Source organism: Papio anubis, unplaced genomic scaffold (assembly GCF_008728515.1).
Source record: "Papio anubis isolate 15944 unplaced genomic scaffold, Panubis1.0 scaffold316, whole genome shotgun sequence".
In the NCBI taxonomy this organism is placed as follows: domain Eukaryota; kingdom Metazoa; phylum Chordata; class Mammalia; order Primates; family Cercopithecidae; genus Papio; species Papio anubis.
Genome location: NW_022163281.1, coordinates 1 through 107,390, shown reverse-complemented (window position 1 = coordinate 107,390; position 107,390 = coordinate 1). Strand labels below are relative to the sequence as shown.

Sequence of the window (107,390 nt, the reverse complement as noted above, 5' to 3'; positions counted from 1 at the left end):
AGATTCTCCCGCCTCAGCCTCCCAAGTAGCTGGGAGTACAGGCATGTACCACCACACCTGGATAATTTTTGTATTTTTAGTAGAGATGGGGTTTCACTATGTTGTCCATGCTGGTCTCGAACTCCTGACTTCAGTTGATCCATCTGCCTTAGCCTCCCAAAGTGCTGAGATTACAGGCATAAGCCACTACACCTGACCTAGATTTGACATTTTATAGTATTGACTCTTTTTGTCCAGAAACATGTTATGCCTTTACATTAATTCAGATCTCATATGGTCTTCAAATTCTATGGTCATCAGCCTGAAGGTCTTCTCTATTTTAGGTTTATTCCTGAATATTTCATTGGATTTGTTGCTATTTTGATTGGAAGTAAATATATTTTCTAATTATTTATTGATTGTGTATCAAGCTTTTGATTTTTATTGTTGTTGGTATTGACCATATAGCCATAGTACTGCACCAAAATCTTCTATTAGTTCTAATAGTGTGTCAGTAATGGAGTATCAGGTGACTGTCTTTTATATTCTAGAACAAGTAACTCCGTCCAATAGAAATATAATAGAAGCCACATATGTAATTTTAAATTTTCTAGTGGTCATGTTCAAAAAGTAAAAAGAAACAGGTGAAAGTTATTTTAATACTTTAACTCAGTGTATCTAAAATATTTCAACATGTACTTAGCATAAAATATTAATGAGATAATTTACATTCTTTTTTTTGGTATTAAGTCTTTAAAATTTCATGTATATTTTATACTTATAGCACAATGTGATTTGAGCTGCAGTAGTCTCACTTTAAATGCTCAGTAACCACAAGTGGCTAGTGGCCACTGTACTAGACAGTGCATTTTTTTTTTTTTGAGACAAAGTTTTGCTCTTGTTGCCCAGGCTGGAGTGCAATGGCGCGATCTTGGCTCACCTCAAACTCCGCCTCCCGGATTCAAGCAATTCTCCTGCCTCAGCCTCCCGAGTAGCTGGGATTACAGGCACATGTCATCACGCCTGGCTAATTTTTTTGTACTTTTACTAGAGACGGGGTTTCTCCATGTTGGTCAGGCCTCCCAAAGTTTTGGGATTACCGGTGGCATGAGCCACCGCGCCCAGCCTGGACAGTACATTTCTAAGTGGACCAGAATATTGCTTGCAAATAATGAAATTTTTTCTCTAAAATTTTTTTGGTCTTTTTTTCTTTTGCCTTAATGTTTTTGCTTGGACATCAGTAGTACCATGCTGATGTTGATGATATTAATGCGAATACTTACAATGTTTGACCACTATGAATTTCTGGCTAGAGGTTTCCTTCCCGTTCTGGTTTGTAAGAATTTTTCTTTAAATCAGAAACCAATTTTAAGTTTAAAATATATATATATATTTAAATATATTTATGAAAATGTGGAAACTCTTGAGTGACCATATTTTTTATCTTAAAAAATAGAAATAATACTTTAAAAATGGTGAACAATTCTTGTATTTTAGAAACAAAGCCTCTCGATCATAATGCATTTATTATTATTATTATTTTTTTTTTTTGAAATGGAGTCTTGCTCTGTTGCCCAGGCTGGAGTGCAGTGGCATGATCTCAACTCACTGCAACCTCTGCCTCCCAGGTTCAAGCTATTCTTTTGCCTCAGCCTCCCGAGTAGCTGGGACTATAGGCACCTGCTATCACACCCAGCTAATTTTTGTATTTTTAGTAGAGATTGGGTTTCACCATATTGGCCAAGCTGGTCTTGAAGTCCTGACCTCTTGGTCCACCTGCCTCAGCCTCTCAAAGTGCTGGGATTGTAGGTGTGAGCCACCACACCCGGCTTGCATTAATTTTTTTTTTAACAAATTTTTCTACTAAATTTCATTTGCCTTTTAAAAAAATTTAGGTTACCTAATCATAAAAATCTCTATTTCTCTATTTTGTTTTAAATACAGTCAATCTTTGTCCAGTTTTTATAGCAACGAGGATTTTCTGGCCTTGTGAAATGTATCGACATGATTCTTGTTCTACACTTTGGAACTGCTCATTACCATGTTGTATTATATTGTATTGTATTACACAGAATACTGTACAGAAATACATTCATCTCATTGCTGGTGGCACATCCTAACAGGGTGTTTTCCTCCCCAGCAGGACTCTGGACTGTCTTCACGCTAGGTGGTGTGGGCAGCAAAGCGACTGCCTCTCCAGAGCTTTCTTCCCCTCTGGCCAACCAGAGTCTCCTGCTTCTGCTGGTGTTGGCCAATCTGACAGATGCCTCAGATGCGCCAAACCCCTACAGACAAGCCATTATGTCCTTCAAGAACACACAAGGTTTGTGGTATTTTTTTCTCTAATATTCTTTGTAATGGGGAGAGTATTGCTTATTCTATGTTGTCTATTGTCTTGTAGTTTTGGAGATGAGTGTCCATTTGTATGTTTTCATATTGGTCATACATGAGAAAAACCTTAGCTTTTCCTGTCAATATTATCAGGAAGGTCAAGCAAATCCGAGAACAAGGCTGTGATCCTTTATATCTGTTTGAATTCGTATTTCTTTCAGGGATAACCAAACCAGCATGTGTTTAATTTGGGTCAGTCTGTACTACCTGTTAGGGGTAGGAATTAACCTGGAAAACCCAAATGCTAGGTTGTTTTAAATTTTCAGTTAAAGTCTGTGTTCTAGTTAGAGTTTTATAGAACTAAAAATTAGGTCTCAAAAAAAAAATTAGAGCACAAATCAGAAAACCTTTTTCTGTAGGGATTAGTGACTTTGTGGAGCCACATGTTCTCTCCTGCAGTCTCTTAGCCTTGCCGTTGTTGCATCAAAGCAGCCATAGGTACTATGTAAACAGGTTAGATGGCTGTGCTCCAGTAAATCTTAACTTCCAAACAAGGGGGGGTAGGCTGCCCATGAGCTGTGTAACTTGGTATTAATAACTCCTAAAGTAGAAGATGAGCATATCACTTCATGTTGAACCAGCATCTCTTCTCAAAAGGTTACATTCTAAAAGCAGGATTCCTGTAGTACAGTCAAGTGCTGCTCAGTGGCAGGGCTGTGTTCCATTAGGCAATTTTTTCGCTGCGTGACTATCATAGTGTACTTAGACAAACCTAGATGGCATAGCTGCTACACAACTAAGCTCTGTGGTGTAGCCTATTGCTCCTAGCCAACAAACCTGTTCAACATGATGATGTACTGAATACTGTAGTCAGTTGTAACACAGTGGTATTTGTGTATCTAGGCAATCTAAACCTAGAAAAGGTACAGTAAAAATGTGGTATAATCACATGGGATCACTTCAAATATGTGGTTTATCATTGACTGAAATGTTATTATGCAGCGCATAGCCAGATTCTCAAGACATTTCTAACACCAGTGTGATGAAGATGGGTGGGAAGTACAGTGATTGGATGGGAGCATTTGTAAGCCTTCTGATGCCCCGTGCCATGTTTCTTCCAGGTTATTCTGATACACATTTCTTATAGACGTGGCTAGATGTGCCCATTAATTGTGCCTCTGCCAATTCTGGTATTATTTGCAGCGTGTCCATTTGTGCTGCTCTAACAAAATACCTGAGACTCAATAACCTATAAAGAACAGAAATTTATTTCTCACAGTTCTGAAGCCTGGGAAGTGAATCTAAGATCCAGGCACTGGCAGGTTTGGTGTCTGGTGAGGGCTCAGTCTCTGCTTCCAAGATGGGTCCTTCTATCTGTGTCTTCACATGGCAGAAGGGAGTCAAGGGCTAAAAGAGCTGAATGCTATGTGGGCCCTCTTTTATATAGGCCTTCATCCTGTTGATGAGAGAGGGGCCCGTAGGACCTAATCACACTGTAAAGGCCCCACCTCTCAACTTTATTTCATTGGAGATTAAATTTCAACATGAATTGTGGAGAGAACATAAACTGTAACACGTTACAATGGGGAAATAATAACAATTTTATGAATTAAAAAATGAAAACTCCTGTATCTATTAGTATTTTTCTGTTCCCATTACTTACTCTTCTTGGTGACAGTATGACTTAATGGTTAAGAAAGCAAGTTTCAGAGTCAAGCATACCTGGCTTCACACCATACCTCTATCACTTCAGAGTGTGAGACCTTTGACAGTTTGCTTAATCTCAATTAGCTTCAAAAGCTTTGCCTATAAAATAGAGAAAATATCACCTAATAGTATTTGTATAAAGACCAAGCAAGGTAAGTCTTTAAAATGATTAGCCCAGATTTTGCAACAAAGCGGGTATTCAGTATATGGTATCTACTATGTTACTCTTGCTGCTCAGGCCAAATGTTGGTATTTAGGGCTGAACTTTGCTTGGGATGGTCACGGTTTGGGAGACCATTTAGTACAATGATGCAAAGTGTTGGCTTTAGGATGCTCATATCCATCAGGGCTGATCTTGGCAAAGTTACTTGATCCCTTTAAACATCTATTACATTCCTTGTAAAGCTGATCAGAATAATGACACGTTTGTTGTATGGGTTAAATAAGGGATAACATAAACAAAGTGTTTAGTATAACAGCTGGTTCATAGTATTTATTAGCTAGTAATGTATGTATGTTGTGGATACACACACACAACACACATATTCCCTTTGCAGTCAGGTATAATACACGTTGGTGAATTTGTTACTTTGCTTCAATTTTATAGAAGTGTAGTGTGTCTAGAATCTTCCACCAGTGAGCATTCTGTAGATTCCATAATATCTGCATACTCACGGCACATGGCAACACTTTCTTTTGCCATCCCTTGCAAAAATATAAAGCCAACCACAAAAAAAAAGAATTATTTTTATAAGTGTCAAAAATACAGTGTTAGTATTGAAAAAATAGCCTCTATTTCAAATGTAGAAGGAAAAGTGAGGGCACTGGATGGTAAAACTGAAGGCGTTTTGATGCATTCTCCTCACAAATGTAAAGCTTAGAAAGGAGAATCTGAGAGACAAGGACTGTGTTGGAACATATCTCTTTTTCCATAAGAGCACAGCTTTTAGGAATGTTAAAGCAAGTTATTTTGATGACTTTCTCTGAGTCTGTTGAACTTATCTTTATCTTCTTTGTTACTTCCTAACCTTGATTGCTTCAGTTTCTCAGCAAATCCAGTTAACTGTTGGAAAGGGCCTGTGTCGGTTTGGAATATCAAGAACTTTCCTAGTACAGGCTGTGATTTTTGCTTTTGATTGTTCCAGTGACTGTACTTAAAAAAAAAAAAAAAAAAAAAAAAAAGTTTCTTAGCAGTTGTAGTCAATTAGGTTTGCATTGGAGATTATATTTTATTTTATTTTTAAAAAAGTTATAGAAGTTTTCTGGTAGTTGTCTCAAGCTTGGTATGCTCTTTTGATTATAGAACCTAATGTTGAACGTACACAGATGGCCCCCAACCTGCAATGGCTGGACTTAGGATTTTTTGACTTTATGATGGTGCAAAAGCAATATAAATTCAGTACTGTATTTAATAAATTACATGAGATATTCAACACTTTGTTGTAAAATAGGCCTACTGTTACAGTTGGATTAATACAATTTAGAACTGTACACAAAAATAATAGCTTAGGCTAGGCTAGGCTAGGCTAAGCTATGATATTTGGTAAGTTAGGTTGTATTAAATGCATTTTTAACTTAGAATATTTTCAACTTACGATTAATTTATGGGAATATGATCCCATTGTAAGTTGAGGAACGTCTATACTGATTTTGGTGTAAGTGGATACTTCAGCCAAAATTTATTCATTTGAAGAAAATTAACCCAGCTTTAAAGGCAGTTGTTTTCTTTTTAATTCTATATTAAAAGAGAATTTTCTATTTTGTATAGAAATTCTATCTTTCTCTCTAGATGTTTTTTATTTAGGACTCATGATTATTTAGTTTCGGTAACAAAGTATTTCATCTTGAAGTCCTGGTTAAATTGTATTGATTGGAGAGCCTTTTGACTCGCTCATAATTCTGTTTATTTAAGTTCATGTTCTTAGAGCTGATTTATTTCAGCTACGTTAATGGGAAGATAGTAACAGAGTCAAACTATATGACTTAGTTTAGTTCTTTTTAAGGTAAATTTTTTTTTTTTTTTTTTTTTTTTGGAGACAAAGTCTCACTCTATCGCCCAGGCTGGAGTGCAATGGTGCAATCTCGGCTCGTTGCAACCTCCACCTCCCGGGTTCAAGCGATTCTCCTGCCACAGCCTCCTGAGTAGCTGGGATTACAGGCCCACACCACCACGCCCGGCTAATTTTTGTATTTTTAGTAGAGATGGGGTTTCACCATGTTGGTCAGCCTGGTCTCAAACTTCTGACCTTGTGATCCACCCATCTCGGCCTCCTAAAGTGCTGGGATTACAGGCGTGAGCCACCATGCCTGGACCTCAAGTAAATTTTGTATAAATTAAAATTTTGAATCTGAAATGTAATGACTTTCCATAAAATTAATGGGAATTGAGTTGTACACATTACTTTAACAATATTTTCATTTATATAAAGCACAGCTAGAAATTACTGATGTGCTGTTTTCTGTATTCCAGATAGCAGTCCTTTCCCCTCATCAATTCCACATGCCTTCCAGATCAACTTTAATAGTTTGTACACAGCTCTTTGTGAACAGCAGACATCTGATCAAGCAACTCTCCTCTTGTATACCTTGCTTCATCAAAATAGTAATATTAGAACATACATGTTGGCTCGCACAGACATGGAAAATCTTGTAAGTATCATACTAAACATTCCATGTGTTTGTATTTTATAATATTTTGAAGAAAAACTTCTTTTCCCAAGAGGGCAAGTTTATTTGCCTGGTTGCCACAAAGGTGATGATCAAGAAATTGATAGGGAGGTGTCACCAGACACAGACAGAGGGTAGGATCTTCTCCAGCATAAGACACAGCTCGTGTGGAGGGGGCCTCCCACAGCAGGACACAGCAACGTCCCTGGCTGACTTGACGCGCCTCCTTGTCCTTACCAGGATTCAGCCTGTTCAAGTCTTCCAAAAACCCTCTGCAATTCTCAAGGAGATTTTTAAATCATCTCAGTGCCTTCCATCTGCTAAGTGCCCGCCCACCAACTTCATGTTACTCATCACAGTTGCAGAATATTCCTGATGAGAATGCTGAAAGGAAAGTGATGTTTCAACTCAGCTGCTCAAATGTCCCATTCCCTCTGGCAGGCTTAGGCTTTAGGACTGTCTGAACTCACTCCCTGGAGTCTTATAGTCATTTTAAGGTACTTTTGTCAGATATCCCTTAAATTACACTATCCATCACTACATGAGTGAAATTAGTTCTCAAATTTTTGTTCATAGACAAAAACTCCTGTAAGCAGTAATCGATTTCCTTTATGACTAATGTGCAAACATCAGTGTTTCTATGAGGGGCAGAGTAAGCTACCTCACCAAGGTGTTAATGTTGTTTGAAATACATAGTGTGTAGATAACTGTGGACCCTAATATACTCGTAAAAATGTGAACATTCCCGAAATAGCCGGTAGCTGCCTGACAGCAATGAAATGTTCCCTCTGCACCACTTTTTACAGATTGATAGCAGGATTCTCCCAGTATTTGGTTACCATTTTTTCAGTGTTCAATATAAAATACTGCATAAATAGTGAAGGAACACGGAATACTAGAATTCATTGAACATACTCTGCATCCAATTGACACTAAGAATGAAAAATGTGATGAAAGAGTGTCTCCACCTTAGGTCTAGGTGGGAAACATTGCTTAAATAGCAAATTGAGTATGAAAGTATACTGCTTATGTGAGTAAAATCCTGTAAAGAGAAGGTTTGTTTCCTGATGGGTGTGGATAGGCATAGAGACAATTCTGAGGATGATGTATTCTAAGGGAAATGTTGGCAATAAGCAGGAAACCTGTGACGTCACCTGTTTCAGAAAGTTGTATGGTAAGGATGCAGGTATATAAGATGGTGCAGAGAGCAGCTGTCTGTGTTTGATGACATACCCGGTGAAAGGTTAAAAGTTTTTGTGTTGTAGTTATTTTGGAGGGTGGTGTTTGTTTATTTGTTCTGGTTTTGTTGGATAATTTCTTAATTTATGCTCCATCTGTCCTTTTACCTTTCTTCTATAATAAATATGTTGAGGCTTTGATGAGAAAATATGTTATCAGTAGGAAATTTACTGTGCTGATCTGATTTTGTTATGGTTATCAATTTTTTTATTCTGCAGTCTTTGACATTAAGAAGGTAATGTTTGACGGATTACAGTGTTTCTAAGAAATACGTAATTGTGTGTAAATCCCATCAGGCTGGAGGCAGACCTCCCTCTGTTCAGCAACAGGTGTTGGCTGACTTGGATTCTTTCTGTTGATGGTCTGACTCACTACTGTTTGACTTGTTTTAACTCAAAACAAGTTAATTAATCTGGTATAACTTCTTATGGTACATTTTTAATTGGTATCTATTAGAATAACAATACAATGACTCGTGCATTTTCTTTTTGTGTCTCTGAATAGTGTCTAGGGCGAATCCAAGTGCCTGAATGTTAAAAATAGGGCTTAAGAGGGCATACTTTTTAGAAAAACTCATTATAGACATGAACACAATTTTTATATTTTATCACAAGCAAATGTTTAACAAGAAAAGTAGCTAGACTTTTAAGATAGTCATGATTCTTTTAGTTGTAACAGACCCATTTATGCCTAGCGTAAGCAAAAAGAAATGTATCTGTACAAATGAAAAATTTGTGCATTTTTTTTTGGCTTCAGTCATAGCTGGTTCTAGGGGCTAAATGTTGTTATCCAGGCTCGGCCTCTCCATCTTTTGCCTCTGCCTTTTATAGCTTTGGCCTTATTCTCAGGCACACACTTTCCAAGTGGGGAGACAGGTGGTCACCAGCAGCTCTCGACATATCATAAGCTAAAAAGAGGAAAGATTACACAACTACTTCAGAAATATTTCATGAAGGGCTCCAATAGTCTCTTCTTGGGTTGTGTATCCACTTATTTGACCAACGGAAGGAGGCGCAGTTAATGCTAAGCCACCATAGCCACAAAGGTAAAGGGAATTTCCTTAAGGAAGGGATCTTGGACAAATAATATATAGTCACTTCGACACTATATTGCTTGTAATTTCCTTAATCAGGGCATTATGAGTTAGTCACTCTTTTAATTTCTGTTTGTGTTAGTCCAGCAGAGATTCAGCTGGCATTTCCCTTAGGCCTCCAGCAGTCTTCTGCTTTTGGGTCAAGCCTTGAGCCTGCACAATATTGCAGACATGCAGCTCCTGTCATTTTGATACTTACTCATTTGAAACTTCACTGAAGAGACACTTAGAAAATGAGATTAAGATTTACAATGATATGCAGTCTAGGATTTATCATGAATTATAAAAGAAATGACATAGGATCTTTACATCTTGTTTTAGATGGACTAATAGTCCTTTATTTTCTGAGTGTGGTTTTTATATCAACATCAAAAAGGAAATTTTTTTTTTAGCCCTTTTCTTTTCCTTTTCATGCTAAGTTTCTTGAAAGCCACATTATTTGCCTTTACTTCTTGTGCACTTTTCTACCTGTTGTGATCTAACATTTGTTTCTACAACTTCCTCATCAGCAGCTCCTGATTGTTAGTAAATCTTTGGTCATGTTTCATCATTTTCTTATTTGACTGCATTGCTGCATGTGACACTGTTCATTTCTTTATTCTTTAAACCGCTGAATACCTATGTGTTAGTCAGTTCAGGCTTAGTCAGTTCAGAATTTACTCAGGCCTGACTGCTTTAACAAACATACCATAGACTGGTGCTTAAACAACAGAAAGTTATTTCTCACAGTTCTGTAGGCTGAGATTTCCAAGACAGAGATGTCAGCCCCCTGGGTGTCTGGTGCAGACCTGCTTATTGGTTTGTCAAGAGTCATCTACTTGCTGTGTCCTCACATGGCAGTGAGCAGAGGCAGGGAAGAAGCAAGCTCTCTCCTATCTCTTCTTATAAGGGTACTAATCCCATCATGAGTGCTCCACACCTGTTACCTAATCTCCTCGCAAGAGCCCCACCTCTTTATAGTGTCCCATTGGGGGTTAGGGTTTTAACATATGAATTTTGGGGGCCCAAACGTGTAGTTCATATATCTACAAACATATACCTTGGCTTTCTGATCATTTTACTCTGCTGGTTTTTCCACCTCTATGCCTACTGCTTTTCTCTCTCCTTTATGTGTTATTTTTTCTTGTCCTTAAATGTGTCCTGCTGCAGGGTTCTGTCCTTCTTTTTGTTTTTTCCCTGTACTTCTCCCTAAAACATCTAAGCAAATTCAGTTGTCATTTATATGTTGCCAGTGTATATGTTCCCATTTATATGTGCCATATATGTTCTGTTTTTGCAGCCCTGGTTGCCCATATCTCATATCCATGTATCCAGCTGCCCCAGACATTTCCCAGTGGCTGTCTCATAAACACCTTAAACCAAACATGTAAAAATTGGGTTCATTATTTTCCCTGCTCTTCCTTCTCTTACTCCTGTATTCTGTATCACAGTGAGCCATCCACAGAGTTAGCAAAAGCTTTGACTCTCCTGTTTCATTCCCCCATATCCAACCAAATCTTTTTTATTTTCTCTCCTTATTATCTTTGGAATATATTAGTGTTCTTTTTCCTCATTGCCATTCCTTTGGTTTAAGCGGCCTTCATCTCTTACTAAAACTATTGCAACATCTTTAACTGGTTTTCCTGCTTTCTGTCTTGCTATTCTTTAATATTATTTTCTATCCTGTTTCCAGAGTGAGTATATTAGAGTCAAATCTGATCATGTCACTTCTCTGCTTTTAAAGCCCTTTCATGGCTCCACAGTGTCCTCAGGTTTAAAGCGCTTCCTCTTAATGTGGCTAACAAGACATTTCATAATTTTGCCACAGCTTCCATTTTGGTTCTCATCTGTTTGCCATTATGTCCTTTTTATTCTTTATTTAATCATAATGAATTAATTTAATTTCTCTCAATCTGACCTATCTCCTAACTAAGTTTAGACTTGGTTTTCTCTCTAGAATACTTCTCCTTGAAATTTTCTCCCTTTTCCTCTTCTCAGACAACTCTTAGTAGTTTTTCAGATCTCAGTTTAAATAGTTCTTTCAGAATTAAAGTTGTTATAAAAGTAATTATATACCATACCCAAGTGGGATTTATCCGAGGAATGTAAACTTGATTGGACATCTGAAAGTCAGTTATTGTGATACATCATATCAAGAGTGAAAAACAAAAATCATATGATTATTTAAATAGATCCAGAAAAAGGCATTTGACAAAATCATCACTTTTTAATGAAATAAAAATATTTAACAAACTAGGAATAGAAGGGAACATCCTCAGATTAATAAAGGGCTTCTATGAAAACCCTACAGCTCACATCGTACTTAATGGTAAAAGACCATGTTGTCTTTCTCCCTAAGATCAGCCACAAAACAAGGATGTCTGCTTTTGCCATTTCATTCAACATTTTACTGGAGATTCTAGCCTGGGCATTTGATTAAGAGAAAGAAATGAAACACATCTAGATTGGAAAGCAAGGTGTAAAATTATCTGTATTTGCAGATGACATTATCTTATATATAGAAAATCCTAAGGAATCCACTGAAAAACTCTTAGAATTAATAGATGAGTTCAGCAAAGTTGCAGGATACTGGATCAGTATAAAACGTCAATATGCAAAAAATTGTATTTTTATATATGAGAAATCCCAAAATGAAGTTAAGAAAATAGTTCTGTTCATAATAGCATCAGAAATTTAACAAGAGAAGTACAAAACTTACACTCTGAAAACTACAAAATATTATTGAAAGAAATGGGAAAACATATATTCATTGATTGCAACATAAAAAAATAGAGATAGGGTCTTGCTATGTTGCCCACGCTGGTCTTAAACTTCCGACCTCAAGCGATCCTCCCACATTGGCCTCCTAAAGTGCTGGGATTACAGGCGTGAGCCACCATACCCAGCCCTGATCACAGTACTTAACATCGTTAAGATGGCAGTATTCCCCAGACTGACATACACATTGAGCACAATACCTATTAGAATCCTAGTTGACTTCTTTATAGAGATTGACAAGATTGTTTAAAAATCCATATAAAATTACAAAGGACCAAGAATAGCCAAAACAATCCTGAAAAAAAACAAATTTGGAGGACTCATACTTTCTAATTTCAAAACTTATTATAAAGCAACACTAATCAATACAGTGTGGTACTGGCACAAGGATAGACGTAATACATCAATGGAGTTGAACTGAGAATCTAGAAATAAACCCATATACCTATCATCAACTGATTTTCAGCCAGGGTGCCAAGACCAATGTGGAAAGAATAGGTTTTTTCAACAAATGGTACTGGTGCAATTGTGTAGTCACTTGCGAAAGGATAAAGTTGGGCTTTTGCTTCACCCCATATACAAAATTAATTCAAAATGGGTCAAAGGCCTAAAAGAGCTAAAACTGTAAACCTCTTAGAAGAAAATGGGGGTAAATCTTTATGACCTTGGATTTGGCAAATGACTGTTAGATATAACAACAAAAGCATGAGCAACAAAAGAAAAAATAGGTAAATTGAACTGCATCAAAATAAAAACGTTTGTGCTTCAAAGGACCATCAAGAAAGTGAAAAGACAGCCTACAGAATATGAGAAGATATTTGCAAATCACTTATCTGGTAAGGAACTGTATCTATAATATATAAAGAACTTTTTAAACCCAATAGTAAAAGGACAACCCAATTGCAAAATGGATGAAAGATCTGAGTAAGCATTTCTGCAAGGAAGATATACAAATAGCTAGTAATACACATATGAAAAAAACAAACTTGACATTATTAGTCATCAGGTAAGTGTAAATCAAAACCACAGCAAAATACCACTTTACTCCCACTATGATGCCTAGAATAAAATGTTAGTTAATAAGAAGTGAGGATGTGGGGAAATCTAATCTCTCATACACTGTTGGTGGAAATGTAAAATGGTGCAATGGCTTTGAAACAGTCTGGCAGTTCCTGAAACAATTAAATAGTTACCATATGATCCAGCAATTCCAAGGCTAGATATATACCCAAGAGAAATGAGTATACGTCTTCAGGAAAACTTGTAAAGGAATGTTTATAGAAGCATTGCTCATAATAGCAAGAATGTGGAAACAGTTCAAATGTTAGTAAACAGAAGAATGGATAAATGAAATGTGATATGTTTATGCAATGAGATATTATTTGACATAGAAAGGAATGAGACTCTGATACATACTGCAACATGGATGAACCTTGGTAACATGTTCAGTGAAATAAGGTAGTCACAAAAATCTACGTAGTCTATGATTCTATTCATACAGACGTCCAAATTAGGGAAATCTATAGAGACAGAAAGTGGTTCCTTTGGGCAGGCTACATAGGGGACTGGAGGAGGTGATAGTTAAAGGGTATGGGGTTTCTTTTTGAGGTAATGAAATTTTTTAAGTTGCCTGTGGTGATGGTTACACATATTTGTTAACATATGGCAAACCATTGAATTATGCACTTTGAATGGATTGTATGGTCTGTAAATTGTGTCTCAATACAGATATTTAAAAGAATGAAGTACTATTCTGACATAGTCTCATTGGACCCGTTACTTACTCTTACATTATTATTTCTTTGAATATACCATTTGCTTGTGTATCTTGTCTGGTAAAGCACAGAGTCGCAATATTTTCAGTGCTCTGGTGATATTAGGTACTGTAGGTAAGATGTGCTTTCTACAGGTGTAGCCAAAAAAAAAAAAAAAAAAAGAACATGGCATAAAATATGGTCATATGTTGCTTAATGTGGGGAGTCATTCTGAGAAATTTGTTTTATTAGGTGATTTTGTCATTGTGCAAATATCATAGAGTGTACTTATACAAATCTAGATCGTATAGCCTAACTACACACCTAAGCTTTATGGTGTAACCTATGGCTCCTAGACCATAAACCTGTACATCATGTAACCATACTAAATACTGCAGGCATTTGTAACACAATGGCATTTGTGTATCTAAACATAGAAAGGGTACAGTAAAAATATGGTGGTGTAATCTTATGAGACTATACAACCACAGACTCTTACATGTGATCTGCCATTAATGGAAATGTTATGTGGCGTATTGAAAACTCCAGAATCAGAATTAACAAATGTTGAGTTAAATGACCATAAAATGTAACTGTGCTTACTAGGTAATGTGGAATGTGAGTACAATGTATTATGTTTGACACAATGTCAGAAGAAACTCCAAAGACAAGAATGCCTGGGAAAAGAGAAAGAGCAATGACTACTTGGTAACTGGTACACTTCGTTCCTGGAATTTAATAGTGCTCATGCACTGAACTTCATAATTTAGAGGAAGTTTTAGCTACAACTTATAAAAGAACAAAACACACCAGTGCCACATTTTAAAACCTTCCTGCAATAGGTGTGCCTGTCAAAAACACGTATGCCCCAGTGTGCGGCATACCAGCCTGTGCTTTAGGGACTTGTATGTGTAAACAATTTACTCATTACATGTATTGTCTGATTTAGATGATAGATTTTTTTTTTTTTTGGCCTATTTTCTAGCATTCAGTGGATAGTGTTCATGGTTGTTTCCTATGAGACATGCTGTATAGTCTGCCCATCTTTAATAAATAATTTCAGTAACCTCCTTACTTTAGTAAAGAAGGAACAAATAGAAGGTGTCAATGATTTGAAATAAGCACAATTGTAAACGGCATTTTGAAATGAAATGTTTGATGGATACACTGAAGAGCAGATCTTAATACATATGTTGAGAAAATGCACCTTGGGTTCCAAGAGTATGTTTAATTATGTATTTATTTAAAATATATTTCTTGAAATATATTTTTTACTTATTAGCTTTAAAAAAGTGATGCTAAGCACATAAAACGTTAACTTGTGAGCAGCTGTGCTCTCCCCACTACTGCTACTTTTTGGTTAAGTTGGGAGAAGGCAATGTGACTTCTTAAAATCTTCCAAACAAACCTCGAGCCTAAATGGTCCTTGCAGATCCAACCTTTATGTTGATTGGACCTTAAGAGACCTTCACAGAGTTAGTGATGATTTTCTCCACTGGCATCTTAATAGCTAAGATACATTTGGAAAATACATTCAGTCAGAAGGGAGTTTATATGGTTTTTTCCTCTAATGAACAATACAGCTATGATATTAAAGCAGAGTACAAAAGTGTAAAGATTTAAAACATGTGGATTTATAATGAAGTACTGAAATAGTCAATTATAATTTTTATTCTCTAGGTTTTACCCATTCTTGAGATTCTGTATCATGTTGAAGAAAGGAATTCACACCATGTGTATATGGCCCTTATAATATTGTTGATCCTTACGGAAGATGATGGCTTCAACAGATCCATTCATGAAGTGGTAAGTTACCATGACTTGGATTAGAGTTAGAGTTACAGAACACACATGTCCCTGCATAAGATTTACTACAGTCTTTACATTTCTTTCTGGTAGATTTTCCTGTGAGAACCTGCATTAGAAATGTTATGTCTTTCTTCAGATTTTTGAAGTGGTGCTTTTTTTTTTTTTTTTCCAGAATGACTATTAACCACTATTAAAAACTCTCTCAAAATGGTTCTTTGGTAATTGATACAAATGATTTTGCTGCTACTGGGTTCATTTTTCTTCACTATTTCATTTCCACTTTTTCATTGTGGCAGAAATTGTCAAACAGGTTTGCTTCATGCATGCAGAATTAGAGAAGAAAAAGGGACCAAAATGGGAGAAGTTTGAGAAATCCATTGTTTTACATGTATTTTTTAAAGAACATAACATAATTTAACTCTTTAAATTTTGGTCCTGTTGGAGAGTTTTATTCCCAAACTGGTTTTATCTTCTTTCTTTGGCATTTTTTAATTTTATTTTTTGCATCAGAGTAATACACATAAATAGTTTTAAAACTTACATGGAAGTACGAGGTTTTAATGAAAAATAACAGACCCATGTTCACCCTGTTTCTGATTCCCGTTCCTCTAAGGGAAGTGCTTTCAGTTCTGTCCATGTTTCTAAATAACATGCTTATATTGTGATTTCTTGATTTCAGTTGTAGATATTAACTATTATCTCCCTAAGATGGAAGATAGTCATTGATTCTTCCTGCATACCACATGTGTTCCCTCTGGGTTCCCAGCACGCTTGCCAGCACACAGACTTTTTCCTTTTTCCATCTTATTACCATTTTTGGTTAACTCAGATTTTACATTATTATTTTAGATGTTATTTTTAGTTTGTGTACTGTAGGATAATTGCATTTCCTTTCTTGAACATGTCTTACCATTTCTGTAGCACATCATTGCCCTGTTTTTTATTTGTGTACTAATACACTGATTCTACCCCCGGTACTTCAACAGAACTGAAAATTTGCTCAAAATATATTCAAACTTACTGAGTTTTCTTTTTGGACTCCTGTCTTTGCTGGAGCGTCTGGTGGCTCTGGTTGATCTGTTCATCTGTAGGAGTAAGCACTAAGAAGTCGATTGGAAGTCCTGTGTGTGGGCAGGTCTGTCTTACTGTACCTTGTTGTACATAGTCTCTTTCTCTGGGACTCTGTCCCTGCAGGCCATTTTTTGGGTAGATTGTTTTTGATTCTTCCAGTCTCCTTGCTAGGGGGTCTATAGGAGAAGGGGGCAGGGCTTTTACTCTTTATAAGGGTACAGACACTTTGTTTTCTCCTCATTTTCAGTAGGGCTTTTATATTATCTTTACTGCTCTCTAATGTTCCCTTAAGTCATGTTTTTGCCTCTTACATAGTATGACCATAATTTCAACTAAGATTTAAGGAATCTTGACCATTGTGGAAGGAGTATAAAACATAGAAATTTATTTTTTGTGTGTATATTTAAGGTATACAGCTTGATGTTTTGATATATTAATACATGTACACAGAGAAATGGCTACTATAGTCAAGTAAATTAGCATATCCATCATCTCACATAATTACCCCCTTTATTGTTTGTGGCAAGAGCAGTGATACTCTCCTTTAGCAAAAATCCTGAATACAGTACAATATCATTAACTGTAGTCCTCATATTCTGCACTAGATCTCTAGACTTCATCCTATAGACCTGCAACTTTGACCTATATCTCCCCATTTTCTCACATCCACCCCCGGTACCCATTGTAATATCCTCTATCTCTGTGTATTTGACTTTTTAAAAAGGTATTCCACATATATGTGAGATCATGAAGTATTTTTCTTTCTCTGGTTTATTTCACTTAGAATAATCTCTTCCAGGTTTACCTATGTTGTGCCAAATGTCGGTGTCTTCTTTTTTAAGGCTGAATAATATTCCTTTGTTTATACAACCATGCACTACTTAACAATTGGGAGGCATTGTGAGAAATGTGCCCTTAGGTGATTTTATCATTATGTGAAAACTGTAGAGTGTGATTACACAGCCAAGATAGTGTAGCCTACTACACGCCTAGGCTGTGAGGTATAGCCTGTTGCTCCTGGCCACAAACCAGTACAGCATTGTTACTGTATACTGTAAGCAGTTGTAACACAATGGTAAGTATTTGTTTAAACATAGAAAAGCTACCATAAAAATACAGTATAAAAGATTTTAAAAGGCACACCTGTATAGGGCACTTACCATGAATGGAACTTGCAGGACTGGAAGTGGCACTGATTGAGTCAATGAGTGAGTGGTGAGTAAATGTGAAGGACCAGGACATTGCTGTATGCTATTGTAGACTTTATAAACACTGGACACTTAGGCTACACTACATTTATAAAAAATATTTTTCTTTAATAATCAATTACCCTTAGCTTACTGGAACTTTGTTACTTTATAAAGTCACCACAAACACATGAATAGTGTGTTGTGCTACAATGGCTACAACATCTAGGTGATAGGAATCTAGTTATAATCATCTGGGACCTTCTTTATATATGCGGTCTGGCATTGACCAAAACATGTTATGTGGCAAATGACTACATACTACAGTTTCTTTATCCATTTGTCTGTCGACGGACTCTCTGGCTATGTCTGTGTCTTGGCTGTTCTGAATAGTGCTGCAGTGAACGAGGGAGTGCAGTTATCTTTATAGGTGGTGATTTCATTTTCCTTATGCCCAGAAGAGGAACTGTGAGATGATACACTAGTTCTATTTTTAATTTCTTTAAGAATCTATATACTGTTTCTCACCTTGGTGGCTCCAATCTACATTTCCACCAACAGTGTGCAAGGGTTCTGTTTCCTGCATCCCCTCCCGTACTTGTTATCTCTTGTCTTTTTCATAATGACTATCCACACTGGTGTGATGGTTTTGATTTGCATTTCCCTGATAATTAGTGATTTTGAGCACATTTTCATATACTTGTTGACCATATTTATGTCTCGAGAAATGTCTATTCAGGTCCTTTGCCCATTTTTTAATGGGGTTATTTGTTTTTCTGCTATTGAGTTGTGTGAGTTCTTTATGTATTTTAGATACTAGCCTTTTATCAGATATATGCTTTGCAAACATTTTATATCAATTCAGAGGCTGCTTTTTCATTTTGTTGATTATTTCCTTTGTTGTATAGAAGCTTTTTAGTTTAATATAATCCCATTAATTTATTTTTACATTTGTAGCCTGACCTTTTGTTGTGAACATAGAAATTTCTTGGTTCTTGTTTTCAGTAAAATACTGTGAGAAGTAATATTTTCACTGATTTACTCAACTTTTTAAATAAATTAAAAATCAATACGATTTTTAAAAACATCTTACAATTGAAGTATAATATGCATATAAAACACACAAATTTTAAAGGAAAACTAATGAAAATTACCTTCTATATTTGTGTCATTACCACCCAGATAATTATTTGCTTCTGCAGCAGCAATAACAAAATAATCAGAACAAGAAGAAGTAAGCACACAAAAAACTTTGAAGCAAACATGACAAAGATGTTAATTTTTGGCATAATTCATATGTGGGTATACTGTTTATTGTGCTATTTTCTATACTTTTCTGTATCCTTATTCTATAAATAAAACACTTTCAAGTTAGCAGAGAATTTTGCCTTAAAATTAAACTTCACTGACTGCCAAAACAGGGTTGGTAAGACAGGGGAAAGTTCAGTTCACATTCAAGTTCAGTTCCATTGGATTTCAGGATATTTTAGATGACATTTCAAATTCAAATACTGAAACACTTGTTCTTTTTCTCTAGAATCTGACTTTCTTGTTGATCTCCATTTATTTTGGTCCCTTCCCTTTTCATATGTAATATAGAAAAGCGTAAGTTCAAATGTTTTACCAGGTTTCTCTACATGGAATCATTAGTGTGAACCTACTTGCCTATGAAATATATACTGTTATCTCATTTTGATTTGAATTTGCATTTCTTAATACCCAATGATACGGAGAATTTATTTTTAATGTGCTTTTTATGTGCATATATATTTTTTTGCTATTTTTTAAATTATCTTTTTTATTTTGAAATGATTGTAGATTCACATGCAGTTTTAAGAAAAATAAGAGAGACCTCATGTACCCTTAACAGTTTTCCCCAATGGCAACTATAGTTGTAAAACTGTAGTTCAGTATCACAGCCAAGATATTTGATATTTTTGTTTGTTTGTTTGTTTGTTTGAGACATAGTCTCGCTTTGTCTCCTGGGCTGGAGTGCAGTGGCAGGATCTCAGCTCACTGCAACCTCCACCTCCTGGGTTCAAGCGATTCTCATGCCTCAGCCTCCCGAGTAGCTGGGATTACAGGCACACGCCATCATGCCTGGCTAATTTTTGTATTTTTTATTAGAGACAGGGATGTTTCACCATGTTGGCCAGGCTGGTCTTGAACTCCTGACCTCGAGTGATCCAGCTGCCTCAGCCTCTGAAAGTGCCAGGATTACAGGTGTGAGCCACCACGCCCAGCCTGACATTGATACACTTTAAGGTATAGAACATTTCTGTCACCACAGCATTATATACCTCATCTTGCTCTTGAATAGCCATACCCCCTTTTAAAAACTTGGCTAATCTTATTATTGAGATGTAAGAATTATTTATTCTGGATCATTTGCTTTTTTATATTCTAGTTTGTTAATGTAGTAAATTATACTGATTATTGAGAATTATACTGATTGTTGAATATTAAATCAACTTTGCATCCTGGAGTAAACTGTGCTTGGACATGACATGTTTTGAAATGTATTTTCATATACAGTCTGGTTAAGTTTTGAGCTTTGTGTTTTCTGAGGAATTTGTACATTTCTTTTAAGGTAATGAATCTATTACAATAAAATTGTTCATAATATACTCTTATTACCTCTTCTTTTTTTTAAAAAAAGTTACCTTTTAATGTCTGTACTAGCCAGAGAGATTACCCCTCAGTCTTCATGCTGATGTGTCTATTCTCTTCTTTATCTTTCTAACTTTTTTAAAAAGTTAAAAAAACTTTAAAGAACTAACTTTGATTCTATTGATTTTTTTCCTCCATTTTTTGTTTTCTATTTTAATTACTTATGCTCTTTATTATTTATTTTCTACTGCTTACTTGAGCCTCAATTTGCTTTTTTTTTTTCTTCCAACGTTTCTTAAGGTAGAAGCTTAGACCTTTGATTTTATATTCTTCTGCTTTTCCACTGTAAGCAAAATGTATGAAAATGGTTTTCAGACTTTGGACAATAGGAAGCACAGGAGAGTAATGCTAGAAATAAAAAAATGTATTTAACAGTAATTATTTTTAAGAATTTGAAAATACATTAAAGTCAAACTTTATCACTGCCACCTAAGATGTGAATACCTTAGCTTAAGACAAATTATTATACTGTTTTAGTGTAAATGATCATACTCATTCATTTACTAGAAATTAGAACTATTAACATTGGGTGAACATCATTTTCAGAAAATTTTCTTCTTTTTATTTAAGTTGAGACAGGGTCTCACTCTTGCCCCCATGCTAGAGTGCAGTGCTGCAATCACTGTTCACTGTAGCCTCGACTTTCTGGGCTCAGGTGATCTTCCTACCTCAGCCTCCTGAGTAGCTGGGACTGCAGGTGCATGCCACCATGCCCAGCAAATTTTTGTTTCTGTGGAGATGGGTTTCGCCATGTTGCCCAGGCTGGTCTCTAACTCCTGGGCTCAAATGATTTGCCTATCTCAGCCTCCCAAAGTTTTGTGATTACAGGCGTGAGCCACCACACCAGACCTTCATTATACAATATATTTTTAAATATTCGTATATGGTGAAGAAAAGAGATTTTGGAAAGATAAGATGTTAGAATCATTGTTTAGTTATTTTAAATCCATGTTGCAGCTGTAGAGAGAATCAGTGTATTTCTTAATGAGAAACATGAGAACATTATTAATTCCACACTTCTTTTCATCTCTTTCTTCCAATTTTTTGTTAGTTTAATTATTTAATTTTGTAAAAATTTTTTTTGAGACAGTCTCACTCTATTGCCCAGGCCAGAGTGCAGTGGCGTAATTTTGGGTCACTGCAACCGCCGCTTCGCAGGTTTATGCAATTCTCGTGCCTCAGCCTCCCAAGTAGCTGGGATTACAGGCAAGTGCCACCACTCCTGGCTAATTATTTTTTTAGATTATTCAAAACTTACAACATTTCCATTCTGTTTTGTAACTCAAATTGCCAAAATTGCCTAATACTGATTTTATTGAATGTGTGGTCTACCATCAACCCTTTTACCATAGTTTAGTTTCTGTGTTCCTGAGTTCTTTGTTTTTATTCATCTTGTATATGTCTGGCTTTTGTTTGCAATTATTTTCTTCACAGAATATTTCTGTGGCATATTTTATTCACCTTCTCATGTTTGAAAATGTCTGAAGGTTTTCATTTTCTCTCCCACACGTCTTTCCACTATTTAGTTGGAAGAAGAAACAAATAAATAAACCTACCAAACTTGTTTCTCTCTCTAGATTTGGGGATTTTCATCAGAATTTTCAGGATTTTGTCAGTTTTTCCAAGGGACTGCTACAAGGTAAGGCAGGATTCAGTCAGGCATGTTCTTCTTGACCCTGCTCTAGGGTTTTCTCCCTTATCATCCGTCATGGACCCCAGTACACCTAAGACTGTGTGCTTGGGCTCATAGAAGCATTGTTTTTTTACCACATGTTAACATGGGACAGCCTGTAATTTACAGCATATATATTGTTTTTTTTCTTTTTATTTTGAGATTGAGTCTCGCTCTGTCGCCCAGGCTGAAGTGCAGTGGCATGATCTGGGCTCACTGCAAGCTCCGCCTCCCGGATTCACGCCATTCTCCCACCTCAGCCTCCCAAGTAGCTGGGACTACAGGTGCCTGCCACCACGCCTGGCTAATTTTTTGTATTTTTTTAGTAGAGACGGGGTTTCACCGTGTTAGCCAGGATGGTCTCGATCTCCTGACCTCGTGATCTGCCTGCCTCGGCCTCCCAAAGTGCTGGGATGACAGGAGTGAGCCACCATGCCCGGCCTGCACATATATTGTTTGGTGAGATTGTTTAAGGACTGTATATACTTTGTTCACTCCCACATAGGCCTAGGATTAGTATATTTGGTACTACTAATTCAGTAAGCATTTAATGAGCATGTACCGCCTCTCATACCTGTGGTAACGGTTAAATGAATTTTAACCGTCACTTTTTTAGTTTAGCTCCTAGTTTTAACTTGCCAGATAAGTCATGTGCTTTTATTCTCTTCTCCAGATTATAGAGGTGTGGTAGACTTTGAGGATATTAAGTTTGGGCTCTAGTCTATTTGTTCAATGTACTGCTCTTCTAAGGCAAAACTTTAAAATTGTGATTTCACAATTTCTACCTATTTCCATGCCTAGAGATATGACACATTTATTCCTTTTGGTATTTTTTCTCTTTTCTAGCCCTCTTCTTGTCAAGCATGGACTTGCTTATACCTAACACAAAGTATTGGATAGAAAAATGGGTAAAATAATAGAAAAACAGAATAGAGACCCTGAACAGTAATCATCGTTCAACCTGATGCTTCATCAGGATTGTGCCAATTAAAGCAACTGAAATATTCTGTGCCTGTCAGAGTAGCAAAAACGACAAAATCTGATATATCAAGAGTTGGTGATGTTTTTGTTACTGTGAGGTTGATGAAAGAAAAAAGAATTGGTGAGGATATAGAGAAAAGGGACTCTCATATGCTGGTAGTGGTAGTACAAATTGGTAGAACCACTTTAGAGAGGAATTTGTCCTCTCAAATTCCTCAAATTATATACAGAAATAAATACTACACCTCTCAGAAATTCCATTTCAAGGTTATGTTTTAGGAAGAGCTTCATAGATCACGAGAACATATTTGAAAGAATTTTCATTGTAGTATTGGGAGAGCAGATAATGTAAATGAAATATTGTAAAGCAGCTAGAATGAATGCATAGAGCTACATGTATTGATAATAATAAAACTCAAAAAAAAAAAAAAAAGCCTATCCAATTTCGGGATAGTGGCTGCCTCTAGGGAGGCAGGTTATCAGTGTAGAACAATGAGGAGGCTTCAGGTACTTTAGAAGCAAGAATACTAACATTTGATAAATCTAGGTGATGGATACAGTGGTGGTCTCTATACCAGGCTAATCAATCAAACTTTCTATCCTCATAGAAGTCTTCTATGACTGTACTGTGCAGTATGCTCACACTTGAAATGTAGCTAGTATGGCTGAGGAATCGATTTTACTTCTATTAAATTTTAATTTAAATATCCACTTGTGGCTAGTGCCACTATGTTGGACAGTGCTGCTCTGTGCTTTTTAGTGTGTTAACACAGTTAATGGTAACTATACTTTTTGTTTTTGTTTTTGTTTTTTGTGATGGAGTCTAGCTCTGTTGCCCACACTAGAGTGCAGTGGCGCGATCTCGGCTCACTGCAACCTCTACCTCCCAGGTTCAAGCAGTTCTCTGCCTCAGCCTCCCAAGTAGCTGGGATTACAGGCACCTGCCACCAAGCCTGGCTAATTTTTTTATTTTTGGTAGAGACAGGATTTCACCATCTTGGCCATGCTGGTCTTGAACTCCTGACCTCGTGATCCACCCACCTCAACCTCCCAAAGTGCTAGGATTACAGGTGTGAGCCACCACGCCCGGCCTATACATTTATTTTTAAAAGAAGATATTCAATGATTTGGCAATTCTCCTTCCTAGTAAATTCTCACAGATGTACTTATGAAGTCATGTGCAGGTATTTTTGCTTTCAAAATCTGTGTAATTCCTGAACTTAGGTAAAAGTCCGGATAGTAAGAATATGGAGAGTAAGTAATTCTTTCTTTTTTTCTGACTTTCATATAGTAAGATTTAGGATAGTGATCTGAATTGTAACATTGTTTTAAATAGGAAAACAACTGTAAATAACCTAAATTTCCATTAATAGAGGAATGGATTTTTTTTAAAAATGTGACTTTCTAGTATAGTACTCTAGAGTGGTTACAAGGAATGAAGTAGACTTAGATATAGAGGTGACATTCAAATGATTTAACTAGTGTGGATGGCACCAACACCAGCCAGTAAGAATGGATGTGGACTATAGTCCTTTGTTCTCTGCTGTATATTACCTGGGGGAGTGGCTTGCAACAACAGCTATTTACTAACTAGTATTGAGTATTCCATTTTAAAAAAAGAACTAGTACTATCAGATAGGCATACCTGGTGAATATTCTTCTTATATGTGTCAATATAGGAGAGTTACAGAAACATACTGAGTGAAAAAAGTAAGATGCAAACAAACCAGATGTGTGTTAGTTTCTTAGAGCTACTGTACCTGACCACCACAGTTACTGAGTACTGCTGATATAAATGAAAGATACTTGGTATGTTCCAGAGTTGTCTGAGTACCACAGCTAGGTGACTCCTAACAACAGAAATGTATTGTCTTCTGTAGCCTGAAAGTCCAAAGTCAAGGTGTCAGTGGGGCCATGCTCTCTCTGAAGGCTCTAGGGAAAGACCCTTTCTGGTGTCATCCTAGCTTCTGGTGATCACAGGCAATACTTGGCTTGCCAGCTACATCACTCCTGTCTCTGCTACTGTCATCACATCCTTCTCTCAGGAGGTATCTGTCTCTGTGTCTGTCTTCCTCATCTTAAAATCACCAGCAGTCATACTGACCTAGAGTCCACATTAATCTAATGCAGTCTCATCTTGATTATATTTTCAAAGACTCTCTATCCATATAAGGTCACATTCACAGGTTTTGAATGACATAGATTTGGGGAAACACCATTCATTCTAATACATTATGTATGGTACTATTTATGTGTACTAGAAAACACACAAAGGAATGCTGGTTTTGATTTTTTACATATATATGTATACACATATATGTATATATGCAGATAAAGTAATTGAAATGGTCTAGAGGATACATACTAAACTCAAGATAGTGTTTGTTCCTTCATAGGGGAATAAAATGAGATTTATATATTAAAAAATATTAACAGTTGCTTTGGGAGGCTGAGGTGGGTGGATCACGAGGTCAAGAGATTGAGACCATCCTGGCTAACACAGTGAAACCCCGTCTCTACTAAAAATACAAAAATTAGCCGGGCGTGGTGGCGGGCACCTGTAGTCCCAGCTGCTCAGGAGGCTGAGGCAGGAGAATGGCGTGAACCCAGGAGGCGGAGCTTGCAGTGAGCCAAGATTGCACCACTGCACTCCAGTCTGGGCAACAGAGCAAGACTCCATCTCAAAAAAAAAAAAAAAAAATTAACAGTTGGTAATGTGAAATGTGGGCGTATAGATGTCAATTTTTTTGTACTTTCCTATACATATTTAATTTTTTAAAACAGTTGATATTATGTGATGTTATTGTGTAATACTCTATCATATATAACTTATGGAATTTATTTTTGAGAAAGAGTCTTGCTCTGTCGTCCAGGCTGGAGTGCAGTCACTGCAACCTCTGCCTCCCTAGTTCAAGCGACTCTCCTGCCTCAGCCTACCAAGCAGCTGGGATTACAGGCGCACACCACCTCGCCTGGCTAATTTTTAGTAGAGACAGGGTTTCACCATGTTGGTCAGGCTGGTCTCAAATTACTGACCTCAGGTGATCCATCCACCTTGGCCTTCCAAAGTGCTGGAATTACAGGCGTGAGCCATCGTGCCCAGCCAAACTTTTATATTTTTTACTTTTCAATTCTGAATAATATTTAACCACCATGTAGTGAGTATTTGTTATGTGCCAGCCTCTGAGTGGAGAATGCAGTCAGGGTGGGCTTGTTTGTAATGGGGGATGCTAGGTGATGTGGGGCCAGAGAGTTGAATGAGTGAAAATATGTGTGGGGAATGCACCTGTATATAGTTGTACTTTCAAACATATTGACATGAAATTGAGTGTGGTATTCCTTTGTGTTTTTATTCTTTTTATCTGTTTCTGTTCTCCCTATACTTGCTAGAGAATGATCTATTTTAATCCCCTTTTAGAAAAACTAAGGTACAACCATATTATTTAGACTTAATTCTGTTTTCCTGATGTCATGGATGACTGTTGTGTTTGTTCTTGTTTGTGTTCCATATTCTCCTTCTCTTGAATTCTCCTGGATTTGTCCTGCTGTTACTATGGTGAGAAGGGGCAGCTAAATACTTACATGTGTTGTGGTGGTTTTTTTTTTTTCTTCCCGATATGGTACATGGGTGGTTCATGCTGGGTTTATTTTGCAACAGACTTACGTGGTAGTTTCTCAAGATGTAGAATTCTAGAATCATAATGTCTTCCCTCAAAAATCTTGAGACATTGTTCTGGTGTCCTTCAGATGTGTAGTGTTCAAAATGGGAACTCTAACGTTAGTTTCCTTCTCTTTCCATTGGTGATAACATGTTTCTTCTGTCTGGAAGCCAGTGGAACTTTCTCATATACTGCGAATTCATTAATCTTGCAAGAATGTTTTGATTGTTTTTCATGATTTTTTCTTGGAATGTTGGATGTTTTTCTTTTCCTCTCAAAGAAATTTTCTCATATTACTGATTGTTCTGTTTTTCTTCTAGTTTGTTTCTTCTGGAATTTTTAAGTGCCTATGACGTCTGCACTTTTCTCTTATAGTATCTGTGGAGAACTTCTCAGTTTGGTCCTTCACATCACAAATTTAATTCTCCGTAGTGCTCACTCTGCTGCGCCTAGGCTGGAGTGCAGTGGTGACATCTTGGTTCACTGCAACCTCCACATCGTAGGTTCAGGCGATTCTTGTTCCTCCACCTCCAGAGTAGCTGGGACTGTAGGCATGCACTACCACACCCGGCTAATTTTTTGTATTCTTAGAGAGTCATCATTGGGCCAGGCTGGTCTCAAACTCCTGACCTTGGCCTCCCAAAGTGCTGGAATTACAGGCGTCAGACACTGCCCAGCTGCCATTTTAATCTTAAGCAACTTTTCTTTGTTCTGTGATTTTCTCTTTTCATAGCAGTCTCTTCTTATTTTATGGATGCAATATTTTGTCAAATCTCACTAAATATACTAATTAGAATTTTTTAAAAAAAATTCCAGCTTCCTAAATCCTCTCTGTTTAATTAGAGGTCTCTTCTCTCTGCCTGTTCAGTTTCATAGTTTATTATTTATTTATTTACTTGATAAACTTTTTATTATGAACACTATGAAACTTAAACATAATTGGAGAAAATAGTAGCATGGATCTTCATGTAGTCATTATTAACACTCGTGTTCTTATTTCATCTACCCGCTTTACCCTCACCACCTTTTACATTTTGATTTCTATTTTTAAAAACAAATCTTCCATATAATTTCATGTGTAAATATTTTAGTATGTTCTTTCAATAAGTGTGGACTTTAAAAAATGTATCATACCAGCCAGGTGAGGTGGCGCATGCCAGTAATCCCAGCACTTTGGGAGGCCGAGGCAGGCAGATCACGAGGTCAGGAGATCGAGACCATCCTGGCTAACACGGTGAAACCCCGTCTCTACTAAAAAAATACAAAAAATTAGCCAGGCGTGGTGGCGAGCACCTGTAGTCCCAGCTACTTGGGGAGGCTGAGGCGAGAGAATGGCGTGAACCCAGGAGGCAGAGCTTGCAGTGAGCCGAGATCACGCCACTGCACTTCAGCCTGGGTGACAGAGTGAGACTCCATCTCAAAAAATAAATAAATAAATAAATAAAAATAAATAAATAAATAAAAATGTACATTCAACAAAATCAACAATAATGTTTAAATTCTTCCTAACAATTTATTATCTCTAATTATCTTTAAAATGTCTTCTAGAGTTGATTTGTTTGAATCAGATACCAACGTCTACTGCATTTAGTTATTAAGACTCAGAAATCTATAGCACTCTCTCCCTATCCCAGCTTATTTTACCCCTTATTTGTTGAAGAAACTGGGTTATTTGTTTAGTAGGATTCCCTGCATTTGTCTTTAGCTGATTATGTATCATCATGGTATTTAATGTGTTCTGTCCTTTGTATTTTATGTGCACTGGTTAATTAGAAGAGTCTTGAGTAGGTTCAGCATATCACTCTCTTAGGTCGAATGTCTTCACTTAGTGGTTTGGTTGTTCATCTGTACTTATAAACACAAGTCTAGACTAACTTGTTTTGCAAGGTTGTGGGATCCCCCCTCTGCATTTGTGAGTGGTGGGGAGTCTGCTGTACTCTGTGGATGTGTGCCTCTTCTTAAGGGAGAGGGCAAGAATCAGCCCAGCAGTCTCTTCCTTTTTCGTGCATAGGTAAAGAATAATATGGCACAGTGACTTTCCTTGAGTCACGGAGAAAGGATGCAGGAGTAACCTTAATGGAAGAGAACATTAGGGAGTTCGAGTGCTCGGCTGAGCCCATTGGGGTTTTTTTATTGTCGTTTTTTCCCCCATTTACCTCTTTCTTTGGGGCAGCCCAGATTTGGCTGCTGTACTGCCCAGTGTTTGTACCTGTCTGTCTGCCTGCCTGCCTCTCTCTCTCTCTCTCTCTCATCGCCAGCTTACAAATCTGCAGTGGAAATGTCTTAACTTAGAAAATAGTTCTTGCTTACTTCGGCCCGGAGGTGTGCACCAGAGCTGCCTACTCTCCATAGCCATGGCAGAGCACTGGAGCATCTCTCCTTGAAAATCTGGAATCATTTGCATTCGTGGCCTCTCTCTGCTGCTTAACTCACCTTCAGAGCAAAGTCATGGTTTATCAAAAATTGTGGACATGGAGTAATCCTTTTGTCTGTAAAGCAGTCATTTTTTACTTAAACTTTTCTTCCCCATTACAGATACTAAAAAATATTACTTGGTATTCAGAACGAGTTTTAACTGAAATCTCCTTGGGGAGTCTCCTGATCCTGGTCGTAATAAGAACCATTCAATACAACATGACTAGGACAAGAGTAAGTATTCCAGCTGCTGTTCTATCTTTTTTGCATACAGTACAATTAAGACGATAGTTTAAAGCAATCCCAATTTTTAGGGTGCTAAAATTCTCATGACATATGGTAGAAAATACAGGTCACTGTATAGTCACTGTATTACATGATCCTAATGTAACATAAGGTCTTAATATTTAATGGATTGTATGATTGGAGATATTTTACATGAAATAGAAAACAAGCAATGCAAAACATTTAGATAAAAGCTATTGTATGTCTTTATTTGGCCAGTAACACTGATTTGCCTTTTTTAATATCAGCAAATAACAAAGCACAAGAGGACAAGAAAATGAGCACAAGAAATGAGCACAAGAAAGTATAAATTAAATGAGAAAGAAATAGAAGAGAGAGAGTATTTTAAAGAGTAAAAGAAAAAGAGAAAAGAGAATATTTTAAAGAGTAAAAGAAAACTTTCTGCTGGATTCTATTCACAGTACCTGGGAGCAAATTACAGTTCTGGTTAATAGAAATATATTGTTAAAGAGAAGCAGTGTACAGAATTCATAACTGAGAGAAATGGTATTTTATTTATTTATTTATTTATTTATTTATTTATTTATTTATTTTTGAGCTGTGATTGTGCCACTGCACTTCAGCCTAGGCTGCACTGGAGTGCAGTGGCACAATCATAACTCATTGTAACCTCCAACCCCTGGGCTTAAGTGATCCTCCTGCCTCAGCCTCCTGAAGAGCTAGGACCACAGGCATATGCCACCACACCTGGCTAATTTTTTTTTTTAATAGCCAAAGTCTCGCTATGTTGCCCAGACTGGTCTTGAATTGGTTTTGAACTCCTGTCCTGAAGTGATCCATAGGCGTGAGCCCCTGCTCCCAGCCCATTTTCAGTTATTTTCCCCTGTGGGGCTGTTGCAGATACACATTCATGTTTTTATCTGAAACCCTAGGAGCCAGCTATGTTTTAGAAAGCAGAAGTTTTTGGATTTTAGAAAGATAATTATAGTTTATATACTCTACTGTATGTAACCATTAGGGCCTTAAGTAGCATGCTGTACTTAGACATTATATTTCTGTAGCAAAATATTTCAATATTCACCATGGAGGGAATAATGAAGACCATCAGAAACATTGTCATTTTTTGTGTTGTGAAAAAAACTTTGAATTTTCCGTGCTTTATGGATTTAGGAATTAGAAAAAAGAGATTGTGGATCTGAACTTTCTAAAATCAGTGACAACTGAGTTTACATTTGCTTCTATTAATAGTTAACCTTGGTTAAAATATGGAGAAGACTTGATTGTATGTTTTACACTTGCTGTTTCCTCACAGGACAAGTACCTTCACACGAATTGTTTGGCAGCTTTAGCAAATATGTCGGCACAGTTTCGTTCTCTCCATCAGTATGCTGCCCAGAGGATCATCAGGTAAATATGAACTTTAAAAGAAATACTGATTTGCTTCCAGTTGAGCTATTAAGATGGATACTATGGTGGTTCCATTTTAAATGTTACCTGTGAGGACTATCACATTTTTCTACTTAATTTTTATCACCTTCTTGTTTTGTTAAAAACACCTTGTTCTGTTTTGTTTTCTAACCTAACTTTTTGATCAAAGTTAATTTTATTTACGTTCAATCTTTTTAAAATGTAATTTTAAGTGTAATGTTAGTTTTTTAGAGGAGCAGGTATATTTCTTAGTAATGTAAATTAAATATGAATGTATTTGATGAGCATTTTATAGAGCATCACAATATACTTTTAAGGATTTATCTGTGTGCATTTTAGAAAATTTTTATAGCAGTTCACCCGTGTATTAGTTTCCTATTGTTGCCATAACAAATTACCAAAAATTAGTGGCTGAAAGCACAAATTAGTCATTTTAAAATTCTCTAGTTTAGAACTCCACCGTGGGTCTCACTAGGCTAAAACTGAAACAGAGCTGCATTTCTGTCTGTAGGCTGTAAAGGAGAATCTGTTTCCATGCCTCTTCTAGTGGTTGGAGGCTGCCTGCATTCCTTGGCTCATGGCCCCTTCCTCTGTTATCAAAGCCAGCAACAGTAGATTGTTGAGTCCTTCTCATACCTCATCACTCTGACCTCTTCTGTGGTTCCCTCTTCCACACTGAGGACTCTCGTGATTTCCTGGACCCTTCCTGATCCAGGATTATCTTCCCATCTCAAAGCCAGAATCATAATCATAAGGTCCCTTTTGCCATGTAAGGTAACATTCATAAGTCCAGGGGATTAGGAGGTGAACATTTTTGAGGGAGCCATTATTCTGTCAGCCAGAAACCCTTGTCTCTTCCCCACCCATTGCCAAAGACATGACTTTTTTTTTTCTTTTTTTTTTTTTTTTTTGATGGAGTCTCGCTCTGTCTTTTAGGCTGGAGTGCAGTGGTGCGATCTCAGCTCACTGCAAGTTCCATCTCCTGGGTTCACGTCATTCTCCTGCCTCAGCCTCCCGAGTAGCTGGGACTACAGGTGCCCGCCACCACACCTGGCTAATTTTTTTTTTTTTTTTTGTATTTTTAGTAGAGACGGGGTTTCACCATGTAAAGACATGACTTTTAAGGGTAGGAAAGCTAACTAACCAGTCATGAGTGAATATCATTGCAGGACTTTTTAATATATGGGGGTACTTTTTTGACTTCTTGTAGGATGTTCGATATTGTCCAAGTAGCTCTCAAATAGAACCTCAGTGAAGTCATATTGTTTCCTTTAATTTTTACTTGTGGGGCAATGCAGGGTTTTTCTTCTTCTTCTTCCTCTTCCTCTTCCTCTTCCTCTTCTTCTTCTTCTTCTTTTTTTTTTTTTTTTTCAGACAGGGTCTCACTCTATCACCCAGGCTGGAGTGCAGTGACGTGATCTCGGCTCGCTGCGACCTCCGCCTCCCAGGTTCAAGTGATTCTCCTGCCTCAGCCTTCTGAGTAGCTGGGATTACAGGCACACGACACCACGCCTGGCTAATTTTTGTATTTTTAGTAGAGACAGGGTTTCACCATGTTGGTCAGGCTGGTCTCAAACTGCTAACCTCGTGATCCGCCCACCTCAGACTCCCAAAGTGCTGGGATTACAGGCATGAGCCACTGCGCCTGGTCTTTTCTTGTTTTTTTAAGAGACAGGGTTTCACTCTGTCAAGCAGGCTGGAGTGCAATGGAGCAACCATAGCTCACGGAAAGCTCAAACTCCTGGGTTCAAGGGATCCTCCTGCCTCAGCCTGGTCATGTGGTTTTGACCATTCAGTTTTGTTTAGCAGTCATTGGTGGTGATCCCAACAGCGTATCACTTTTAAGCGCTGATCTCACATTCTGTTCATTGTTTAGGCATTGATTGACCTGGGCTCATTTTTAAGTTACTGAAAATTAAGTTGTCTGTTTATCTTCGGAATTTAGTAGAGGATATTTTGCATTGACTCACTATTTAATTTATGTCTAGTCGTAATACATTCCATTAGATTATTTTTTGGGTTTGTACTTTAGAGATCATCTAGTTGGCTGACATTGGACTAATGTGAACTTCACTATTTAAAGTAAACATAGCAGTCTCCTCCTACCTTGGAGTTTTTCAGGTATTCTGAAGAGCCTTTAGTTTCCAGGAGTTAACCTTTGTCACCATGCTTTATTTCACCGTAACAGAGTTAATGATTTCTGTGCTGCTTTGTAGGCTGTTTTTCTGTTTATGTGCAGTTTTATAACGGTTTCATGAAGATTTCATTACACAATTAACTTTTCTCAAATGACAAATGAACATTTAGCTTGTTTGATATGAAAATGCCAAATTGGCCGGGCGCGGTGGCTCACGCCTGTAATCCCAGCACTTTGGGAGGCCGAGGCGGGTGGATCACAAGGTCAGGAGATCGAGACCATCCTGGCTAACACGGTGAAACCCCGTCTCTACTAAAAATACAAAAAAGTAGCCAGGTGTGGTGGTGGGCGCCTGTAGTCCCAGCTACTCAGGAGGCTGAGGCAGGAGAATGGCGTGAACCCGGCAGGCAGAGCTTGCAGTGAGCCAAGATCATGCCACTGCACTCTAGCCTGGGCAACAGAGCTAAATTCTGTCTCAAAAAAAAAGCCAAATTAGCTGGTTGAGAATTTAAGTTCTGATAAAATACATTAAGTACGATTAAATATTTTTGAGATGCAAAAAAATTTCTAGTTGGGAAAAATGTATATTAAAACACTGTGCTCAAGTTTTAATCTGTGATGACAAAAGTAGAAAATAAACCAATCATATTTGAAGAAATAAGAAACATAGTTTAGATTTGTGATCTGAGAATATTTAGATTGTGATCATCAATAATGAGCAGTGCTTTACTTCATTTTAATAGATTTTTAGTTAGCATAATATGAGTAAGGAACTATGTTAAGCAATGCAAGAAGTATCAAAATAAATAATAAAGATTCCTGCCCTCAAGAAGCTTGCAATTCAGTAGGAGGAGTAAGACCAGGACCAATCTTCGTATATATATGATACAAGGATCCTTTATATAGCAGAATGTTCTATGAAATATATATTATTATACCTTAATATTATAATGAAATAAAAATTGCTATGGAGGGGGTGAATGGCTGGTTCCAAGAATGGTGAGAACGCTTCTCGTTGAAAGATTAGGCAGGGTGGCTAGAGAAAGATGACGTGATAGATAAGAGAGACTGGCCTGATACACCAATCATCAGCTACAACAAACTGAAGCAAAAGAAGAGGGGGTATGGTGAGACAGCATGATTTATATATAGAAAATAACCAATTTCATGGAACTGGCATGCTGTGGACCTGTATTGGGATTACAGGTGAGAAGCCTGAAAGGAACAGCTGGGGCCATTACTGTGGCGGGGCTTAAGGGTGGGACTCACAGTTTAGAATAATCGAAAGGAATGGAGAGAAAAGAAGGTCTTTTCTTAATAACAACAACAAAAAAATAAAGTATGATTAAATGAGTTTATAAGTGGATTTTGAAGAAAAGAATTTAAGGTAAACTTTTTGAGTCACCTCTTTGAGCAGATGATAGTATCATGGTCTGTTTGTCACACTGAGGGAAGTGTAGTTCTACCCAGCTCCCACATGCTGCCAACACTTTTCTTGTTCAAGGACCACATTTGAGTAGCTGGCGTGGACCAGAGCGTCGTGTCACGCAGGAGGGAGCTTGTTGGAAATATAGAGTGTAGGTGTGGCTTTTGACCTACTGGATCAGTCTTCTTTTTAACAAGATCCCTGGATGATTTGTATCTACATTAAAGTTTAGAAAACACTTTGAGTTTTGGCCAGGAAATCATTATGTATTTCCTGAGAAAACAATTGTCTTGAGCTGGAAATGGGGGCCAGCTTTTTTGTACTTTGAGGGAACTCATTTTCTACTAAATATTTGTGTTTAGGGTATAGAAATGTATGATAAGGGATGCATAACAAAAACTGTTTAGATACCCAGAAGGTATTACAGCAGTACAACTCAGAATTCACCAGACTCTCTAGTAACTGCTTCAAGTGAGAAGTAAGCAGTTTTCATATACATGATTCCTAAATCCTCTTTTAGAAAAAGACTACACAATTTGATATTTGCCAGTCGCAAAACTTAGAAGAGTCAGTATTTCACATTATCTTCAACAAAATGCAAAACAGATAACATGTTACATTGCTATGAAAGGATGTGGATAAAGCTTTGAAAAGCCTCCTTAGCTGGACATAAATGTAAGAAATTATTTTTTACAGTGCCTAGGCTGTTGCTCATATTTAATGACAGTGTATCTTCTACAGACTCTTGGTGTTCTAGGAGAATCACAGATCTAATTTGAGTTTTGCTCGATTTGTAAGTCTTTTGGATGTGCTGTAAATTGCATATTTGCTGTGTTCTTTATTTAGGATTATGAGGTTATTCAATTTCAAGACATTTATAAAGAGCAGATTATATGCAAGGGATTGCTCTGGGTTAGAAAGATATCATTTACTTCCAGCCCTTAAGACTGTCCCTTATTGTCTTTCATGTCCCTCCACTGGCTGTTTCCTCTGGCTTCTCCTTCACCGTTTGCTTAACAGGTAGTTTCCTCTAGTATCTCATTCTGTCTTGTTTTCTTCTGTCTTTACACATTTTCTCTGGGAGATCACATATATGTCAATGACTTTACATACTGTCATTTGTATACTGAAAATCTCTTGATATGGTTAGGCTTTGTGTCCCTACCCAAAATCTCATCTTGAGTTGTAATCCCCATAATCCCCACATGTGAAGGGAGAGAACAGGTGGAGGTAATTGAATCATGGGGGCAATTTCCCCCATGCTGTTCTCGTGATAGTGAGTCTCACAAGATCTGATGGTTTTATAAGGGGCTCTTCTCCCTTGGCTGTGCCACTCTTCTCCCTGCCACTTTGTGGAGAAGGTGCTGTGCTTCTCCTTCACCTTCTGCCATGATTGTAAGTTTCCTGAGGTCTCCCCAGCTGTGCTGAACTGTGAGTCAATGAAACCTCTTAACTTTATAAATTACCCAGTCTCATGCAGTTCTTTTTTTCTTTTTGAGACAAGTCTCACTCTGTTGGCCAGGCTGGAGTACAGTGGTACAATCTCAGCTCACTGCAACCTCCGCCTCCCAGGTTCAAGCAATTCTTCTGCCTCAGCCTCCCAAGTAGCTGGGATTACAGGTAGGTGCTTGCCACCATGCCTGGCTAATTTTTGTATTTTTAGTAGAGATGGGGTTTCACCATGTTGGCCAAGCTGGTCTTGAACTCCTGGCCTCAAGTGATCTGCCCACCTTAGCCTCCCAAAGTGCTGGGATTACAGGTGTAAGACACTGCGCAAGCCTCAGGCAGTTCTTTATAGCAGTGTGAGAACTGACTAAAACACCACCCAAGTCTAAATTCATAATCTAGATCTTTCTCCTTCACTGTACTGGCAGACGGTACAATGTAGAGGATAAGCACATAGCCTCTGGAGCCAGACTGCCAGGGTTTGAGATTTCAGCTCCAGAACTTTACTACCTGTGGAACCTTGGCGATGATGTTCTTCACCTTCGCTGTGCAGCAGTTTCCCATCTGTAAGATGAGAGTGGCAGTAGCTGCTATCTCAAAGGATTATGGTGAGAATGAAGTGCATTGACATTTGTAAAGGGCCTCGCACATAATTTGCCCCGAGTAAGCTTTAGCTGGCTAAGCACCAACTCCACTAGGTTCACTACCTGGGTATTCCATGCTTACTTCAGACTTTCATTATGTTTAAAACTGAACTCATTTTCAAACCTGCTCTTCCTTTTAAATCCCCTATCCTAGGTAATGGCGCTCACCACCGTCACCCAAATTGCCAAGCCAATTCTGTAACTTTTCTGCCTTTCTCTCAAATTCTTACTGGACCCTGAAGTTCTACCTAACTCTGCCATTGTAATTTGCATGTGTATGCTCTTCCCTTTCTCCATGGCTGCTGTCTTGGTTCACATGTGTATCGTCTTCACCCACACTATGCCAGTAGTCTAACTGGGTCTTTTTGCCTCCCTACTCACCCCTGCACACTGCTGTATTCATTGGAAAAGCAAATCTCATCTTATTGCTTCCTTTGCTTAAAAACATTAAATGGCTTCCTATTGTTATCAGGTTAAAAATCTGACCTGTGCTCTTCACTGGGGTGATTTCGCCCCCCAGGGAACATTTGACAATACGTGGAGATTTTGTTGTTGTTGCCGGAACTGGGAAAGAGGTTGCTACTGACATCTAGTGGGTAGAGGCCAGAGATGTTGCTAAACATTCTACAGTACACACGACAGTCCCCACAAGAAAGCATTACCCAACCCAGAATGGCAGTACTGTCAAGGCTGAGCAACCCTTTCTTAAAGTGACAGTCTGGGCCCTGCCCTTTGCCCTTCATCTTCAGTTGCCATTTGCCATGTACCCACTGCTTCTGCTTTCCTGAATCATTACAGTTCCTTGCTCTTTCACAGCTATACCGCTGAATCTGGATAAATGTGGTCTGGAACTAGAAAAAAGTTGAGGCGGTTCTTTGTATCACCTCTTTTTTTCTGTAGATTTTTCTTTTTCAACCAGATTCCCACCCCTTTATTCCGTGTCTTTTATCTTGAACCTGCAGTGGCTTCTTCAACTTGCTGAGGCCTCCCTAGTTCAGCTCTTAGGCCTTTTATTTGGACCAGGTTGCTGCTAACATAGTTGTTTCATATTCCCCATTCTTCAGATTACAAAGAGAAAGAACCCATTTGGCCCTATTCATCTCTTCATAGCAGACCATGGATCACTGTCAGTTTCTGGCCTAGGGGCTAGTTACTGGGGCTAGAGAGGAAGGAAAGCCCTGGGAAAGGAGAAAGTTACATGTTAGAAGATCTGGCTGTGGTTACCTGGCTTCTTTTAGAAGTAGGTGTGGGAAAGATAGAACTTCCAAGTCTTGACCTGTCCAGTGTAGGTGCTTATGACATACTGGCCTGGTCTGGAGTTGCAAGTCCTGTTGCTTAAGCAGAGTAATAATTACTGGAGATAAAAGACTTATTTTATATTTCTTTGCATTACTTTACAGAGAGTCGCTCTCTGTAGGCACACAATAGACTTTTAATAAATGCTTAGTGACTGATTCTTAGAAGATGGGCTGGCATCTGGAATTTAAACTTAGTTCTGGCACCCACTATTCTGAGACTTCGTGCAAGTTGATTAGCATCTGGCTATGTTTTGCAGATATCTGCTGCCGCTTGAAACTAGTGAAGTTGATGATCTAGTGTCCATAAGATGCTTTAGACAGTGCCACACACTGTTGAAAGCTTTCTGGGTTTTCACACCTCTTGAGAATAAAGTAATACAAAATATAGATTAGGTTTTAATTAAAACAATTTTATGAGAGCAATACAGTTATTTCTGATAAAATTTAATCATGCAATTTAAGAATTTTAAAATTCTCAAATCCATGACTTATGCTTTCACTTTTTCTCACAGCCATCAGGAGTGAGTGTATACACTTCAGATTTCAAGTGTATGGTTGTGTAACTTCCATGTAGTCTCAAGCTGGCATTTTATGTGAGCTGCCTTTTCCTGCCCTGCACATGTGATGACACATATTTTAATCACCCAGCATTTTTTTGAAGACTACAAAACACAAGTTGATTGTTGAACTCTGTGGTCAGCTCCTCTATTTTGGGCAAATAAGATACTTTAGACCATTCAGGCTCATGGAATTAAAGAAAGAAAGACAATTTGCCGCCAGCCTTCATTTAAATAATTATTTAACATTAACTTACCCCAACAGGCTTCCTCACTTCTGTTCCCACTGAATTAAGTTTTCATGGGTTTTTTTTTTCCTCAAATGTAAAGGGGAATATTAATAAGCAAATTGACCTGTTTGTTGGGATGAATTTATATTACACACACACACATGCACAGTTCAAATATGTAATATAATATATGGTTATGATATTTTAGAAATATTGCCTTATTTTTTAAAAAGTCCATTTAATGATAAATTTATACCTGCCATCCTCAGTGTCTCAACACTTATCTCTCTTGTGTTACATTTAAGGCTAGTTGAAGTCTGGAGGTTTAGACAGTCAAGGGTATTGACTCTTCACAGCTGGTAAGTGGCTGGCCCAGGTTTGTCCAGATCAAAAGCCTGGCTCACTCCAAGAATGGCAGAATACTCCTTCTGAGAGTGACTCACTCACCATGGGACCATGGATCCACACTCCTGGGATTTATCTGGAACAGACAGTTCTCTGCAATCTAAGGTAGCCGTGTCCTTGGTGGTCATGCAATTTGCTTTCCCCCAGCCCTGATTCCACCTGCCTCCCAATCTAGCTAAGTACCTAAAGTTATAGTAGCAAAGACAGGAAGGTCTTTTCCATTTTTTAGAACTGACATGTTTGAGGCAGGTATGGATGTGTTCAGGTATTACAATACATGGTATGTGGAAATTATCCTGGAAAAGAGGATAAGAACTGTGTGTCTTTTAGCCTGAGACAATAATATTTTTTATATCTAATCCTTGATATTAAATTTTATTTTTAATTTAATAAATACTTATGAATGCCTACCACTGCTGAAGTCCTCTTTAATTTGAGAGATCTTATGTTTTTATTGCAGACGAATGCCATTTGTTGTATCTAGAAATTAAGTGTTATAGTTAGTTTTATTTTTTAAAATTTTGATTTTATTTTAACCTCATATTATTGTTAGCACTGTAGTCAAGAAATTATTTCTTTAGGGAGGGAATTATCTGATAGTAAGAGTTGTAATGAATAGTTCAGTTCTGTTTTCAAAACCTTGCTAAGTTATTTAACTTTTTTTTCATCTCTTGAATGAGGTATGATACCTACTTCATTTGAGTGATGTAAGAGTTAATGATGGCTTGTAAAGTCTTGCATCTCTATTTTCTCTATTATAGTATTATCACATTTTTGAGATATTTTGAATCTAAAAATAAATCTGGATAACATCTCTACAAAATAATTTATTGGTCTCTGCTAACCTGCTAACATTGCTAGATTCTGATTCCCTGCCCAATGGATTTTCGAATTGCCTATATTCCCCAAATATTTTTCTAACAAAGATGATGAAGATTTTATTGAACATAGAAGTTTTTAATAATTGTTTTATTGTAGATTGGTAGGAGATCTGAGCAATGGCTTGCGGTGGAAATACTTCTCTTAAATGTATATGATTTCATTTTTAAAAGATAGAATTAGCTTGCTCTTGCCCAATGCCCAGGCAATAAAAAGGTTCCAGTTTCTTCATTCCTTTGGTCTTTGCTGATCCTTGTTTGATCTTGGCATAGCAGTAGCCAGGAAAGGAAGGAGGAATGTTTGTCTTGAAAATCTGGCTTCCTGTATTTCCTACAGCCAGTGGTACTTTGAAGGCAGCTAATTTTTTCAGGGAAATCTGGCTTGGTTTGCTTTTTTAGTTTAGTCCTTTCTTAAGGAGTTACACTGAGAACATTAGGCAGCTCCTCTCTGAAAATTTATAAGTTTCCAGTAGAAAATTGTTGCCTCTTCAAAAAATTGCTAGTATTGTACAACAGGGTATCTTGGCAGACTTGATGGGACACATGAAAACTTCATAATTGGTTTAATTTCAGTTTAGACTGCTGGCACATTCAAAATGTCAGCTTTAAAGAAGCATGTCATATGTTTATCAGATTTTTTATTTCTTATAAGTAAAGACCTTTGTGGACAAAATTGCCACATAGCAAATTAAACTTTAAAATAACTTCCATAGAGCTTTATTGAATGTCACCATGATGTTACAGAGGTAACTGGGTGTGGTTCATACTTTGTTCTCTTAGCCATCAATTATTAAACCTCCATAAGCCTGTTTATTTTTATGAAGTTTGTAAGATTTTTACCTACTTTCAAGCTAACAAATTTACCTGCTACGGTTTTGTAGATTCTGGTAGGACACTTAAGACTCCTGGGTCAGAGACAAAGGAGAGTGTGTTATTGTCCTTTTATTATATGTTTTTATTGTAAATTATTAGTCATAGCAGTAGTAGGAGCCAGAATACTCTTTTCTTGTGTGGTTCCCATACCCACAGGGCAACATGACAAGGGCCAGGTGACACCTGCAAGTGCAGTGGGTTGCAGTACAGGAGAGGAACCCAGAGCTTGGGAATCCCTAGTCTTTTATAATAGCCTTCAAGCACACCTGCCCAACCTTTGCTTTGAAGGGAGACATCTTTAATATATTTGATATCAAACTACTCGCTGCTCTAGAGAGAGACACTATCTCTGTCTTCCAAGTCTGTTCACTCTACAAGCATCCATGCAGAGATAGCCCAGAGCAGAAGGCTACTAATGCCTCTGCTTTTAAGATGTGCAAAACATGAGAGAGTGGGGAATTGTCTCCCAACACTCCTTACCTAGTTAGGAATTTCTGTTGCCACTGGAAAAACCTGTCACTGTTTCATTAAGGTAGGGCAATAAAAGATCACAAGGCAAAGGCAAAATTAGAATAACTGAGAGGGTCTGTGTCTCACTGTGCACACGTTGTCTTGATAAACATCTTAACAGGAAACAGGGTTCAAAAGCAGAGAACCAGTCTGACTAGAATTTACAGGCTGGAATTTCCCAATCCTAGTAAGCCTGAGGGCACTGCAGGAGACCAGGGCATATTTCAGTCCTTATCTCAACCGCATAAGACAGACATTCCCAGAGCAGCGTCTGTAGACCTACCCCCTGGAATGCATACCTTCCCCAGGGTTGTTCCTTTCTGGGAAGAAAATTCAGCAATATTTCTCCTACTCGCTTTCTGCAAGAAGAAAAATGTGGCTCTATTCTGCCTGACCCTGCAGGCAGTCAGACCTTATGGTTATCTTTCCTTGTTCCCTGAAAATCGCTGTTGTTCTGTTCTTTTTACAGATGCACTGATTTCATATTGTTCAAACACACGTTTTGCAAACAATTTGTACAGTTAATGCAGTCATCACAGGGTCCTGAGGTGACATACATCCTCAGCTTACGGAGATGACGGGATTAAGAGATTAAAGTAAGACATGCATAAGAAATTATAAAAGTATTGATTGGGGAAGTGAGAAGTGTCCATGAAATCTTCACAATTTATGTTCAGAGATTGCAGTAAAGACAGGCATAAGAAATTATAAAAGTATTAATTTTGGGAACTGACAAATGTCCATGAAATCTTCACAATTTATGTTCTTCTGCCACGGCTTCAGCCGGTCCCTCCGTTAGGGGTCCCTGACTTCCCGCAGCAGTCACCCAGTAATTATCAAAGGAAAAAGATCTTCCTTGTTAGAGGGCTCACAGCACCATGGCTTGTTCACGATGGCCCAGTAGGTATTTGAACGAATGATGAAATTCTGATACTTGAATTGAGCTAAAACACATGGTTAAAATCTACTGGCTATAGGTAAGGAGGAACCAGTGTGCGTATAGACTACCTTGTTTTTGGTTTTTTTTCTTCTTCTTCTGCGAAGCTGGTATCTGTCACACACATACTGGATCCTATGCAATTGGTTATTTGTGTTATCCAATAATATGAGTATTATTTATATTTTATAATGAAGAAACGAAATCTCAGAGAAGTAACTTGTCTATAGACAATGACCACATTGGTATTTAAACCTGCACCTGTGCTCTGTCTATAATACTGCACCACCTTCCTTTGCCAGTGCTTCTTGTAAGTGAAGTTTTAAATTAAAAACAAGTAATTTGTGTACTTGGTCATTTAATATAACACTTTACTTGGGGGCAGTTGTTGCCAACCTTTCTAAACATGTGATCCCCCTGTTGACATGTTTTTAAAAACCCATTGACTATCTTTCAGTAGTTACTGACTGAAAAGATTTGAGGGTGAACAGTGGGTTCCCAGATACCCTGTGATAGATAGTCTAAGCAGCTTTTCCCAATCAGAGTTCATGAGAAAATCAAGTCCAACGGAGAACCAGATGAGTGGGGATTTCCCCAGTTCTTTCAAGGAGATAGTCATACATAGCGAATACCTTCTAAACAAGTAGGAGAGAAATTAGTTGATGGCAAAACTTTTGCCTTCTTAGGAATCCTGGTTTAAAAGATCTGTGAGGCCTTCTGGGTTTGAGGTCCACTGGTTAAGAAAAATTACTGTAGGAACCCAATGTGACACTCCTGTTAATTATTTAAAAAAAAAAAATCTAAAATATGCCTGCTTTATTCAAACTTGAAGATCATATTGAAGCATGAGAGCATTTGTCTATTATTTACTGAATAAACTTTCATGGACCCATTAGTCCTGGAAATTCAGAAGTATATACAACTCTGTCAAAACTTACTGCCTGATATTGATATAATAATTGTATCTTAGTACATAAACCAATCAAAGACCTTCATATTATGAATTTCCAATTTAGGATCACTCAGTGTTAAATGAATTACTGAGATTCTAAGTATGTCCTCTGATAAACTAGAGAGACTGGTTCTAGCAATGATTTCTTTTTTTCCCTTTTTTTTTTTTTGAAACAGAGTCTTGCTTTGTCACCCAGGCTGGAGTGCAGTGGCACGATCTCAGCCCACTGCAACCTCCACCTCCCAGGTTCAAGTGATTCTCATGCCTCAGCTTCACAAGTAGCTGGGATTGCAGGCATATACCACCACACCTTGATAATTTTTACATTTTTAGTGGAGACAGGGATTTACCATGTTGGCCAGGCTGATCTCGAACTCCTGGCCTCAAGTGATCCACCCTTCTCGGCCTCCCAAAGTGCTCATATTACAAGCGTGAGCCACCACGCCCAACCCTAATAATGATTTGTTCATGGAGTATTTTAAACAAGAGTAGGTATTTAGGGGACATGTAATCATTTATCAGATATTTTCTGTGTGGCTACCATGTGTTAGACATCTCCAGTCACTGGCAATTCACACCATAGACTCGTGCTGCCTTCAGAGAGCTTATCATCTAGCAGGCTCTGCTTTTTACTGTGATGAAAGTGGGACACAGGAGAAGGCAGCCCGCTCACCTGAATATCACAAAAGCCTTACCAGTGAGATGATTGATGCTTGAGTTATATCTTGGAAGATGAGCAGGTCTCCTCTTTTAAATTAGCGAGGAGGCAGCTCTTTTCTCTGTCCATCTGGCTCTTGGCCCTTCCCTAGGCTTCCTTTAGAAACCCTAGGTATAACTTGACGTTTTAGGATATACTTCCCTTTCAGTGACGTACAGAAGACGCAAAACTTCCTTCATCTAACTTGACTCCCACAAGGGGATGAAAATAAACTTTGTATTAAAATAAAACCCATCTAGAGGCTGTGTGTCAAGCTGACCTTCATCCAATTTTAATTTGTTTTCTTAGGAAACTTTATTTTTCAATGTATATTACAGTTATCAGATGATCGAAATACTCAGATTACTTTATGTATTTTTATTGTTATTATTATTTTTTGAGATGGAGTCTCACTCTGTCAGACAGGCTAGAGTGCAGTGGCGCTTCCCACTCAGCGCAACCTCTGCCTCCTGGTTTCAAGCGATTCTCATGCCTCAGCCTCCCGAGTAGCTGGGACTAGAGGCGCACACCACCACGCTCAGCTAATTTTTTTTGTATTTTTAGTAGAGACGGGGTTTCGCCATGTTGGCCAGGCTGGTCTCAAACTCCTGACCTCAAGTGATCTGCCTGCCTCAGCCTCCCAAAGTGCTGGGATTATACCCGTGAGCCACTGCACCCAGCCCAGATTACTTTAAATTAGATCAGCAGTTCTCAGCAGCAGTGGAATGGTGGGGTGGGGTGAGAGCACGTGGAGTGTAACTCCAGGCAGCCCATCTGACTCATCTTTGCAGAAAGGCTCCTGAAGAACATGTGTGGTACATGTTGTAGTGCTGGGAAAATGGTTGATAACTCGCAGTGTAGAAGGTGACTTATTGTGGAAACTGAATTTGTACGTTATTAAATTAACTACAGTCAGTGCATAATTATTTAGAAGCCTCAAATGAGTGATCAGTTTTTTCCTTTTTAATTTGAAAAACTGGAAACATGTTTGAAGAGAATTATATAATGAAACTTCAGATTCTCAGCATCTACCTTCGGCAGATACCAGTTCTTGCCAAACTTTATTTCATTTATTTCCCCACCTCTTCCTCCCTACCCTGGATTATTTGGAAGCAATTCCTGACATCATTTTATCTATCAGAATTGCATTATGTAAAGAGGTACATTTTTATGAATATCCGTTTATGATTTGGTCCCTCTACAAGTGGTGGAGAGAAAAATAAAATCAGGTTACCACTATCTTCCAAAACATGGAAATTAGCCATAGTTTTGGTCCTTAGTCATTTAGAACCTGATTCAGTTCAGGGCTTACTCTATCACTCGTAATCCTAGTCAGTGTTGTATGGACACTCTCTTATTTAATTGTAACTCTAGCCATCTATAAGGTACAGAATTTCTGTTTAAGAGATGAGGAGACTGAGACTCAGCCTGAGACTTATCCAAGGTCATGTAGCTCTTAGTGTGGTGGAGCTGAAATTGAAATCCAAGTTTGACCCTAGCCTGGAAATGTTCTTTTTGGCAGACATGACATTGATAAAACTGAAAAGGATAGACAGACATCATCTACCTTATACCTGCACTGAGAGTCTCAGTTGTGAATGAGTAGAATGTCCACTATATAAAGTTTCTATGGAGTCTTGGATCACTTCTGTGCGTTGATTCTCAAAGTGTGTTCTGTGGGCCACAGAGGGTCCATGGAGTCTAGTCTAAGCCTTTTATAATAAGACATCATTTGCCATTTCCACTGTGCTGACATTTGCATCAAAGGTACAATAGCAAACTTGGGGTAAAACTGCTGAGACTTTAGCACAAATCAAGTGGTACCTAACTGTACTAGTATTCACTATATTTTCCACAACTACACACATATTTGTGGTAAAATAAAAGCCATCTTCACTGAAAAATGTCCTTGGTGAAATAGTAAAAATGATTAGTTGTTATAAATCTTGACCCTTGAGTACATCTTTTTGATATTTTCTGTGATAAAACTAGAAGCTCACATAATGCACTTCTACTCCATACTGGGTTCCAGTGATTGTCTTGAGGAAAAGCAGGTGTGTGATGGAGTTGTGAGCTGAACTAGCCACTTTTCTGATGGAATAGCATTTTTACACTAAAGAACACCAGAGAGGAAGTCTTGGCAGAGAGGAAACTGCCAGTGTTGGTTGCTAATAAAGTTTTCAAGTCAAAATTAAAATTTTAACTTATATTCGACTTATATTTGGCATCATGAGTTTGACAACTTCCCAATAATTTAGACTTTTGTTATAACATCAATGATGTTAATAAACGTGGATTTTAAAAAATATTATTTGATGAAATGTGTCAACATTTGGAAGATCTGCGTAATTCAGTGAACCAGTATCTCTCAAATGACTGAAGGGGCTTTTTCACTAACTGTATTAATGTTAACATGTAATGTGTTTATGATTAAATTTAAATGAATTAGTAAATACTTAATATTTTTCTCAGTTTTAATATCTATCAGTATAACTGACATATGAAAAAGTTCTTTGGGGTTCTCATTAATATTTTTAGGAGTTGAAAGGGGCTCTGAGAGAAGTATAAGAGCCAGCACTCTAATGCCCTTTCAGGATGAGGTAGGTAGAGTGGATGTGAGCATGTCTGTATTACAGAGGTCACTGTATATACTTTTAAATATCTACTATTTCTGAATTAATTATACCTTTACTTCCTTCCATCAGTATAATCAATATTTAACTACATTTGTATTATTCATGCTTCCATTTAATAAATATTTATTGAGAACATAGTTATCAGATGTTGGAAGAGAAGGGTTATACAGAATATATAAATCATGTTTATTCTCTGTAAGAGCTCATGGTCTCTATCCTAAAAAGTCTTAAGATGGCAGTGTTACTGTACTAAATTGCCTTTTAAGTTTATTGCTTATCTTGCCCGGGTGTGGTTATGAAATAAATTTGTTGCTGTTGTCTATTTCTGTGTAACAAACCACCCCAAAACTTAGTGGCTTAAAACAACAATTTGTAATGACCTCCACCGGGCTTTGGGTTGATTGCTTAGCTAAGTCATTATCTACTTGAGGTCTCTTGTTTGCCATCACAGAGCAGCTGGGCTGGCTGTCCAGTGTGGTGTCATCTCAACGCTGGCAGTTGATGCTAGCTGGGAGATATGTTGAGGTGTTGCCTGGAGCACCTCAGTTCTTCTCCTTGTGACTTTGCTATGAAGCTTGGCCTCTTCACTGCAACATAGGCAGGTCCCCAAGAGGAGACATCCCGAGAGTGGCAGAAACTGTTAGGTTTCTTATGGCCTAGCTCAGCTATCCCTGAATGTTACGTTTTATTGGTCAAAAGCATGTCACGAGACCAGCCCAGATACAAGAGGAAAGAACCACAGAAGGGCATAAATGCTGGGAGATGTGGTTCATTTGTGGCCATCTTTGGATACTAGCAGCCACAAGACTGTTAGAAGACTGTTGAATTAAGTTTTATAAATTATTGCTTATTGTAGCTGGGAAAATGAAAACTTTCATTCTTAAGATCAACATCCAGGCTTCTGTTCAAAATAGAAAATTTAAGCTGAGTCCATTCAAATGCTATTCTTTGCATTTTTTTCCTTTAATTTACATTTGACATTAACATCATCTCCCTGACTTTTGCCTTTAGTTTCTTTTTTGAGCAGGAAATGCCCACTATCTAGTAGAGGTGTCTTATAGTCAGAATGGAAGAGAAGCAAGTGCAGAGTTCCTGTATGATGCATGTTCATGTGGCTGCGCTTGCTGGCCACTGAGTTGTTGATATTGACCAAATCTTGTCTTTAGTCTGAGAAAATGTATGGCTGTGTTATCTGGTGGTAATGTGGCGGGCTGGATGTTCACTCTGACAATAACAGCGCAAGTTCTATACAAGAGAGGCCGAGGGGTAGCATGTGGAGGGTGAAGTTTGAAGGTTGTTTGCAAGTCCCATTTAAACAACATTCACAGTATCTCCAATTTGATTATGTATCCACAGTGGCTTGGAGATCTGGCTGGAGGAAATATTTTTCTTTTTTTTTTTTTTTTTTTTTTTTTTTGAGACGGAGTCTCACTCTGTCACCCAGGCTGGAGTGCAATGGCATGGTCTCAGCTCACTACAACCTCTGCTTCCTGGGTTCAAGTGATTCTGCTGGAGGAAATTTGATAGGGGGATGCTTTGGCTAAAGCTCCCCCTTGGTGGTGCTGTTGCACTATAACTTCCAAAGAAAACATCTTTTCTGTTGCTCTTTTTTTAAAACAAACATTTTATTGGACGCTAAGGTGCACCAGGCTCTGTGCTAGGCTTAGGGGAACTAATACAACAGTTAATATCCTTACAGTCTAATCCTGGCTATTAACTTTCTTAACATCAAGAGTGAAGAAATAATATTAATACATAGCTAATTAATTCAAGCCAGATCCATTGCTGCATGTAGACACTATGGAGGCAGTAACCAATTTGCCTAAAGATGATGCATTCACAAATTTCACAGTTTTAAAGGTTACTTAAAGAAGTATCACATAGCCCTTAAATATTGTTAAAAATGCACAGTTTCACTCTGATATGAAAATTGCAGTTTAAAACTTCACTGACATGCTGTTTTTCACCTATCAGATTAGAAAAATCTGTTTTCCAGGTTATGTGGAAACAGACCATCTCAAAATTTTCTGGTTGAAGTGTAAATTGGTACAACTCCTATGAAGAATGTAGTAATATCTATCCAAATTTCAAATAACATCACCCTTTGACCCAACAATACTACGTGCATTTGTGCAAAATGACAATGTACTGGTTTATTTTGGGAGTTTTTTATAATAGCAAAAGATTAACAACTCAAATATCCACCAATAGAGACCTACTTAAATATAGTACATTGATCTAATAGTGTGCAGCTGTGAAAAAAAAAAGTAAGGTACTGATGGAAGGCCCTTTCAGATGTATTATGTGAAAAATACAAGATATGGAATAATACATGTAGTATGTGATTAGTGTAGGGGAAAATAATATATGTTTGCATTTATCTTATTTACATGCAGAAACTTTGGAAGGATACATAAGAAACTGATAAAAGTGGTTATGGGGTGGGAGGAAAGCTAGCCTTTTCACTGTGTATGTTTTTCTTCTCATCTCTTACCATGTAAGCACCAAAGGGGCAGTGATCTTTATTTTTTTCACAATGGTATCCTTATAACAATACCTGGCACATAAATATTTTTAGAATAAATGATTCAAAAATAACTCAAAGAACAAAAGTGACATAAGCTGATTACAAAAAATATAGACAAACTTGAAACTATTAATATAACGTCTGCTTCCAGGTAATCCTTAAATTGATATCTTGGTGGATAACACTGTAGATAATTTTTTACTCATGTGTATGCAATTAAAAAAAAACCAGTTTTATAGGCATTTTCCATAATCTGTGTTCAAAGATACATGACCTCAAAATATCATTGAATTTATCCAGTTAAAATTGCTAATGCTATATATTGGGACATTTAAGTTGTTTGTACATACGCATGTCAAGACACATATAAACAGCTCTGGAAAGAAAATATTCACTCATGCATCAGAGACAGTGTTTGACAGTGTGAACACTGGAATGAGAGACCAGCCTCCATTTCTTGCCAGCCGTGTGATCTTGGGAAGTTACCTAACCTTTCAGTGTGTACAGTCCTTTAGTACTTGTCCCCTAAAGTGATCCCTGGAGTCACAAGCAGGAGACCCTTATGGATAATTTGCTTAATAAAATTGAGTATGAAGATACCTGAATGAGCAACTGCAGGAGAGTTTCTCTCTTCAAGGGAGTAGGGCTAGGTGAACTGTTCCCAGATCATGTGTGTCTTGAGCTTCGTTAAGCAACAAGGAAAAGGATTCAAAGTCTAGCGGGAGCAAGTTCAAGATGAGGGACCACTGATTCCTTGGTTGACCTTGTTAAGTTATATTTGCAAAGAGCAGATGGTTTGGACTGATCTGACTGTTGTGTGCATGTTGTTTTCATCCTCTACCTCAGAGGCTAGGAGTTCTGCAGGCCTGGCTCCTACAGAGTGGCCTTTTGGGAGCGAGTTCACATTTTCCCATTTACTTACATTGTTTTTTTAAAAAGACTTTGTTTTCATTTCTCAATGTTAATTGGCACTTGGAATTCACCCCTGCCTATTTCCCTTCCTGAATCTTGCCATTTATAAAGCAACTTGTTCTTTCCATATATTAGTTTTCCTAAAGTGGGATTTATTTCATCAAATTCAAATAGTTCTGAAAATACCAGTAACATGACTGAGAATGGCTATTTATTTATTTATTTATTTATTTTTGGGGGGACAGAGTCTCGCCCAGGCTGGAGTGCAGTGGCATGATCTCGGCTCACTGCAAGCTCTGCCTCCTGGGTTCACGCCATTCTCCTGCCTCAGCCTCCCGAATAGCTGGGACTACAGGCGCCTGCCACTACACCTGGCTAATTTTTTGTATTTTTAGTAGAGATAGGGTTTCACCATGTTAGCCAGGATGGTCTTGATCTCCTGACCTCGTGATCCACCCATCCCGGCCTCCCAAAGTGCTGGGATTACAGGCGTGAGCCACCGTGCCCAGCCTATTTATATATATTTTTTTAGTGTATAAATGGGCATTTCAAAGGCCATTCTCATATAAGAGGGAGAATTGGAAGTCCTTTGAAATATGTTTTTTAAAAAGGTTTTAATTTTTAAGTTATCCAAAGTGACATCTGTAATGTGAATAAGACATTCCAGAACAAATAAAGTTGAAACACAATTATCAGTGTTTTATACAAATGTTATACTCCTTATGTAGCTAGAAATAAAATGTTTCGTATTAAAATGAGAACTGAATTAAACAAATTTTGTTTGCAGAAGTCTGATTCCTTATGAAGAGGAAAAGTTAATATGAAGATTTTATAGTATTATGTTTTTATATTGCACTTACGAAATTGAGTGAATATTCTGTGATGATTGAAAGATTTTAGGCATTTTTTCAAGCCACAAATATTTTTTTTCTTTCACAGTGATATATGGTACTTGCTGGAAACTATACTTTTCTTTCCTACCATATCATTTGCACCTGTTTTGCTGGTGTGTGTTGATTGATCTTATTGTATCTCATAAGTAATTACTAACCCTGACTAGTTCAAACACTGCCTGATAGCAGTGTAATCTCATGCCACTTAAAAAAGGACTTTATTAAAATTGGGCCATAGTCTAAATGTTATTAAATTTGAAGTATCACACCATGTCTTTGTTGCAACTGAGAAAGTGAAAATAGGCCTTATTAAAGACTGTTTAACTTGTATCATTACATCTATTTTTAAAAATTGTTCACAACTTGAATAGTATTTCACTTGAGTTTCTGTTATTCTTTAGCTTTTGATCATGATATTGTTATGTGTTGAAAGGATTTCATGAAGTGTATCAGTCAGATTTAGGTTCAACTGTGAATAAGAGAAAAACCTAAAATCTGAGCATCTTAAAGAAAAAATAATTTCTTTTCTCTCCAAGTAAAGTCCAGAGCAGTCCTTCTGAGACTGATGAGGAAGCTCTGCTTCAGGAAGTCTGTATTAGCTTCCATTTGCTGCTGTAACAAGTTACTGCAAACTCAACTGCTTAATCCGCAGAGATTTATTATCTCACAATTCTGTAGATCAGAAATCTGGCTTGGCTCAGCAGGTTTCTCTGTTCCAGGTTTCAAAAGGTTGAAATCAAGTTGTAGGCCTGATGGGCTCATATTGGGAGGCTCTGGGAAGAATCTACCACTAGGCTCATTAAGGTTGGTGGCAGAATCTAGTTCCTTGTGATTGTGGAACTGAGTTCCTCCTTGCCTTACTGGTGTTCAGCTGAGGGCTGCTTTTAACTCCTGGAAACCTCTCTCTGGTCCTTACGTGTGGGCCCGTGCATCTGACTGGCACATCAAATGATGCTTCTCATGCTTGGAATCCCTCTGACTTCTGCCACATGTCTCTGACTCCAGCCAGATAAAGTTCTCTGCTTTTAAGGGATCATGTGATTAGATTGTGCATATTTGGATAATTCAGGATAGTCTCCCGGTTTTAAGGACAATAATCTTAATTATGTCTGCAAATTACCTTTTGACCTGTAATATAACATGTTCACAGGTTCCAGGCATTAGGGCATGGACATCTTTGAGTAGAGGGAATTCTGCCTATCACAAAGTCCTCAGAGACTCACACTCTTTTCAGACCCACCATCCCCTAGAGTTTGATCCTCCTTCTTAGGTCCAGGAAGCATCTTAGTTCAAGCCACAGAATAGGGGAGGAGGCAAACAATAAAAAGTGAGGTAAAACACTGGGTGACTCTTCTTTTTTTGAGACAGGGTCTCACTCTGACACCCAGGCTGGAGTGCAGTGATACAATCTTGGCTCACTGCATTCTCCCCTTCCCAGGCTCAAGCAATCCTCCCATCTCAGTTTCCCAAGTAGCTGGTACTACAGGCATACATCACCATGCCCAACTAATTTTTTTCTATTTTTTGTAGACACAGGGTTTTGCCGTGTTGTCCAGGCTGTCCTCAAACTCCTGGACTCAGGCAATCCTCCTACCTCGACCTCCGAAAGTGTTGGGATTGCAGGCATGAGCCACCATGCCTGGCCAAGACTGGGTAACTCTTAATGAAGGTTCTCAGAAGCTGCCAGGAGACCTTCGACCTAGGAATCCGGAATTTCACCATGTGATCACACTTAGCAGCAGTGGAAGCTGAGAAATATAGTCTTTATTATTTGCAGCCATGTGCTCAGCTTAAAAAAAAAAATCTGTTAGTGTAGAAGAAAGGGAGAAATTGATCACTGGAGAACAGTCGACAGCCTCTACCCCACCAAGTGCATTTGCCTAATCATTGGAAACCAGCAAACTGAAGGGAATTATAGCATAACTACTATATTGTGGGAGTGGGGCAACAGCACCATCATAGGCAAGTTAGAGGTCCATAGGGTTAGACTGAAGAGAAGTCTGTCATGTAACTTGACATCTGAACACAAAGATTTTATACCTGAAAGAGCATCTAGTCTTGATTTATTTTTTCTATTACTCTATACTTGGCATGGTGCTTTTACAAAGTAAGTCTTAGTAATTATTTTTTTAATGAATTAAAATGTTACGTGGCATTTTGAGTGAGAAGGTATTTCATAAAGCCGCAGTGGATGCTTTTTTCATCTGACTGTTCTATGAAAGGTATTTTGTTGTTGTTGTTGTTGTTTTGTTTTGTTTATAGATGGAGTCTTGCTCTGTCACCCAGGCTGGAGTATAGTGACTTGATCTTAGCTCACTGAAGCCTCTCCCTCCTGGGCTCCAGCGATTCTCCTGCCTCAGCCTCCCCGGTAGCTGGGATTACAGGTGCACGCCACCACACCCGGCTAGTTTTTGCATTTTTAGTAGAGATGGGGTTTCACCATGTTGGCCAGGCTGGTCTCAAACTCCTGACCTCAGGTGATCCACCCACCTCGGCCTCCCAAAGCGCTGGGATTACAGGTGTGAGCCACCACACCTGGCTGAAAGGTACATTTTTAGATTGTACTGAGTCTTTGCTAGACACCCCCCCCAGTTTGTAACCAATCCATATATTTTTCTATTATATGGATCTTTAATTCTTATAGCATCTAAATATCTATTGAAAGGGAATGTGAAAGTACACTTTAAGTATAAGAAATTCCGTTTCACGCTGGGCATGGTGATCACTCCCGTAATCCCAGCACTTTGGGGAGGCTGAGGTGGGCCGATCACCTGAGGTCAGGAGTTCAAGACCAATCTAGCCAACATGGTGAAACCCTGTCTCTACTAAAAATACCAAAATTAGCCGGGGGTGGTGGCGCGCATCTGTAATCCCAGCTACTTGGGAGGCTGAGGCAGGAGAATTGCGTGAACTCAGGAGGCAGAGGTTGCAGTAAGCTGAGATCTTGCCACTGCACTCCATCCTGGGCGACAGAGCAAGACTCTGTCTCCAAAAAAAAAAAAAAAAAGAGGCCAGGCACAGTGGCTCATGCCTGTAATCCCAGCACTTTGGAGGCCGAGGTGGGTGGATCACGAGGTCAGGAGATCGAGACCATCCTGGCTAACATGGTGAAACCCCATGTCTACTAAAAATACAAAAAATTAGCCAGATATGGTGGCGGTCACCTGTAGTCCCAGCTACTCGGGAGGCTGAGGCAGGAGAATGGCATGAACCTGGGAGACAGAGCTTGCAGTAAGCCGAGGTCGTGCCACTGCACTCCAGGCTGGGCGACAGAGCGAGACTCTGTCTCAAAAAAGAAAAAAGAGAGAAAGAAAAAAGAAATTCTGTTTCAATCAAGTAGGATTTCCATATAGCCAGCTAATATAAGACAGAAAGTGATAAATTGTGCAAAGCATAAGAATATGGAAAGTAGGGGGAGTAAATAGTTCCAAACTAAGATAAAACAGAATGCTTAATAACGTACCTGTCTTTCAAACAAGATCTTAACAGATGAATAGTATTTCAGTAGGTAAAAGGCAGGGGAACAGGAAAATCACATGTGTAATTTAGAAACATCAACAGGTTGCAAGAAAAAGAATTTTGGAAGGTATATATAACTGAGTATTATTATAAAGGAATTACATGTTTTCAAATTTTGTATCTATGAATGTTTAGTTCTGAAGTTTTCTTGTCTCCAGCCTGTTCCTTTTCTTGCCTGCAGAAGTAAAATCAGATACAGACGTTGCCGTTTTAAGAATCACGTTGATGTGGCCCTCTTCAAGGCTAGTTAGTACTTATAGTTTGTATTTAGACTTTGACTAAGATTCCTCTCGTGACTTTTAGCTCCAGATGTGCTAGTACAGTATGAAGCATTGTAACAGCTGTTTATTTCATTAGAGTTGGATCTAGACTGCCACTGCCTCAGAGGAACCAGATAGAAGTAGATCCACTCCACTTTATTTTACAAAGGAAACATGCTGATCCTAATAACTAAAAGGAATGTGGCAACTAGTTCATGTATTTCAATATCTTTCACATAGGACAGTGTAGCTGTGACCTCCATTTTGACTTGGGAAAAAGACCTAAGAGAACTTAAGCTATTCAGCAGTGGCTGCATACCTTTGGAGGCACCATCGGAGAGATGGATGGAAAATTGGGTAAAGGGAGGTCTACCCCCCAATCCAAGATTCTGTGATTCTGATACCTTTACTTTAAAGCACTGATTTTCCGGTTCTGTGTTTTGTTCTCGTACTCTAGATCTCGTGCTTTCTTTGCTGGTGGCAACATGAGCAGCCACCAGTTACTCTGGGATATCCACTGTACTCCTCCCAGAGCAGCTCCACTGTGCTTTGATCTGTTTACACATTGCCATTTCACATTAGCTTTCATTGGAAGAAAGGGTTCCATTGCTTTAAATATATGCATACATAAGCACATACATATATGAATAAATAAGTCGAAAATTAGGAAACTCTTCTTAAAGGATGGAGTAAAGAGGTTGATCTTAAGGTTCTTTGAACTTCTCAAAAGGCAGTATAGTAGTCTAAGCTAATATATCTATCTAAAAGATGAATATTGTGCATTAAAAAAATAGTATTAGTGACATTCTTGAAGTCATTTTAAAAATAAATAATGGACCCATTTGATTATTTAAGCTCTATGTGCATTTTAAAATATATTCATCATGTAGAAATATTCTTTTTTGTCTTTTACTTATTTCTACATAGGCTATTGAGTTTTTCTGCATGATTCTGTATCTCTTTTGTTCTCTGCCCTCTGCAGAATTTTATCTGATAGCAGATAGGATGTGGATTCTTAAGGAGAAAATCTGTTTTATTAATTATAAGGCATATGTCTCAGACTACCAAACCAAGTATACTGAGTGTTTTGAATTAAATATTTAGTGCTTCATTGACTATTTCCTCTGACTTCCATTAAGACCTTGAGAAATAACTCTTCTCTAATAAGTCTTTTGTTTGTTTGGGGCCAATATACAGATTGATGTGGAATGAACCATTGCTGTAGTATTTAGGGTGTGGTAAGCTTTTCTCAGGAGCTTATCTCATTTTAGTATAGCTCATTTTTGGTAGGATATTAACAAGTCTCTATCGTGGCAGGAAACACTTGGTTTTGTTCCCAGATGTCTGATAGTAGTTCTTTTTTGAGAATAGTAAGATTTTTTGGATGCTAGCATGGGAAAGAAATGTAAAAAGTGTAGAGAGATTATAAGGGGCTTGATATCAAAGGTTTTTAAAGACAAATGGTCTGTGCTTGAACAGGACATTAGAATTGAGCTTAAAATCTGTAACCTAATTTTTTTCTTCCCTTGAATACAGTTGGTATATTTGACCAGCATAGGCTACTGCTTAACCATAGTGACTGTTGTTTTTAATTTTTTAGGACACTAAAAAATGTATTACATATAAAAAATTTCCCTCTTTTAGTAAATAGTTCTTTGAGTTGACAAACACATAAAGTCATGTATTTACCACCACACTGAAGATAATATGTTCATCTCCCTAAAGATTCCCCTGGGCTACTCTAGTCAAACCGTTCTTACTACCCAAGCCCCTTTCTGTTCTTTAGTTTTCCTTTACCACTTTGTCATAAATCAAATCATATGGTATTTAGTTTTTTGAGACTGGAGATTTATCCATGTTCTTGTGTGTATCATTCCTTTTTATTACTGAGCAAGTATTTTATTCTATGAATACCACAGTTTATCCATTCACTGGTTGAAGGACATGTGGATGTTTTCATTTTGGGACAATTATGTATGAAGCTGCCATAAATATTTGTGTAGAGAATTTTTGGGGAACCCACGTTTTCATTTCTCTTGGGTAAATACCTAGGAGTAGAGTTTCTCAGGCATATGTAATTGTATGTTTAACTTTATAAGAAAGTGTCAAAGTGTTTTCCAAAGTGGCCATACCATTTTGCATTCTTGCCAACAATATATGATAGTTCCAGTTACTCCACATCTTCACCAGAAGTTAGTGTTTTCTTTTTGTAAAAGCCATTTCAGTAGTTCTGTGGTGCTCACTCATGGTTTTAATTTGCATTTCCCTAATGACAAATAATGTTGAGCATCTTTTCATGTGTTCTTTTGCCATCCATATATCTTCTTTGGCGAAGTATCTATTTAGACCTTTGTCCCTTTTAATATTGGGTTGTTTGGGTTTTTGAGTTTTGAGTATTTGAGTGTTCTTTATTTATTTTGGATACAAGTACTTTACAAGTATGTTGTTTTGCAAACATTTATTTCTTCCAGGCTGTGGCTTGTTTTTTCTCTTAACATTTCAAATAATCCATAATCCCCACTTACTATTTTTCCCCGATACTTGTTTATAGACCACAGTACTTTATTTTGTCCCTGTTCTTATTGCTCTTATTGTTATACACTTATTATTTTGTCTAATAGATTTATTATTTATCAAGTAATTTGGAATTATTCAATTGTTATATTAATAAATTTAAAAGCAGTTTTATTATTTGTCAAATAATAAATAATACAGAATCATTTTATGTCTTATGTTGTTTTCTTCTTAACTTTTAGTAAGTATGTGTATATTTTGTATCTTCAACTAGATTATAAACTGCTTGATGAGTAACCATGGGTTAATTTTCTTAAAAATTATGTACAAAATGGAGATAAAGGGAAGAGTTAAATAACTAATAACTGTTTATTCAGATGTGAGATAAATAAGAACCTGTGTCCTTTTCATCAGAATTTAGGTCTTCCTTGGACCCAGTTTTCTCCTTCTAGGAATGGCCACCAAAAATGCAATTTAGCTTGTCTTCCTATCCACAGTGAATTTCCTCCCAACCCTCATCATGGTCTCTTTCATCGCACCTCACCCATTTCCTATATCCAACAGTTACAGCTTTTACCTGAAAAAGGATAGGTAGCCTTCATAGAGGACCCTAGTTCTAGAGGTTGGTAAAAGTATTGCTGATTTTGATTCAAAATAATCTGAAATAATTCATAGAATGAATAAAGTGATAACTGAAGGTCTTCAGAACTATTTCAGTTTGGCCAACTATGAGATTAATCGTATTATTCTAGTTCTCTATTCTGCTGGAAGAAAATAGAAAGCTTTCCTTTTGGTTAGGGGCCAGGGATGATTAAAATGATGAATTTTTCTCACCTCTGCTAAATGGCCAAATTGTGGGGTTTTCTTAAGATTTTAAGAAATGAGCAGTTAAGACCTTAGGAATTATTGTGTAAGTTCCTGTTGCCAGTGATTTATAGGTCTTTGCTTACTCCTAAGGAAGTAAGTAATTTTATGTTTATGGTTATGACTCTGAATCTCAGCCCAGCCTAAACTGTGCTTGTCAGTCTAATATAAAGGTAATGATGATGCATAGAACTCCCATACATAAGATAACTTGTGTATCATTGAATATGGAACATTAGTTTTTGTCCATTTCCTCCAGTTAATAAATATGGTGGTTTCTTACGCCAAACACTATACTAGGTACTAGAGAGACGAAAATAAAAACTCAACATCTGCCCTCAATGAGTTTATGATTTCTGAGAGGGGAGATAGACAATAAAGCCATTTACAAATGCATTTTGTGAACTTGCTTGTTGGTAGTAAGCATAAGGCACAGTGGGAAGCTAGAAGGGAGAGCACCAAAATGTGCATGTAGCAATCGGGGAGGGCCTCATAGAAGAGTCACACTTGGTGAAGAGTAGGAGTTTTCCCAGAGGATAAGGAGATTGGAGGAGCATCTCCAGATAGTCAGCGGCAGGTGCAAAGACCCAGAGGCAAAAGACTCCATAGCTTGTCTTTTTCCCTTGGAGAAGATGCTGAGCTATATGCCTCAGTCACTATGGCAGTCAGGCTGGTACTTCAATTAGACTGGCTAGAACATTGGGCTGGTGAGACCAAGATCAATCTTTTCATCTCCAACCATCCACCCCAGCGAGCTTCAATTTCTGATGACTACATTCCTGTAACAGACAGCTCCCATAATCCTCACCTGCCAGCTCACAGGTGTGGGTTTAGTGTGTATCACCACACCCTTGTGGGTAAAAGGGTGAGAGACTGTGGATGTTTCCGTGTATATCCATGACCACAACTGAAAAATGACTCTGAAATGGTCTTCTGATAATGACTTAATGGCGTAATTTCTGTGTATGTATATGAAGACTTGTTCTTATTTTAATGACTCCAATAGATTTTCAACTCTTACCATTATATAGCATTTTATCTTGTGTGTATTTTTTCTGCTCTGCTATAGAAAGGATATGACATAAATATTTAATCAGTCTCAGCAGAATTGGCCTTATTTCATGGCTCCAGATTATCTAACTTCACTGACCTAATATTTGTGGCATGGATGTTGAAGAATCAAAACTTAGAGCTCAGTTTTTTAGGAAGAATTTTATAATGGCTATAAATCGTTTTGCCAAGAGGCAGTTTGTACAAAATAATGACTTTAAAAATGAGCAAGCTTTTTGATGATCATAAAATGTGCTGAACATGCTATTTTATACCTGTTTATTTGTGAACTCAATTTTTCCATTACATTCTTAGTGTTTATACCTCAGATTATTCAGTGCAGACAGATGTGTGTGGAGTTTTAGCATATAGTCATCATTCATGTCCCCCAAAGACTAGATGTTTTAAAACAAGTATCTTAATTTCTCTGGATGACATTAAAAGGTAAATTTTAATATTTTCAGGCTGAATTGTGTGTCTTTGATGGCTATTTTTATAATGAGCATGTGCTTTAGGTCTTTTTTTCCTAATTTAGTCAACTGCATTCCCACTGGAACCAATTTGGCATCTGTGGGAGTCATCGTTTTAATGTGTGCTCTGTCCATCCACCATTTCCTTTGGTACAAGAGGAACATAATGACATTGAAATGCTTCTTTCAAAATATAAGGTGTAAACAAATTAATCAATAAATTATTTTCAAGTAAATTTTGTTTTTATGAAATCTCCATTAGTGTTCCCTTTACCCTAACTCTATATTCATGAAAAGAAAGTGCCAGAAAGAAATTTCAAATGAATGTCTGCATGTGTGGAGTTTTAGACCTCGCTTACTAGACCACAAGTAGAGTAGACAGCAACATGCTATTAACACATTGAAATACAACTTTAAGCCATATAGCAAACTGTGCATTGCTGGGAACCAAGCCAGCTTCACATTGCTGCATGGCCATATTGGGCATTTGCAGAGCAAATGTCTGTAATGGAGAGCCATGACAACATTCTTTTTAAATAGTTGCTTTGTCCAAAGTCAAAAGACATGTTTCATTCACATACCATGTAGGAAGGAATGCTGGTAATAAATTGATCTGTTTATCCACACCTGTAAGTATAGATGGTCCATCTGTAAAACAAGGGACAGTGGTGTACTTAATGAGTACCCTGTACATTTTCATCTGCTCAGTCTCGGAATTTTAGATACCTGGTGCATATGACTTACTGTTTACAAAACTTTTAAAAACTCTTTTCAGGTGCCTTATCCCCTTTGCTTTGGTGGTATATGATAATCTGTGCCTTTACTTTGTTTTCTATGTGGAAGAGAATGAGATTCTATAAACTGTGATCAAGTCTTCAAAGACAAGTTAAAGTTCTCAAAAATATTCTTGGAAATAAAATTTGTCCCTAAGAGATAATATGATTATTCCTGTGGCTATTGCCAAATTTATATCTGAACCCAATAATATTTACAATATTTTAAAATTAGAAAGCAAGTAATTTGACAGAGATATCATGAAATTGCTATCTAAGATATTTGGCTGTTATTTATGTTTCTACAAATTAGGTTTTAGATCTTTATTGATACACTTATATACCAGAATGAGTGTCTAATTTAGGATGAAAGTGCTTATTGAAAGATTTTGAAATCAGCAGAGAATATGATTAAATCTCAAGTACCAAGGATGGTATACATTTTAATTGATTAAAAAATTGTATTTTACTACAGATGTAGGAATTTCTTATTCTGAATTTCTTCAGCAATTAATAAAACAACTCACAGAAAAGATGCTAATATTGGTATATTGTAAAGGGGTTCATTATTATTATTATTATAGTCTCTATTATTTTATAAATCTGGCAGTGGGATATTAGGTCATTTCATCCCCTTTGAGCTAGTACTAGATTGTTCCCTTCAATATATTTTCCAGTGTTTGAGCCAGTCTGTTAATCCTTCATACTAGAGATTCCCAGGATGTTCACTGCTGGCAGTAGATTCAGCTCCAGGAAAAATGGCTTCTGCTGCCAAGGAATTAAATGATTCAAGGGTTGTGCTTCCACCACTGTTGTATAGTTTCCTGACATTCATTCCAGATTTTCCTTTGCTTATTTTCTTGGATATGTAAGTTTTATACTGTGTAAAATTGTGTGTGCACGCTATTTTATAAATTTTTAGTTTGTAAAAATTCCCCCTGGAAACTTAGTGCATATTTAATGCATGTGAATGAGCTAATCAATGAGATTAAAGATGTCTTAGGAAGTCTTGCATTCAGATTTTGTTTTAATCAATGGTATTTTTAATGTTACTAATGAAAAGAATTATTGGTCACCAGTGACCTCCACATTGCCAAATCCAGTGGACATTTTCCGTCTCATTTATCCTTTCAATTGTATTTGACACTGGTAACCACTCCTTCCTCACAGTAACCTCTTCTTGGTTTCCTCATCTTCTTTATGGTTTTTTTTGGCCACTCTTCAAAATTCTGTAAAAGTTTATCTTTATCTAGATTTGAAGTGATCTTGTGACACTTTAAATGTTGGCATTTCTCAAAGTCACCCTGTCTTAGTTTGGGTTGCTATAACAAAATAGCATATACAGAGTAGCTTATAAACAACAGACATTTACTTCCCACAGATCTGGAGTCTGGGAAGTCCAAGATCAAGGCGCCGACTGATTTGGTGTCTAGTGAGGACCTGCTTACTGACCCAAAGTGGGCAGTTTTTCTCTTGTCTTCCCATGGTGGAGAGTGGAAGCAAGCTCTCTTGGGACTCTTATAAGGACACTAATCCTATACATGAAGGCTCTACGCTCATGACCTCGCCTAATCCTAATGCCTTCCCAAAGACCCCACCTCCTAATACCATCACCTTGGGGGCTAGGATTTCAACATACACATTTGTGGGGGACACAAACATTCAGACTGTAGCAACCCCCTTCTCTTTTCTCCCTCTACTCTTTTCCTAGGTGATTGTAGTCACTCCCATCCTTATACAGATGACTCACAAACATACATTTAGCTAGCCCTATCCTCTAGCTTCAGACCTGCATGTCCAATCAGATGACTAATGTCACCTTTTGGATTTATCAGAGACATCTCAAACTCAGCATGTTGAAAATGGAAATCTTGCCCTTTCCCAGCCTCTTTTGATCCTCTTTCTCTGTTCCCACCTCATTGAATGACACCACAATTTTTTGCATGCCAGAAACCTGAGAGTCAATTTTGACACTCCCTGTCACCTGCCATATCCAATTCATTACCAAGTGTTGTCAGTAACTACCCCTCAAATCCATTCATTCTCCTTTATCATCGCCTTAGTGCCTACTCTACTGCAGTAACTCTTTAACACATCTGATGTCAACTCTTGCTTCATCAGTCTCCAACCAGATGGATCATTTCAAAATGCAGATCTCATCCTGTGACTCCTCTGCTTTATACACTTCAGATGCTTCCCATTGTTCCTAGAATGAAGGCATAATTCCTTGGTGATTTTACCTACCTCTGTTCTTCCGCAAGGTCAGCTCCTTACACATTGTCCTTTACTTTTGCGTAGGAGACATGTTTCCTTCCAGTCTCGGTCCTATGTCTGCCTTGTTCCTTCACTTGTAATTATTTTCCTGCTTATCTTTAGTCTTCCTGCAAATCTTGGCTGAATCATTACTTTTATGAGGAAACTTTCCCTTACCTATCTATTCAGGCAAAATCTCATCTATTTCAAGTTTCATCTGTAGTACTTTGTTACTCATTTACATCAATTTGATTATTTAGTTTGTCCACTCAAGAATATTAACAACACTTCCCTTAATATTATCTGATTCCAAACCCATATTTACATTATGCCTGATTATCTTTGAAAAAAAAAATGTTTATTTTGATTAGTTCAAATCAGGATTCATACAGGATCCGACACCACATTTGATTAGTCATGTGTCTTAGTTTTTTTCAGTCAAAAAGAGGCAGGTTTTTGTAAATGAAGTTTTGTTAGAACACAGCCATGCCCATTTGTGTGCATCCTATGACTGCTTTCTCACATCAGTTGGAGAGTTAAGTAATTTTAAGTGAGACAATACGGACTGCAGCTATTTGCTACCTGACCTAAGTTTAAGAAAAAAATTGTGCAGTATCCCTTGCTTGCTTTTCTTTTTTAACTCTTCAACTCACATCTTTGACTAGTTGGTCAACAGGTAAGCTGTCTTACAGAATATCTCACATTCCAGATTTGTTTGTTTGCAACTTTCTGTGTCCTTCAGTTTGTTCCCTCTCATCAATTTCTCTTGTAAACTGAAAATTAACTCTAGAGGATAGATCATTTAGATGGAACTTATTGGCAAAAATACTTAGTGTTCCTGTTTATTTCATATTCTATCATATGAGGAGATACATAAAGTCTAGTTATTCTGGAGATACTAAGATTGATCGGTAGGTTCAGATGGTGATAGCTAATCCTTTCATTCTAAATTTCACCATCATTCTTTCATGTGATTTTCATTTGACTAAACTGTTTTATTATATGTTGCCAAATGGCAAATTTCTAATTATAATATTATGTGCATATTTGTGACATAGAGTTTTTCTGTAAAGAAGAATTTTCCTTCATCCACTGTGTAATCATAGTTGGAAAGAGGAGAGTAATGCTTAATTTTTTCCTTTTAATATTTAATTTTCAAAACTGAGTTTGATACCTTTGGTACCTCTAGTAGTAATTGATAAATTTTCATTTTTTGGTTTTTATTTATTATGAACTTGTGTTCATATTGTCCATATAGATTGTTATGTTTTTGATCACTCACAGAGCAGTTATTCTTTTTGGTTTCTGATTGTTTCATTTTTGGCCTTGGGAGATCCCTTATGTTGCCTCTTATGTCCTTTTGACAGGACTCCATTCATCTTTGACAGTTTCCTTGCTTCCTTCCTAGATTTTAGGCAAACAAGATGTCTCAGACTCATTTGTATTAAATACATTTCTTGTCTCAGACCTAGAAACCACAATGTGGTTGGTAGGTGATAGGGTGCTCATTGTTGAGGAGTTTGTAATTTTTTTAGGTCTCTTCAATGGACAAAGCTGAAAAGATATAAATTCTTGTAGAGAAAAAAGATTATTTATACTTTTAGTTCTGATTCAAATTTCAGATTATTTAACAGAAATTCTGATTTGCTTTTTTTAATAGCATTGATATAATGTTTTTCTCTTTATTCTGCTCCGTGTTTGTGTATACAGTTGTTTCACAATAATATTAATATTATGACTAATTTTAAGTCAGTGAATGAAGTTTAGGATTTTTTGTGTGTGTTTCTATTAGTCCTTAGAATATAACCCACTGAGTATATATGGTCAATTCTACATTTGAAAGTTATTCAGAGTAATTCTTTGTGTAGTTTCATTACCACTTGAGATACAATTAAATTTGTTTTAGTTTTCAGTTTGAGGAAATTTGTTTTTCTTTTTAGTTTAACTTTAGTTTTGAGTATGTATAATTTTAAGCTGCATTAATAGAGTATAATCTTTTCAACACTGCCCAAAACATGACACATCTAGAATAATATGTTTATTCTTTTTGCCATATTTTAGGAATGACCAGCCTGGTATCAAGGGTGGGATGATACGAGTGGTTTACCCTGGATCTAGATGGCAGTAAGGGGATATATTGTGTATGTCTGTAAAGAATTTCAAAACTATAATAAAACTAACAAAATTTGGTCTGGGTTTTTATTCTCACCATGCACCAGCAATTCGCAGTACTACCAGTGAGAAAGTACTTCTCCCTGCACTGACTGTGCTGCTAAGAAGCTTATTAGGCAGTGTGAGTATCCAAAGGAGAGTAACAAGACTGATGAGGAATCCAAAAACCATAGCCTATGAGAGGTGAACAGATTTTAACATCAATCAGAGAAGAAAAGATGAAGAAATTCACAATTTCCTCATCTATTTAAAGACTGTAGTGTAAGGAAGTAAGTTAGATTTTGTGTACTGAATTCCAAGTTTCATTACTGGGTAGAAGTTACAGAACAACTGGATTTAGCTTATTATAGGAAGAAGTTTTCTAATTGTTAGAATTTACATATCTGTAGAATGAGGCTATTTGTCAAATTAGAGAGTTCCTTTTCCCTTAAAGATGTATAGTAAGAGCAGTGTGAACATCTCATGAGGGTTGTTAGATGTTCTTCTGTGGATAGATCTTGCACAAGATGACCTCCTGGGCTCTCCCAGCCCTGTGATTCTGAGATCACAGTGCCCATTTTCAGGAACCCTCACTGTCTAGACCCATCCACTAAAATGAATCATCATCTTATTCATATCTAAGCCCCATTACAAGTTTATTAATATCATCCCTTTCAGTGGAAATGAGAAATATTTTATTCAGTTATGCTAATGTAATTAGCTCATAATGTTGTCAAATGCTTGAGAAGTTGAGACTGTAGTTCTGCTAAGTGTTTGATTCTCATATCAAATGTCATACCATCAGTGAAATCGTTCATAACCACCAAAATTAACAATTAGCCCCTTCAGCCCCTCTTCCACCTTTATCATATTTTATTTTGTTAACAAATTATCTTGTTTTTTACTCACTGATTCTGAATCTCTCTCTATTTAAATGTGTATTCTGTGACAGCAGTCCTCAACCTTTGTTGCACTGGGGACCAGTTTTGTGGAAGTCAGTTTTTCCACAGACAGGAACAGAATGGGGGATGGTTTTGGGGTGAAACTGTTCCACTTCAGATCAGATCATCAGGCATTAGATTCTCATGAGGAGCATACAACCTCGATTCCTCGCATGCGCAGTTCATAATAGGGTTTGCCTTCCTATGAGAATCTAATGCCACCACTGATCTGACAGGAGGTGGAGCTCAGGTGGTAATGCGAGCAATGGGGAGTGGCTCTGAATACAGATGAAGCTTCGCTCATTCAGCTGCCACTCACCTCTTGCTATGTAGCCCAGTTCCTAACAGGCTTCAAAATGGGGGATGGGGCCCCTGGTTCTATGTGAGCGGAATCCATGTATCTTTTTGTACCACTGAATCCCAAGCATTTACTGTTGGTACATTTTTCTGTAAGGGAATCCATGTCTTTTGTTGGCTTTTAAAATGGCCACCTAAAAAAATTTTAGAGTAATTTTGTCAAAATCAGATACAAACAGTTGAGATTTTGAATCTGTGAAGGATAATGGCATTCTTTGTATTTTGTCTTCCCATCCAAAAACATGCTAGTTAGTATTTCTTCATTTATTCAAGATTTCTTTTATGCCAAATAGTTAACTTTAGTAATTTTCTTTATATAGGCCATAAACATTTATTATTAATTTAATTTCTTGGTATTTTTAAGTCTACTAATGGATCTACTAATGAGCTTTCTCAAAGGAAGGAAGGGAGGGAAGAAGAAGGGAAATTGGAAAAGGATATACAGAATATTTTTATTAGTCTAGGTAAAGGTTAACCTGCCTCTGGTAATCTCATTTTTTTAAGTTCTTTAAGCATATAGATAATTAGGAAAATAAATTGGCCGGGTGCGGTGGCTCGTGCCTGTAATCCCAGCACTTTGGGAGACTGAGGTGGGTGGATTGCCTGAGGTCAGGATTTCAAGCCCAGCTTGACCAATATAGTGAAACCCCATCTCTACTAGAAATACAAAAGTTAGCTGGACATGGTGGCATGCTCCTGTAGTCCCAGCTATTCAGGAGGCTGAGACAGGAGAATTTCTTGAACCCGGGAGAATAGCTTGAACCCGGGAGGCAGAGGTTGCAGTGAGCCGAGATTGCACCACTGCACTCCAGCCTAGGTGACAGAGCGAGACTCCATCTCCAAACAAACAAAGTCAGAAAAAGTTGCTATGAAAATGTGTTATAATTTTATTTGATAAGTACTGCAAAATACATTATTAGAAAACTTAACCTTGGAATCTTTTTTAAGTGTTACTCTTTTGTGGTTTTTGTCATCTTTTACAGACTTGAATGTTGTTCTAGGACAGAATATTATCATACTTTATTTTAGTGAAGCATAACTATATCAAATAACATTTCAGAACTATACATTGCACAATCTTGGACATTTTCTTGTAAGAAGGCATTAAGGAAATTTTATTTTTGTGAAAGTATAATTCTTAAGTAACAGTGACTGTTTTTTATGGGTTAGCTCCAGACCACATTTGCCTACTTCCCATGATCTTGTTTTTCTGATGTCCCAAGCTTTAAGTGTAGAGGTCAGAATGACATTTTAGGGCTCTAGGTTTGAATCTCATAATCTTAAAATGGATATTATTCAGTTTATCAAAAAGACCAGGTCTATTTTTTTTTTCCAGATTAAAAATAAATTAGGCCGGGCATAGTGGCTTATGTCTATAATCCCAACACTTTGGAAGGCCAGGGTGGGTGGATCACTTGAGCCCAGGAATTTAAGAACAGACTGGGCAATAGAGTGAGACCCTGCCTCTACTACAAATTTTAAAAATTAGCTGAGTATGCTGGCACGCACCTGTGGTTCCAGCTACTTGGGAGGCTGAGGTAAGAGGATCACTTGCCCAGGTAGTTTAGGCTGCAGTGAGCTATGATCATGCCACTGCACTCCAGCCTGGGCGACATAATGAGATTCTGTCTCAAAAGAAAATTTAAAAAAACAGTTTTACCAAAAATAGTGCAAATAATTTTCATTTACCTTTAATTCACATTCCCAAATGTTAAAATTTTACCACATTTGCTTTACTATTGTTTGTCTCTTTTTTTTGAAATGGTTGAGAATAAGTTTATAGACATGATACCCCATTACTAACTACTGCATGGTGTATTTCTTAAAAATAAGGATATTTATTAAAATCAGGAAATTAACATTAATAAAAACTATTTTAAGTAAAAAATGCCTTTTTTCCCCTCCAAGTCAGGGATCTGATACCAAAATCATGTTACATATAGTTGTCTTCTTTCATCTTTTTTAATCTGGAATGGTCCCTCAGTCTTTCTTTGTCTTTTATGGCCTTCAAAATTTGGAGAATACAGAACAGTTTTTTGTTTATTTGTAGAATGTCCCTCAATTTTGGTTTGTTTGATTTTTGGGGGATTAGATTTTGGCTATGCTGTGATCATATCAGGAGACACATGACATCTGCTTGCTTCGTGACTGATGATAATGTTAACTGTGATCCCTTGTTTAAAGTGCTGGTGGTATGCATTTTTCAAGAATATAGTTCTTGTATTTTCTTAAGTTTTTGCTCTCTTTTGGTGGATGGAGTCCTAGAATCCTTTCCAAGACTCAATAGAAACATCTCTTTAAATATAAGCCTACTTTAAAAGATTTTTAACTACTCTGTTTTGGAGATTAACAGCTTCTTAAGACTTTCTCTATTTTAGAGGGATTTTGTTGTGTCTAATAATCTGTCTCCCACTCTAGGTTGTAAGCTCCTTAAGGGTAGGAATTGTGTGTACATCATTCCCCACCCTGTCTTCAATGCCCAGCACTGTTCCCACATGCAGTAGATAGTAGTTACTACTTGACTGATCGGTTGTTTGATAGGCTAGTGGGTTGAATGGATGAATGGATTGTTCATTTGTGGAAATTTGCCCATGTCAAATCTTCTAACTTACTAGTTTTGAGTTCAACATACTTTAAAAATTACCTATCACCCTCTTGGTATTAATACTTTGATATAGTTTTGATGTAGTTCTTTAGACATGATTCTCAAGGACTAATAATAGCCAAGGCATAACACATGATATGTTCACTATTTTGTTGATTTGCCTTGTCAGATTGATTTTACATTCTCTTCTCTCTAGCTTGCTATTTTTAAATGGCCTGAAATGTGGCATCAGTGAAATTACTCTGACAATAATAGTGATAATTCTTATTGGTCCTCTTATTACTTTATTTTTTATAATATCACTTTAAAATCTTGGAGCAGTTTAAAATTTTTTACTTCTATGTTGTTCACTTATGGGTTTGAGGCTTAGAGAGGTCATACACCCACTGTTATAAAGCTGCCAATGGGTGAGCGGGATTTAGATTTCTAAGTCTTGTCTTTCTTTAAAAAATTTTATTTTTGCAAGCACTTTTCCAAAGGATTTCTAAGTTTTCTGACTTGCAATTCAGTGTTCTCTCTACCATAATCTCTTCCATATTGTAGTAGTATTATTGCCTGCTTGCCAGGAACGTATTCATAATACCGTGAAGAAAAAGTATTTTGTATCACTTTGTTCTACCAAGGCATATTTTATGTGGTTCACTAATGACAGCCTCATATTTTGAGACTTTTCTCCCAGTGAGTATGCCTTTTTCTCCACCAAATAGACTTTTTAAAGAGCAGTTTTAGGTTCACAGCAAAAGTGATCAGAAAGAATAGAGTTCCCATATTATTCCCTGGCCTCCAACCTCCCCCGCTATCAACATCCTGTGCCAGAGTGACATATTTGTTATAGTTGATGAACCTGCATTGACACATAATCATCCAAACTACATAGTTTACATTAGGGTTCACTCTTGCTGTTGTATATTCTTTGGTTTTTGATAAATGTATGTATCCACCATCATAGTATTAGTAGAGTAGCTTCACTGCCCTAAAAATCCTCTGTGCTTTGTGTATTCATCTATCCCTCCCCTCTAACTCCTGGCAACCCCTAATCTTTTTGCTGTCTCCATAGTTTTTCCTTTTCCAGAATGTCATATAAATGGAATCACACAATATGTAGCCTTTTGCAGATTGGTGGCTTTCACTTAGTAATTTAGGTTCCTCCATGTCTTTTCATGACTTGATAGCTCATTTTTTTAGCCCTAAATAATAATCCATCGTCTAGATGTACCACCGTTTATTTATTTATTCATCTACTAAAGGACACCTTGGTTGTTTTCAAGTGTGGGCAATTATGAATAAAGCTGCCATAAACACCTGTGTGCAGATTTTTGTGTGGATATAAGTTTTCAACTCTTTTGGATAAATTCTAAAGAGCACAGTTTCTGGATTGTATGGTAAGAGTATATTTAGTTTTATAAGAAGGTGCCGAACTGCCTTCCAAAGTAGCTATACCATTTTGCATCTCCACCAGCAGTGAATGAGAGTTCCTGCTGTTCCACATCCTCGCCTGCATTTGGTGTAATCCATGCTCTGGATTTGGGCCATTCAAATAGTCTGTGGTGGTGTCTCATTGTTTGAATTTGCATTTTCCTCGTGATGTATGATGTTAAACATCTCTTCATATGCTTATTTGCCATCTGTATATCTTCTTTGATGAAGTGTCTGTTTAGATCTTTTGCCCATTTTTTATTCTGATTGTTCATTTTCTTTTTTATCTTTTCATTCTGACAGTTTTTTTTCTCGGGCACCATCTAGTGAAGATACACAGAAAGCTTTGAGGACATAAAGAATGATTTATTTTTTCAAAGGAAAACTCCTCTCTTTCTGTTTCTCTCCTTTTACCTTTGTCTTTCAGTTATACCTGCCGCCACTTGCGGAGATATGTTTATGTGTTGGACAAACTGTATTTCCCCCACTCTCACTGTTCTACGCTTCAGCATTGCTTCTCGACCCTCAGTGACAATGGAGAGGAACTCTTGTCTTTAACTTGCTCTCACATTCTCAGATCCTATGCTTCCAGGTTATTAACCTCTGCTGTCCATTTACTGCATGCTGCATGTTGTATATGACTGATAATTGCATGTTTTAATAAGACATGTGTCAATTAAATTATTAAAGAGAACATTTATATTTGAGATGGTACTAAATAATTTTTTTAAGTAATAGCTGGATTTTGTTTCCTTACACATGTCTTCTTAAGTAATTTATATTATGTTTCATGGAAGAGAGGAAAGCGTTCAACCACGGAATTGTCCGTATAAACTTGCCAGAACTATTTTTTTTTTTTTTTGAGACGGAGCCTGGCTCTGTCGCCCAGGCTGGAGTGCAGTGGTGCAATCTCAGCTCACTGCAAGCTCCGCCTCCTGGGTTCACACAATTCTCCTTCCTCAGCCTCCCAAGTACCTGGGACTACGGGCATCCACCACTACTCCCGGCTAATTTTTTGTATTTTTAGTAGAGACGGGGTTTCACCGTGTTAGCCAGGATGGTCTCAATCTCCTGATCTTGTGATCTGCCCTTCTCGGCCTCCCAAAGTGCTGGGATTACAGGCGTGAGCCACCGTGTCTGGCCTAAACTTGCCAGAACTATTCTATACCTCATTGCATTTGGGAATCTTTTGATTTAATTTATAGCAGTTGGAGTGCTCTGATTTTTATAAGAAATAGACTCTACAGTTACTATGACCTTTGAGTTCTCCTTCATGCAAGCACACCTGAGAGCTAGCTGTAGGATTTCACCTATGTTCTGATAGAAGTGCATTCAGTTGAGCAGATTGATTTTACAGGAAGGCAGAAATTATACTATTGGGGTTTCGTATTTTTTACTCATTTTATTTACATACAGAGTGGCTATAAAATCATATAAAATCAGCAGGTTGCAGTGTGTCATGGATGAATGTAAATTAAACATAATGATGGTGGGTGGAGGAAGAAAGAGACAAGCTGTCAATCTCGAATATCAGAGAAAATCAACACCTGCTGTTTTGTGTGTATCATGCACCAAAATAGAGGGCAGTATGACATTACCGCTTTGTGCTTTGCAGTTAACATTTTTAACACACTTTTTTTTTTTTCTAAATAAGAGATGACTTATACCAGCTCTATACTGTTAGCTAGATATGATGATTTAAGGCAATATCTTCACTGCCAGATGATTTAGATGAAGAAGGAGAAAATTCCATGACAACCTTAACCAGAAATTAGCAAACATTTAGAATTTAAAATAGACCTTTTCAGATGATGAAACATATAAAACTTCAGACTATACATAATATCTAAGTGAAAACACTTGATTGCTAGGAAAGGAAAGCAGTCTGGTGTGTAAATTAACAGAGACTTTTCTTAGTAGCAGAAAGATTTTACAGACTCATGATGATGTTGATCAGCCTCTTATCAAGTCAGTGTGGATACTTTTGAGAAATAAAAAGCTCAGGGATAGAAAGGCAGGTGAAAATAATAGAATTAACTCTTAAGTATGTAATGTTAGAAGAATTTATCAAATTTAGCAAACTAAACCCAGTGACTTTCCACTGGCTTATGTAAAGTGAGGGAATATCAGGTAAGTTGCATGATATTCTTAGGAATTGGAGACAGAATGTGTCTGGTTTCGAGGAATGAGGAGAACTGCTGCTGATCATTGAACTTCTGAAATGTGCAGCATAATTGACCTCTCTTCTCTTTTCTTTTCTTTCTTTCCTTCCTTCTTTCCTTCCTTCCTTCCTTCTTTCCTTCCTTCCTTCCTTCCTACCTACCTTCCTTCCTACCTTCCTTCTTCCTTCCTTCTTTCTTTCTTTCGTCTTGCTCTGTCACCCGCCCAGGCTAGGCTTCAGTGACTCAATCTCAGCTCACTGCAACCTCTGCCTCCCTGGTTCAAGCAATTCTCCCACCTCAGCCTCCTGAGTAGCTGGGATTACAGGTGTGCACCGCCATGCCTGGCTAATTTTTATATTTTTAGTAGAGTTGGGGTTTCACCATGTTGGCCAGGCTAGTCTCGAACTCCTGACCTCAAGTGATCTGCCCTCCTCAGCCTCCAAAGTGTTGGGATTACAGGCATGAGCCACTACACCCGATCGACCTTACTCTTATTTACTAGTGTATCATCAGGACTCTCCACAAAACCAATAGGAGATTTTATATGTAAGTGGAGAGAGAGAGACAGAGACAGAGCTATTTTGGGAATTGGCTTTGGCGATTGTAGGGGCTTGCAAGTCTGAAATCTGTAGGGCAGGTTGGCAGCCTGGAAATTCAGGTAAGCCTTGATGTTGCAGTCTCAAATCCTAAATGCACAGGGCAGGCCATCAGACAAGTGACTCAGTCAGGATTTTTATGCTGTGGTCGTCAGACAGAATTCCTTCTTCCTCGGGAAACCTGTCCCTTTAATAGCTTCAACTGATTGGGTGAGTCCCATTCACGTTACAAAAGGTACTCTGCTTTCCTTAAAGTCAGTGGATCATAAATGCTAATCACATCTGCAAATACCTTCACAGCAACATCTAAACTAGTGTTTGACCAAACAACTGGGCACAATAGTTTAGCCCGGTTTACACATAAAATTCATTATCACACTATGCTTCTCCTCTGTGTTCTTTGTTACCACATATCTATTCCATGTGTTTTTCTTTGTGTGTATCCTATCCTGTCATAGGTATCCTTTGGTTTTGTGGAAACTATAAGCCTTCTGGGGGTAAACACTATATCTTGTTCATTGTTATACATCATATAGCATGTCATTCCTGGCACATCGTTAACCCTCATTAATACAGCTGGCAGCAGATTTTAGCATTCATCGTGTGTGACAGAAGCCCCTGTCTTTTTTCTCCTGGAGTCACACTCCTCACGTAGCAGGAGCAGACAGGAGACAGAAATACACAATCAGCTGGGAAAATAAAAGGAAATGAAAGAAAAAGGAGAAGGAAGACAAAGTAGGGAAGAACAAAAGTTAAAAAATGAGAGGAGAAAGATGGAGACACAAGTGGCGAAAGCAGCGTCCATATTCCTGAGCCCCCTTCCCCTGATTCCCAGCAGAGTTCAGCCAAGACTCAGTTTCTGAGCCAGTGTAGAATTTATTCTGCATTTTCTATTTTCCTCTTTCAACACCTTTCCTGGAATCCCCTCATTCCTTACCCACTTGGATTTCTCAGTACTCTCAGCTAGAGTTTAAGGTATGAAGCCTCCAAAGGGCATTTTTTCAATACCAAGCCCTCCTGAGGCCCTGCCCATTTTTTTTCTGAACAACAGAGAAGAAATACATGTTAATATAGTGTAGTGACTAGGGGCATGGGCTCTGGAGTTAAGGCTTCCTCCCCATACCCGCAACCAGCTTTCACTCCTTTTCTTACCACTTGCAGTCTGGGATGGGACAGAGGACACTGTTCTATTCAGGACGGACCTGAATAGATTTGCATAAAAGGAATTATCTGGCCACCTTCTCTTGCTGTGTTCCTTTGCAGGTGACAAACATTTTGCATACACAGTGACACATGGCCAAGTGGAGTGTAGTCCCTGCAGGTGAGAGATTTTCTTCAACAGAACTCCATTAATATAGAGAGACAAACTAAGCCAAATGTCTAAATGGAGCAATCACAGACTCACTTAAAATCAAATAACTTTTGGTTATGCAGAATTTAAAAATGTAAGTCAGTTTCTAGAGAGAAATATAAACTTATTATAAACTTATTTTTATTTCTTAAAAAAGAACTTTACCAGCCGGGCACGGTGGCTAATGCCTATAATCCCAGCACTTTGGGAGGCCGAGATGGGTGGATCACGAGGTCAGGAGATCGAGACCATCCTGGCTGACAAGGTGAAACCCCGTCTCTACTAAAAATACAAAAAAATTAGCCGGGCATGGTGACACACGCCTGTAGTCCCAGCTACTCAGGAGTCTGAGGCAGGAGAATCACTTGAGCCCGGGAGACAGAGGTTGCAGTGAGCCAAGATCGCGCCACCGCACTCAAGCCTGGGTGATGGAGCAAGACTCCGCAAAAACAAACAAACAAAAACTACCTTAGTCTCACATGACCTACTGCTATAGATAGAAGTCTCATTCCACTGCAAACTTCTTCCAAATGTAAGAATTGGTTTTACAGCATCCCTGAAAGAGAGCACTTCTGTGTGCTGCTTACCTCGGAAGGCAGTAAAGCTCTTGCTGTTTCATTTTTAGAAAGATTAGAATATGTTAAGCCTGCCTGCAAATAATTTTTATATATTGGCTATAGCTCTGTGCTTTAGAGAAACACACAAATGTATAAACTCTGCTGTCTATGAGGTACCCTTGGGTTTTTGAAAACATCTGTCATTGACTCCCCTTAATTTTTGTTCTCCTCAGCTTAAATACCTTGGCCATTTAATCTGTTCCTGACAACAGATGATTTTTAGATTATGCAGTCTTTTTATTATCTTCTTGGATGATTGATAGTTCCCATCATAAAATTTGATATCCAGAATTGGATATTTCAGTATATTTTATAATTTAAAAATATGAATTATAAAATTATAGTTATAAATTAGATGTATTTTTTCTCATCCACTATGGCAATCTGTAATAAATTATACTCTTAATTTGTCCTAAGACTGGAGTGATCTTTAAAAACAGGCACACCTTGACTCATATAGAATTACCAGATCTTTTTCACACAAAAACACATTTCTCTAGATTTGTACATTTAATTATTTGAATGTAATTGCAGGGCTTTACATTTGTTCTTGTTTAAATGTAATGGATTGAGGCCAGGAGTGGTGACTCACACCTGTAATCCCAGCAGTTTGGGAGGCTGAGGCGGGTGGATCACCTGAGGTCAGGGTTTCAAGACCAGCCTGGCCAACATGGTGAAACCCTGTCTCTACTAAAAATACAAAAAATTAGCCGGGCGTCGTGGTACATACCTGTAGTCCTAGCTACTTGGGAAGCTGAGGCAGGAGAATCGCTTGAACCCAGGAGGTGGAGGTTGCAGTGAGCCAAGATCACGCCACTGCACTCCAGTCTGGACGACAGAGTGAGACTCCGTCTCAACAAATAAAACAAATAAATATATGTAATGTATTGAGATTTTTCTTGTTTCTGAGTCACACTTTATGAAGCCATAAGCCTTTCAGACCTGTTAGCTCCTCCATTTTACCCCCAGAAGCATGGAAATCAGCTCTCAAATTACCAACCTCGGATTTGACTTCTCTAGAAATCAAATTTAGAATTTTGAGTAAGCACTTGAGAATTTCATTTCATTGCTAGGCTTTTTTGGTTTGTGTGTGGACTTCAGTTGCCAATTGAGGTTTACTTAGTGCTTTTGAGAATGATTGTGATATGGTCAAAGCATGCTACTTCTGATGACTGTCATGCATTTAAGTGAATCTGAGAGGAAAGAATCTGAATTTAGGTAATAGACCAACACTGCTTAGAGTTCCACATCCAATTTTAAGTTCTACTTTCTTAGGTTTCAGGGTGGAGTGGTGAATACGTTTTGTGAGAAATCTGTGAAGTAAGAAAGTACCTATCTGTCTTTATTTTTACTTCACATACTTTGCTGATGTCAAAAATATAGCTGCTACTATTGTTTTAATTGGGGCTGAAGCAAGGAAAAATGAAGAGCTAAGTTTAGTGTTGAGTTAATTCTGTTGCAGTGGCACAATTTATTTTGAGTTACTATTAACTAGGCTCTTCAGATTGTTGCTGCTTGATGAGAGAAAGCTGAGAAACAGCATCAGAAATGTTTTAAAATTATTTTCTAACACATTGAGTTAAAAACATTGTTCTCTTCTTATAAAGTAAAGCATGTTAACACTGAAGTCCTTGACTAGTTAATACTTTGCCAAGATCAATGGTTCCTGACCTTTTGGGGCTCATAACTCTTCTACAATCTATTAAAAATTATGGACTCTCTTCAAAAAACAGAAATAGGAGTTTTTGCCTCTAAATTTTACATGGACCTGATTTAGGTAGAATTTTAGATATAGCTGCTGTGTAAAAGAGAGACTCCCCTGCCCAAATAATAGTGGCTTAAAGAAGCAAATGGAAGTTTACTTCTCAAGTAAAAGTATGAGCTGATGTGGCAGCTCTGCCCCATACAATTTTCAAGACCCAGAGTTCTTTTCTCTTGTGTTCCACCACCCGTCATGTGTTGCTCTGACCAAAAGGTCTCAAATGCCTCACCACAAGCTCTGCATTTCAGACAGCAGAAGTTGGATGTAAATTTCCATTTTAAGGGCATCACACATCCCTTTGGCCAAAAGATTGCCATAGGACTACCCAGTGTGTGTGGTAAGCTGGAAATAAAGTTTTTAGCTAAGTGGCCATGTGGCCTGCTAAGTATTCTGCTGTTGGGTAAGAAGGGAAGATGGTTATAGGGACAACTAACCATCTTTGCCATACAATCGAGAGTTCCTGTCCTGAGTAATTAACAAATGCTTACTCAGTGATAACCGTGTGATTAATCCTGTGCCAAACAGCAAGAGGGGTTCACAGTGAAGACAGAAAGATAATACCATTGGGAAAAAATCATTACCCTGTACTGTTAAATATAAAATTAGTAACATATAAAAAGTGATCTCTTCTGACAAGAGAATCTGAAGTGGTCTGAAACAGAATTATTTGAGCAGGAACTAAGAATAGATAATGTTCTATTACCAGAGTAGGCATGGAAAACTCAAGTGCGGAAGTTCACATATGGGAGAGCACATGACATATGCTGGGGCAGTAATAGGATGTTTGGCAAAAGCAGATTTATCTGTGATGTTAATCAATATTGCAATGAGTTACATTTGCTAGGGCCAGACTCCCGAGGGCCTTGAATGCTAGGCCAGGTCATTTCACATGTTTTATTTTGGTTTTGACTTCTTTTGTTTGTGTATGATTTTGGTAGCCCATTGAGTTTTACTTAGTGCTTTTGAGCGTGACTGTGATGTGGTCAAAGCATGCTGCTTCTGGTGACTGTTGTGCATTTAAATGAACCTGAGGGGAAAGAATCTGAATTTAGGTAATAGACCAACACATAGACTACCCGATTGTGGCAGTAGAGATGAAAAAAGAAGGACTTAATGGAGGTGAACTTTGAAAAAAAATGAAGTAAAGAATGATATTGAGAGAATATTTTTCAATATTGAAATGGTATAGTATGAAATATTAGTAGGAACTGTGTTATTACTTCTATGCATGTAGTTAGTTCCTATCAACATGGCAAATATTTAGTATGTATCATTTGTGTGGTTTATATTTTATACTGTAAGAGGAGTGTGCTAGGAGAATTCTTGTTACCAATACTCAATATTAAAAGCTTTGTGTAATCAGTTGGTAAAAGAATGATTTTTTAAGAGTGAAGATTTTTTTAACTGTCCAACCATTTTAAAATTGGTTATACTAAAGATATGGCATAATACGTGATTCTGGATTATTTTCCAGTCATACAATGCAATCTAAAGCATGGCGATTCAAGAGATCTGTTTCACAACATGGTGATTATTGTTAATAACAAGATATTGTATACACGAAAATTGCTAAGAGAGTAGATCTTTAAGTGTTCTTACCACAAAAAAGTATGTGATGCAATGAATATATTAATTCACTTGATTTAATAATTTCCACAATGTATACATATATAAAAACATGTTGTACATCATAAATATATATAATTTTTGTCAATGAAAAAAATTTTTAGTAATGAAGATAGTGAATTCTATAAAGAAATATGTTAGAAGTATTTACCAAAAGTCACTAAAATGTTAATATATTGGAATTTATCTTAAGGGAAGAACTTAACCTACAGAAAGAGTTATATTTAGGAACAAAATAAAAGAATGGGCCACTAAACTGTATCCTATCAACTCAATGGACTAGCATATAACCATTAAAATATTATAAAGAAAAATAAGTAGAAATATGGAAAACATTTGACATGTTTATGAAAAAAGAATATAAACATATACTGCTATTTTGTATTTTTAGTAGTTATATTTGACATATTGTTTAATGAAAAAAGAATATAAAATTATATATGGCTATTAAAACAACTACATAAAAATTATGTGTGTGTCCAAAAACCAGATAATGTATAAAAATAGCTGTGGAACAATAGTAAAATATACGTGACATTTCTTTTTTAAATAATTTAAAATTTATCTTTTACAAATTAAAAAAATTATGCAAATCTAAGTAAATTTTTTCTCTCCCTTTTCTCTACCCTCCTCCCAACCACCGCCAAGTTACTTGTGTGTCTTTGGATTTTCTTTTATTTTTTCCCTCTACTAACATAATGTAATGCCACTTTATTAATAGGCAAAGAACTGCAGTGGTTTACAGGATTAGATAGGAGTTCCCCAGTATGATCACAGAGAATTTCTCCCATGGTTTATTTTAGAACTTTTATAGATTTGCTCTTTTTTTTTGCTTTTTTTTTGCTTTTCTTTTTAACTGAACGGATTTATAATTCTAAATAAGTGTGACATGAAATCATTTCTATATCTAAACTGTAGCACTTTCAAATTTAGGAATATTTTTACCCATTTGTCATGTCTTTTATACTGTGCTTTAAAAAAAAAAAAATCACATCTGGTGCCATTTTATTGCTTTCAAAGGATTGCATCTTCAGTCTAAATCTAAGACAAAACTCTAATGAGTTTCCTCAAAAGAAGTTTTAAAAATTGCTGGAATGGTCTTGTCTACTTGCAATATGCTACTCACTAAATCTGTAATGAATAAATACTTGAAGCTATAGTCATAATTTTTCATGCATATGATACTGTCTTAATAATTCTGTTGTGGCTGTGTGCTTTATTGATTTCTGTGCCACTTCTGTGGCATGAAATGAAATGTATTATCCCACTTAAACCATTATGGTTTCCTTTTGAATTACATATTCACTACTTGATCCTGTCATCAAGCCTATTCCATTTTCTATAATGTGATATTCAGTCTTAAAGATTTACAGCATTAGTACTCAGTGCAGTATAAGTCAAAATAGGACAAGTAAATTCAGATCAGAAAAGTTGGTAAGAAAATATAATAGATACATTTTAAAAAGTTGTTCTTCTAACTTAGTATGTTTCTGGTTTGGGGTTTTTCTTTTTTTCAAGAACCATGGGAATGAATTGTTTACATGCATTCTAGGGGAGAGGGGAAGGCACAGTTTGAGTAACTTCACCATCTTCTTTACTTGACCCCAACAGATGAGCTAGGTAGCGCAGCCCCACCCTCTTCTTTTGACTTCTGTGACAGCGTACTCCTGGCTTTCTTCCCTCCCTTTTGCTGTTTCTTTTTATGCTTTTTGGTTTTAAACATTAGAACTTTTAAAAAGCTTGTTCCTACTTAAAGTCTTACCTTATGCATTTGCATCAATTTCTATGACTGTATATGACGTCCGCGTGCCAATATGTTCCAAATTGATAATCCAGCTGAAACTCTGAGCCCTTGTCCTATCCTGAGAGCTGCCTTACTGTTAACGTCAACACTCATACCTCACATGTCCCATCTCCCAAGAGAACTCTTAAGCTTTCTCCGTAAACCTTTTCATCTCCATGAATGGTGCCTGTATCCATCAAGTTGCTTCTGCCTACCACCTAAGAGTCATCAGCGTTTTCCCCTCACCCGCTGTTTCCATCCTCACTACATCCATTTCAGTTCTCTATCCAAAGTATAAATCAAATCCGTACTTTTTTTTCTCTGTTACTACTGCCAGTCCCTCTAGCTCAGACAGTCCTTATCACACACCTGGACTCCTGCCTCGTCCTTTTCCTCAAGTTCTGTCACCCCACCCTTGCCCCTAATTCCTGATCTAGCAAGCATCTTGATAGATTCTAAGTCACATGTCCCTTCCTTGCTTAACCCTTTAGTGACTTTTCTTTGCCCTTAGGATGCTACATTCTCTAGCCATATCAATTGTGTTTTCTCTTCCAGGAGTTGCTCGCCCCTTTTCTCTCCCAGGATTTTTTGCATGTTCTTTCCTGTCTTTTCCCTTCTCCATATTTTCTTACATTTGTCACTTCCTCAGACAGGTTTTCCTTTATCCAAAACGTTGTTATGTTAATATTGTGGTTCCTCTCACATGCTGCTCGCCGCACTCTCTCACTCTTGATGTCGCTCTCACTCTAAGAGTAGACTGTTAGTTCCATAAGGGCAGAAAATGTGTGTGTGTATGCATATGTGTGTGTGTGTGTGTGTGTGTGTAACCACTGATCCCTAGCACTTAATATGATACTTGGGTATTCAATAGGTGCTTCATATTTGCTGAGAATGGGTAATTTTGTTTTGCTGAAATGAACTTAACTTTTTGCAGACTTGTTTAGTCTACTAATCACTTTTCAAGAGACTTAGAGAAGCAGTAAAGTGTGATCCTGTTATAAAGCTACTGTGTCTTAAAAGTAGCATTCAAGGCCAGGTGCAATGCAGTGGCTCACGCCTCTAATCCCAGCACTTTGGGAGGCCGAGGCAGGTGGATCACCTGAGGTCTGGAGTTCCAGACCAGCCTGGCCAACATGGTGAAACCCCATCTCTACTGAAAATACAAAAAATTAGCCAGGTGTGGTGTGGGTGCATGTGATCTCAGCTACTCAGGAGACTGAGGCAGGAGAATCACTTGAACCCAGGAGGTGGAGGTTGCAGTGAGCCGAGATCACACCACTGCACTCCAACTTGGGCAAGAGAGCGAGGCTCTGTTTAAAAAAAAAGAAAAAAAAAAGCATTTAAGAGAGCATAATTAGATAATGAAATATTTGGTTGTAGTTCTCTGGTTATAGTTTCTACAGATGTGCAGTAAAACTACCTGAGTAAAGAAAAGCTCCTTAAGTCTTCTTGAACATGCAGAATTGCACTGCTTTTCCTCCCAGTAAAATAATTGACAAATTTTCCACTTATTGAAATTATCTGATAACCATGACCATCAAGGCAATATCAACTTACTTTGAAAGAGTCCTCCTGAAAACACGAAACTTTTTATTGTGGATGTATCTATAGTGTTGGTTGGGTAGGGTGCTTTGGCTTCAATTCTGGGTAGATGCAGTAGCATAGATTCTCTATGATTTCCTCAGCTAGGAGGGGAGGATAGGGAGAGGCTGGTTAATGAATACAAAATTATAGCTAGCTAGGAAAAGTGAGTTTTCATGTTCTGTGGTACTGAAGGGTGAATATGGTTAACTTTAATTTATTGTATATTCTCAAAAAACTAGAAGAGAGAATTTTGAATGTTCACAACACAAAGAAATGATAAATATTTGAGGTGATGGCTATTCTAATTACCCTGATTTGATCATCACCCATTGTATACACATATAGAAGTATCACTCTGAATTGCATAAATATGTACAGTTATAATGCATTAAATAAAAAGGAGAAAACTTAAAGTAACACAGTACTTTGAGTAGACAGTGAACTGAACTAACAATTACATCTTGTTAGATAATAATAAAGTGTTGGGAAAATAGATACATAAATGACCATTAATTAAAGAAATCAAAAGCTTGAAAAAAATTATAAAATAACATTTACTCTGCTAGCTTCAGCTAACCAGAAGAGCACAGAGGGAAAAGCAAAATTATTTTACATTAAATTTTGCCTCTTGAAATTTAAACACAAAATTGGAAAACAATTTGAAAATAGAGTAGTCCTAGCAAGCTTTACCATCACCACTCACTCCCCCAAAAAGTTTTCCTTTGGCATAAGTAAATTATGGAGGCTAATGACTGCAATAGTAGTAACAGAGTAAAGTTTCAGGAATATAGGTAAAATATAAGAAAATATGTATTTATGTATATTAAAAATACCATTTAACTTTTTAATTCAAAATAACTTAGCAGAAAAGTAAATAAATTTGTACTACACCTGGAAATATTTAAAAAATTTTTTTTTGTGTTACTTATAAGAGTATTGTTAAGATTTATTGAAGACTAACAGTAACATTAAAACCCCACCCAGAATAAATTTTAGATTACTAGCCTGCCACCGTGATCTACACTAAAATGTCACCAGTAGTATCATTCAAAAATGGAAGAAATTAAGTCAGTAACTAAAAATATAACAAAAATACTTATTAACTGGATTTTTAATCTGTAAGAAGGATGTCATAAGAATTTTGGCTTATGGAAGCAATGTAAGAATAGGACCTTAGGAAAGAACAATATGAAATTCATATTTGATCCAAAAAATGTAGTAGATCCTTTTTTCCCACCAGACGCTTCTAGGTATAGATCGCATTGGTGAAGGGGGCACTCAAGTCTCAGCTGATGTAGAGTGTGTAGGTGTGGGTGTGTAGGTGTGACCAGAATTCCTGAATATGAACACGCTAAATAACAAATTAAAATTTCTCATGCAGTTTAAATATGTGTATGGAGGATTTGGATTGGATACAAAATTCCTCAAGTTGGATGCTCTTCTCCTGGGCTGCCATTTGCAGGGAATTTCATGTACATATTCAGACATGCAGACTTGCACAACTGCTTATTATAGAAATATTCTTTGTTACTAAATGTCTAACAGACTTAAACATACAGGGTTTCCGTATATGGAGAAAAGTGATTCCACCCACTCCATGCCCTGGCATGTCATGATGCCAGCCTTAGATTTATTTGACTTCCAAAATTTAAATAGACAGTGATGTAAATCAGAAGTTAATGTTTCACCTGCTGGCACTAAGTAACTAAATCATCACACTGGTGACGAGGAAGGTAAATCCTTTTCAGTTTGGCTACAGAATGGAAATGGCATTTATTCCAATATAATCTGAGTTATATTGACAACAGAATGATTTATTTCTATGTTATAAAAGATGAGGAAGGAAAGGAGAATACAGAGAAGTTAAATGGTTTGGCAATGATCACACAACAAACCAAAGTAGAATCCAAGTCTCTCTGGAGTCCCTTCTCTGATCAAAGTTTCATCTTATTGAATGTCACAGCATTATAAAGTGAGATAAATGTATCTCACCACACATGTGCCTAGTGAATTATTCTCAGTAGATAGCTTCTTCTATTTTTAAAAATGTTGTTCTGAGATTTTAAAATTTCAGTTCTATTCTCTTATGTTTTAAAAACGTTCTTACAGATTTGAGCTAAAATGGGAATCGAAGAGTGACTTTGGCATTTTTCCATGACTATTCTTGTATTGATATTAAATTGGCATCACACGTGTTCCAGGAGGGCACTTGTTTTGCACAACAGTTCGACAAACTAGCTGTCTATAAGAGGCAGTTCATTAAAAATTAATTTTTAAATGAACTTTAGATGTATGGATTTTTTTTAAAGGCTACATATTAGAGAAAGCATGCATACAAAATATTTTTTTTGCCCAGTAATGGTGATAATGGCTAATATTTATTGAACTCTTACTCTGCAGTAGCCAGTGTTCCAGTTATTAACTCTTTATTTAAATTTTTAAAAATTTTATTTTTATTGTCTATTGACAAATTACAGTTATATATATTTATGGGGTGCAAGATGGTGTTAAGATTTTTTAATACAATGTGGAAAGATTAAGTTAAGCTAGTTAGCATATCCATCACCTCACTATTTAACATTTTTTTGTGACGAGAACATTAGAGATTTACTGTTAGTGATGTTGAAATGTATATAACAATTATATTCACCATGCTGTGCGATTGATCTAAAAAAGAATCAAACTTATTCTTCCTGCCTAGCTGAGGCTTTGTACCCTTTGACTGTAATCTCCTTTTCCCCCCTACCCCCTTGGCCTCTGGTAACCACCATTCTACTCTCTACTTCTATGAGTTTAGTGGTTTTTCAGTGCAATCTCTATAAAAATTCCAATGTCATTTCTCATACATATAGAAAAATAATCCTAAAATTCATATAGAACCACAGAGAAACCCAAGTAACCAAGGCAATTGTAAGCAAAAAGAACAAAGCTGGAGGTATTACACAACCAGATTTCAAACTACTGTATACTATAAAACGATAGTAATTAGAACAGCATTGTACTGGTATAAAAATAGACCCATTGACCAGTGGAACAGAATAGAGACCCCAGAAAAGAACCCATGCAACTATAGTCAATTGATTGGCCAGGAGTTCAAGACCAGCTTAGGCAAGACTCTGTCTCTACAAAAAAAAAAAAAAAAAATTAGAGACCCCAGAAAAGAACCCATGCAACTATGGTCAATTGATTGGCCAGGAGTTCAAGACCAGCTTAGGCAAGACTCTCTCTCTACAAAAAAAAAAAAAAAAAAAATTAGCCAGGCATAGTGGCACATATGTATAGTTCCAGGAGGCTGAGGCAAGAGGATCACTTGAGCCCAGGTGTTTGAGGCTGCAGTGCGCTATGATTGCGCTACTACACTCCAGCCTGGGTGACAGAGTGAGACCACGTCTCCAAAATGAATGAATGAATGACTTGCTTAGAAAGGTATTAAAGCCAATATTGCAATCCAAACGTTCTGGCCCCCAAAGCCACACTTTTGACCTTATTCTTTGCCGCCTAAAAATCCTTTTAATAATAGTATGATTTCATTAGCTTTGCCCTTGAAATCATTTTGACTCATCATAGGGCCATTACAAATTTAATATTATTTGATGACTATACATTCTAAATTATATTTGTGTCAAAATTATTGAACTTCTGTTCTTTACCTACTCACAGTTTCACTAGGAGATAATTTATAAAACTGGCTAAAATTTTAAATTGATGTGTAAACTGTAGAAACAGAAGAAACTCAAAACCATTTTTCTTGGTCATTTAAATTCTTTATCTTCCGTTTAGTCTGGTCTCTGTTCTCTAAACATATAGTGTCTCTTGTTGTCCAAAGCTACTAATCTTTATAAAAATTTCATGGTGTTGTATCCAAAATATCTAAGTTCGGTTTTAATTTTTGATACAGGGTTGATTTTTTTTTCTTCTCAAAGTAATAGTGGATATAAGGTATTTTCAACTAGATTTCAAAAAGTAAGCATTTATAGGCAGAGTTTCAAGGTAACCCAAAGGATAAGTTTTAGGTTTTACTTAGTACTGGAAGAGGAATAATTAAGAGTAATTAGCAACTGAGTATAATTTATAATGGTGACTAATATAGTTTCCTTGTCATTCTTCTGTTTAGTTACTAACAATTGTGTTTTTCTTCTAACTTTAAGTAAACAAGCAGAAGCTTTTCTGGGGATTCTGAAGTATAATTACTATCCAAATATAGTCGACCCTTGAATGATGTGGGGCAGAGTGCCAACCCCTAAACCCCCTGCGCTCCCCCCAGCACAATCACAATAGAACTTTGACAAATAACTTTGCATATGACTTTGGACTTCCCTAGAACTTAACTAACAGCCGACTATTGACCAGAAGCCTTACCTAAAAAATATACGGTTGATTAACATATATTTTGTATGTTTGATGTTTTATATACTGTATTTCTACTATAAAGTAAGCTAGGAAAAGAAAATGCTATTAAGAAAATCACTATTTATTATGCAGAAATGAATCATCATAAAGGTCTCCCCTGTCTTCACATTGAATAGGCCAAGGAGGGAGGAAGAGTAGGAGGAGTTGGTCTGCTGTCTCAGGGGTGGCAGAGGTGGAAAAAAATGCATGTATAAGTGGACCTGCACAGTTCAACCCTGTGTTGTTCGAGGTACTGTATGTACACTTTTATACAGGTAATATTTGCACTGTATGTACACTTTTATACAGGTAACATTTATACAGAAACTTAAAAATGTCCATTTTTAAGTTCATCCTTGTATCTCATGTTGATACCATTATTTTCATATGTGCATTTATTTTCAAGTAGCACATACTATATGCCAATAGGAAGTTCAAGAGCCTATTAATTATGACAGTAGAAGTCTTAAGAATTCGATGTATTGTCTCTGCATCCTAGCATGCAATGGTTGTGGCATTGAGAGTCTGGGCGGAGAGAGCAATGTGTATCTGGTTAGGGTGGTTTCATTAAGTTTCATGTGATATCCTTCAGTCCTAAACCTCCAAAATCACTTTGAAAGATAGCAATGTAACCATATACAATGATATTTCAGTCTTTTCTGTAAAATGTTAAAAATAAAAGAAAAACCAATCTGGTATCAGTGAATAAAAAGCTGCAGGAAAATTTATTTCTGTGTGTTCAGTTAGAAAAGTGTGTTTGGGAAATACTTTTCACAGTTTAGTTGATGGTACAATAGCCTCTGAATTTTTCTTACTATCCTTAAGTGATCAAGTCAGAGAGCATCATTATGGATTAAATACTCATCAGTAAAACACAATGGACAGTCATCTGTTCTGTGATTATCTTGCTGTTTTCTTGTCTTGCATAACACTGTAGTACTATAGCAGGCAGCTATTGAAACAATGTTGTGATTGTCTAGTTTAACGGAAGGAAAAGAGCTTTTGTTTTCATTTGTTTTTTAATATTCCTTTTGAAGAATCACTGTCATTTAATTTCAGAGCCTGGCACTAAGCAGCAAATGCAAGAGGTATGCAGACTACCAAATTTTATGTAACAGTTGATGTGACTATTGCAAGAGTTTGTGGTATTTCCTGTGATCATGGTTGTTTAGAGAAATTTTATTTCACCCTCACTGTCTAGTTTTCTAGTCCCTCCTTTTCCCTGTGGCTTTATTACTGATATTAATAACCTGTGCATTGATTCTATATACAGTAATAATTTGTGGTTCCACAGAAAGATGATCCACTTGAGCTAGAATCATGGTATAAACTAAGAGACACTGGTTACAAAGTTGTAAATGTAACTCACTTATGCCTGTGACTTTTGGGTTATTTGGATTTATTTTTTTGTGACTCTTTTTGCCCACATGCTTGTTATTTGGTCATTTCTGGGCTTGGGTCGTTGTTTGGTAGATAGTAACTATAGATGACTTGTTTTTTAAAAAACTACTCTGGGGACAAAATATGGTAACAGTGTATTATCTAATGCTTCCCAGGTACTCCATATGCCATTTAGAAGTTTGGCCAGGACTGTAAAAGCAAAGTTCTTTTGCCCTGGAAAAGAAGAAGCAGTTGAACTCATATTCTTTTCCCCACCCCAACCCCTTTTAAAAAAATTTTCGATTCAGGGAATACATGCAAGTTTGTTACAAGGATATATTGCATGATGCTGAGGTTTGGACTTCTATTGATCCCATCACCCATATAGTGAACATAGTACCCGATAGGAAGTTTTTCAGCGCTTGTCCCCTTCCTCTGTCCCCACTTTTGGAGTCCCCAGTTTCCGTTATTCCCATCTTTATGTCCATATGTACCCAGTGTTTGGCTCCCACTTATACATGAGAATATGTGATATCCAGTTTTTTGTTTCTGTGTTAATTCACCTAGGAATTGCTGCAAAATACATTATTTTGTTCTTGTTTATGGCTGCTTAGTATTTCATGGTGTATGTGTACCACATTTTCTTTATCCACTCCACCACCGATGGGGGTCTAGGTTGATTCCATGCATTTGCCATTATAAATAGTGCTGTGATAAATATGCAAGTGCAATTGTCTTTGTACCCATATTCTTGAGAGGAACTTTTCATTTATGAACAGCTAGATCTTAGAGGCCCACTTTCCTTTTCCATTGTCTGTGTGTCACAGACTACCCCCGACAAGATATGTTAAGAATACACTCCTTCTGTGCTACATTGTCTAGTTGTGACGGGCCTCATAAAACAAAATGGACAGAACCAGGATGCCCTGGATGGAGTACTTCTACTTCCCGCCTCATGTGCATCTTTTCTTTAAATGAGACCACGTCAGTTTGGTGTTAATTTGAAATGCCTTCTCCACAGTGAAACTGGTGGTGGTTTTGGTCTGCCATAGTGATAGTGCTACCCCCAAACAGCCAAATGAACTCTTACAGTGATTGCTTTATAGTTAGCTCAGCTCTGGGATATTTGTATTCTTGGATTTCAGTTTGTTGGCACACAACTTAAATTACTGCTTTTTATGTATTGGGGAATGTATATCCTTATTTGAGTAGTGCTCTTTAACTTCAAGAATGAAAAAGAATCACTAAGTCGTTTTTTTCAGAGGATAAGGTGGCCTTATTGATTTGTAACGTGGAAGTTTGATGTCTCTCTCTGTAATCAAAAGCACAGAACTCGCTTTCTCAATACCTGTTGTGTTTTTTAGCATAAAGAAGCCATATGTATTATCATGTTATTTTTTTCTAACATGGTTCTGTAGGTGATATTCTCTGATTTTGTACATTTAGAAAAGCAATTTTTCCCTCTTACATAACCAAATGGCATTTCTTCTGATGGTCTATATTTATATAAATACAATAGTTATTTTCTGACCTATTAATATTTGTTACTCAAATTTTTGGGGAGAGTTTCATTCTCATTCTATTATTTTTAGATATATTATCCCATTAAAAATATCTTTCTGATGTCCTATTTCAGCTTTGAATTTTAATTCCTTATATTTGTCTTAAACTGCAATGTTAAAAAATTAGTGTTAACCTAGAATTGTCTTATTCAATGTACAATTCTGCTGAAAAATATGTTAATAGGATTTCTAATGCCTTAGCTCATTATACTAGCTCACTAAATGTACAGTCTTTGGCCCAAAAGAGACAGCTTTCCATGTGTGCTATTTTGTTTTTTTATTACTATCCTTACTGTCAATGTGAAGAAATGGGCCCAGAATTGATATTCAGAATTGGGCAAGTTGTAGGTGTTAGGAGCAGGACAAGACCAGATCTTCACTTCACCCATTTTCCCCATGAGATTGAGAGGAACTTTTCTTAGATTGTGTACCAGCAGTGAATATACGATCTCCCTTTTGACAACCGGATATTCACATCTGAGTGTTTGTCCCTATGTCCTCTGAAAGCAGTGGTTGGATTTATAATTTTTTAGCAAGATCCGTCTGGATTATGCATACATTTTGATTCCTAGATATAGATATACCTGGAAGCCCTACTTTTACATTGTAAAGTTTGTTAGAATTCACATTATCTTCGGTGTGAGTGAAGTTGGTGAACCTCATAGTAGTGTAAAAATAATAAAAAACGTTTCAAATTTGAGCCTCAAAGAGGTTGGCCTGATGGATTCAGTCCATAAATAGGACAAGTGGGTGGATGGATGATGTTAGGTAGGCTTCACTGACTAAAGTGACTTTTAAAGAAGTTATTGGAGGACAGACCTTTGGTGGATTAATAGGTTTGTTCCAAGCGTTGGGGGTGGCATGAAAGAAGATATAGGCAAGAGTGGGCGAGAGAGACAAAGGATTCATTTAGGAGAAAACAATAGGGAATGGGACAGGATGTGGGAGGAGATGAGATCAGACATAAGAATTGGAAAAGAGCTGTGGACAATTTAAAGACAAGAAAAAAAGTTGAGCTTTAAATATTGAGAGCCAAACTGATTAGAAGTGTGTTTGAAGATATACTCCCTCTAAAAGACAGAATGCTTAGCAGTTCAGTAAGTTTCATTGTTTAATAAAAAAAAGACAATGAGTGGGCAGAGCAAAAAATAAAGTGATTATTAAGTGAGTGATTATATAATTTATGATCCAAACCTGGTCACTTTAAGAAAGTGAAAGGGATGCTATTTAGTGAGACAAAATGTGTAAACTGGGACTGGACAAATCAAGACTGTGGTTATCCCATTATTATTAAATAATGACTTGGAAATCATTAATAGATCACAAAGACAGGAAACATTAAAATCCTGAGTTTTGAAAGTGACACATAATAATAATCCTTTTCAAAAACTAAATAGGAAGGTGTTAGATTTTGGTCAGGACAAGCAGAAACAGTTGCTGAGATTGATAGACAAATGTTGGTGTTTTCATAGCATTGTGCATCTGGTGCTTAGGCTATGAGTCAGGCTGCCTAGGCTTGAGTTCTAGTTCTGCCACTGACCAGCTGGTAATCTTCAGCAAGCAAGTTGGGAATGACAGGGAAACCTGCCCCTCTGGGTTGAGGCCAGGTTTAAATGAGGCAATGTGCAAAATACTTTACACAGTACCTGTCACATGCTAAGCACTCACATGTGGCTATTATTTTTTTCTACTATTACTACAATAACAACCACTTTTTGTATATTAGCAGTTAGCATATTTTCAATTTAAAGATAAATACTTTAAGCTTTCTGATGTTGACGTGAGCTTTCTGCCTTTTATTTCTAGCAATAGTTCAGTAATTGATGAAATAAATTTGAAAAACTGTTTTTCATTCCAGCTTTAATATTATGAAGCTCACATTACACCTTCTACCTGTCTAGACTGTTCTCACTTTTCATAAGTAGACAAGTTTCCACAGTCATATAATAGAATTATTGAATACAGTAATTCTCATTTTACATTCAAGTAAGTCTTAAAGATGTAATTTTTAGCAGCATTATGTTTTTCAAATCCAATTCCTGTTCTGTAGCAGATAGGTTCTGTTGTTGCTATAAATGATAGCTGAACAGCAATCAGTTAATTTTCTCTTCTAAGAAACATGAAACTTTTCTTGGGGATGGGGGATGGTTCTTGGCAAACAAAAATGATGTGATTTAGGTCTTTTAAAGAAATTCATGAGATTATTTGTAATTCAACTTGAACATGTCCTTCTTGTATTTATTGTTCCTTTTTATTGAAATACTCTTTCTCAAGATTGTGCACAACTCACACACACAGTATCTTTAGGTCTTTGCTTAAATGTCACCTCCTCAGTGAAGCCTTCCCTGACCACCCCATCTAAAAACTGAAACCTCCTTCTAGCAATCCTCATTCTTTCTTTAGTTTTATTTTATAATGCCATAAATGATGGTTATTTTAGAAGCCCTGTGATAGTTCTTCTTACCTCTGAGATATATGCAGTGGTCCCCCATTATCCTCGGTTTTGTTTTCTGGAGTTTCAGTTACCCACAATCAAATGTAGTCTAAAAATATTAAATAGAAAATTCATGACTTTTAAATTGTGCACTGTGCTGCGTAGTGTAATTAAATTTTGCTGTGTCCCACCTGGAATGCGAATCATCCCTTTGTGTGGTGTATTCATGTTGTATATGCAGCCTGCCCATTAGTTACTAAACAACCATTACTTAGCAGCCATCTCGGTTATCAGATCAGAAAACCATTGTATATATTAGGTTTGCTACTATCCATGGTTTTGGGATTCCACTGGGGGTCCTAGAATGTATCCCCCATGGATAAGGGGGGAATACTGTATTGCTGAGGTATCTCTGAACTCTGACTCTGTGATGGAATAAGGATTTGCACTTCTCTACTACCTCAGTAACCCAGTCCTTAGGGAATTGAGCTTTCTTTTATAATTAATTTGCTGGTAAGAGAACTTATGGAATGTCTAATCTTAGTTGGGAGTGAGTTGTTGTGGCCTTGGCTAAGGATGAAGTGACAATACTCTTTCAAGCATAGCCCTCTGGAGAAAAGGCCACTTCCCTTCCCCAACAGAAGAGTTTTACTACTGGAGACCCTAGGGCCCTAACTTGCTTTTTAGTGGAAAGAGAGGAACTGCCTCATCTTAAACACATCCCTGTGTATATTAGTCAGCTCAGGCTCATAACAAAATACCACAGACTGAGTGGCTTAAACAACAGCAGTTTATTTTCTCACAGTTGTAGAAACTAGAAGTCCAAGATCAAAGTGCCAGTAGTGTGGGGTCTGTTGGGGTCTGGTGAGGGCCCTCCCTTTGGGCTGCAGATGGCTGCCTTCTCACTGTGTGATCACAAGGCCTCTTAGTATGTGCACAGAGAGAGAGATCTGTGGTGTCTCTTCGTATGAGGACACTAATCCTATTGGGTCAGAGCCTCACCCTTACAACCTCATTAACCTTAATTATTTCCTTATTCCAAATACAGCGGTACTAGGAGTTAGGCCTTCAACATAGGAAGTTTGGGGGAGACACATACATTCAGTCCCTAACACTGTGCATCCCAAATTATTTCTGAGTTCAGTTCAATTAAACAAACATTTTTTTGAGACCCTGTTAAATGTACAGGCACTATGCAAGGCATCAAAGAGGCAGAAATGAATGATCCCAGGCTCAAGAACTTAATATTTTTAGTGAAATAAACATGTATATGATTAACTTCAAAATGTGGTAAATATTTTTCTAAGCTACATTTTGAAGGATGAATTGAAAATTGCCAGGCAGGTTTGTATAGGGGAGGGAAGTGAGTGTAGGCCAAGCAGTTAACAGAGGAACAGAATGGAGTGTGCAGGAATGATGAGCTGACCGATGTGGAGTGAAATAAGGAGTGGTGAGCACGAATTTAGAAGTGCAGGACTGCCTTGTAGTGTTTGTCCTTCCTGATGGTGCCACAACATTTTCTGGAAAAGTAGCAAGTACCTAGTATGTTGATTTTCACAATGAAGGATGAGTTTTAAAAGACTGCCCATGACTGGCATTTACAATCTACAATAAGAGACTAATTGTGCAAATAAAATACAGTGATACAAATCACTTAATTAGTGGGATTAAGTGAATAAAATTTCCACACAAATATTTAGTGTTGTATTTGAAAAATCATGGTGAAATTTAAAATACTGTGGTTATCAGAGATGGAAAAAAATGTGCAATCACCACTTCAAGTAAGGAAAAATATTAGATTAAAAATCTTTGGTTTTCTGCAGTGTTCCTTAAGTTTCTATGTAAGATTTCTAAAACTGTGGGGTTTTCTTCACACAGATGTTAAAAAATCACTATTCACTTCCAACCAAGATAGAGTAACAGAGACTGGATTTACCCTTCTGCCTGAAATAACAACAAAAACAGACACAGTATATATATAGAACAGGGACTTTGGAGACACTGGACATCAGGCAACAAAAGAAGCAAATCCCTGAGAGATGTTAACAGTTGAGGGGAGCCCTGTGAGTATTATAGCTTACTGTCTTGAAAGTTCCCAGACTACTGTTCAGAATTACAGCTAATAATCCAACAAATGGAATCATAAAAATACTCAACCCAAAAGAAGACAGAAAAAATGGAAAAAGGGGGAAAAAAAGAATAGGACAAATGGAAAACTACAGCAAAAGGACAGATGTAAATGCAACCATATCACTAACACTGGTCAAAAGAAAGCAGAAGGGACTTATCAGCAAAGTGACTTCAGAGAGGAAACATCACCAGAATAAAGAAAATTATTTCATAACAATGAAGGAATCAGTGTATCAAAAGGACTATTGTAATCCTAAATGTGTACATTGTAATATACACATTTGAAGCAAAAACTTATAAAATTGCAAGGAGAAACAAATTACAGTTATAGTCGGAGCTTTCAATATCTCTTTGTTATTAATTAATAGAAGAAGTAGACAGAAAATGAGTAAGAGTGTAGAAGACTTAATACTATCAACCAACTTGACCTAGTTGACATTTATAGAACACTCCAACCAATAACAGCTCCAGCCAAAACATTTGCATAGGAACATTTGCCAACAAAGACTAGATTCTATGCCATCAAACTAGTCTCAGTAAGATCTAGGTTATAAGATTCAAGTCATGGAAAGCTTGTTTTCTGACCACAATGGAATTATAATAGATACCAATAGTGGATAGCTTTCTGGAAAATCCCCATATATTTGGAAATTAAATAACATACTTCTAAATAATCCATGGATCAAAGAAGAAACCAAAAGTGATTTTTAGACTAAGTGAAAATGAAAATAGAACATATCAAATGTTGTGGGATGACTGCCACTAAAGCAGTATTTTAAGGGGAAAGTATAGCCTGAAATGCCTATATTGGAAAGAAAGAAAGATCTCAAATCAATGACTTCAGCTTTCACCTTAAGAAACTAGAAAAAGAACAACAAATTAAACCCAAAATAAAGAAAATAAAGATGATAATAAAAAGCAGAAATCACTGATGTAGAAAACAAATGCAGTAGATAAAACCAAAAGCTCATTCCTTGAGAAGATCAACAAAAATGATAAACCTTTGGCCAAGATTGTATGTAGAGTAATTTTGGACCGTATCTTGAATATATGATGGTTACACAGGTGAGGTATCCCTAATCTAAAAATCCAGAATACTCCAAAATTCAGAACTTTTTGAGCACCGACATAATGCACAAAGGAAACGTTCACTGGAGCATTTTGGATTTCAAATTTTTGGATTTGATATGTTCACCTGATATTCCAAAATTTGCAGAAATTCAAAATTAAAAACACTTCTGGTTCCAATCATTTCAGATGAGGGAAATTCAACCTGTATTGTGGGGACTTTGGACAATTCTATTATAAACCAGCTGGTCTATGTCTGATAAAACGGAGAATAACATGTTCTCTTTACTGGGGGATCAAGGATTAAATTAAAATACATTTATGTAAAAATTAAAGATTTTTTCATTGGCATATAAATATAGTTCTGAGTGATCTCAAAATCATACTGTTCCAGGGAAACATTCATTTTGCTTTGAGTTTCTCTCATAAAATCATCTTAACCTTTACCCTTGACTTTTTCCTACCAGAGCACATCTCTTTTGTTTAAAATACCCATCTAACTCCAACATAACCTTGACTCTAGATGGTTTGCTCCATTTCATGACATGTGGTATTTCCAGTGTTTCTCCAAATCAGAAACTGCGTACTAACAACCTGCAGCCTGGACTCAGGCTAGAGAGGTGCTCTGTTTGGTTTGCAGGTTTTTAAATTTTTTTTTTTTTAAGTTAGAATTTGTTGCTAGCATATTAACAAGTTGGAACAGCTGGCAACGCAGACCCCGCAGGCCTCCATGCCAGAAATCAATGGAACTGAATGGTGACTTTTTCCATAGGTTCTCTCTTAAGGGTTTTTACATTAATTCCCTCAGTTTAACCATCACAGCAACTCTTAACTGCCACCATCATTATCACCACGTATAAGGACACTGAGTCTCAGAAAAATTAAGCGTCAGAAATCCCATGAGCTATTAAATGGAGGAGCAGGTGTTTAAATACAAATGTGTCTGAATTATCCTATATTCCTTTCTGCATAACATAAAAAATGAGGTTATTTTATCTTTCATTTCAATTGAGAAATCACTGGTATCCATAAATATTATATGATGCTAGCTGTAGTGCCCCAGGTATCAAGTTTATCATGTTAAATGTTAAAGGTAAAAATTTACATTCATTTGTCAATTTTCTTTAAGTTCCTTAATATGGATTTTACCATAGGCTACTTTCTCATTTCTAGAATGTTGACATTTGTTACCTGTGCTGTCCATATAGGTAACTGATAAATAATTGAGAAAGGTGTTCACTTTAACATTGTTTTCCTATTTAAATACTTTATTTACTGTAACTCCCTTTTATGAAAATAACAAGTAATCACTACCAGAGAACGAGGATGGGCACTGATAGCTATAGTTTTCTGGTTTCAAAAGGAACACAGAAATTAAACTTCATTTTGAATAAAAGCTGTCCATGATTTAGATAATAATTTATATCTCTTATCAAGAAAAAAAGTCTTCCTTACAAAGATAGACTTGTATATTCTAGCTTAATAAATATTTCCTTTTTGACTGAACAGATTAGAATCTTTAATCTGGGACTGTTTGTTTCTATCTAAATAGCATTGTTATCAGACTAGAGTTAGGTTTCTCCATACAACAGATCACTTGACAAATAATTAAATACATCTATTGTACAAAAGTAAATTGGAATTAAATACTAACATTTATAGTCTAGGTCATGTAATTTCCTCTACCAAAAGTAAGAAAAATATTAACCCTCTCCACTTTAGCGTAAACTTTAAAGAAGTTCGACAGATTCAGGCTTTGAATAAAGTATCTTTTGCTTTCCTTTTTTGCCTTAAGTGGAAATGATGGTGCTGGTAGTAAGAGATTATTTTACTGTTGCTATCTCTGTTGATTAAGAGTGAACAAAATATCAAAGCATTTATATACAGAGGAAGTAGTAGATACTTGGTGTTAAACAGACGTTGGGTAATTTATTTTCCCTCAGCTCCCTTGTCTGTAAAATAGTATCAACCTTATGTTGACAGTGATTTCTCTAAAGACCCAATCCTGCATTTGTTGTGTAATAGATACTCTATAGATGGTAACCATAAGCCTCTTCATCGTTGTTGTCATCATCATCATTATCATCATCATCACAACAAAATGACTTTATGGTTTTGACAGACCTGAAGATATATTGTGTGGTAACTATATATTCCAAGTCAAAAGTTGTGACATGGTTTGTAAGCAAATGGTAGAATCACATTAGGTGACATTTTAAGTACTCAGTATATCAAGAAACTTTATAGTAGGTGTCTTAAATTGGACACTGTTCAAACAAATTAGAAATGGTGACACTCTTTAAGTCTAATGGGTCATTATTGAATATTGGTCAAATCTCCTTATCAGTTGTAATTACAGTACAGTGAAAAATCTGTGTAACCCAAAGATACTGAGCTTCAGATTTTAAATAACTTGTAGCAAAATAAAGTTCAGTAATAGTCTTGTACATGAAGGCAGTGAGATCATTATAGAATGGAAGGAGCATTGGATTGGGAGTCAAAAGACCAGTTGTTCTTGCTCTCAGAACGCTTTGTGACTGTGGTCTAGTTGTCACCTCTCTTGTTTTTCATCAACACTCAAAGAAGGGAGCTGGATTACATTGTGAAGATCCCAAATATAATGTGCCAATGCCTTTCAGTGACCTGTAATGGGAATTAACTGTAGCTTTTGAGCCAGCAGAGGGAGCACGAAGCATGAATTTATGTCTGGGTTTTAGGAAAATGGGGGTGTGGTGGGGGGGGTTACATGGTTAAACATTAATCACAGTTCCTATCAGGTTATTTATTTCCTATCAGGTTATGCCCAACTTGATTTGATCTATAATTTTATCTGGAGATGGTGGCATTCTTACAACTACTGATAGAATTCTACCTCTATAATTATTGGTGGTTATAATAAAGGACTATATTCCAAAAGTACATTTAATCCATAGTTATTTCTGAGGATTACTATCATTTATTTTCTCTATGTTAGTGTATTTTTATTAGAAAGAATTATAATTTTATCATTTCAGAAATATTCTGTTGATATTGAAATAACTGGGCTATTCGAAGCCATAAGAATCTTTAAGTGATACCTCATTTATCTAGCATTCTTGGGAATTGTGGAGTTCCACATATTTTCCAAATAACAAAAGCATGTTTCACTAAAGCACCACCTTAGAAATATTAAAAGGTATTTGGGATAGAGATCTTGCTATTGCACACTTTTGTGAGTTTGAAGTAAAAACCTTACACACATTTGAATCTTTTTCTCATTGCTGCGGGATTGTTGATTTGAGCATGTACTGCTGTACTAAACCATAGTGGGATTCTGAGTTTGCTCCTTCTTTGATGTTGAGGCCCTTTTTTCTCTTTTTGGTCACAGTAGTCTTAAATTTTTCCCATTTCCACATTATTCCCACAATAGTTTTCCTTTCTTCTTTGTTGCTTTTATTATTTAGAAGCTTTAGCTGAGGAAGCCAGTAACTGAGCTTTCTGAGAATTGTGTGAAATTAAGACTCTAATTTAAGGCCTAAGGAGTTAAATCCATGGCTTTCCTATGGGCATTGATAACAACTTCATTCATGGAAATTGTTCTGTCTGTGTGGTTTGGGTTTATGTATTAAGAGGTTGGAAAGGGGGCTACTTCTTTATTCAGGATGAGTCACAGTAGAGGTGGGTTTCTTATGAAGTTACTGTAAATATATGATTGGTTTTGTGGTTTTTCTTAAAAGTAGTTTAGAACTTTTCAAAGAATATCTTATCCACCAGTCAGTAGATATTTTATTTAAAAGGAAAATGAGGGATCATTAACCCACTGAAACCATTGGTATATACAGGAGGCATTGTGGAAGCATTCAAAGAAGAAAAGAGGAATGGACATTTGTGCCCTTGAACTTGTATTCCCTTAAGAAATGAGACAAATGTACAAACAAAAGATAAAGGAAGACATGGGAAAAACGTGTAGGGCAAGTATAAATTAATAATTAGGTACACAAAGGTCAAAAGGAAGTTGAAATAAATGGATAAAGTTTTTACAGACATAAGATTTTTTTATAGTGATGAAGCTAATAGGTGTTGAAAAAAGGCATTTACCAATAAAGACCTATAATTCCAGTTAAGACTTCCTGTTCCTATGGCCATCCCAAAGACTAATTATATTCACTAAATTAAGATTAAGGGCTAAGCAAAAAGGAAATTTCAAAGTTCTAGTTAGGATTCTCAAATTAAGGGTCCAACACCTGGGAAATATTTTGGCTATCAATTGTGTCATAACGTAGTTATAGGTACTCTGCAGCATTTCCACAAAGTTAGCGATATCATGTTTCCTGTGACTATCTTTGCAAAATCTGACATATAGTAAACATGCTTTATTTGGTAGGCTTCCCCTGAGAGGAAATTTCTTTACACTTAGGAAGTGCCTTATGACCTGTGATAATAATAACTTCTACATGGCCATCCTGGCTCCTCTTGCGCTCACTGTGAAGTCATTCCACTTTCCAAATGAATTTTCTCATTCAATGTTATTTTGATCCCAATTATTCCCATAAGTTAGTGACACTGTGCCATAGGATTTTTAAAAAACTGGACAGATTTGCTATTTCTTTGCATGCAGTTTTCTCAAGAGACTAAGAAAGGGTCACCAAAAAAGACAACAAATTTCTTTCAAGTCAGAAAATCTCTTTCTTTACAGAGTATAATTTTCTAATAGAGAAGAGAAAATACCATAAAACTTCTAACAAGATTGATATATTTAGAATTGCATACTAATTATGAAAAATTAGTCTTTCATCATAGTTTAGTTTATAAAGGATATATATTTTTTAAATACATTATCCATGAAATATGTATAAAAGGAGTAAAGTTCTTTTGAGATAAATTTTCAATTTTTAATTTTGTAATTTTTGCTAAATAACATTTCTGACCAAATCTAGTCAAAATTGGAAAGAAGCCAAGCACAGTGGCTCACACCTATAATCCCAGCACTTTGGGAGGCTGAAGTGGGAGGATCATTTGAGGCCAGGAGTTCAAGACCAGTGTGGGCAACAAGGCAAGACCTAGTCTCTGGAAAAAAAAAAAAAATAGCCAGACTTGGTGACACGTGCCTCTTGTCCCAGCTACTCAGGAGGCTAAAGCTGGAGAATCACTTGGGTCCAGAAGTTTGAGGCTATCATAAGCTATGATTGCACCACTGTACTCTAGCCTGGTCAACAGAATGAGACCCTGTTTCTTAAAAAAAACAAAAAACAAAAAAAAATTGAAAAAAAGAATGTACTTATGTTAAAAATACACAAATGAAATTTGCATGAATGTTTTTATGGAAAATGAAAATAATTGTCTTTAAGCTAATGTTAGATGCTCTTATTTCACTCTCTTATAAATTTGGTAATATAGTTACCAGAGTTTATATTGACAAATTGTATATTTTATCCATTATTTTCAACATATTTTATCAGTAATAATTTTGTAACATTTTTAAAGTTGTTAGCCATCTTTCAGTTTTCTTTCTATGTATTCCATGTTTTGACTTTAGTTACCTTAGCTAGGGGAAATTAAATTCCTGAGTTTCAGCTTTTTTTTTTTTTTTTTTTGAGACGGAGTCTCGCTCTGTCGCCCAGGCTGGAGTGCAGTGGCGCGATCTCGGCTCACTGCAAGCTCCGCCTCCCGGGTTCACGCCATTCTCCCGCCTCAGCCTCCGAGTAGCTGGGACTACAGGCGCCCGCCACCACGCCCGGCTAGTTTTTTGTATTTTTAGTAGAGACGGGGTTTCACCATGTTAGCCAGGATGGTCTCGATCTCCTGACCTCGTGATCCATCCGCCTCGGCCTCCCAAAGTGCTGGGATTACAGGCTTGAGCCACCGCGCCCGGCCTCAGCTTTTTTTTTTTAAGGAACATTGTTTAGTCCAATACTTTGCCATGTTGTATGACTAGTTATTTTTGGGTTTACATATAATTTTTGATTATGCAGTCATACCATGAAGATCATACTGAATGTTGTACTATAATTTTAAGTTCTTGCTAAGATACACTGTGTGTTTTTAGGATACTAGGATTGGGTTCTCCAGTTATAATGCAGGGTGTGCCCTTTTGGTGGGAACCTCTTTCACTAAATATCACACATATATTTCTTTGTCTTTTGCTTTTACTATATATAGGGCTTTTGAAGAAGATGAGTTACTGTGTTTTCTTTATAGTGTTGAAATATGGAGCAGTAGGTTCTACTAGAACATGTATGGTGCTTAGTGTACTGATGGGACACATCTGTTGTCCATGTATTATGCTGTGTACAGCTAGTCACAAGACATTTATATTTTAACAAGCATTACTTGACAGTCAGCAAGCTGGTGGTGCTGAGGTTTGTTATTTTGTTCTCCACCTTTTATGCCATAAAATCAACACCATTTTAGCTCTTGTTCTGGATGGAAATGAATTTTAAGCTAGTTATTATATACCTAAAATAATGTTTATGGTTATTAAGGCAATTAAATGTGAATGAATGGGCAGTTTACTCTGCCCTAACCTTGCTTCTTTGTATAAATGTCAGTTTTCTTAGCAAAGATTGTTATGTAATTAGTCTGTCCTTCGTTTTAACTTTTGGTCCTTAAAAATAAGATTTTTAAACTAAAATCAACTAAGACTGCTTGTTTCTGATTTTGTAAGGCAAGAATACCAATGTCATTGCAGTTTCTTTTATTGGAGTAAGAATGATAGAAAAGAGAAATCATCAATTAGTAGTAAGCATATTTTAGACCATGTTGTGTGCAGAACACTGTCCAAAGATCTACAATCAAGGCCTTAAGTGAACTTGGCATTTGGAAAAATACATGTTTACAGTACAAATATGCATTACACTTGTGTGTAGCAGTTTAAGAGCAACTTTGAAGCTGCATATTGAAGCAAACAAATAATTAAGATGACATAATTTGATAGAGAAGAAAAGCCTGGGAAGTTACTATTTCTATTATAATCTGCAAGTACAAAGTGACAAGTTTCATAACATGAATTTGTTCTGTCTTCGTTGGCTTTGATGATTTTTTTTTTGTTATGGTGTATTAATCCTCACATTTTCCATATTTGTTAGAACCATCATTATCTGTCCCTTTCTCCTTCAGCCTTTTCCCTCAGTTCTCTCTCTGTCTCTCTCCCTGTCTCAGCTTAAAGCCACTTCATTCTCTCTTCTTGCACATAGGTTTTCTCCATGAAGCTAAGCATGACCATAGCCAACTCCAGAATTACGTCTTTACAGTCTTCTAACCGGTGAGAAAAAGCAACTTTCTCACCTTTCTAGTTAGTAAAATCCTAGGGAATATTTCCAGCTGGCTCAACTAGAGCTTATATTCATTGACCAATCTTTGTGACTCAGGGAATGAGCTTGTGTCATAATCTCACTTTTTTAAGGAAAGTAGTGTCTCTTCCTGAAAGTAAGGGGTGAGAGTGAATCGTATTGGACGGGAAAAAAAATTAGCCATCATAATTAATATATCTCCATATAAGAGATAACAAAGTGGTAATGAGTCCATGGTCTAGACTCGAATTACCAGGCTGTGAATTCTAGCTCTTCCGTTTATCAATAGCCTAGTCCTTGGCAAGTTAATTTACTTCTGTATGTCATCACTTATAATGTGACATTAATAGTAATACTGTCTTCATTAAGGAGTTGTATATTTAGTTAACAAATATAAAAGGTTAGAGAGATGTGTGGCATAGAGCACATTCTCAGTAAGTGCTAGCTACCATCATTCTTATTATCTACATCATCATCATACAAAAAGATACCATTGGGACCCATCCCAGGAATGTAAGTCTGGTTTAACATGCCGTAATCAATCAATTCACTACTTTATTAGACTTAAAAAGAAAACTATGTGATCATCTCAGTAGGTACAGAAAAAGCATTTGACAAAATTCAATGGCCATTTATGAAAAGAAATGAAACCAGCTTTCACATAACAAGGAATAGAAGGAATTTCTTCAACCTGACAAAGAGCATTGATGAAAACCTTACAGCTAAAATCATACTTAGTGAAAAATGATACTTTTCCCCTAAGATCAGGAAAATGGCAAGAATATGTACTCTGACCTTTATTCAGTATTGAATATAGGCCCTAGCCAGTGCCATAAGTCAAGAAACAGAAGTTTTTAATATCCAGATTGAAAAAGAAGATTTAAAACTATCTTTTACAATCTATTAACTATTTAGCTATTTGCATAAGACATTAATATGTGTTTTAAAAGTCCTAATGAATCTACAAAAAACCTACTAGAATTGATAAATGAGTTTAGCAGGATCATAGGACACAAAAAGGTCAGTGTATAACAATTTTATTGTTAAATTTACTGTTAAGTTTGTTATTGTCAGTATATAACAAATTTATTTCTACATTCTTGCTATGAACAATCAGTAATTGAAAAATAATACCATTTAACAGCAGCATCAAAAATATGAAATAACTTAAGGATAGACTTAAAATACATTCAAGACCTGGTACACTGAAAACTATAAAACATTGCTGAAGGAAACTAAGGAAGACCTAAATAAACAGGGTGATTTTATCTTCATGGATTAGAGACTTAGTATTGTTAAGATCCTAAAATTGATTTATACATTGAACACAATCCTAATCAAAACCTTACCAGGTGATTTGGTAGAAATTGACAAGTTGATTCAATATTATACAAAGGACCTAGAATAGCCAAAAGCAATTTTGACAAAGCCTAAGTTGGAAGACTCAGACTACCTGATTTCAAGATTTACTATAAAGCTGGAGTAATCAAGACAGTGGGATAATAGTGTATGACAGATTTATGTACCAATGGAATTGAATAGAATCAAGAAATAGACCAGTGCATATATGCTCAATGAAATTTCAACAAGGGTGCCAAGGTAATTTAAGGGGGAGAGGATAATCTTTTCGTTTTTTGTTTTTTTTTTTTTTTTTTTTTTTGAGACGGAGTCTCGCTCTGTGGCCCAGGCTGGAGTGCAGTGGCCGGATCTCAGCTCACTGCAAGCTCCGCCTCCTGGGTTTACGCCATTCTCCTGCCTCAGCCTCCCAAGTAGCTAGGACTACAGGTGCCCGCCACCTCGCCCGGCTAGTTTTTTGTATTTTTTTTTTAGTAGAGACGGGGTTTCGTCGTGTTAGCCAGGATGGTCTCGATCTCCTGACCTCGTGATCCGCCCGTCTCGGCTTCCCAAAGTGCTGGGATTACAGGCTTGAGCCACCGCGCCCGGCCAATCTTTTCAATAAATGGTACTGGAACAATTAAGTAGCTATATGCAAAAATTTTTTTTAAAAAGACACCCAAACCAATTAAATAAATTGTAACTCTTCATACCATATACACGTATTAATGCAAAATGGATCATAGGCATAAATATAAGAACTAAAACTATAAAACTTAAAACTTAACTATAAAACTATAGGAGAAATTAGAAAATCTTTGGGATCTTTGGATTAGGCAAAGATTTCTTAGATAAGACATAAAAAAACCAACCGTTTTGTAAAAAAGTGATGAACTGATGAATTTCATAAAAAATTTTTGCTCTTCAGAAGACACTGTTTTTTGAAGAAAATGAAGACGATAAACTGCTCCATTACCACCACCCACAGGCCATAGACTGGGAGAAAATGTCTACAAAACTTATACCTGATAAAGAACTTGTATCCGGAATATATAAAGAACTCTTACAACTCAAGGAGAAGAAAAACAACCCATTGTTTTAAATGGGCAAAAGATTTGAATAGACACTTCTCCAAAGACAACGTATGAGCACTAGAAAACTCATTTGGAAAATGCAAATTAAAACCACACAGAAAATTACTTCACACCCACTAAAATGGCTGAAGTTGAAAAGATTGAAATGCCAAGTGTAAGCAAGAATGTGCAGCAGTTTAGCAGTTTCTTATAGAGTGAAACGAATAACATATAATCCAGCAGTCCTACTCGTAGGTATTTATTCAAGAGAAATGAAAACATATGTTCACACAAAAACCTGAACAACTGTTTACAGCAGCGTTCTTCGTACTAGACCAACACTGGTAAATAAAGAAATCGAGGCACATCTGTGTGATGGAAAACTACTCAGCAATAAAAAGAAATGAATTACTGATATACAAAACAGCATGGATGCATTTAAAAAGTATTATGCTGAGTGATAGATGGCAGACACAAAAGAGTACCTAAGGTATAATTCTGTTTGCAGGAAATTTTAGAAAAGGCAAAACTGCAGTGACAGGAAACAGATCAGTGGTTGCCTGGAAAGGTGAGGGGAAGGGTATTGGAGCAGGAGATTGAGTGTAAAAGAGCCCAAGGGAACTTTTTGGGGTAATGGAAATGTTCTGTTTCATGATTGTAGTGATGGATTACATGAATGTTTACATTTTTCAAAACATTTTTCATTGCACTGTCTACTTAAAATTGGTGAGTTTTTATTATATAAAGATTATTTCTCAATAAAGCTGATTAAAACTAAGGTAACCAGTAGCATAGGACTGTCATGAAGGACCAGCAGTGGTTCAGAAGCAGGGAGAGCACAGGTTTGAGAAATCTTTCCCAGAGGGTGTGGGATCGGTGGTATGGGGGCTGTAAGGACTTGCAGGAGAGGAGGAAGGAGGGGTGTCTACACGTAGAGGGAATCAGTGTCTACAGATGAGAGCATGACACTTGCTGTGAGATTTGGTTTCTAGCTCCCACTCCACCTCTAATAATTTTAATAGTTTTTTGTTTTGTTTTGTTTTGTTTTGTTTTTACATTTCAGTAGCTCTTTAGGATTTATAAAGAACTTTTGCATTCACTACACAATGTAAATTTGATCATGGGTCAAGTACCTAACTCTCTACACCTAGGTTTCTTTATCTGTAAATCGTCTGCTCCCAGGTCTTTTGTGGAGTTCAGTTACTTCTCTTTTCCCCCATGACTGCTGTTGCTAGTGTGTTGGAGGAAGGACTGAGGCATGGAGAAAGAGATTGGCTGAGAGTTGTGAGGATTGGCAGGGCTCTCGTAGGAAATGTCTGAAACTTTCAAAGACAAAACCTCCAAACCCCCTCCCAGTAAGTGACCTTTCTGTGATGTGTTCCCTTTCCCTTCGGAGCATTACTCTAGCACTCTGCTCCCCAGCAATGTTCAACTTCTTAAAAATCTACACCTATTTTCTGTACTTCCTCACACCCTACTTATTTCTCAATCACTGCAGTCCAGCTTCTGCCTCCTCCTCCCCTCTGAAAGTGGATAAAGTCACCACTGATTTGTTTCCTTGTGCCAAATCCAGAGACTTCATTTTTTGTTTTATTTTGTAAATCCTACTTTACTATTTGACAGCTTTTAACAGTGATGATTATTCCCTCCTTAAAATTGTTCTCTTGGCTTCCAGAACGTCTTTCTTTCCTAGTTCTTCTCCTACTCCTTATTGCTTTAAGTGACCCTTTCTGGCCTCTGTTCACCTTTTCTTAGTGTTTCCCACAGTTGCTTTTTTTTGAGACGGAATCTCACTTTGTTGCCCAGGCTGGAGTGCAGTGCTTGGTTATCTTCTCTCACTGCAACCTCCGCCTCCCAGATTCAAGCAATTTTGCTGCCTCAGCCTCCTGAGTAGCTGGGATTACAGGCACGTGCCACCACACCATGCCTGGCTAATTTTTGTATTTTTAGTAGAGGTGGGATTTCACCATGTTGGTCAGGCTGGTCTCGAATTCCTGACCTCGTGATTCGCCCGCCTCGGCCTCCCAAAGTGCTGGGATTACAGGCGTGAGCCACATGCCTGACCTCCTACAGTTCTTTCTTACATTACACAATATCCTTGGGTGATCACCTCCACTTTTGTGATTGCAGCTGATGCAAATAACCATAAAATTTCTCCTCCCCTCTCTTCTGAGCACCAAATTAGTATTTCTAAACTGCCCATCTGTTTCTTTCTGACCACCTCCACCTGTTGTTCCTGATCATCTGTAGGTTTCCTAGAAGACTTGTTAAGAGCACAGATTCTAGAGCCAGCAATGCTAGCATTGACTCCTGACTCCACCACTTAGCTGTGTGCCTGGGCAAATTACTCTCTCTGGTTCAATTCCATCATCTATTTACAAAAGTGGGAGGGAGAATGGATAATGGTAGGACCTACCTCACATGGTTGTTAGATGGACAGCACCTGATACATAACTCATAACTGCTGCTACTGTTAATTTCTTTGCCTTCTGAGTGCTCTCCCTCCCTTTCGGCTTGTTTGTATTCCTAGCCTGTCAGTCACCTTATCAGCTAGCCACTGTGTTTCCCAAGTTAAGAGACCTCAGTCAGCCCTGATTCCCTTCTTTCCCTCTCCATGCTATCTCTGCCTTCCACATAGCTTCCATTTGCTTTACTTTAAGGCCTCCTCATCTCTTTATTTGGATAATGTGGACATTTCCTAAAGGTTCTGTTTCTACTCTTGTTCCCTTGTCCTCTCCTGTCCATCCTTTTCTCCAGGAGCAGAGGAGTCTTTCTAAAATAAATAGAATTTTATACACTTGGCCCACATCGCTCAGGTCAGTGGTTTTCAACCTTCGATTCTAGGAGCCCTGAAGTTCCATGGTAGGGACTTTGTGGCCACCAGAGATGGCAGGGCATAGGGAGGAGGCTCAGGACATAGATGCACAAGGAGTAATCTGCCATCCTTACTGCCGAGCCCTGCCTCCCACCTCGCACCTCAATACCAAACACAGCAGCTTTGTGTTGATCACTTTCTCTTATTGTAGTCCTGCTTTCATAGAACACCTCTGGCTTTCAGGATAAAGTCCAAGGTCTGAGAGAGACATAGGAGGCACTTGATGAGCCATCCTCACTGCTACCCAGCCTCATTGCTGTGCTCTGCTATGTACTCAACACTTGATGCGCATGCAGTGCTGTTTCCCCACCCACAGGACTCGTATTTCTCTGCCCAAATCACCTTTGTGGTTGCCTGATTTGCTCGGCTGACTCCTAATTGTTTCTTTTTTTTTTTTTTTAATTTATTTATTATTATTATACTTTAAGTTGTAGGGTACATGTGCATAACATGCAGGTTTGTTACATATGTATACTTGTGCCATGTTGGTCTGCTGCACCCATCAACTCGTCATTTACATCAGGTATAACTCCCAATGCAATCCCTCCCACCTCCCCCCTCCCCATGACAGGCCCCGGTGTGTGATGTTCCCCTTCCTG

The 107,390-nt window shown here is 37.1% G+C and overlaps 1 protein-coding gene across 1 annotated transcript; it reads left to right on the top strand.

The window, feature by feature from the left end:
* The first annotated feature begins 1,968 nt into the window (after positions 1-1,968).
* LOC101010699 (dymeclin) lies at positions 1,969-70,494 on the top strand. The gene is made up of 6 exons (XM_031661967.1): positions 1,969-2,302; positions 6,488-6,666; positions 15,208-15,333; positions 29,112-29,225; positions 30,550-30,644; positions 70,224-70,494. The coding sequence occupies exons 1-6, from the start codon at positions 1,984-1,986 to the stop codon at positions 70,435-70,437; spliced, it is 1,047 nt and encodes a 348-aa protein (XP_031517827.1). The 5' UTR covers positions 1,969-1,983; the 3' UTR covers positions 70,438-70,494.
* Positions 70,495-107,390: the final 36,896 nt, after the last annotated feature.

Coding starts and splice junctions, on each gene's coding strand:
- LOC101010699 (XM_031661967.1), top strand. CDS start 1,984: ATGATTCTTGTTCTACACTTTGGAACTGCTCATTACCATGTTGTATTA. Junction 29,226..30,549: donor ACAACATGACTAGGACAAGA/GTAAGTATTCCA, acceptor GTTTCCTCACAG/GACAAGTACCTTCACACGAA. Junction 30,645..70,223: donor GCTGCCCAGAGGATCATCAG/GTAAATATGAAC, acceptor TTTGTCTTTCAG/TTATACCTGCCGCCACTTGC.